Genomic DNA, 137,109 nt, shown 5'->3' with positions numbered 1-137,109 from the left:
CGGCGCTGCTCCTCTCCCCAGTCCCCACAGAACAGCCCGAGCAGGATTCAGGGCAGACATTTCAGCAGAGAGCTGGTATCACACTGAGGATCTGCCTGCTGCCTGCTCTGACAGCAACCACATCTCCCACAGGTTAACCCCACCAAATGACACGACTGGGGGGAACACACAACCTAAACCTGCACAGCAGACCCAGCCTGGACATGGGAAAAGGCTTCGGAGACGTGAGACAAAAACCACTCCCAACGTGCATTCACTTTTGTTCCATGCTTTCCTTTCTCCAGCCTGGTACCACTGGGGAGACACAGCACAACTGCTGGACATAGGGTCAGGAAGAGGGCAACTGAGCAGGGCATGGTTCTGAGCAGGGCATGGCTCTGAACTCCAGCACATCAGGGCAACACTGAGCATGTCCTGTCCAGGCACACACCTCACAGACAGCTCCTTTTAACAGTGCTCAGTTAGGAGCTCAGAGTCCCAACAGCCTTCCTTTGCTGGAATTAATTACTTCCATCTTAGGATTTGGTGAAATACATAAAAGAGAGAATTATACAGAGGAAGCAAGCACCTGGCAGAGGTAAAGAGCATTTATTACTAATCTGTGCTCCAGGAGGCACGAGGGAGCTATGAAAAGCAATAATGCCAGGAAGAAGGTTTCTGAGCAGAGAGAAACACAGGCTGAGCACAGAGCTGCAAAAGGCTGACTGCAGAGCTGCAGGCATCCACTCTGAGCTACAGTGGGATAACCTAGGTATGGCTTCCCTGTGAGAGGTGACCACAGGCCTGTGCTGACCATTCTCCCAAGCATTTAGCCTATCACAGCAGCCCCTGCAGTGCAGAGCTGGGTGTCTGTCCCTTTGCCATTCATGGCCACACATCCAAACATTCCAGAGAGTGACTTGTGCAGCCACTCCACAACCCAAGTTTCAGCACACACAAAGAAACTGACAGCCCAACAACTCTGCTGAGCAGGGAAGCATGCATGGGAAGACTCTGCTTCAGCCTGAGACTTTAAGGAAGAATCAAAGGCTCTGGGCTCAGGCATGCTCAAGTCTGGGCTGCTCAGAGCTCTTACAGAAGATCTGAACTTTCCTGTCTTGCCTCCAGTGATGCAAACTTTTGGAGGAGTCCCAGGTAAGTGAAGAGTGAAAACGAGTCCTAATCCAGTTAATCTTCCCAAGGTGTTCCAGCTGAGAGTCCCATCCCTCCTGGCCCCTACAGAGGAAAATGTTTAAGGCACCAAGCCCTGCCTCAGCCTCATCAGCTGGCTCACAGCTGCCCCTGTAAACACGCTCTGACACAGAGCACACACAACAGGCTGCACAAACATCAGCAAACAGACACTGAAAGAAGGAATATGCCAGGAAGGAGCCAGAGAGAGGAATTCCCCAAGTAATTCCCCAGACACAGAAAGATGGCTCTACAGGAACAGCAGGAACACTTTAATGCAGAAAAGCAAACAGTGAAAGGCAAAGTTTGTTGTGATTACAGCTGCTGCCTTTGCGGGGCTTGACAGGGCTCTGGGCAGCCTGATCTAGTTGAGGATGCCCCTGCTGACGGCAGAGGGGGTTGGACTGGATGACCTCTGGAGGTCTCTTCCAACCCAGACCATTCTATGATTCTAGGAACTCACTACCAACCAGGAAAATTTACCCTTAAAATGTGACACTTTTTAAACCAGCTTGGGGCAAAATCATGCCTGCTGCCAGCTGATTTGTGCCTTGGCACAGGACATCACATCTGGCCACTTGCTGCACTTTCTCTTTGGCTACAAATCTGCTGCAGAGAGGCATTTTCATTCTCATGAGAAAAGGGCATGTGGCAGAGGGAAGTCAGTCAGGTAAAAGTGGTGGCAAATGCATGAACAGAAAACCTGCAACTTTAGTTTCCAGGTAAAGTGCAAAGAAGCAAAGACCTGCCCTGAAACAGAGCCCAAAGGCTCAAAGGTCTGGAACTTGAAGCCCACAGCTGGCACCTGGTCCCTGGGTACCAAGAATGACACCAGCACGAAGATCTCCAAACTCAGAGGCACTGCTGCAGCCTGCAGGGCTCTTCCCATCTCCTTCAAGGATGAGGCTGCCCCTTTGCTCCCATAAGCAACTGTCCATGTCTAGGAAATGAACTGCCTGGGGTAACAGCCACACAGCAGGGAACTGGCTTTTGTCAGGCATGGCTTTGGTGTGGTTCTTCTAATGCCCTGCACTTTTGAGAACCTGGGCTGCATTAACCTCTCCACACACTGCAGAATGATCAATGTCAGGCTGTTCCCATCTCGGTAGTCACGGGAGCACCAGCAGGCTGGAACACCCCAGGAAATGAAGAGCAGCAGCATTAGGCATCAGGAACAGATTCTCAATGACACAAACACTGATCAACGTTTCCCAGCGATTTTCTTTCATTGTTTAAACAAAAGCTTTGCAAATAATCACATGCCACATGACTTCCAGAACCAAAAGGACAACTGGTGAGGAGTGGAGAGAGATCCAACGCAGTGACTGCACAAAATACCTGTGGAGCTGAACATCAGCAGTCTGCTGGTTTCAATAAACACTGCTTCCTGGTCCAAGGCTGTGTCTGTGCAGCACAGTTACATAAAGAGACATTTCCATGTAATGAAATTAACCAGAAAACCCTCTGGGTGTTTAATCCTTTTTCCATGGGGAAGGTGGCTTCTGCTTTAGCTTAACTCTGTTGGGAGCAGGCTTATCATTACATCAAAAGAAGTCTGCAAATGAATTTGCAGTGTTCAAACAGATTGAGTTAAACCCAATATGAGTTATTCAGTGCAAGCTTTCTAAAGGGTCAGCTCAAAAGGCAGTTTAATGCAAGAAAAACAGAAGGAGGAGCAGAAAATACAGAACCTGCTGAAACAGCTTTGTTCAGAGAGGTGATCTCTGCTTCCCCAGAACACCTTCCACTTGCCACTGAATTCAGCAGGCACTCAGGTGAATTCAGCTCTCCTCAGAGGCAGGCCACAGGGTGGAACTTACACTGCTGCATTTATTGCAAACACTGCTGCTCTCTTGCTGCAAGAGAGCTGTTGAGATGGCAAAAGGGAACGTGTTGTGATTAGGCTGCGGTGCATCATGCCCTGCTCTCGGCAGAACAATCCCCTTGGAGTCAGAGGCTCCAGCCAGAGGCCATCTGCTGTCAGAGGAGCAGACATTGCCCACATCCCTGCCCACAGCCCTTTTCTGGCTGCCTCACACTGTGACTGCCAAGTGAGCTGTGTGCAGTTGGGTCATCAACAAGCCTCTATGAAATAATAAAAGGCTTTCTGAGATAAAAGCTATGATAAATGTCTGACAGATATGATGAGTAAAGCCATCCTACCTCACTGCTATTCATTACCTAATAGTAGTAGTGTTCTCTTCAGTAGTGGGTTTTCAGCCACATCCAAAGTGGCCACACAGCTTTATGTGCAATCAAAATTAAGCAGCTTACTGATACTGCTGGCTAAGCAGGAATAAATAATGCTTCAAGCACACTTGCTTGCAGCTCCTAGGACAAACAAGGTGTCTCACCCATTACCAAGCAGGCTGCTGGGGAAAGAGCAGCTACAGGCTATGTGGCTTTAACACCACATCATTGTTTCTCTAGAGGAACAGACCACAAAGTGCTCCCTGTTGCAAAGGCTGCAACTCTCAGGATCTAAAAACAAAGTTAACCTCCAGTTCTCATATCAAAGCTTTTAGCAACATTGAAAGGGGGCTTGGGGTTTGGTTTTTTTCCCCTGCCAAGGATAAAATGACCAAAGTGTTTTTACAGACACTTCACCTAAGGAGAAAGTTAAGGCTTGGTTTTCAAGAGTTTCATTTTCAAAGGCAGGCAGGGATTTAGTCCGTCTGCTTCAGACACTCCACCTCAGGGGCACCCTGCTGCAGAAGGTGCAGACAGCTAAGCAGCATTGTGGCAAATTAGTGTCGTTAGGTTGAGCTGTTGCAGTCTCCCAGCAGTGCTGCACACTGCTGAGGCTTCCACAACACTCAGCAGCACCATCACTGTCAGAGCTCCCTGTAAGACAATGATCAGGAGCATTAAAAGCCAGGTTTGGATCACCTGTGATAGCTAAGACAGACATAAACCAAAAAGAAAGAGGGAGAATTAATCTGACACCAGAGCAAAGGCCTCTGTCAGCCTTGGATCCGCTCCTCCGTTCATTAGCAAGAGGAACAGATCCAAGCTCCGAGTTCTTTGCTGAGCAGGGCAGCCAGCAGCTGCTAACCAAGAGCAGGTCTCTTCCAGCAGCCATATTTTTTCTCCCAAGGAAGAAGCTCATTGCCACTTGTCAGCCAGTGGCGACTGCAGTCTGGGTTCCTCCAGCCCAGCACCTCGTACCGTACAGCGGGGACACAGTAACCATCCTACAATCAACTACTCCAGTGCTGAAAGCAAAATCCAGCCCCGCCACAAGTGGTTTTATCTGCTGTAGCTGTATTTCTTGGAACTTGGAGGAACATTTGGAAGAGGCAGTCCAGGAGAGAAGGGTTTCAAGTACCAAAACCTGTACGTCCCGTACCAAGCCGCCAGGCCTATCAGCGCGCCCAGGATCTTCTGACTGAAGTCATGGAAGTAAAGGGCAGTGCAGAGGAACATGAACACCCAGATCACGGTGAGGAGGCACAGGGAAACAAAGAGGCCGTCGATGACAGCCCGCAGCTTGGAGTTCTGCTGGGTGGCCAGGCCCTCCAGCACCGCCACCTCCTCCACGATCAGCAGGGCGCAGTAGGAGAGCAGGAAGCAGTGGCCCGAGATGTCGAAGCCGTCCCAGACGCCGCTGCTCTGGTGGCACTCCTGCTTGGTGGTGGGCGGCCGGCGGAGCTCGCCGCCCCCGGCGGGGCCGGAGCACGTGCCCGTGAGGTTCTCGACGTAGAGGAAGAGCCCGGTGCAGAGGTACCAGACGGCGGTGCCCACCAGCAGGGCGCTCAGGCGCCGCAGCACCAGCAAGACGCTCTTGGTGGGGCCGTACCGGAACTTGCTCTTGGCAAACTGGTAGGTGGTGACCGCCATGAAGGGAAGCAGAAGCCACAAGGTCCATGCCCAAGCCACCTTCACGAAATACCTAGAACCACACAATCAACCAGGTTGGAAAAGGCCCCAGAGATCATCAAGTCCAACCTATTACCCAATACCCAACACCTCATGACACCTAAACCATGGCTTTGAGTGCCATGTCCAATCCTTTTTGGAACACCTCCCGGGACGGTGACTCCACCACCCCCCTGGGAGATACAGTAACCTGTCAGAGGAAAGCCAAGAGAGAAATGTGAAACTTCTCAGGAGCTGTGGGATGTGGTGCTGCTTCAGGAGGGGCTTTTCAGTGTCAGTGTTCAGAGCCATCTGAATTAGACACTTGTGCCCTCCTCTCCAAGCAAACCACAGCTGAAATCAGCCCTCTCCCCACTGTTCTCTCAGGCCCTCCACCCTCATCCAGGTCCTTCAGCTGTGTCCCTCAGACCCAGAGCCCTTGTTCAGACTTGTCACAATCTGCAGTTCGGTTTTGCAATCCCTTTTACCCTACAAACCTGCTCCACTCTGCCCTACTTGAAATGCAGCTGCAAAGGATTTATTTTTAGCTTGCCACCCTGGCCACAGTAACCCTTTCTCTGACTCTTCTCCATCCCAAAGATCTTGGCTTTCAAAGCCCTTCACAACCTCAACCTCTCAGCACTGAATAAGGTAGCCAGAAGGGCTGACTTCGTTCCCTACTCAGCCCACGAAGCTTCTCCTCCATCACCACCTCACAAAACGAAGTAGCACCATGTCAGCTCCCTTGTTGTCCCTTGTCAGTGAGAGCTTTCCTTTGGCAGACACACACCCTTCCACCTCTCAATCCACTACTTCTCCTTTCCAATCTGGCAGTGGAGCACGTGCAAGTGAATTTACTAATGTGTTAAGGAGACCACAGTCCAGGATCTCCTGTCCTCCCACAGGCACCTTCCAACAAAGCCTGCTTCACATCAGCTGGTATGAGAGGGGAAGTGTGCAGCCCCCTTGTTACCCATGCCCCAGTTCAAAAAAGCAGAACTCTGGTCTGTGGCTGAGCTGAAATTCAGCTGTGTGATGGCACACAGTCATTATTTCATCATCACCTCAGCACTGCAAACAGACCCAAGTGGGCACAGAGCGCTGTATCTTCACTAACACTCTAACAAAACCTGTCAGGGCCTTGCCCAAGACTTGAGGAGTCCTTCCTTTATAGGAGGAACAGCATGTGCATGGCAACTACAGCTGCCACCATGGAACAGTAATTGAAAAGAAAATCCCCATTTTATTCAGACAGCTAAAAGAAGAAGAGACTGTTGGCAGAACTGCTGCCAGCAACAGTCATCTGTGGGGGGAAAATCATTTCAGGAGTTGTCAGTACAGTGAACCTTCCTCTCTTTGAAGGGAGAGAAATGGACTGCAGCGATTTTTTTACTGCAAGATCAGTTTCACTAAGTGCTCCTGCCAGTCCTTCTCAAGCACACTAAAATCAGCTGCTCTCCCACACATCACCAAAGGACAAACTGGGATCAACAAAGCACGAAAGCCCCCACGTCACAGGGCAAAAGAGCAGCTGTGCTCTAACTTCCTGACCCCTAGCAGGTGAAGCACACGTGCCCTGGCCCAGCTCATCGCCTTCCTCATGCCCTTCAAAACGTTCAAAGGTTATGACTAAGCCACTAAAATCACTCCTAAGTACTTGGAAAGGACAGCAGCGACTCTGTTTTCAGAAGAGGTGCTCAAAGACTAATTTTCCTCAGCTTGCTTTTAGACCAGTTCAGTAACCACCGGTTTACAGTCAAGCACGAGGAATTATCAGGGAATTAAAGAGAAAAAAGAAATAATCCTTCTCTTCCTCTTCCCAAAAAAACCCCACCCCAACAACAAAACAGAGTAAGAAACTCCACCTGCTCAGATACCTGACGGTCCTGTAGACCACAGCAGGCATCAGGATCAGGAAATCTAACAGCAAGCATCACCTCCACCACCCCATAGCCCGGCACACGGTGTCTTGACTCCTCACCAGCCTCACCCCCTACACCCCCCTGGCGCTGGGACCGGCCTGGGACACCCAGAGCCGCTACGAAGCCACCTCCAGCTGAGCCCCGGGGCCTGTCCGCCCCGGTTCGAGGCCCACGAGGGCCGCAGGGAGCTGCTTCCAGCCCTCTGTCCGCCCCCCATCCCCCTGCCACCTCCCTGCCCCCTCGGGGCAGCGCCTCCGCCCCAGGAGAGGACACGCGGCCAGAGCACAGCAGCCGCTGCCGTTAAGGCCGAGCGTCCCCAGCCCCACAGGCTCCCCCCAGCCCGACCCGCAGGGCTGGCGTCCCCTGCACCGCCCCGCTTCCCCCCGCCGCTCCTCACACGTTGAGCGGGTTGCGCTTGTTCTGCAGGGGCGTCTCGGGCACCAGGTCGTTGTCCTTGAGGGCGGACCCGACGAGGACGATGGCGAGCAGCAGCCAGGGCAGGCGGCGGCGCACCCGCCCGTTGGCCAGCGCGGCCCGCCACCACCGCCCGCAGCGCTCCAGCCGCTCCATCGCTCCCCGCCGCCGCCGCCCGGCCGCCGTACCGCGTCACGGCCCCCGCGCCGAACGCTCCTGCAGCCGCACCGCTCCGGCGCCCCCTGGCGGCGCCCGCCGGGCTGGAAACGGCTGCGCCTACGCGTAGCATCACCGCTCCGGTCCCCGCAGCGCCGCGTCGGGAGCGGCGCTCAAACGGGGCTCGGTCCGTCGGGGAGCGGGGGTCTGGCGTCCCGCCAGCCCACACGTGTCCGTGTCGCAGAAACTCACGTGTCGCTGAGGTTAGGGGACGCCTCCTCATCGCCCGCAGCGTGACTCCAGAGGAGGCTGGAGACTCCCTCCCTGCGGGGAACGCATGCTGAGGGATGGGGAATGGGTGCAGGTTGCCCTGCCGAGATGCCGACCGCACACACCGTGGAACTTTTGCACAACGAGAGCGAGTAGCCAGGGGAATCTCCCCCAGGGAAGTCGCGGAGTCCCCAGCGTTGGACACTAGCCGGACAGGGTGCCCCTCACAGGACTCTTCGGTTGGAAAAGCCCTTGCAGACCCAGTCCAACCATTCTCTTAACTCTACCAAGAATGGGGCTAAACTATGGCCCTCAGCACCACAACTCTGCAGCTGTGAAACACCTCCAGGGATGGAGATTCAGCCACTTACCTCCCTGTGGCGCTTGTTCGGTTTCTTGAGAACCCATTCAGTAAAGAAGTTTCTGTTATCTAGACTATGCTGTTGGACCAAATGACTCCTGAGCTCCCTTCCAACCCGGTGTTCCGTGATTCTAACACTAAACCACGTCCCTCAGCAAAGCATTTACATATCGTCTAAATCTCTCCGGGGATGATGACTGCAGAACTTCCCTGGACAGCCTGGGAAGAAATTTTTCCTAATGTCCAACCTAAACCTTCCCTGGCATAATCTGAGCCTGTTTATTTCTCGTGCTATAAACGAGCATCCACTTGTAGAGTACTGCGCCAGCCCCTCTGAGAGCATCTGACCATCACAGTCAAGAGAAAACTGGAGAATTTCCTCACTCAGTAGCGTTTATTTTATTAATATTATTATTTTAATTAGGCTGAAGAGAGAGGGAGAAAGTATTTCTGGGGCTCCTAAGGTTCCCACACCTTTTTCAGTGTGCACGTTTGCAGCTGAAAGCGGTGTTCAAGTGCTGGCCATCACCCTGGTATTTAAGGCCTATCTCATCTGTCGAAGTGCTGCTGCTGCCATTTCAGTTTAGTTAGTGAAAAATGAGAAAAGCTTCAGCAAGCAGAGGAACGGCTGCATGAACAAAGAGCCTTTATTCATCCCATGGCCTCGGTAAGAAAAATGTGAGAAGGGAGAAAAAGAGCAGATCCCATCTGAGACAGGATGGGAAAGTGTCTCCTGCCAGAGCGCATTTCAAAGCTGTGCTGCAGTCACCGTCAGCAAATCTATGACAACATCTGGGCTGAAAGAGCAGGGGGACACATCAAAGCAGCCCCAGCAGATACAGGGAGTTTCAGCTAAGGAGGTTATCCAGGGTAAATGGCATTTGGCAATTTATTAGATGTTGTTTTTAATCAGCCGGCCACGGCCACGTCTAGCACTTCCAGCCACAAGCATTGCAGCCCTGAATTAGAGAAGACAGACAGCTGCGTGCACTCAGACGAGCGAGGATGAGAGGGGCTGGGAGCAGGTTTGACAGAGGCTGGCATTGTCTGCCTAAATCCCCACTGCCTTTGAAACCTTGCCCCCTTTGCTTCCCAGGTTTGGGTCTCTGATCTCCAGACTGTTTGCAATGCCTGCGAGCTGGAGGTGGTGAGCTGCTCGGCTGGTGGCTAATGAAGCATGCTGTGGAGTCTACCACACAGCAGGAGGATTTCATAAGCTTGGCACCTGTTCCAGATGAATGGAGTTGATGGCATGGGCTGGAAATGTGTCTATCTTCAGCCCAGCTTGAAATGTCTGAGGATTATCTCTGTAAATCATGGATTCTCACAAGAGCAGTGAGCAAAGCTCAGCTGGGTCCAGGTGTCCTGCAGATTCAGAGTAAATCTCTGCTTTTGGGCCATGTATTTGCTGCCCTGTGCACCAGCCAAAGCCAACAGTCCTTCTGAGGAGCCCACTGCTCTTCTGTAAAGAATCAGAGAAGTGGAGTTTAGGTCTTTTAAGGCTGCAGGAAAGGCTTTTGTTCATGAACGGGGAATAAGGTTTGTTCTAGGGAGATTGCAGGAGGTTCTCAAAGAGCTCTCAGAGACCTGGTCCACCTGTGGCAGGTAAAAACCATACTAAACAGAATTAATGTGTTAGGTATAGCAGAGGTGTCTGTCCTTCCTTTCCTTCATATCTTTTCCCTTAGCCTCACCATATCACTGCCTGCTTCAAGCTGAAATTTGATTGAAGATGATTTGATTACAAAATTGGTGTTGCTGTGTTTGTTTCTGGTTGAATTTGAACCAATGCCCTCAACAATTCATTTCTCTTTCATCAAGAAATCACATTTTGCCTCTAAACTCTGTGGGGCCAGATTCATTAGGGGCTGTAGAAGGCAGTTTCAGAGTGGCTGGTGAGCCTTGTCCCTGCAGGCTCAGCCACTTGGAGCTTAGGGCACTTACATGGACTGTGGAGATCCCAGCAGCAGAGCAGAGGTTTGAAGTAAGAGTGAAGAGCATCCTCACTCCTGAGCTGCAGCAGGCTTGAGGGAGATCTTTCCTGGTCCTAGAGTTCCTCTTGTATTAAGCATTTCACTGTTCATTGGAACAAGAGCAAAGACACTCTGAGGTAAGGATTTTAAATAATTTAGTTGCTTAGAAAAACAATTTGTCTCCTTTTGGTGACTGTGTTAATCACACTGAGGGCAGAGGAGGCTTTCTTGCTGCTGTGACACTGGGGTGGATGCCTTCCACAGAACTGAGGATCAGAGTCTCAGTATGCAGTCTGTGGAGAGACAAGTTTAGAACCCTTCCCAGGAGACTGGGGCAGCGCTGGCTGCTTAAAATAAGCCATGGAGAAATTCAAACCTTTTTGGAAGACAGGCTGATGGTGCTGCATGATGCTGAGAAAATGATGCTGCAACTCAGCACGCTGCAGCCATGTTCACAGCCTCCAGCATAAAGGTCATGAGACCCCTCCTCACAAGTTCTTCCTGCTAAGCACACTCTGATATGTTGCATGCTAGGAGAAGGCCAGATCATTACTGCAGAGTTGATTGTGCCTTAAAACTACCTGCAGGATGAGTTTCTGGGGTTTAAATCTTCAGCCCTTCAACAAAGTCCTGCAGAACCTTCAGGCATCGTGGGTGCCCTAGCATGGGAATGTCCAGACACTGAAAAGCAAAGTGGCTTGGAGGCTTGGAGGGCTGCTGTGGAGCAGGATCAAGAAGTTTGGATTGAACTCTCAGCTCAAACAGTTAAACTGAGCCTCCTGACTCTGCTGAATGGGAACTAAACCCCCACTGTTTTGCAATTGTGAGATTTCAGGGTGCACTGCTCTGTGGTATTGGGTGATGGGTTGGACTTGATGATCTTGAAGGTGTTTTCCAACCTGGTTGATTCTGTGATTCTGTGTTGCAGCCAAAGAGTGATGCCTGAAGGAGAAGGAGAGGAAAGCTACCAAATTCCTTTTTACAAAACACCAGCAGTGGTTCTTTTCTGACCTGAGTTTGGCCTAGGATGGGTTCTCAGAGGCTGACTGGCACTGCTGGAAAGGTGTCATGAGGTCTTGGGTGACAGGTTGGACTTGATGATCTTTGAGGTCTCTTCCAACCTTATTGATTCTATGATTCTATGACTCCAGGGGCAGGAGGTGATGGTGACCCTCTGAGCACACTGCCTAGTGGGACCAGCAGAGCCACTGGTCAGTGTCTCCACACTCAATGCTAGGTTACCCCACCAGCAATGGCCGAGCTGGACCTGGGAGATCTCCTCTCTTCCTGGCCTGTCCTCCTGCCTCACAGTGATTCCCACACTCCCTGGCACCTGCTCACCCATCACTGCCTGCCCAGGCCCCTGGCAGCCCCAGCCCCTCCCTTTGGATGCAGGTGGTGGTGGTGGCCCTTCCCTCATTCCTCACCAGCCTCCCCTGCTCTGTTTTGCTTGCTGAAGGCTGCTCACAACTCCATGACTGATTGTGTTTGAGTTTGAGCGTCCTGGGGTGTTTGCCTGAGAGGTGCTGCATAAGCAGAATTGGTGCTGTATTTTCTCTGCCTAGTAGGAGTTTGAGCTTGGAGTTTAAGACAGTTCTAGCCCTTTGGTGAGACACTGTCCCTCAGCCTCAATGCTTTGAGCTCTGCAGCCTTCTCTTCTAGCTGTGGGCTTAAAAAGCAAAGATAAACCCAGGAGGTTCTGCTGTGTTCCTTTCTGCCAGTGATGCCTTTGAAATGGTGCCTGGGGCAGGGGCATAGCAGCTGTCTCCTCACATTGGCCTGGAACTCTGCTGTCTGTCTCTGAGGGGAAGGATGCTCCTGCTGTCGACCCCAGGCTTGTCACAGAACCAAGGGAAAAAAAATGAATTGAAAATTCAAACCCAGGCTCCTGTGAGCAGCTCCTGGGTTATTTACAGCAGAGATGCTGAGCTGAGAGCCAGAAAGGAGACCATGTTAACTCAGCAGCTGAGTGGCTGCCCAAACAAATGGGAAAGGGCTTTTCCAGTCCTGAAACCCCAAGAATTTTGGAAAAAGGCATGGAAATTGACCCCAGGGAATTTGTGCAGGCTGAAGCATCACTGAACTCAACATAAAAACGTCTGCAGGTCACACATTTCCCCTCCAGCTCTCCTCAAATGAATAGGGAGGGTCTGGTCTGAGCTGCAGGGAGTTTTCAGCCTATTTAGTGGTTATACCCAAAGAGCAAAATACTTGGGGCTAGGGGGGCAAAGCACAAGAAAGAATCAATTCAGTTTTCAGCAGCACAAACTTTATTAGTGCTACAAATTAATACCTGCTGCTGCCCAACGTTTACATTTCTAGTTCTGCACAGCCAGGCTGCAGCAGAGCAGACTAATGATAGGCTTTGGTTTGCAGCAGGGATGGTGCTGTGATGGGTGTGGGCTCTGAGGAGCTGGGTTCAGTCTGTGGCTGTCATCACCTCCCTCTCCAGCCATAGGCAAGTCCCTTTGCCTCTCTACCCTCCACACCTGAGGAGGACAGGGGAGAGGTTCTGTTCTCCTCCTTGCTACATTTATTTCAGAGGTGGTTGTGAGGTTGCAGAGGGGTGGGATAATGGTCTGAAGAGCTTAAAAATAACCAGAGTTCCCAGAGATGTCAGAGAGTTCCTCTTCCTACACCCCAAATCAAACAGCCCCTTAGCAGGGGAAGCAGGGTGAGACGACAGCGTCTGTTGTGATCGATTGTACATGCATGTTCTTTACTCTGAGGGTAGCTGCCCAGGGATGTGGTGAAGGCCCCATCCTTGGACACATTCCAGGTCAGGCTTGAAGGGGTTCAGAGCAACCTGCTCTAGCTGGGGATGTCCCTGCTTAGTGCAGAAGGGTGGACTAGATGACCTTTAAAGGCCCCTTCCAGCCCAGTGCATTCTCTGAGTCTTTGATTATCAACCATAGATTAAACATTGTGCAAAAGCCATGGTGATGACTTCCCTCAAACCCTCTGCTGGGTGGCCCTTCAGCTGCTGTACCAAAATACCTCCTTTTTATTTGAGCTGAAGGAAGTGCTGTTTATTGGAACTGATCAAAGAGGGGAAGGGAATGGTCTGTGTCTGTCCATTCAGAGTCAGAAATACGAACAGTTCCAACCTGCCTGGAGCATTTTTAGCTCATGTTTGCAGGAAAGAACCACTCATGGATTCAGGGGCAAGCTCTGGAAGTGACTTCATGTTGAGTGGCTGCAGGGACCACAGTGAACAGCCCTGTTTCTTTGGCTGGCTGAGGGGTACAGCCAGCCACACACCGTGGCTGTGGCTATTTCAGTCCCAATCTGGAGTCACAGACACTGAGTGTGAACCTAAAACATATAGGTAAAGAACACTGGAGCTGTGCTTTACTGGCTTGGGTCCTTACACAAGTATTGGCTGGAAATCAGGATTTGAGTTTGACCTGGCCACGGTGACTACTGAACTGCTCTGTAGGTAAAAACTAATAACCACAAAAGAGGATCAGGGGGTGTGCTGGCAGGGCAGTGCACTCCAGGTCATGGCAGCCTTCATTTGATCTTTAATACAAGAAATATGAGAGGTCTAGAGCACAAACCCTCTGAGGAGAGGCTGAGGGAGCTGGGGTTGCTTAGCCTGGAAAAGAGGAGGCTCAGGGGAGACCTTATGGCTCTCTCCAACTACTTGAAAGGAGGTTGTAGCCAGGTGGGGGTTGGTCTCTTCTCCCAGGCAACCAGCACCAGAACAAGAGGACACAGTCTCAAGCTGTGTCAGGGGAGGTTTAGGCTGGAGGTGAGGAGAAAGTTCTTCCCAGAAAGAGATATTGGCCATGGGAATGTGCTGCCCAGGGAGGTGGTGGATTCACCATCTGTGGAGGTATTCCAGAAAGGATTGGATGTGGCACTTGGTGCCATGGTTTAGTTGTCAGGAGGTGTTAGGTATTAGGTAATAGGTTGGGCTTGATGATCTCTGAGGTCTTTTCCAACCTTGTTGATTCTATGATACCATGAAATGATTGCTCTTTAGATCCTTGGTTCAGGTTTTCACCTGACTCACCTTGCTGCACTCTTCACTGAAGGCTGCCTCACACCTCAGACATCAGCAGAAGAAAGGAGGATGCCCCAGGCTATGGGGTTTGTGGTGTGGGTGACATCTAAAAGAGAGGATGGGCAGAAGGACAGCAAGGGGAGAAGGCAAGGCAGCATGCAGAGCAATGCTCAGGGCAGCCAACCCCAGGGTTAAGGCAGTGGAGAAGCTAATTTGCTTCAAGGAGCAACCCAGAGCCTTGTCCCATCCAGAGCTCTTCTCTTTGGCTTCTGCAGGAGTTTAAGGAGCACCTCCTTCACTTTGCTTTCCTGTGGGGTCCCACCAGCTGCAGAAGGAGAACTGTCATTAGGGGTTACATGCACACAAACAGCAGCTGAAGCCCACAGTGAATGTTAGGGAGCCTCTGCACTTTCTCTAAGGCTTCTGATGGTATTTTAGTGTCAGGCACAAGAGGCTGGCAGGGACACCACTGGTCCATTATGGTCTAGCCCAGTTTGCTGGCATGAAGTAGACCAGACTGGCACATCCCAGTCTGCCAGGAACAGAGCAGCTCCCAAAACGCTGTGATCCAGCCTGCATCTTACCACGGGCAAGGAAAGTATGGAGGGTGGTCAGCAGTGCTTCAGGGGTGTCAGCAGTGCTTCAGGGGTGTCAGCAGTGCTTCAGGGGTGTCAGCAGCAGCCTGAGGAAGAGGAGGAGGTGAGTGCTGAAGGTTGTGCCCCTGCCGCCTGGGTTCTGCCAGTTCTGAGAATAAACATTTCTTTTCCCCCTTTAGCTTGAAGCTTGCTGAAAAATAAAATGCAAGCCAAACCCTGGAGCTTTAGCTAAATCAGAGCATTTATCAGCTTCACCTGGAGAAGCAGGAGCCTCTTCACAAGTGTTTGTTTGCACAGCTCAGACAGGGCACTCTGCTAAACGGGAGCCCACCGCAGATGTGCGACTCAGCCCAGACTGCTGACACCCTGTAGAGGTTAGCAGAAAAGCCACAAGAAGCACTTTCTGCCACTTCACTGGAAAAAAAATAAGATGAAATTAAAAAGGCTTGTCTTTGGGCTGGGTATTTAATGTAGGTTCCAAACAAGTGGCAAAGCAGATCGTACCCTGCCGTGGGGAGATGAGCAGGACCCTGTGAGATGATGGAAGATGCCAGTACTGCCCTCCAAGGAGGACAAGAGACCTGGTGCCCTCCTTGTACAGCAGTATTTTTGCAGCTCTCCCTCCCCCTAAGACGTCAGCATTGCTGGGGCTTTGAACTCCACTTCAAAGCTGGGGCTGGAGTGAGGTTTCTGCAAAGCCAGGGAAGCAGGTAAATATTTGTCAGAGTCAATTAACTCCCCTCATCACCTCAGCAGTCATCTATGTGAGCGGGCTGGAGGGGGTTCAGCAGCACAGAGGGGAGCCTTGTTGATTTACTGACCTGCTTCAGGAGGTGGGGAGACACAAAATGCTGTGGTGAGGAGACCTAGAGGCTTTCCCTCAGCAGAGTCCATAAACTCACAGAGCCATCTCATCCTTTCCATCACTGGAGCAGGCAGAGGAAAGGCCTTTTCTTGTCTGGGGAGAAAACCAGTCCTGCTTCCAGTACTGCTGCTTTATAACCACTTCATTCATCCCAGTCAGTCCAGGTGGGCATCAGCTGTTCATGGCATCCCCCTCCTGCTGCCACAGGCTTAATGGTGGACATTGTGAGCCCCCCGTGCCAGAAGACACAGACTCATACCATCATGGAATGCTTCCACCAATAGATCTAGTTTCTGACATCCCTCCCCAACCCACTTACAGGGGTTCAGAGTGTTGATTTTGGAAAGAGGGCTCTGCTGGGCCACCCCATCTGTGGTGTCTGTACTGCAGCAGCCAGTGGAGGGGGAGCTGTGGCCTCCCAGCTGCTGACCCCAGCCACCAAACCACCCATCAGTGCTCCCAGACTTCCGCTCTCTTATCAGCCCAGCAGGAGAATCCCAGCTTAAATAGGAAAAAGGGAAGGGGAAAAACTAGGAAGAGCTGAGTGCCAGATGAGCAGAGGGCTCCTTCCCCTGCCCAAACCTGACCCAGCACCCCCTGCTCGGACATGACCCCTGGGGCAATGCCACCCTCCCTTTCCCTGAGCCAGGAGCCCACAGCTGGATGTTGGCAAACACAGAAGGCAGCTGGGGCTGCAAGGAGCCCAGCTGGGAACTGTGCAGCCCTCAGGGGTGTCCTTCCCCATGGTTCTGAAGCAGGACTGGTCAAGTCCTCTGGTAGATGTGACCAACGTGACAGCACAGGTGGAGAAATGTGTATGGAAAGTGGTCTGCAGTGAACCCTGCGCTGGTGGGGATGGTTGGAGGCTCTTTGCTAGTGCCACAGTGGAGACCCAGGCACATGAGCAGCAGGGCCACCCCTGAGAAGAGGAGCTAGAGGAACAAGAGGTCCCTTGTGCAGCCATGACAAACCCTCCTGTGCCCCGGGGCCAGGTGCTCAGTTTCTGTCTTAATTTTGGTCTTGGAAAACAAATGGCAGGGGCTGAGCACACAGGGGCTGCAGCCAGGCTGTGCCACACACCTGCCCAGCAAGAATATGGCACAGTAAGGCTGCCAGAGCATCCTGGCTTCACTTTGCCAGGTCTGGGCTTTTGGGGCTGTGACCCACTAGCCCCCAGCCAGCAGCTGATCCAGCCCTCTGCCAGGGCTGCAGCATTTTCTGGCCATTACACAGGCGGTGCTCACTGTGTGGGATGATCTCAGCTGGCCCCAGGTGATGCTTTTTGTGCAGGCTGATTTTGCCTCATGGGATGGGAGACTCCTGCTGGGACTGATGAGTTTCCCACCACCGAACCTGAAATTCACCCATGCGGGGAGCCGGTGATGGGCAACGTAAGAACCGCCCCCCCTCCCCTCCCCTCCCCCCATCACCTTTCCGGGGCTGCTGACTGATGCCTGTCTGTGCAGGGGCAGAGCTGGTGAGGGCTGCACCCCTGTGGGCAGGCTGTGGGTGTGCAGCGGGGATGGGCTGCTGGGCGGTGAGCGCGGAGCTGCTGTGGGGCGAGGAGTGCCAGGACCCAGCCCCAGGTTTGGGTCTGTTCTGGCCTCAGCTGACTGGAGGTGCAATGAGTTCCACTTCCCAGACTCTTCTCCCTGTTGCCCCGAGACCACCACGCACCCACAGCTCCGGGCTGAGGAGTAAGCTGTTAGCAAACACGAAACTAACTCTCTTTGAATGGTGCTGAGAGGAGTTTCCATGGGAGTTGTGAAGTGGCTTCCAAACTTAGCCCAGTTCCTGTAAAACCTCTCTGTGAGAGGCTGCTGTCCGCAGCACTCAGCTTCACAGAGATTTATTTCCAGAGCTGGTGGAAAGATGTCTCACCTTTCAAAGGCTCCAGTTATACCTTGGTGCTGCATGGAGCCAGTGGCCTTCCCAGCTCCCTTGTGGGCAGTCATGGGCTGCTGGTGGGGACCACAACTCCGACAGTGCCATGGGGGATGGTGGCAGGGGGTGGGTGGGGGCTGACTCTCACCTATTGACCAAGGAGATCAGGCAGGATCCCAGTAGCCTTGATGGACTCAAAACTAGTGGGTTTTACTTTGTGCCACCAAAGCATTGGTCCTGGCATATTTTCAGCCGCTACAGGCTCCCAGGAGCAGGCTGCTGTCAGGACCTGACCAGTTACACCAGGAACAGGACCAGGCTGTGACTCGCAGAGCTGGGGCAGTGCCCAGGTAGTCTTTGGAGAGTGGGTCTGTAGCCAGGCTGTGGGGTCTGGGCCACCTTGCTGAGCCCAGCCTGGGTGGTTGGACCCAGATGTACAGGCTCTGTCCACGTTGCTGCCACCTGCCTGGGTTTTCTCCTTTGGTTTTTTTCATGTGCAAGTGGAACCAGTGGGTTAGGAGTGGACATTGCACCTGAAGCAGAGGCAGGCACCAGGCATTGTGGGTTCAGGACTGCGGGCTTTACTGCAGAGAACACAAGGCCCTGGCCCTGGCACAGGAACAAGCCTGGGTGGATTTTACAGCAAGCTCCATGGGCTGCAGACAGCCAGAGAGGGCTCTGTGCTTCTGTGATTGGAAAGAGCAGGAGGCAGTAGTGAAGCAGCTCACATTTGGTAATGGAAATGATCCAAAGGCCAGAGTTTGGGCCAGGCTTTGCAAGGTACCCTATCAGCATGCTGCCGTAGGCAGGCTGTGATGCCTTGAGTGGCTGAGACAATTGCTAAAGAGGACGTCACCCTCTTTGGCCTGTCCCACTGATCTCTCTGCTGTGGTCCTTCCTCACCTGACTGCACATCTGGGGTCACACATGTGGTGTCCCCAGCATGAGCTGTGCCAGCACTGTCGCCTCCTCTCCCTCTGTAAGCACAGTCCAGTAGAGGGGAGATGTTCTTTTTGAGGGGCTGGTCTGTAGGATCTTAGCTGTGGTGCTGCTGCTGCTGGCTGGCCACAGCAGAAACCCTGCTCAGGAGGCATGGTCACTGCCCAAGTGGGTTAGGAGAGGAAGAATCTCCATGGGCCTAGTGTCAGGGAAAAATCTGGGATAAAGCCATGACGGCACCCTTCATAACCAGTCCTGCAAGCTCTGACCAGTGCACATGGGCAGTCTTACTTCAGGTTTGCTCCAAAGGTAAACCCCAGAGTGTTGCAATCTACCAGCATTTGGAGGAGATGTAATCCTTCACCTTGGTCCTGGGCTCCCAGCACCCAGACCCTCACTTTGCCTCATGCTGTGCCCATCACTGAGCCCATCCTGTGAGTGCATCAACAGGAGCAAGGGAACTCCTTGAAAGCCAGACTCATTTGGCCCTCTTGTTTGCTGGTGATCTGAGGAGCCTGTGCTTAACTTCTCCCCCTTTCTGGCGTGACTGTTCTGCACTGGCATGAAGAAATCAGGTTCTTGGGTGTGGAGATGGCCTGTTTGACACAGCAGGGGACACTGAGGTAAACACACATTGCACCTTGGCTTCCTCCTCTGCCCCAGGTTTTAGCAGCAGATGCCAGGAACAGTTCTGTTTCTCATTAAAATCCTGACATTTCCCCTAGGCAATTTTGCCCTGTTCCTTCAGTGGCTGAGATGCCAGGGGCAAGGGGTTCAAAACCTGTCAAACATCTTTAATTGCGATGAAGAAAGGCTGAATTCTTTGGAGGAGCCCATCCCAATCTGGTGTCCCCATGCTCTGTCCGAGGAGGGCACACAGCTCTATTGGCAGCCTGGAATTCATCCCCTCCTTCCCAGTCTGGGAAGTCACCTCTTCAGTGTCACCTTCAGCCACCTTTTCCTCCAAGGCTCAGCTTGGTTCAGAAAGGGACTCAACATCTACAAGGAGCTGGTCCTAGCTGGCAAGAAGGATGACTCTGAAATCTTCAGACTTCAGGACTGATCTCACTTGGGCTCCAGCTCAGCAGGGTGCTTCACACCAGGGAGATCCCAAATAAATTCACAGGATTTCAGCCTGGATATTCTCATCTCACAAGATGAGGAGATAAATCTTCTAACCTCTAAGTCAGAATCAAGATCTCCTTTCATGATGCATGAGCAGAAACAGAGCTCTGGATGTGTTGGACCTCTATAGGGCTCTAGAAATGCCATCAAAAGCCTGACTTTACTTCCCTGCCAGGATGGGCACCAGGGTGGCTGGGGGTGTTGGTGGTGTTTGAAGCAGGACTGTGGGAAATGAACAGCTTTCAGCAAAGCTGGAAAATGAGCTTTCTGCCTGCTCATAAGAGGGGAATATTTCACTAGAGCAACAGAGTTTGTGTATTACCTGGGGGAAGAGCTTTGGTCAAGCAAAGCTCTGGTTTTGTTCTATTTCACCCCAGTAAAGAGAAGGCTCCTGCCATGGAAAGCCACAACAACCTCCAAGCACAGGGATGCTCAGGCTCCACGGCAGATCCCATCCCTCAGCAAAGGGCAAAGCCCTGCTCAGTCCTGTGTGGGCTCACATCACCATTTGCCACCTGGATCGACAGAGTGATGGGGGATGCCCAAAGCCAACAGGTGGGAGAAGAAACCACAGCAGAGACATCCTGCAAGTGCCTGGACAGCTCGTTCCGGAGCAAGCTCTCTCTCTGCTGCTCTTAGAAGCATGGGTGGTCGTCTGTGCAAAAGAGAGCGCTGTGAAACCAGGGATTTCTCTCCCTCTCTTCCCCCCGCCCCCGAGGCTCGTTCAAACGGGACTCTGCCGGCGCTGCGGTGTCCAGCTGAGCGCTGTGAGCCTCTTGGCTGCCTGGCGGCAGATACCGTCTGCTCTGGCAGCGGGGCCAGTCTGGGCTGCAGGATATTGCGCCTGGCAGGGACACAAACCCCCTTCCAGTTCCTGGAATTTGGATTGTCTCGCGGAGTGCTGATCAAGCAGTGCTTTCAGGCTGCACCCAAGACAAAAACCCTCGCCTGGGCTCGGCGCAGGGGCTCGGGGCCGCAGGGCTGCTGCGTGGCAGCGGGAGCTGCAGCGGGTCTGCTCTGCCCCAGCTCCGGGGAAACAAAACCTCCAAACAAACCCTCCAGGGCAAAGCTTTGCAGTTCATGGGCCTGGGAGAGTTTTCACTGCCCAGGGCTCTGCCTTTTGTGAAATAATAAATCGTTAAAAATCCCTCCCCATCAGGCAGCCCCAGAGTCCTCCCTACCTTGGTGTGCACTTGGCAGCAGCAGTTCCTCCCAGCCTGCCCAGACTACGTCCCCAATCTACCCCAGTTGAGACTGCTGCTGCGTGTCCCCATCTGCCTTTCTAATCCGCTGGGAATGAAACCTCCTTTCCGAGCTTTGCCGTTGAGATTTGATAGCCGGGCTGGAGGCAGCTCTGGGTGTGCCTTCCCGGAGCATTACCAAGGGCTGTCCTGCCACCCGCCCCCGGGGCTGGCACCTCTGCATACAGGTGAACATAAAATAGGGGTGTTGGCAAACTGGGCACGGTGCTTTATCCAGCACCTGCAGAGAGGTGATTGGTGTTTTGAGGTGTCCTGGTGTTCAGAAGGTGAAGCTGAGCTGGTTAGACTCCCTAGGACGAGTAGCCTGGAAAGCTGGTGGGCTCTGGGAGCCACCCTGACATGTCCAGCACTGTCACTCACAGCATGGCACAGCCACCAGCAGTATGCCCAGCCCTGCCAGTGCTCAGGGTGCTGCTGCCATCTGCACCAAGGGATCCCCTCTCACAGTCCTGCAACAGGGCCAGAGATGCTTTGGGAGCAGTTTCCCTGTCTCCTTGCTGGCACAATCAAAATCCCACCCACTGAGTGGGGAGGGGGTGGAAACATCCCTCCATCTGCTCCGGGGGCCCACAGCATCTTGAGCTGCTTTAGGAGAGAGTGGATGCCAGGAAAAATATACACAGGGGACTGTGTCGTCAGAGGCTCACAGCAGGGTGAGGCTGAGCACATCAGCTCAGCACCTGGATGTTATTCCCACCCCATGCTCAGGTCTGCTTCTCAAGCTCCTGCTCAGCTTCTGTTTCATGACAAGTCTTGGGGGGAGCTGGGTGCAGCCAGGCTCTGAGATGTGCTGTCAGTCCTAGCATGGGGCAAGAGTTGTGTGTCCAGGATTCTCACCCCAGTCAAACCAGTGAGGATGAAAGGCAGTGATGGGCTACTGCCGTGGGACTGCCTTCTCCTCCCCACACATCCCAGCAGCTTCCTTGTCTCCCTGTCTGAGCACCAGCTTTACTGTGGTCATGCCGTGGTCTCAGCTTCATGCCTCTGTCTCCATGCCTCATGCCCACTGAGGAGAGGAAGCTTGGCCTCGGCACTCCCCTTCAGGCAGCCCAAATTCGAATCCCAGCTCCAAACCCATCTGTGTCCTGGTGAGGTGCAGGGTGAGCACCTTTCTTGCCTGGGGAGCTGTGGCACAGGGGGACGATGGCAGCGAGCCCCCCTGCAGCTCACATGTGGCTGCTCACACTGTCTCCGGGCATGGTGGCAAGAAGAGATGTGGTGGGCATTGCCCCCCAGCCTGCCAGGCTCTCGTTTTTATGCCTTGCAATAATTCTGCTGGCCCCAGGCATGGTGCCCGCTTGGGGTGTTGCAGGGAAGCACTCTCGATGCCACAGGATTGTCCATGGCTTTCAGACCTCTGCAGTCATTCCCTCTCCCTGGGGACAGACACCTGGAAGTCAGTAGGACTGTCCAGGGGAGCCCAGACTGCAGGGGAAGGGCTGTTTTCCCCTGCGATGCTCCTGGCTGAGCACTGACAGCCCGAGGCAGTGGTGAAGATATGAGTAGAACCCCATAGGCTGTGGCAAGCCCTGGTCCTTGGGGAACCCATGGGTAGCAGTGCCCAGCCCACAAGTGACTTTATTTCTAACAGGGAGAGCTGCTGACCCAGGGACATGTGTGGTCACCATGTCCCCTCCCAGTCACCCCCAGAAAGGGCTCTTTTTGCCCTCTGCTCAGCTCACACCAAAGTGAGGTGTCCCCAGCTGCCAGCCCTGCCACTGCCTTGCTGAGGAAGATCTTTTCCACATCCCTCCATGACCTGGATTCCCTTCCCTATCCCCACATCCCAGCAAGACCCCAGCTGGGGAGGAATGAACAGACAACTTTAGGAACCACTCCAGGTAGGCAGCGTGAGATCCCCCCACCCAGCAGCCCTTGGGCTCTGCTCACTTCCCGCAGGGGCACGGAGCAGGGCTCAGCGTGCCTGCGTGCGCCTGACTGCGCGGATGCCTCCACCAGCCTATAAATCTCCTAGCAGGGCTGCTTCCAAACTTCAGGACATTCCCAGGGGAAGAGTTAAGATGCAGCTTTTGCGTCAGATGCTGCAGCGGGCTGCCCGCCGGGGCTAGGCTAAACCTGCCGCCCGCATCTGACCCAGCAGGTTGTTCGCAAAGGTCAACCCCAGCCGCTGCCGCCGCTGCCGCCGGGCTCGGCTGCCCTTGGCTCAGTCCTCACGGTACGTAGTCGGGGGAACATCCTCCCCGCCGCTCCGGGAAGGGCTGGCAGAGATGCTGGGAAGCTGCACCGGCTGACGGACCAGGGGACAGCTCAGCATTTTCCTGGTCTCTTTTTAAATTATCCTGCTTTCGGGGTGGTTTATTTTCCTTTCCCTGAGCTAAGGCTTCTAAGGATTTCTCACAGCTGCTTTTCCCACTCCTTGTGCCCTTCTTCATCTGTGTGAGTCCCTTTTGTACCGGGGATTTGCTCAGCACACCACACGCCTGGGAAGTTACCAGGCAGGCAGCTGCAGTATGCTCAGTGTGCTCCCGAGTAGCCCCTGCCTGGCAGGTATGTGCAAGGAGTGAAAAATGGGGGAGATTTTGTACCGGTTTTGGGGGGGGATTTCATGTGTTTGGGGTTGGGTTGGTTTGGTTTTGGTGTTTGTTGGTTTTTTTAAGAAACAAGAAGAAACCATCTCCCCATCCCCAGCCATCTTCTGGCTTGTCCTGGGGAATTTGCTGTGATAAAACAGGTTATCAGGGAGGTTGATGCCAAAGAAGTACTTGGAAAGGAAAAAAAAAGGGGGGAGAGTGGAGGGGGGGTGGGGGGAAAGAAAAAAAGAAAAAGAAAAATAAATAAAAACAATTAAAGAAATTATTTCCATCTTATTTGGGAAGTGGTGCTTGCAAGCCTGAGCAGTGCCTGTGTTGTTTTCTCTCCCAGGTCCACGTGCTGGCAGCGGGGACCGGCGCTCGGCTCCGTCCTTGCTTACCTCCGTGGGGAGCAGAGAGCCGCCGCAGCCGCCGCGGTCGCCGCGGGCCGGGCCGGGCCAGCATGACCCTGCCGCACCTGCACCTGTACCTCACCGCCCTGGGCTTCTGGATGTCTCAGCAGTCCAGCTCCTTCCTGCTGCCCAATGCCACCGAGCTCCTGTCCCCCGCCGAGGGCAGAGCCGTGGGCCTGCCGTGGGGCGCGGGGGTGCCTCGGGGCCGTCGGAAGCGCTACCTCTCCCCTCACGACATGGGTCTGGTTTTGGATTATCACAACCAAGTGCGGGCACAGGTGTCCCCTCCAGCTGCCAACATGGAGTACATGGTGAGTGGGGCTCTGGCAGCGTGGCTTTGGGTCCACAGCTCACAGGTGCTGCAGTGGGGGCCAAGGGTTTGCCTACGATGTGGCTACCCAGCCTGGTAGGGACAGAGCACCCACACATGGGGATGTCAGGGGGCTGCCTTGGATTCACTGCTGAATGTCTGTCCCAGGGGTCATTTCTAGTCCCTGGTGCAGGGCAGACTCATGCAGATTCTGAGCAGCAGGCATAGAGTCCCAACAGAGTGATGTTTCCACCCAGGGCAGATTTAGGACCCCTGGTCCCTTACCTGGGACTGTCTGTGAGCTTGCAGGCTGTGGGATGCAGAAGCAGCAATGGGGGAAGGGAGGTGGCTGTGAACATGAAAAGCTCAGGTCCCAACCCAAACGTCAGGTGGATGCCTTTCCCCTAACTGCAGCTGGGAGGCCAGCCCTGTCCCAAGTTCCAATTCCTTGGAGCCATGCTCAGAGATGGCAGCCCCTGAGAGAAAAAAAGATGCAGGACCAGGTCAGAGAGGAGCTGCACAGCCTCGATGAGTTGGACATCTCCGGAGGCAGAAAGGCCACCCTGGGTTGAGATCACCCCAGGCTGTCTCCACCCTGCTTGCCATTCCTAACCCAGCCCTAAAGGGAGGAGAAATGGGAGAAACCAAAAGGAGGGATTTCCAGCCAGCATAGAGTGGGACCCTTGGGGCAGGAGGTACCAGATGCTGCTCTGCTCCCAGAGAGGGGATGGGAGCAGATGGGTGGTCCCTGGATGCCAGTCTGGGAGAAGCACTTGGCAGCCCATCTTGCTGGGTACCGGAGCAGGTCAGACATGCCCAGGAGCATCCTGCACTGCTTATTACTTGGCCTAAATTCCTGCCTTCCGAAGTAACTGTTCCAGGCATCTTCCCAAAGTGGTTCAGGATGGGTGAGGAACCTTTCAATGATGCATGAAGGAACCAGATGTCCTCACCAGTTAGTCTGCAGGTGGAGTCTGGGGACAGCTGCAAGCTGCAGCAACAGTGCAGGGCTCTGGGTTTCACACCTGGGCTCATCATCTTCTGAAGAAGAAGCCCATCCCTGGAGTGAGATACTCATGCAGGGCTTGCACTACTCTGGGGCATCCATGCCCAGGAGCTGTGGTGGGCAGCTGAAGTGGCTCATTTCTCCTGGTCATGCTGCCACACTTCCACTGGGCTTTTTCCACCCTGAGCTGTGAGTGCTGGTTTTTGGATGCCTGGGAGTGCACAGAGACCCTCCTGGAGCCCAAGGGAGCAGGCTTCCCCTTTACACTCCCCCAGGCACTCCACATCTCTGCTTGCCCTCTTCCTTTCCTCTTGGCCAGGTGTGGGACGAGCAGCTGGCCAGGGCGGCGGAGGCGTGGGCTGCACGCTGCCTGTGGGACCACGGCCCCCCCCAGCTGATTAAATACATGGGGCAGAACCTCTCCATCCAGTCAGGCAGGTGAGTGCTCCTGGAGACCCCCTTCCTCCTCTGGTGGTGCAGGAGGAGGAGGAGCAGCAGTAGCCCTTTGACTGAGGAGCAGAGAGGTTCTGAACTGGAGTTGCAGAGGGCTGAGATGCAAGCAAGGAGCACATCAAGCCCCCAGGGAGGAGGGTCCAAGTCTTGCACTAGGGTAGATGTGGGAAACCAGAGGTGCCCATTGCTCCTGTGGGGAGGATGAATCCCTTCTCTTCAAGGCACAGGAACCAGCAATCTGCTCTGTCCCTGCTTAACTCCCTGTGGGAGAAGAGATCTGCCATGGGTCCTGTAGCTCAGGTGCCTCTGGCAAGGGCCAGATCTTCTGGCCTTGGGCACAAGTGGACTTGGCACAAAGACATCATTGCCCCTGCCCCATCTCATTTCTCTCCCTCAGTCTCTTAATGTGGAGCCTTCCTCCCCCTCCTCTCCATTTCCCATGAGCTGAAGTAGAGGAAGCCCCCCTCACACCCAGCACCTCTTGCAGGCAGCGCTCTGTGGTGGATATGGTGAGGTCGTGGCACCAGGAGAAGCAGCACTACTCCTTCCCCCACCCCCGGGAGTGCAACCCCCGCTGCCCCTCCAAATGCAGCGGCTCTGTCTGCAGCCACTACACACAGGTGAGAAGTGCAGCCCCCCACAGCCCCCAGGACAGCAGCCAGGGCTGCTGTGGTAGCCCCTGGTGCAGGGAGCAGCCCTTCCTCCTGTGACAGCTGCCCCTGGGGTCAGATCCTGGCAGCTGCCACCTTCAAATGGACTTGGCAGTGCTGGGTTTAGGGCTGGGCTCAGTGATCTTAAAGGTTACTTCCAAAATGGTTCTGTGATATCAAGCCACAGCTGGGACCTTCTGGACAGTTGCCTGGGAGGTTTTCAATTTTTTTTTTAAGCTTTTTCCCTGTTTTGGCCTTTTTTTTTCTTATTACCCCACTGGCACCTTCAAGGTGAAGGTAAAACCAAAGCCCTTTTGTGTTATCACTGAGCATGAGTGCGCTGTGATGGAGCAGCTTTATAGTGCTCAGCTGTGTCCAACTCCCTGGGAATTCAGCACCTTCCTCCTCTGGCACATCCTGGAAGCCTGGCCAGCACGAGGTGGAAAAACATCCCTCTGCTCCCTTGCCTGGTGGAAAAGCTGTGCCAGCCCCTGATTCCTTCCTCAGCCTGGCTCCAACCTTTACCTGAGCACTTGCATCCCCGTGCAGCTCCTCTGTGGGGATGCTTTGGATTGCAAACAGGCAGGAGGGTACATTTTGTAAGGAAGAAATTCAGCCTGGAGAGGCTTTAGGAGGAGCTTCTGGTTCTGGTTCACCTCCCTGTGTGCAGGGTAAGCTGCCCAACATGCTTCAGGATGAGGCTTGAGAACTAATTTGGGTGAATCAGACAAGTGACTCAGACTCTGCTGCTCACTGAAGTGAGCTTGGCAAGGCAGCCCCTTCCAGGGCAGCATGGGCTGCAGGTGGGAGAGGGACAGTGACAAAGCAGCTCTGTGACAAAGCAGTGCCAGTGCCAGGCACAGCAGCCAGCCTGGGAAATCTGGGCCGGCAGAATGCGATGCCCTGGTGGGACGCAGCCCTGCGCGGGGTGCCAGGGTGCCAGGGTGCCTGGCTGTGGGCTGCCCAGGATGTCGGTCACCACCACCGTCTGCTCTTTGTCCCCATGCAGATGGTGTGGGCATCTTCCAGCCGCCTGGGCTGTGCCCTCAGCACCTGCACCAACATCCAAGTGTGGGGCAGCACATGGCGGCACGCCACCCTCCTCGTCTGCAACTACGCCATCAAGTAAGTGCGCGGAAGGAAGCCCCCACCCCGTGCCATCCTCCCTCCTCGCTCTAGTGCTGGCAGGGGGGTGCTGGTGCTCAGAGGTGATGCCCTCCTCTCTTTTCAGGGGCAACTGGCTGGGAGAAGCGCCGTACAAGGTGGGGAGGCCATGTTCAGCCTGCCCCCCCAGCTACGGCGGGGGCTGCTCCAACAACATGTGCTTCACCGGACTCAAATCCAACCAAGTCAGCTGGTTCTAGGGCTGCAGCCCCACGTTGAGCCCCCAGGCATGGGGGTAGGGTGAACCAGAATTATTTATGATACTGACCCCCCCACCCTCCAGCCCAGCTGCCCAACCTGCTTCACCCCTCCTGCAGCGTAGGAAACTGCTTTTGTAATGCACCCCGCCAGCAGCGCTCGCACTGCCCGGCTGCCTCCCGCTCTGGGGGAAATAAGGACGGTCCAGATCCCCATTTCCTGAAATAGGGATGGTTTGGGGGTGCACAGCAGGAGCGAGGCTGACTGGTGTGGTCCCTGCTCCGCAGGCTCAGGGGGCTTTCCCCGCTGCCCCCCACCCATGCTAAGGCAGAGGCTGGTGTCAGTCAGTGGTACAAGACGTTCCTGCCTCGGCAAGTGGATGGAGAATAGGGGAGCTCTGAGCGTGCCCCTGCTCCACAGCAGACCCTCCTGCCATGGGGCCCCTGGCTCTGAGCCCCCCAATAAAGTAGCCTGGAGACTCCCACGTCGTGTCGCTCCTCCCTCGCTCACAGCTGTTCGTATCACCGAGCCGCTGCCTTTGCTCTGGGTTTGGGGCCGAGTAGCCAAAGGTTGCAGACGCCCTGGGCAGGGCCGTGGACCATGGCTGCGGGAGATGCCCGGGCGCTTTGCTCCATCGTGTGGGAGAAGCCAGCACTGCTGGGACACCAGGTGACAACGACGCCGGAGGACCACGAGCTTCCCGTCCCACCCAGGCTGCCTCATGGCATCCCACTGCCCTGCCTCACCCCCGGCCCTGCTGAGCACCCCGTTAGCCACATCCCCTCGCTCTTTCCCAGCACTCAGCAAACTCAGGAGTCCCCAGATTCCCAAGCTTTGGATCTGAGCCCCCAGCTGTATATTCCTGAGCTGCACCCCACCACATCCTGGCAGCCCCCTCCCTGCTCACCCTTGCCCTGCTGTATGTTCCTTTGGGATGTGCTTTTCCATCCAGAGAAGTCCCTAAGTTTGTTCCCTGGAGGCTGCAGGGCTTTGATAACCAGGATGTTGGCACATCTCAGGACTGGCAGAGAGCCCTTGGTGCCACAGAGCCAGCAGCAGCATAGGGGTTGCCACAGCCCCAGGGGGAGGCTAGGGACCACACCTGCACCCCTCCTACCGTGAGGTCCCCAGGCTCCTCCTGAGTGGTCTCAGGGGGAGCAGAGATGTCCATGAGCAGCTTCAGCACCTTGCCAGTCTCCCCAGCCTAGGGAGCAGAAGGAAAGAGGGAGGAGCTGCCAGCACCCTGCACCCTGGGCCTGCACTCAGGGCACCAACCTGCATCCTGCTGCTGCATCCCTGCGCTCCATCCCCAGCTGACCCCTCCAGTCCTGCGGAGAGTCGACAAGCCCTGGCTCATCACCTGGACCTTTTGCCCCTTATGCCTTGGCTGGGCTCTGCTCTACCCAAGTCAGCCCCCACAGCCCCTAGCCTCCCAGGCACTGTTTGCTCCTGGCCTGCACTCAGGCTCAGCGATGGGTGATGGCATCAAACCTGGCAGCACCCGTGGTGCTGTAGAGCAGGATCTGGCCACCTTGTTTTCCCCCACGGAGCTGGGGGGGAACCCCAGGCCCATGCCTGCCCTAGCCTTGACACCGGGTGGAGATGGGAGCCCCAACAGAGTCCAGTAAAAGCCCTGTTTGAGTTCCTAGCTTGGCAGCAGTTACTATAGCTACAGCAACGGCACCTCGCAGATTGGTTTCCATAAGAGCTTGGTTACTGTTTAACATCCCCACCCACATTAGCCCTGATTAAGCGAATCAATAAGATAACAGGAGGGGCAGGTTTCCTCGCCCTGCCTCACCGCACTGCCTCCTGCCTTCGCCCAGTTCCTTAGGGAAAGACATTTTTATTTATTTATTTAGACTTCTCTTTTTCCCTCCTCTGGCTCCTCTGGTGTTGGCCCCAAGTGCCCCTAGCAGTGGCCGGCGCGCCATGGTCACTGTAAGCACGCAGCCGAGCGCTGGGATGGAGGCTCCGTGTGGTGAGTACAGCGACCCCACGCCCGCGCCGCCCCCTGGGGAGCAGGGCTGGGAGCGGGCAGCAGCCCCCTGCCGGCCCAGGGACCCGCAGAGGCTGAAGCTGGAGGCAGGACAGGGGTCCCCGATGTGCTCTAAAGACACGCCTGGGCATCGCTTCTTGCCCTCCTGCAGGCCTGCAGAAGGCAGCACGTGCCGGGCAGCAGGGCTGCCCCGCCGGCTGGCAGAGGGGCTGCTGCCAGGCTGGCAGCAGAAGTGAAAGCAGCTTAGAAAGGAGCTGACAGTGCTGCTGCTGTGGGACACGCAGCCAGCCCCAAGGCAAAGGCTGCGGGTGCCCCGTGGCACACCTGGGCTGCAGGTGAGGGCAGGGCAGGCACTCGCCAGCACTGCTGCTGTCGCCGTGGGCTGGGGCCAGGCTGGGCTATGGCTGGGCAGGGTGCTCAGCCTCCAGGTTCTGTGGTGCAGACCATCAGGCAGCACATCACTGTTGGGCTGCCCAGCCACAGGGAGATGCCCGCCAGGCCTGTGCCCAGACTCCCTCCGTGGTACATCGGATACCAGGCCAGGGCAGCCCCACACTGCTGCTCTTTGGTTATGCCCACTGCCAACAGATGTGTGTGGGCACCAGGGAATGGGGTCCTCCTGCCCAGGCTGGCATGAGCCTGCTGTTATCCTTGGGACAGGTCCAGCCATGCCTGTGCTGCAGCTTCTCTGCACAGTGAGGAGCTGGGGCTGCTTGGTCCTGTGTGATCTGCAACCCCAGTGCCCTGGACATGGCCAGGGTGTGGAGTGAGGCCTCAGCAGATGAGAGCCTGTCAGTCACAAAGTTCCTCATCACATCCTCATGGCTCTCCATCACTCTCTCTGTCTCTTCATCACTTCCTTGGGACTATTCATCCCTTCCACTGACCCTCCATCACTTTGTGTGGCTCTTATCACATCCTGTGGTTCTTCATGGTGCTGCCTTGTCTCTCCTTGCTGTGTTATCCACATCTTGCTCCTCTTCCCCTTTACCACACCTCACTCACAGACTCTTGCAGCCTCATCAACCCCTGCTCCAGCTGCCAACTGTACTCCAGCCAGGCACCAGGAGGGCTTGTGGGGCTTCCAGGCCACCTCTTTATGGTCCTGTTGTGGGTGGTGGCTTCTCTTGCTCCAGGTCTACAGCCTCCTACAGGTGCCTCCTACAGGTGCCTCCTACAGGTTCCACCTCCAGCTTTAACCTGCTCTTGTGCTGGGCATCCATGCTGCAGTGATGAAGCCCCGAGGTGGTTGCTGTGCAGGAAGGGACATTCCTCCCTCTCTGCTGCTGGAGAGGAGATCACCAAGCTCCCAGGGACTGCCTTGAGCCTCGCTGCAGGTGAAAGAGGGGCTCAAGTGACATTCCCATCACCTGGGAGGCACAGCAGTGTGGAGTGGCTGGGTCTGGGTGTCCCTAAATCCAAGGTGTCTGTGTCCTGCTGTGTCCCAGCATGCAAGGCCAGCCTCATTTATGCAGTGAGCTGCAGGCTTTGCCTGACAAATGTAACCCAAAGAACTGGACGAGCCCTCTAATCACTTACAATTAACTTCTGCCCACTTGCAGCTGGCTCTAATGCCAGCAGCTGCTTGGCAGCCCTGGCACATGTGCAGGCAAAGCCTTCTGTCATGAACTTCTCCCAGAATTCTTGTATTTAATTCTAATTTTCTCCTAGTTTTTCAGCCTGAGGGTCAGTGTGCAGAGCTGGGGCAGATGCAGGCAGAACTGGGACAGGTGCAGGCAGAACTGGGGCAGATGTAGGCAGAAGTGGGGCAGATGCAACTGAGCTGGGACAGATGCAGGCAGAACTTGGAGAGATGCAACTGAGCTGGGGCAGATGCAGGCAGAACTGTCTGTCTGGGGAAGACTCACTGCACATCCCACCTGTGGCTGCTTTCCCCATCTGCTCCTGTGGCAAAACAAAGCTTGCTGCAGCCAGCAGCCACTGCCTGCCAGCCTGTTGTGAGGCTGGGCTGCTGAACCTGGGGCCTTGCAAGGGGGAGAGAGAAAAATAATAAGAATAGAAAAGTGAGATGGGCCTCCCAGACCAAGAGGAAATGCAGAGTGTTGGCAGAGTGAGGGGAGTCCTCATAAATGAAACAGGTGAAAAAGTTATCCAAATAGAGGAGAGGAAGGGCTGGCAGGGATGGAGGACCAGGCAGCAACTGGTTTCCCTGGGAGCCTGCAGTGCCATGGGGCTGGAGCTGGGCAGCAGGTTGGGCACAGCAGCTGGGATGCACCATGGGGCAGATGGCAAAGTGGTGGCTGAACCCTTCCCAGGGTCACTGGAATTGATCCCCTTGCAAAGCAATGGGAGTGCTCCATGCAGGAGCATTGGTGCTGAGCCCCAACTGCACCCACCAGCACTGCCACTGCAGCTCTTGGCAGGACAGGCCACCCCAGTTGGCATTGCCCTGGCATTGCTGGGGCTCAGCCAGTGAATGCACATCAGGTTCCACCAGACAAGCCTGCAGCCTTGGAGGGGCTATGCAGATATTTTCCTCTTCCTTTGATAGGTGAAAGAGGTTCTGGTTTTTCCACCTCCCCTCCCATCTCAGGGGCTTCAGCATCTCAGGGGCTTCAGCATTTCAGCACCCCTCTGAAGCCAGGAATCCATCCTCAGGGGGCAGCTGGGCCTTGGGACAGTCAGCAGGTCTCACCTGCTCTTCACAGTGGTGCCATCAGTAAGGGTAGCGTAGAGCATTGCCTTGCTGTAGCACTGCAACCCTCCCCATCCACCCCTGCCCCACACTGGCCCCAGCATTCACCCCAATACTTTGGGGGCAAGAATTTCTCTATAGTTTGTGTAAAGGCCTTGTGACAAAGTTGTCCTGACCCCAGAGCCATGTGTGGGTTCCTGGGTGAGAAGGGAGTGATGCCACAGCTCCTGGAGAGCTGCAGGGCTAGGGACAACTTCAGCATCCTCACCAGCAGCTGCTGAGGATGGGCTGTTTGCTGGAAAGGGCTCCTCTGGGCATGTTGGAGCTAAATCTCTGGAGGAGGCTGCAGATGGGTGTGTGAGTAGGTCAGGGATGGAGATGGGGTGAGGGGATGCTCCTCTGGAGGGCAGAGAGGAGGTGACGGTGTGGGGGAGTCCCTGGCTTCAGCTTTATCCTCCCAACAAGACTTGGGCACAGTCTGGGTCCTTGCCCTCAGTCCCAGCCCGAGCAGCACCGGGTCTCCACGTTGCAGAAGCAGCTCTTGGAGCAGGGGGATCCCCGGGGCTGGTGGTTCCTGCAGGGACTGGTGCATGACCAGGGCCAGCTCAGCAAAGCAGCTTTGGGAAGCCGCTGGAAAATGCAGGACATCAGAGCTGCCGAGGTGCTGTGCTCAGATGTCAGCAGTTCCAGCTGAAGAACGTAAGAGGAGGCAGAACTCCTGAGCAATTTTACTTGTCACTGTGCAGCAATTACTTTCCTTTGCCAAACAGACCTCAGTTTTCACACCTCTCCCCTAGATATGACCCAAACTGAGCTTTGCCACCTTGATGTGTCCTGTCAGCTGCATTCCTCTGTTCCTTGTGCTGTGTCCATGGCCCAGAGATTGTTGGGGATTGGCAGGTGTGAGGACACCCAGGAGAGCTTCCTTCCCTGTCCCCACTCCCACTGTCCCTGCTGGGGGTGGCTGTAACACTGCTGGCAGGGTCAGCACTTAGCAGGGCAGCAGGCAGCTGAGCAGTCTTGCTGCACCCAGGAGTGAGCACTGGGATGCAAAAGGGGCAACCACTGCTTTAGCCACCCTGGCTTGATCCTGAGAGCTGTCTGCTGGTGCACAGTGGAGGTTTCCTTGTGGAAGAGCTGGGGATGCTCCCCCCATCATGGAGGGCTTCAGTGTCACAGGCCACCTGTGCTTGGCCACAGGGCTGTGACTTCCCCCCTGCCAGGGCAGCCACCTTGCTGACTGGGCTGGCAGCACACCCTTGGCTGTGGCTTCCCTTGGAAATGCAATGGCAGCAAGCACAGAAGGCTGCTGGCACTACCCAGAGAGGAAACACGATGGCAGTGAGCACAGGGGGCTGCTGGCAGTGCCCAGGGAGCAAACACGATGGCAGTGAGCACAGGGGGCTGCTGGCAGCACACTGTGAGCTCCAGCTGTTGAAAGTGAGCAGCAGGAGGCTAGGAAAGGTTTTAGGAGTCTCCCAGAGCTGCTGTGGTGCTGTGCAGGGCAGGTGTCGGGCTGCCAGGCTCTGCTACTCCTCTGCTGACATTTCTTATTGAAATATTTATTGGAAGTGAGTGGTGGTGGTGGTGGTCCTGCAGGCAGCATGGGCCAGGCAATTGGCTTTTTAATACACCAGCATGTGCAGTGGGACCAAGGTCAGCACATAGGACAGAGCCAGGGGGGCACACTGGGCAGGGGGGACACACCTGCAAGTGTCTTTGCTGGCAGGCTGGGGGTTAGAACAGGGCAAAGACTGAAAAACAAAACAAAACAAAACAAAAGGGCATGACTGTTTGTGTTCAGGCTCCTTCTCTGTTTGCTTGCCTCAAATATTCAAGCAAACAAGGCTCCTGGCAGAGGTGCTTGTGGCAATGGCAAATGTTGCAGAATTTTCTCAGAAGGCAAATTTCAAGGTAGTGGCTGCATGGTGAACCCAGGGTGCTGGCTCACCCGTGCTGGGCAGAGGCACCACACTCCCCCTGGGGCCTCTGAGCAAAGCCACTGCTCCAAGGAATGGCTCCTGTCCAAGCTTCGCCCTGAGCATCAACAGAAATTACTCAGCAAATCCCTTCAGGAAGTGCCTCCAAAAATAATGTTGGACTCGGGATGATGCACTGAAGGTGTGAGAGGAGCCCCTCCATGCAGAGCAAGCGGCTGTGGAAAGGCACCAGCAGTGAAGGAGCAAACAGATCCTGTCTCCAAAAAGCTGAAGGTTCTGCAGGGCTGGGCCAGAAGGTCTGTCCCAAAATGCTGCAGCCTCTGGAAGGACTCCAGCTGCATCCCAGTGGTACCAGCATCCCTGATTCTAAGGGGTGGATGGAGACCATCACCATGGGCTCAAGCCCTCTGAGCCCAACCCCAAGGTGTCCCTAGGGACTCAGCAAGTGCTGGCACCTTCTGTTGGGAAGAGGACTGGAGCTGAGGACTGGGCAGTGCTGTGTGCCTCCTGCCACGGGCATCTTCTCCCAGGCAACCAGCACCAGAACAAGAGGACACAGTCTCAAGCTGCACCAGGGGAGGTTTAGACTCAAGGTGAGGAGAAAGTTCTTCACAGAGAGAGCTGTTAGCCATTGGGATGTGCTGCCCAGGGAGGTGGTGGAGTCACCATCCCTGGAGGTGTTCAAGAGGGGATTGGATGTGGCACTTGGTGCCATGGTCTAGTAGTCATGAGGTCTTGGGTGCCAGGTTGGACTTGATGATCTTTGAGGTCTTTTCCAACATTATTGATTCTATGATTCTATGATCATGTGGGCCATCTCTTCTGCAGTGGTACTCTGGGAGCCCTGGCACCTTTTGCCTCTCTGGACAGCCAGACTGTTTTGACACCCCAATGTTCATGGCAGACCTACTGACCTCTGGCTTTACCCATTCCACCTCAGTCTGCCAGGGCAGCACCTTCCCCGTGGCTTTGCCAGAACTCACCTGCCAGGGGGGGTGGCTCAGATCCTGCCTCTGAGTGTGGGGCACCTGAACCCCAGCATGGGAGCAGTGGGCACCTTTCAGCTGCCTCTGCACCAGAAACCCAGGCTGGCCATAGGTGCACATGAGGCCTCATGGGCAACAGCCTGGGAAGTTGGGAAGCGCCGGGAGAGCAGCACAGGCAGCTTCCTGGCATGCCTCTGCCCAGGACAGCCAATGTCAACAGACAGAGCTGAGGGAAGGAGCAAAACCAAACACATGGCACTTCTCAGAACAAGAGCTGTAAAACCTGCACAAACCTGAGCAAGTGCCACAGCACTTTTACGGGCCAGGATCAACAGCTGAGCCCTCTCAGCCTGTTTGCCAACACACAACCCACAGCCACTGTGGCCCAGCCCTGCTCACAGAGGCTGTCCAGCCCAGCTGCCCCTGCCCTGCTTGGCCACTTCTCTCTCCTCCTGCTCCCAGGGAAGGCTCAGCACTTTGGGCACAGTCCACAAAGCTCTGCTGCCCCATGATAAAAAGCTGCTGTTGATCATCTCCCATGTGCCAGCCTGCCCTGGTTTCCAGCTGTCTGGGTAAGTCCTGCCCATCACTGTGTCTACCCTACTGTCCCAGTGGTAAACAGCAGCTCAGGCTGGGAAGAGGATTCCGTGGTACCAACATCACCCAAAGAAACTGGACCACGGGTGGTGAGGCTGGGCAGGGTGTCAGGTTAATGCATAGGGCAGTACTGGGGCACACAGAACTGTTCCGTGGGGAAAAGCCCTGCCCATGTGGCAGGTCCCCATCCAGCAGCTGTGTGGCCTCTCACTCGCAGCCACCACGGCTTGTGAACAGGAGCAGGTCCTGCCCCGGGGGCGAGCAGGCTCAGCCAGGTCGGGGTGTCCCGGCAGGGAGAAACAGAGAAGGCACCAACGGGCACCTGAGGAAACCACTCTGAATGGAGAGCCTGGTGTCAGCAGGGCAAAGGTGGCACCAGGAAATGAATAAGTTGAATAAGGAAGCAAGAGGAACAGAAGGACAATGAGATGTGCTTCAGATCCACAGTCCTGGCTGCTCCTCTGCCTGGAGTCTGCTGCCTTCAAGGATTAAACGGTGGTGGGATGGAGATGGTGGCTTTGCCACCAGGGGGGCACCCTGGTGGAAAGAGAGCTGGGTGCTGCCCTCACCTTCAGCCACAGCGCCTCTGCCAGGGGACTGCGACCAGCCGGGGGAAATCTGTCGCCCTGGGTGTGTCCCCCGTGCGAGGCGTTAGCGCTGCCGCGGAAGCAGAGCGGGGAGGGAACCGGCCCCGGGTTACGCAGAGTTCAGAGCCGGCCCTGCCCTCCCTGCCGCTCCCTGCCGCCCACGGCCATGCTGGCATCTGCGCCGTCACCGCCGCGCCCCTTCCCCGCAGCTCATCTCCCACTCCGAGCCCAGCAGGAGCCTCCTGGAAGCTGCTGGCAGCTGTCATCTCCAAGCTGATTGAATGCACCCCAGGCAGCAGCAGAGGCTCACAGGAACGCGACAGGAGCGGTTCAGGAATGGTTTCCCGCTGCTGTGCCTTCAGGATGGTGCTCGGAGTGCAGCATCTCTGAAGGGCAGAAAAGTCTCTTTCTTCCCTTCTTGGCACACAGACAGGAAAGGCAGGCTTGGTGAGAAGAAAGCCATCTGAGGAGGAAGGAGAGAGCAGGAAAATTGGAGCTTCAGACGGGCTTGGCCTGGAGTTCCTCCAGGTGCAGAGACTGGCGAGGCCATGACTAGGGTCATGGCCATGCAGCACTGCAAAGGGGCCCAGGTCTCCCTTTCAGCACTCAACTCCTTGCTGGGTGTCTGTGAAAAGCCAGTGAAGTGCCACTCTAATCTCTCACCTACTTTTCCTCCTCTGGGCTAAGCAGGGCCACACGTGCCAGCACACACTGCAGAAGGCTCAGTGCTCTGCAGCCTCCGTGCTCCCCTCTGGACTGGTGCCAGTGCAATCAACAGGAGAGTGCACAGCAGCTCCAGAAACAAACCCAGAGTGTGGCCCTGTGGTGGCAGAGAGGGGCTTCTTGTAGTCTGACACCTGGAAAATCCCTCTTCCTCCCTCTGGGCTTGCCTTGACCTGGCTGCAGTGCAAGGGGCCAGCCAAAATGCCTGTGTTTTGATTAGCTGGGAAGAGGATTCCGTGGTACCAACATCACCCAAAGAAACTGGACCACGGGTGGTGAGGCTGGGCAGGGTGTCAGGTTAATGCATAGGGCAGTACTGGGGCACATAGAACTGTTCCATGGGGAAAAGCCCTGCCCATGTGGCAGGTCCCCATCCAGCAGCTGTGTGGCCTCTCACTTGCAGCCACCACGGCTTGTGAACAGGAGCAGGTCCTGCCCCGGGGGCGAGCAGGCTCAGCCAGGTCAACCTTCCCTGATGGAGGTGGGGGAAGCGGGGTTTGGAGCACCCCATAACAGCCTAGGCCATGGAGGCTCCTGGATTCCCCACTGATGGCACCAATGTGTGCCAGCAGTGAAGAAATCTCAGCCCTGAGAGTTTCCCAGCTTCGTCAGGAAACGATGGGGAAAGGAGACCACTGGTACAGCTCGGGCAAGCACCCAGGGATCTGTGGCAGAGTGAGTGGCAGCAATAACTTCAGGGTGGTTTGAGCCACTGGAGCTGCTCTCTGAGGTCTGCAGGACACAAGGCTCAAGGTTGCAGTGCTACAGATTGGGGATGAGTGGCTGGAGAACAATCTGGGAGGGACCTGAGGGACCTGGGAGTGCTGGTTGATAACCAGCAGAACATGAGCCAGCAGTGTGCCCAGCTGGCACAGAAGGCCAATGGCATCCTGGCCTGGATCAGGAATAGTGTGGCCAGCAGGACCAGGGATGTAATTCTGTCCCTGTGCTCAGCACTGGTGTGGCCTCACCTCAAGCACTGTGTGCAGCTCTGGGACCTTCACGGCAAGAAAGTTCTTGAGGTGCTGGAGCAGGTCCAGAGGAGAGCCACGAGACTGGGGAAGGGGCTGGAGGGAAGGTCTGATGAGGAGAGGCTGAGGGAGCTGGGGGTGTTCAGCCTGGAGAAGAGGAGACTCAGAGAGGACCTTATCACACTCTGAAGGAAACTGTAGTCAGGTGAGGGTCAGGCTCTTCTCTCAGGCAACTTGTGACAACATGAGAGGGCACGGCCTGAAGCTGTGCCAGGGCAGGTTTAGGTTGGATGTTAGGAAGCACTTCCTGATGGAAAGGGAAATGAGACTGTGGAATGGGCTGCCCAGGGAGGTGGTGGAGTCACCATCCCTGGAGCTATTTAAGGAAAGATTGGATGTGGCACTTAGTGCCATGGTCTGGTCAATGTGGTGGTGTTAGGCTGGACTTGGTGATCTCAGGGGTTTATTCCAGCCTCAATAATTCTGTGTGATTCTGTGAGGTGGGGAAGCATCAGCATGACTGCAGCTCCCTGCCTGCTGCCCTCCTTTGTCCTGGATTGTCCCAGTTGTCCCACTCCTGCTGTTAAACTCCCAGGCACATCTTCTGGAGCAGGCTCTAGAGCTCTGTGCTCAGTCAGGCATCCCCTGCTCCACAGAAATGCAGAGCCAGGCCAGAGGCCAGGATGAGGGCACCCCAGAAAGGTGGCCCAGAAAGCAGCGGGCATTGCTGCGGGCACCGGCAGTGGGGTACAAATCCAGAGCCACCTTATAATCCCTCTCCAGGCAGTGGCCAGAAACCTTTAAAACCTGCAGCTCTGCAGCACAGCCTCCTGCTCCCCATCAAATCTCATTGTGACCAGCATTAAGGGATTAGCTGGGCCCTGCCACCGTGCCGCAGCCAGCTCCTGGGCATGGCTCGTGCCCCGCAGCCCGTGGGGGGTTTGCTGGCTGGACAGCCCCATCCAAGGGTGAGACTTCCCTAGCTCTGCCCCTGGAGCTGAGCACCCCTGGAAGATGAATGGCAGCAGATACGACCTGCTCCAGGACACAGCAGGTACTCCCCATGCTCCCCTGGCACTCGCAGCTGTGCAGGCAGCGCTGCAGAGGGTTTGTGAATGAGGGGCACCCCCGGGGTCTCCGGTGGGGGTTTGGAGAAGCCATATGCTCCTCCCCCACATCTGTCTGGTTGGCATTGAGGGGACCTCCATCTCTCTGCTTTGTGGTTTGCTCCATGCAGGGTGAATGTGGCATGTTTGTGGGTGGTGATGGCTGATGTCCCCAGGCTCTGTTCTAGGGCTTGAAGAGAGGTACCCCAGTGTGAGGGGCATGGTGGAGCAGGTGCTGTGACTCCTGGGCCTGCCTGCACCGTTTGGGAAGTGAATTCTCAGCCCAATTCCAGTGTTTGGCCTCACTGCCCAGCACTGCAGCTTTGGCAGGCCTGGGACAGATCCTGCCCACATGCAGCACAAGCCCTGGTTCTGGTCTCTCTTTGCTGCCTGCTTCTCAGCCAGAGTTCTGCAGATGGACTTACCCAGCCCTCATCCTGAAAGCTTAAAAACAACCAAGAGAAAAATACTTCCAATGCAGACCTCATCCACTGCATAGAGCTGCTTCCCCTTCTCAGCCCCCTCCAGTGCTGGTCTCCCACCTCTGTGCTCAGACCCTAGGCCCCAGCACCCACAGGGTGTAGAGGGGAGGCAGCAGGGAGACTCAGGGTGCTGCAGGGGGGTTGCAGGCACTCAGAGAAGTTTTGAGCATCCCAAGCCCTGCACCGCTGCAGCTCACAGAACCTCACCCACAAACCACCCTGCCAGCCTCTGCTGGACCTCAGGGCACAGCAAACCCCCTGGGGCTCCTCTTGCTTGAGCCGTTGCCTGCATGCAGAGCTTGCACTGGCGGTGGGGTTCACGGGCAGCCTGCACCCTGAGCCACCATCCCGTGGGATGGGCTCCTCAAGCCACAGGGAGCCACGTGCTGGGAGTTGCTCCCAGCAGATTCCTGTGCTCTTTATCAGCTGGCCACTGGTATAGGAAAGTTCATGGCTGCAGCAGCCCGGGATGGGTTACTAGAAGTGGCTCATTTCCTCGAGTCAGCTCCTTTATGGTCATCATATACTTTAATCTCTTTATGATAGCAGAGGCCAATGGCACTTGGCCTCGCAGGAGTGGAGAGGGGCAGATAATTACTTCTCCTGATTGCAGCCACAGGGCAGATACTCAAAGGCTCATTAGCAGCTTGCTGTGTTGTTTGTTACCGGGAGCCAGGCAGCTGGCACTGCAGCGTCCTGGCCGTGGGTCTGTGGGACTCTGGAGACATGTGGTGGCCTCCCCCTTGCTGTCCCCCGTGCAGCAAACCTCACCTGTAGAAAGCTTCAGGACAGGCCCAGCTGCATTGCAGCTTGCTGGAATTCCTGATTTCAGTGCAGCTGGAACCTTTTCTTTTTCCCCATACCTTTGCTTTCTGCTGTGCTTTTTTGTTTCTGGGGCAGGGGGCAGGGTGGTTCTGTTCCACAAGCAGTGTCCTGGTGCCCATGGATGGACTGCAGGGGTGCAAAGCTGCTGTGGATCTGGAGTTCCTGAGTGCTGTTTTGCTCCCACTTAACCTCTCTGGCACTTGCTGTGCTCTGGTGACTGAGGGCACTGGGGACAAGCGTGGCTCTTGGGGCACTCTGCACAAAATCATCCTGCATTAACTTGTTTCCCTCTGACTCCAGAAACCAGGATCGCTCAAACTTTAACTTGCCACCTCCTCTTCACTCCATGGCCAGCCTGCCCAGATCAGACCTGGTTCTCCCACCTACAGCAGCCTTCCCCTCTCCTCCTGCTGCCTCCTGTCACACACACTTATGGCCCTTTCCTGAGGTTCTCTCCCAGACTCCAGCTCCCCAGCCAGGGCTGATTTTGCCAGCCAGCCTGGGGCAGGAGAGCAGCCCATGGCTGCTGGATTTAGGGAGATGTTTTTTGCCCTTGACTTTTCCTCCTCTGGGGACACAGGCTTAGACTATCTCCTGCCACCCTTGCCCCAGTGCAACTCTGCCCCCACAACCCCAGCAGCTCGGCTGTCTTTTGCCTTGGTTTCTAGTGAGGGCTGAACCTGGGAGCCCCGGCAGGGATGGTAGGTTGCTCCCAGCTGCTCTCTGGTGTGTTCACCTTTGCAAAACAGAGAAAAGACAGTTTTAAAAAAGCAAAACTGTTGATTTTGGCTGTTCTCCTCCTCCACCTATTGCTCCACCAGCTGGAACGATCCAGGGGCTGCTCTCTCTGTGTGCAATGAATGCAAAAAGTCAATGAAACCCGAAAGCCCTGGAGACAGCTGGCGGGGGTGAAGGCAGAGACTTGCTTGCCAAACTGTGAGCTCGGTAGGGATCTTCCTCCTGGGAAGCTGCAGGATTACTTCAGTTCCAAAGGGATCACATCCACCTGCTAAACAAGTTCTCCCCAGCTCCAGATGTGAGCTGCTGAGATCTGTGCCATTCAAAATGTGTGAGCTGGTGAGGCATGGAAAGCAACAGGTGTTCGCTGCTGGCAGCAGACCCTCACTCCAGAGCTGCTGCTTCCCCTCTTAAACAGGACCTAAGCTGCTGGATTTGAGCTGAGCATCTGCCAGTGCAGACAGTGACTGTGGCATGTGGCCAAGCCAGAGCTTTTTTGGATTTCCTCCCAAACAGGCAGGAGAGTTCTGCACTGGGAAGTGCCTAGGTCTGCATTGGGTTGGGGTCTGCATGGAGGGCAAAGCTTGCAGCACAGGGAGTTCAGTGGGGCAAGTAGAATTGGCAGTGGGAGCTGCAGCTTGGTCCAAGTTGCAGCCTGTGCTGTGATGGACGAAGATGAATCTAACAGGGTCCTCTCCTTTGTTTGGTCTTGGGCTCATTGCATGATGTTGCATAAAACCACAGCAGCCAGACTTCCCGTCACAAGTGCTGACCCGAGGCTCCTAGATTCCCAGATGCTGTCTCTGAGGGCTGCAATGCAGGCAGTGCAAGCAAGCACACACCATGCTCTGGTGTCCTCAGGCACAGCTACTCTTCTGAGAACACCTCAGACTCACTGTCCTTGCAGAACAGCAGCTCCCAAGGGTACTAATAATGACTTCCTCAAGCACTTTTGCCGGGCAGGATAATAAACCCCTCTCTGGTCCCAGGCTGAGAGGCAGACACAGTGTTATCCTGGAGCAGTATCTGCCTGTCCTCATGCTTGCAGCCCTTTCCCTGCCATTTTTGCACAGCAGTTAGATTTATTTTAGCTGCAGCAATTGTATCCAACATCCACCCCAGTGCTGGCTGAACTGCACATGTTGCTTTTGGAAAGGAGTTCAAGCCTAGTCTGCTAGCTCCTTTGAAGTGTCTTTTTCCCATGTCCAAAACCTGCCTTGATCCTCCATGTGGTGATTTTATGGCCTGAGGGCCTGGATAGTTTGGGTTGGTATGGCTACTTTCTGATAACTTTGGCACTGGTGAGAAATCAATAGCCTGAGGTTGTGGTGAAGCTGTTTCTGCCACCCTCAGCTGTGCCAGGCAGCCCAGGATGCCACTACATGTTACAAGCTCACCAGTGACAGTGTCCAGCATCTGCCCAGGCACCACCTGTCCCAGGCATCATGTCCAGCTCCAAACAGCATCTGTCCCAACCTGTAAATCACCCAGAGCGGTTCGTTGTTGAACAGGATGGTGAAATGTTGCTCTTCCCCTGGGCATGGGTCTGGCACGTGGCTGTGGTCACCTCCTGCCTCTCAGGGCTGGACCTTTCTGACCCACCTCCCTGGTTGGAGGCGGTGGATTTTTCTGGTTCACCTCCACAAAGTGTTTTGCCAGGGCAGGGACATGCTGCCTGCAGCTGGCCAGGGGCAAACAGACCCTAAACAACTTCTGCTGAACCATCAGTTTTCCTGGACACTTCTCTCTGCTGCTGGGGACATCCTGGGGAGGGACACAGGGGGAGACTCCCATCTGCGTGTCCCTCATGTGATTGCCCACAGCGGAGGCAAAGCTCCACCGCTTCAGCAAGGGGCTTGCTTCAGCCCCTCTGACCTGCGGCGCTCCAGGCCCTGCCAAACTCCTTGAAGCCGGTCCCTGAGGCAGGGGCAGCTCTGCTGCCAAGCCCTGGCACACACAGAGGCAGGAGGCAGAGGGGTTTGACAGCCTGGCCTAAATATCCCTGTTTACAAAAAGTCTGACAAAACACGAGCCCTTGGCTTTATCTTCCCCGTTTGGAAATAGCCCCAGAGCAAATATACCTAAGGCACGAAGGGAGGGGGATTTCTGTTGACTCTAGAAAGAGCTGCTCTTTAAAAACAGGAAAAGAGCTCATCCTGGAGCTGTGCAGGCTGCCTGCTGGACCCCGAGCCTTGCACAGAGGCTTAGAGCCTGCCCGCTAATCTGTGGCCGTTGTGTGTGAGCAGGTCATGCAGTAAACTGCTCCCTGTTAATTTTTTAATGCAGAATAAACAGGTCAAGAAATGATTAGCATGAGAATAGGTTGAGCTTAATCAGGAGAATCAGAAAAGATGAGAGAGAAGAGGCAGATTGGAGTTATCAGTTAACCACGCGGAGAGGCTCTGCCTTCACCAGCTCCTTTCCTCTCATTTTCCAGCCCCTCCGAAGCTGCCTTTCCCCCCTTCCCCTAATTCAAACGAGGAGCTCAAATTGCTGGTACAAGCACAATGGAAGCCCTTGTCTCTCCTTCTCCTTTTCTGCCTGCAGTGTCTGCCCAAAGAAATTGCAGGCTCCTACCTGGTTATTCCCAACGGTCCTTCCCCTTCCGCGTGCAGAAAGGGAGCTGTCGACATGGAGGCTGCGAGGTGGAAAATCCACTTTGGGCTCCGCTGCACAAGCTGTGGCCTGCTCCTGGCAGCTCCAGGGACTGAAGTGGAGGCATCTGTGGGCAAGGGGAAAGAGCAGCCCTCGGGACTGCTTGGAGTGGAGTTTGGTCAGTGGTCGGAGATCTATATTCTCAGATAGGCAGGACTTTGGCCACAAACTGGAATTTGAAATTGCAAAGGGGAAACCAAAAAAAAAAAAAAAAAAGGAAAGGAAAGAAAGGGGGGAAAAAAAAAGGCAGAAGGGAGCTTTGCAAGTTGTGGAGATGACCGCACTGGGAACGTTCCCCTGGGGTTTTTGGTCTCTGTCGTGCGCTTTCGTCTCCCCTCCCAGCTCGCCTGGCCAAATGCTGGCAGGCTGAGCAAGGGCCCTAGCTCTGGAGCTTTCCTGCTCAGGAGGGGTTTCAGACCTGAGTTGATCCTCACCTCACCTCACTGGCACGCCAAGGAAAAGCCACTCCAAGCCACAGTGGCCTTGGAGGAGCTGATCTGGAGTGGAGGTTGCAACGGGCAGTGGTGGCATCACTGATGTAAGGTGAGGTTGGTCCTGCTGGCTCCGGGTAGCAGCATTTCTGCTGGGCATCTCTTGGGAGTTCAGAGCTGTGAGAGGGAAATGCAAATGGCAGAAGGGCCCCAGGCTCTCAGCTGCAGCCTGACTGCTTGTCCATGCTCTGAAAGTCTGCAGGTGATCCTAGACTGGGCAGTGCAGTTGATGCACTGGAGCATAGAGCTGCTGTCCTGTGGCAGGCTGGAGAAATGAGCCAGCAGAAACTGCAGGAGCATAACCCACACGGGGCTACTAAGAAGCTGGAGCCAGGCTCCTCACAGGGTGCATGACAGAAGGAGATCAATGGGCATAAAAATTGGAGAGAAGTTCAGACAATGCCTAAGGAGAAACTTAGACCCTATAAGGATAGTGAAGCCCTGCCTAGAGAGGCTGTGCAGGCTCCCTCTTTGGAGGTGTTCAAGGCCTGACAAGAAAATCCCTAAGCACCCCACACTGCTCTCCCAGCTGGCTCTGTTTCCAGAATGAGTTTGGAGCAGAGACCCCAAGGTCCTTTCCAGCCTCAATTATCCTTTGATCCTATAACACCCCATTTAAGAAGGGCAGGAGGAGCACTGTGAGAGGGCTCTGCTCACCTCCTGTCAGAACCAGCAGGCAGAGCAGCTGATGGTGTCCTGACCCAGACTGCTCGCTCCCCATCCCTGTGCACTGAGAAGCACAGATCTGATTTGGGGAGAATCCCCTCTTGCTTTGGTTGGATTTGCCAGTCAGGGGTGTACAGATAAGGCAGATTGAATGCCATTATGTGCCAGTGTGGGAAAGGATTCACTGCTCAACAGAGGAAAATGAAATAATCACTTGGCACAGAACATTTCATGCCCTGGAGCTGTCATGGTCTCCTTCACAGACATCCCCTGGTATAGGAAATGATGGCTGGAGGGCCTTGAAAATGGGGACAGGAGGAGAAAGGAGAGGGCCTGAAAGCTGAGCACCTGGTTTGGGAGCAGCCTTTGCCCTCCAGTGGGTGTTTGCCAGCTACAGGCTGTCTCAGTCTGGAATAAAAATGGCAGAATGTCTTCTGTAGGACAGCAGTGTTTGGATCAGCCCAGCCAGCTTGAGCATCTCTAACCTCAACCAGCCACAGTGTTGGCTAGCACAAGCCATGACTCCCTTGGCAAGCTGTCCCAAAAGCCACCAGGCAGGGATGTCAGGCAGAACATCTCCAGGCAGACATCAGCCTCAGCAGCAGACCATGGCTGGGGAGCAGGCGGCACCTTTCCATCATGAGTCCATCCTGGGGGCAAAGGAAATGCAGGGTGGCCCTCACTGGTACAGTCCTCAACCTCCATGCCAAGACAAGGGAACTGGGAGGGGGCACTGGTAATAGATGGAGGACGCTGGTAGTGAGGACACAAGTGCCATCATGAGCCCTGGCCTCGTGAGCCACCTAAGGCTCTCCAAACTTCCCTGCCCCTTATCTGCCCCTCTCCCGCGTGCATCTCCTCTCCCAGTTCTATTCCTGGCCCTTTTAATCCTTCCTGCCTGGGGAGCAAATGGCCTTTGCAGCCCTCCTTGCTCAGCAGGCCCTGAAGGTTTGTTGTGCTGAGCAGAGCAGAATGGGCCCTGCTGTTAGGATATTGCACCAGACGCTGTAGCAAGTCCTGCACATATTTGACCTGGTGTCTGCAGCATTTATCTAATCAAAGGGATCACTGTGGCCCAGCCAGGATGGGGATGGAGGTCCCTGGGACGGGGCCATGGAAGGGGCCATGTTCTACCTTAGCATCCTGATCCCAGTGCACACATCATAAAAACAATTTTCGGCTGAGGATGTCTCCAGAGGGAGAGCCACTGGCTCAGAAGTGAGGAGAGCTGTGGCTCTCTTGGGAGCCCAGCCCAGGGGACTTCTTGCTCTGCAGCACAGGATTGTTCCTCACCAGTCCCAGGGGCTTTCCCCTGTGCTCAGCTTCTCTCAGCAGATCTGCAGCCTCAGGACAGAAGAGCTTGTTGGAGGTGCTCTGTAAGTCAGAGCTCTGGGGATCCCTTGTACTGCTCAAACGTGAACAGCAAACTCTCACTAGTCTGTCCAAAGGCAGAGACCTTGGTGTGGCATTGTGACAGGGATGCCACCATGGCCAGGGTGAGCTGGGGTGCCAGTGGAGCCAGGGCTGCAATGGGGTGCCTGGGGAGCACAAATACAAGCCAGCTGGGAGCCCAGATCAGCAGCCTGTGGACTACTGGTTGGGACATCTCAGGGCTGTTTTCACGCAGAGCAAGCAGACACCAAACCACTGGCAGACATCAAACCACTGGCAGACACCAAACCATTAGCAGCTTGTTCTCCTGCCCAGGGCAGCCAACAGATAAACTCCCACTTGTTGATCTTGCAATTACACCGAGACATCTTCTGTCTGAAGCAGGGGAGAGATTTACCCAGGGCCAGCTGGGGAGGAGAGCACCTGGGTTAGCACAGGCAGCTCTGCCATGCTCTTTGGTCCCTCCTGCTCAGGACCAGTGGGTCAGATCACAGCACCCCCTGGACAAAGTGGCAGAAGCACCATTGGTAGCGATGGCAGAGAGCTGGCAACAGCTGCTCCTTCTGAAGCAGAAATCTCGCTGCAGAGCAAAGTTCTGCCACCTTGTAAAATGTCTGAGGACAATTTTAAGATGCATCAGTCAAAACAAAAGTTTGGAGGGGGTTTGCCTGGCACAGGGTGACTCCAGCAGCGGGACAGGATCAGCCTCAGGGATGCCCAGGGCACTCTCCAGCCCTATTCACCACGACTACAGGGTGGGAACTGTTTGCAGGGCATCCAGCCCCTGTAAAACTCGGTTTATAGGGAAGTAAGAGGAGATGTGCGTCGTTACTTTGCATAGCAAGGTGTGAACAGCCAGGCAGGTGCTGACCTTCTCTCGGGGTGAGAGAGAAAAGGGAAAAAGGTGTGGGAGGGATGGGGGGAGCCAGAAAAGGGAAAGACAGGGGAGAAAGCAGCCAACGGTGCAGAGGGGAAGGCAATGACAGCAGTGAACAGCAACCTTGTTCTGCCGGTGGGGTGTTTTCCGAGTTTCCCACCCCAGGTACAATTAAGACCGACCCTGGCAGCTCAGCATCAAGGTCACCGGCCCGGGGAAGGTGTTCCCGGGGAGTGCCTGCTGCTGCCTGCGCCTGGCAGCCGGGATGGGCAAAGCACCTCGAGGTTCAATAACAAACAGTCACAGGAATCACTGCAGCTCCACCAAAAACCCAGCAGCTCAGCACCGGGCGAGATGATTAACGATTAACCCCCTGCCTCCTGCCTCCACCCCTCCGGGGAGTCCAGGCCTGGAGGCTCAGCAAATCCCTTCAGAGAAATATTTGAAATAAAAGCGAAGGGAGAGGGGCCGGAGCCAAGGCAGAGGGAGGCAGCGGGGCCAGCAGCCTGGGCCGGGGGCAGCGGAGGTGGCAGAGGACCATGCGCCTCTCCAAAGCCCTCATGGACATGGAGATGGCCGACTACAGCGCGGCGCTGGACCCGGCCTACACCACCCTGGAGTTTGAGAACATGCAGGTGCTGGCCATGGGCAGCGGTGAGTCCCCTCCGCCTGCTCCCCCGCGCTGGGGTGGGCTGAGCTGGGGGCTGCTGGAGGAGAAGTGCCTGGGGCGGCCGCTGCACTGCTGCCCCGGGCGGGCTGGGGAATGCTGGGGGGGGGTGGGTGCCAGCTGAGGGGTCCTGGCTGCTCAGGGAGGGTTTTCTGCCTGCCCTGGGGAGAAATGGAGGGGCTGGTGTGACACTGGGCTCGGGGCAGGTGGGACAGTGTCCTGCAGCCTGGACACCTTGGGGATGGGCACAAGGCAGGGGCTGGGTGCAGTGAGGGGTCCCCACCAGACATTCAGCCCAGAAACCAGGCTGGGGCTGAACACAGGATGGGTCCCGCCACCCCCAGACCCCAGGCAAGAGAAATGACTAGCTAAAAGCTTCTGAGTGAAACACTGCTGACAGCTCACCCGACAGGCAGCCAAGTTCCAGAGCAAAGAGCCAGTCCCAGCCCGGCAGCAGCTGGAGATTGGCTTCCCTGGACATTTAGCATCTGACAAGGGTGAAAAAAAATCCAGGCATTGCCCCCACAGCTGCCCAGAGGCCTCAGCCCTTCCCCATGCAGAGCTGGGGTGCCGGGTGCCATCCCCTTCCCTGGCAGTTCTACAGGGCTGGGAGGCTCAGCTCCCGGGGTGAGGAGCAAGGGGACCAGGCAAGGATAGAGGAGCATTCTCATCCACCCACCAGGATTTGCACCACTGGCCCACCCGTTTGAGAACCAAGGACTAAGTGCTCAGAGATAGCAGAAGATTCCTCTCTAAGTCCCCCTTAAAGTCTCTCTAAATAGGAGGTTAATGACTAAACAAAGCAAGCCACAGAAAGCGACCCCCGAGCCCTTTTTCCCCTGCTGCTGTGCCACAGGCTGCCCAGACACCCGTCCCGGGAGGGCTGTGCCAGCAGTGTGGGCTCTCCCCTCACAGCCTGTGCCTGGCTTCCCTGGGCTATGGCTCTGCTCTGTAACAGCTGTGACACCACAGTGTCAGGGTGGCTCTGCTGTGCAATAACTCCCCACTGGCAGGCTCTCAGCCTCTTCTCTGCTCCTGGAGGCTGGTCTACCCACCCAGGGTTCTCAGAGCTGAGAGCAACCCCCTTTGGCTCTGCCAATGCCCATCCGGACCCTTTGAGATAAGCCCAGGTCTCGCTCCCCTTCCATGTCCCTCTCCCACCCAGCAGGCAGAAGCTGCAGCACAGAGGAGCTGTCTTGGTCTCCTCAGACTAAGGACTCCCCGAGGCAGAGGGACACAATAATTTCATGACAAGATCAAGCACAAAATGAAATCTGCCCAAGGGCTGGATGAGTCAGCTGGGTCAGGCAAGCACCAACACCTCTCCTCCTCTGCCCAGTTCCAGGCCAGGGGCAGGTTTTGCCTCCGGGGCTGCTTGGTGCCCTGGCAACTGCCCACACCTCTGCCTGTAGAAGCTTTACCTGCAGAACCTCAGAGTCCTGTTCTGGATGAGGACTGCAGGAGAGCTCAGCCCCTGCCCCACACAGCTCAGCAGCTCCAGCCCAGAGGTGGCTGCTCAGCAGTGACCCGAGTTTGCCACCATCACAAACCAAACTCATCCCATGCTCGGGGAACCTCTCCAGGAGCTCCTGTTGCTAACACAAGTCTCAGCTGAGAGGTCTCAAACTGAAACTCAAGGTTTTTTTTCCCCCCCCTTAACTCCACATCAGCCCCAGCACACCCACAGCACTGCAGCAGCTAGGAGCCCAAATTCCTGACACCAGAAAATAAACTTAGTTGGAAAAAAAATGATCCATTAGGCAATAATTTTATTGTGGGCTGGCTATTAGTCTGAGATGTTGCAATGCCGCTGACAACGGTGCCAGCCTTTCCTGTTCAATGTTCAGTAGATTACAGCAGGATACTCTGCTAAGCAGGGCTTTATCTGGGCTGCCACAGATGCACAGGCACCGTGATCACAAGGCAGGGCAGCTCTTCCTCTTGTAAAAGTCCAATGTTTAGCTGGGACCAGGATCCTAACCTTCATTCTGGAACGGTCCTCAGCCAGCCGAGCCCTCGGGATGCGTTGGGAGGAAGGATGCTTTTGGAGGCAAGCTGCTCATGGGACAAGAGACTGCCAGAGCGGGCTTGGAAGGAGCTCAGGGCTTTGGGAGAGGAGAGGGAAGCTTTGCTTGGGCAGTGCTGCACACAGGGGAATGCAGCTGTGTGCAGGGTGTGCCAGGCAGGGACCCAGAGGGGCAGCAAACAGACTCAGGAATAAATACAGCAGGGTCTGAAAGAATTAGAAAGAGAGAAAGCAGGCAGGGAAGTTGAAGGTGCTGCTAGAGCCAGGGAAGGAGCTAGTCTGGGATCCTCTGTGCCAGCTCACTGCTGAACCCTCACCAGTTCCTCCTGCTGAGGGATGGCAGGAGCAGGCTATGCAGCAAGCTCCTCTCTCCACAACAGGACAGCTAAAACAGAAGCTGTGCCCCAGGCAGCCTTGCCTCAGCTTCCCCCAGCACCCAGCTGCCAAAGGGAGATCTCTTGGGACCAGCCTTTTTATAGTACCCAGGCCCCTTTCTGCTGGGTGCCAAGTGGCAGCAGCTGTGGCTCTCCCAGGGTGACAGTTAACTGTGGCCCTGCCAAGCCCAGGGACAAAAAGATTCAAGCATGGAAATCTCAGCAGGTTTCTATGGCCATGCAGATCCTGGATGTCATTTGTGCATGGGAATTCCACTGAGGCAGGGGAATGTGCCTGTGCTGGTGCAGGAAAATGTAGGTGGGAGGGGACAGTGACATCAGCTCAATTAAGGGCTGAGCCCTTCAGCCTTGAGGTTTGTTTGGCTTGCTGGAGGGGTTTTAGTGTAGGGCTGGGACAGTTTCGAGCCTTTCAGGTGTCCTTTCTGACAGAGACTGCAGCAATTCCCCATCCTCCCAGAAGAGTCCTGCAAAAGCCAGCCCCACCAGTCCCCTGTGGTGGGACTGGATTCTAGAAGATAGCCAGAGTACAGCCTGCTCCATGCTGGACATCACTCTTTCTCTCTAGGTTAGCTCCATCAGTTCTTCCTTGCATGGGCAGTGTTTGCCCTCATGAAGTCGTTTGAGTTTGTTCTGCATTTAAAGCTGGAGCTGCATGCCCAGCAGGGAGGTTCTCCAGCAAAGGGAGCTGGTCACCTCCCTTCTCTTACAGCATTTGTTCAGGGCTGTCCCAGGCCCTGTCAGAGCTGTAACACAAACCCTTCTCTAACAAGCCAGCTGCTCACCCTGAGCTGTCAAACCTCTGCTTCAGTTCTGCACCAGCTTCTCCTCTCCATGCTACTGCAGTGACTACAAATCCCTGAGGCACTCTGGCTCTGCTCTGTGACTCCTGCAAATGAGTTTCCACTTTGTCTAAAGGCCTTTAGGAAGAGCTGCCTCACCCTGGCACACTCGAAGTGCAGCGAGAAGAAAGCTGCAGCACCCAGCCCTCCCTGCACGCCTCTCTGACGTGCAACCTGGCTGCAGCTACCTGGCTCCTCCAAAACCAAGTCTAGCGCTGGAAACTGAGTTAAGAAATCTCAGGGGCCTGTCTCACTCTGTTCTTCTCCCTGTGTCCCTCCCCAAGCAGACACATCTCCATCAGAAGCAGCCAGCATCAACACTTCCAGCAGCATCGGGGTGAGCGCGCTGTGTGCCATCTGCGGGGACCGTGCCACGGGGAAGCACTATGGCGCTTCCAGCTGTGATGGCTGCAAGGGCTTCTTCAGGAGGAGTGTCAGGAAGAACCACATGTACTCCTGCAGGTGAGGGCAGAGGGGGCAGAGCCCTGTGGCTGACACAAAACTGTCCCTAGGAGCAAAATGGCAAAGTCCTCAGAGCACAACAACATAATCCTTCATCTTCTTCATCCCCATCACTTTCTCTGACCTTATACTAGCTGGGAAGGGTCAGAGACCACTCTCACTCTGGGACTGGCCTCCAATGATCACCAGGGCAGGACTCTGGGAGGTCCTGTCCCATTCTTTAGGTACCTTCTGTCACTGGTGGTAGCCCACAACTCTATGGTGCTATCAGTGGCTGTGACCAGCCTGCTCCCTGCTCTGAGCAACCCACACATAGACAGTCACAGAGGAAACCAAGGAATCTCCAGCTCTGAGTGTCTAAATCACTTGGGCTTTTGGAATCAATTACTCCTGGTGGCCTGACAGCCACTTGGAGAGCATGAAGATCAATGTGACTCTAAAATCTGAGTGACAGAAAGACAGCCCAGGTTTGTGGGTGCATGTGAAGCACCCACATGTGTCACCTGCACCCCAGGGTTATTTAAACTGGCTGCCCAGGGAGCTGCCTGCCCACAGCTCCAGCAGGAAAGCCAAGCTCTTTGGAGACAAGGCTTTCACATCAGTGCTACAAAAACGCTTAAAAAGCTGCTCTCAGACATCCATTTGGGCAAATCTTAGCTTGGGGCTTTACAAAGCACAGTAGAAAGAAGTCTTTGTAAAGCTGCAGAGCTCTGTGGTGCTGGGAGCCCTTTCCCAGCTCCGTGGGCCTTCGTCTTTACTTTGCAAACTTTACCAACCAGCAGTAAAACAGCAAATTTGCAAGTGAAATTCCTGCTGCCACTGGCACCCAGGCTTGTGCTGCAGGCAGGAGACACACAAATGGGAGATCAGTATTTGCCCTGCCATGTGTGATGGCTTTGGTGGTGGTACAAGCACGGAGAGAAGGAGCTGCTTGCTTCGCAAGTCCTCTCCGATGCGCAGGTGGCTGCAGAGCTGTTTGCACACCAGCAATGCTGTCCAGATGTCAGAACCAACCTGCTTAGATCCTCACACACTGCTCTGGAGAGATGCAGGGACTTACACCCACTTCTTAGCCTTACTAACTCAAGAGCAACCTTCTACCCTTTTTGTGTTCAGAATGAATGCATTCTCCTCCCTCCTAAGCTGGCTCTGACCCTCCTGGCTCACACTTTTAGCTTCACTGGGACTTGCTAGTCCATCATGAGCATTCTGTGCCTAGTGATTAGTGAGCCTGAGCTCCTGCCTGGGACTGTCAGGCTCCAGCTCATCCTTACTGAACATCCAGAGGCAGATCCAAGTGCTGAGACATTCAGTGCAAAGAAAAAGCCTCAAGCTAAAGCAAACTTGGAAATGGCACAGGCCAGGGCTCCTTTATCAGAGTGAACCTCTGAGACCCTGCTCTGAGCACATGTTGCTGCTTGGGGTTGTGTCTTATCCTGCCTTCAAGCTCAGCCTTGCTGCAGCTCACACCTTTCTTTCTCCCCAGGTTTAACAGGCAGTGTGTGGTAGACAAAGACAAGAGGAACCAGTGCCGCTACTGCAGGCTGAAGAAGTGCTTCCGAGCAGGGATGAAGAAGGAAGGTGGGTGATGGGGTGGCCTCCCTGTGCTCCCCCTGCAGCAGCCATGCTGGCTCAGTGTGTTTGAGGAAGTCCTTGCAGCCCAAGGACAGTCTCTGCTGTGCACATGTGAGCCCAGCCACCTTAGCCCTGTCTTCCCTCCACTGTGCTCTCTTGTGCACACATCCAGGACCCCATCACAGCAGGGTTTAAGGAGTTTGAGCCTCCAGGAATGAACCCAACATACCTACTCCCACCTGACTGGAAGCAAGCAGCCATTGTTCCAGCAGCTGAGGGCAAGGAACAGTGGCTCTGCATGTTCCCAAATTCAATTTCAAGGCCTCTCCTCAGGGCACCTCTCAAAATGCCACCTCTCCAAAATGCCCAGGAGGGTGCTGCAGGGCTGTGCTTGTGTCTCAGGACTGCCTACACATGCACACATGGTTCACACTCAGGCCTCTGCAGCTCACTCTTGGTCACACTAATCCACATCACCCTGCTCCCACACAGCAAGGCACAGAGCAGCTTGCTGCTGCTGACCTTGCTGGTGGCCCTATCAGTGGAGGGACAACCTGCCAGGAGCAGCCCAGAGGAGCTGCCTGGCACTCCACAGAGCTCCTCCCATCAATGTCTGCAAGGGGACAACTGGAAAGTGTTTGGCCTTGCTGCCCCTTGTAGAGAGATGAAACCCTGTGCTCCTCCCAGTTCACACCCCCTCAAGAAGAAACTTAGGAGAAAAGGGGGCGTTGAAGACAAGAGGGAAAGACCAGTGGTAGCTGGGTGGCTTCCCCAAACCCCCCAGCCAGCAGGAACACCTCTGGGCAGGAAGATTTCGCCCCTATTAAATGAGGGGCCGAGGCACTCGGGGGTGCCTCCTTCTGAAGAACAGAGGAATCCTCCTGTCCCTGCTCATCCCGAGCTCAGAGCCTGGCTGCTGTCTGTTAATGTTCAATGGAAGTTCCATTAGGTGCATGACCAGCTAATACTGAGCAAACATTTGGAAAACATCATGGCGTGACTGAACTCGGGGGCCTGCCGCTGATAACGAGCAGCATAACCTTGAGAGCTCCTATTTACAGCCGCTGACTGCAGGGCTTTTCTCCCAGCACAGCCTCCTTATTGCTTTTTATCAGGAATTATACATGGAGAAGGCATCAATCCAGGGAGCCACCAGCTAAGGCAGGGCCTGTTCTGGTGCCCCTGCCGTTGATCAATACCTTGCTGGAGCAGATGGCTCCGAGCGGTGTGGCAGGGGTAAGTGACAGCCAGGCTGGCACAGGCAGAGCCTCCCCCTCAGCTCTCCTGCTGCTGCTCCTCTGGCTGCTGCCACCTGCCAGACTCAAAGCCCAGGTCCTTCCCAGGAGCAGAGCAAGAAGGGAGGCATGTAGGGGTCAAACCTGTCCTGAGACTCTCGTTATGATAAGGTATGAGAGGGCTCTGTTGCTCTGGATAGATAAACAGGAGCTGTTCTGCACTTCCTTCCTTATTGTAGTTAGAAGGAAGTTTTCCAACTGTACCTACCCAGGGCAGGAGCTTCCCAAAGAGAGCTCACAGAAGTCATGTGGACAGACAAACGAGCTGTGCAGATACTCAGCTCCTTCATTCCACCATGTCAGACCCCACACCCTGATTTCCAAATGTCAGAGCCACCTCCTCTGGAAGGAGCCTTCCCCTTGAATTCCACAGGCTCTGAACCAGGTGCCTGGCCTCTGAACTGACCCCATGCCATGAAAGCAGAACTGAGCCAATAGGAAAACAGAGCTCCAGATGTAGGCAACTCTTGCAAGCAGCCCATCACAAACCAGACAGAGCTGCAGCTCCATGCTGCCAGGCTGGGGAGCAGCCAGGGCAGGGGGGCACTGAAGGGCTGTGTGGGCTGCTGGTGGGCACTGCTGTGCCGTAGCTCAGCCAAAGGCTCTCTTGCAGCTGTGCAGAACGAACGCGACCGGATCAGCACCCGCAGGTCAAGTTATGAAGACAGCAGCTTGCCCTCCATCAATGTCCTACTGCAGGCAGAAGTCCTGGCACAGCAGGTAACTCCTCCTCCTTCTTTCACAAGTGCAGAGGCACCAGGCACTACCTGGCTAGCAGAGCTGGGTGGGTATTTAACAGCTGAGGCTTCAAATTGCCACCTCTTCTCTAAGTGACTTACCTGCCAGCTGGGCTCTGGCTTTCCAAAGGCAGTTGTTCCCTGAAACCTCCCCCTCAATGTTCCTTGCTCCAGGACTCAGTAGTACACAGTAGTCTGTTCTGCACACAGGCAGCACATCCAGTCTCATCCCACCCCCCCACCTTGGCTTACCCAGGCCCCAGAGTATTTATATACCCTATAAAATGTGTGTGGGTGCTGCTCCCAGAGGAGTGAGCTTATGGGGTCTCGGGTCTCATGATCTGCAAGGAAAGGACATTTCTGAGGCTCTGAATCCCTCAGTGGCAGCCTCTGTAAGGCTGGAGCAGAGTCTGCTGATAAAAACTACAACCATAGACAAATCCAGGGGTGATCCTGCTCTCCCGCAGGGCACACAGAGACTCATTAAACAATGAGGCTCCAGCATGGTAATTGGTAACTGTTCTGTGCCTAGCTAATTAGAACCAGATACTGCTGAGGAGCTGCTTTCTCCAGGATCTTGGGTCACTCACTCAGAGGTCTTTATTTATTTGCTAAGCCTTCCGGGCCCTCTGATTAGGGTAATACATGGTGAGGCTTTTACAATCGTATTTATTCAGTAACAGCTCCAGCGCTGGAAGGCTTCCAGCTAGTGCAACCTGAGAGAAAAACATGCAGGTGGCATCTGAATCCTGCTTCCTCAGGGAGGCTGGCAAGGTCCAAGGTGAGGGTGCTGGCAGGCCCAGGACAGGAAGAGCTGCCGTTGTCCAGGAGCGGGGAGGGCAGGGGCTGAGTTCATTGTGGAGGAACCTGGGGATGAGCTGGGTGAGCAGCCACGCATGAGAGCCGGGCAGCAGCCTGGGTGCCTGCCTGGGCAGCTGTTACCTGTGTGTGTGACAGCTCTTGCAGAGCTGTCAGGCTTGTCCTTTGCAAACGGGATGGCCCCAGTTTGCCTCTGCAGTGACAAATAATTCACCGTGTCCAGAGCACAGCCTGTGTCCAGAGCACAGCCTGTGTCCTGAGCGCGGCCTGTGTCCGGAGCGCGGCCTGTGTCCGGAGCATGGCCTGTGTCCGGAGCGCGGCCTGTGTCCGGAGCGCGGCCTGTGTCCGGAGCACGGCCTGTGTCCTGAGCACGGCCTGTGTCCGGAGCGCGGCCTGTGTCCTGAGCGCGGCCTGTGTCCGGAGCGCGGCCTGTGTCCGGAGCATGGCCTGTGTCCGGAGCGCGGCCTGTGTCCGGAGCATGGCCTGTGTCCGGAGCATGGCCTGTGTCCGGAGCGCGGCCTGTGTCCGGAGCATGGCCTGTGTCCGGAGCGCGGCCTGTGTCCGGAGCGCGGCCTGTGTCCGGAGCGCGGCCTGTGTCCGGAGCGAGGCCTGTGTCCGGAGCGAGGCCTGTGTCCAGAGCGCGGCCTGTGTCCGGAGCGAGGCCTGTGTCTGGAGCGCGGCCTGTGTCCGGAGCGCGGCCTGTGTCCGGAGCGAGGCCTGTGTCCGGAGCATGGCCTGTGTCCGGAGCGCGGCCTGTGTCCGGAGCATGGCCTGTGTCCGGAGCATGGCCTGTGTCCTGAGCGAGGCCTGTGTCCGGAGCGCGGCCTGTGTCCGGAGCGCGGCCTGTGTCCTGAGCGAGGCCTGTGTCCGGAGCACGGCCTGTGTCCGGAGCGCGGCCTGTGTCCGGAGCACGGCCTGTGTCCGGAGCGCGGCCTGTGTCCGGAGCGCGGCCTGTGTCCTGAGCGCGGCCTGTGTCCGGAGCGCGGCCTGTGTCCTGAGCGCGGCCTGTGTCCGGAGCGCGGCCTGTGTCCTGAGCGCGGCCTGTGTCCGGAGCGAGGCCTGTGTCCTGAGCGCGGCCTGTGTCCGGAGCATGGCCTGTGTCCGGAGCGCGGCCTGTGTCCGGAGCATGGCCTGTGTCCGGAGCATGGCCTGTGTCCGGAGCGCGGCCTGTGTCCGGAGCGCGGCCTGTGTCCGGAGCGCGGCCTGTGTCCTGAGTGCGGCCTGTGTCCGGAGCGCGGCCTGTGTCCGGAGCGCGGCCTGTGTCCGGAGCATGGCCTGTGTCCGGAGCGCGGCCTGTGTCCGGAGCATGGCCTGTGTCCGGAGCGCGGCCTGTGTCCTGAGCGCGGCCTGTGTCCGGCGTGTTTGCACACCTGCAGCCCTGCCACAGCTTTGCTGTCTCTGCAGCTCACATTGGGCAATGGCAGAGTTACTGACCTGCTGCTCGTGGAAAGCAGCGTCACACCCGGAAAGCTGCCTGCAGCAGGCTTCTTGTGCTCATGCTGACTCAGACAGGAGAAGTGGAGCCTGACTGTCTCCTGCCCAAAGCAGACAGGACAGGTCTGGGCAAGCACCAGCTCTGGATCAAGGTGGAAGAGAGAACAGTTCTCTGCCCTTTGCTGGGACCCAGTAGCTTAAGCAGCCACACTGAGTGGGTGTGCCCTTGTTACTGACCACTACATGAGCCTCACTGTTCCCTCTTGGATCATGCCTGGGTGCAGTCATTCAGTGGAAGGAAGATCTTGGCTTAAGCAACATTTCTTCTGTGGACAGGACAGTTTACCAAGCCTCAGCTCTGAAGCTTTTCATGTTCACAGCCCCCCCAGGCTGATCTTACATGAGTTATGCTGGGCTACATGTTCTGAGAGTGGCAACAGAAAAAAGCAACTGCAGGTGCTGGACCCAGCATCACCCCACAGGCCAGAGAGCTTCCTGTCTGCATTTCCCCTGCAGCACTGAAAGCTGAAGGGTCCTTTCTCTCCCTCCAGATATCATCCCCAGTTCCTGTGATCAACGGAGACATTCGAGGGAAGAAGATTGCCAACATCTCTGACGTTTGTGAGTCCATGAAGCAGCAGCTGCTGGTGCTGGTGGAGTGGGCCAAGTACATCCCTGCCTTCTGTGAGCTGCCCCTGGATGACCAGGCAAGTCCCCCCTCCCCCTGGCTCTGGTGAAGGTGGTGGGGAGCTGAGACCTTCAAAGCAGATGTGCGTTTTGTGCTCTGTTATCCTGGCTGCTGTGGCTGATTGGGAGCAGCATCCATACAATGCCAGCACAGCCCATTTGCATGTGCAGCCAATCAGCTGATGAGCACAGGCCTGATAAGGCTGAGCTGGGTGCATTATCAGGTGAGCATTTTGCATGGGGCTGGCAGTCAATTGTCTATTAATTACAGATTGTGCAGCACTTGGAACTCCTCAAGTGCTATACAAATGCTCAGGGTAATCAGGAAAGATTTGTAGCCTAAGGTCTGCTCCAGACTTAAACCCAAACCTGCCTGTTCGAGCTTCCTTTCTGCTTCTGGTCTGGAGATGGGTCTGTGCCCACTCTCCTAGTACACAGCTATTGAAGCTAAACACTAGTTTGCTCCCAGGGCAACGAGAAAATCTCTCTTCAGGGTTTAAAAGCAGGAATATATCTGCATTGAACATGAATTACTCAAATGACATTTGCCAGTTTTCTACCCAAGAGAGGCACAGGGGGTTGATCTCCCCTATAAGACTGCAGGGGCTCAGGCAGCCTCAAAGGTACACCAAGCAGTGGTCTCCTGTGTAAGTCCTTCAGAGGACTGCAACAGATGTTGCAGGAGATGATGTGTGCCCAGCCTTGAACAGCACTCAAGGATGGGAGGGAGGCTCCAGGGGGAAGGGGTAACATTTCTGGCAGGGGACAGCACAGCTCCTGCCACAGGTGGGAAGGTTTTCCCAGTTTGCCCCAATGTACAGCCACAAAAGCAGCATGTGCTCTCTTCAGCTGGGATCAGGCTCCAGCCCTGCTGACCTAGAGGTAACCTTTATGTCATGAAGATAAAGGGTATCTAGACAAGAAGAGTACCCAGCTGATCAAAGCCCCCTGAATCCTCAATCCCAGCTCTCCAGGAACCAGCCAGCAGCACAGAGCCCCAGGGAACTCAGTGCTGTTAATGCAGGAGCAGATTTCCCCCTTTTCCATTGTGAGCAGGTGTTAGATTCTGGAGAAAAGAACTCTGTTAAACTGCTAAGGCAAATCCAGCTCCAAAATGTGAATAACAAACTGGACTCCAATGGCAAAGTGCCAGACACACAGCAAACAGCTGCAGCCTGTGGGGGGAAGCTTGCCCAGCTCTGCACAACCCACTGCATCCTCAGGCTGTTTGCAATGGAGGCAGAAGACCTGCTTAACACCTCTGCACAACCCAGCAACTTCACATGAGCTCACTTAACAGCTGTGGGGCTGCAAAACTTCAAGAACAAAACAAAGCCTAGAGATGAGACTGGCTGTACCCTGCCTTCCTGCCAGGGAGAGGCTGCTCTCAGCATGCCCCTGACTGAAACAGGATTTCTGGTGTGACCAGCCATCCCTCCTCCTCCTTAAGCTGTTCCCCAGTCTGTCCCAAAAGGCTTGAGAGAAAAGTCTGTGCTGCCTTAAAGCTGACCAGTCAATGCCATCTGTGCTTTCCAAGGATGGTGTGAGAGCAGAGGCAGCAGATTCTCAGGGGAGGGCAGGAGAAAGGAGAGAAATGCCAGGGAGCAGGGTTGAAACAGCTGCATGCAAGGCCATACCCAAGAGCCCTGAGAGCCAGTCAAGACATGTCCAGTGGGAGCATTTCACAGAATGGTAGAATGTTAGAGGTTGGAAGGGGCCTCCAGAGATCATCGAGTCCAACCCCCCTGCCAAAGGCAGGATCACCCAGGGTAGTCCACACAGGAAAGCATCCAGGCTGGCTTTGAAAGTCTGCAGAGAAGGAGACTCCACAGCCCCCCTGGGCAGCCTGCTCCAGGGCTTTTCACCCTCACTGTAAAGAAGTTTCTCCTCATGTTGAGGTGAAACCGTCTACGTTCAAGTTTGTGTCCATTTCCTGTTGGGAAACTCACATTTCATTGAAGTGTTCCCTGAGGATGACTCAACTGTGTTCAGGTTTTCACAGGAAGTGGCACACCCAGCCCTTGTTCCTCCTCTGCACCAAAGTGTCCACCACTGGGTTTGGGGCAGCAAAGCCAACACATCTTAAAGAGAAAAAGTTCTGCTTTCTTCTTCTGGAGCTTTTATGTTCATCCTTAGTTCACACTGCAATGCTCCCTGCAAGAACAAGCACCAAGCAAGAGGGGTTTGCCTTGCTGGAGGGATTTAACCCTGCTCAAATAAGCTGATGGTGGCTCCAAGCTGGGCTTTGTTGAGCATGGTATTTATGTGTGAGGGCTTTGCTCCCACTTTGGACCTTCCACCCCTCTCAAAGTGTCACCAGAGAGGAAAGCTCGGTTTTCTGCAGCTCTGCTAATTAGAAGCAGGCACCCACCCCCGTTTGGATGGTGAGAGACTAGGTCCTGGCACACAGATGGAGCTCCTCCAGCACCAGGTGTGGGATGTGCAGTCTTTTTGCTCTGCAGGGACCTCCACTCTGTTTATTTTGCATCACTTTTTTCCACTCCCTGCGAAAAGAAGAAGTTCCCCTCTCAGACATCAGCAGCTGCTGCAACCAGAGCCCTCCTCCATGAGTGCCATTCTCCTGGCAGTTAGAATCATAGAATCAGTCAGGGTTGGAAGGGACCACAAGGATTATCTAGTTCCAACCCCCCTGCCATGGGCAGGGGCACCCCACACTAGATCAGGCTGGCCAGAGCCTCGTCCAGCCTGGGCTTAAACACCTCCAGGGACAGGGCCTCAACCACCTCCCTGGACAACCCATTCCAGGGCTTCACCACTCTCATGGGGAATCCTCCTCACATCTTCTCACCTCCAGCTTCCTTCCCTTCCCCCTAGTCCTATCACTACCTGATATCCTAAGAAGTCCTTCCCCAGCCTTCTTGTAGCCCCCTTCAGAAACTGGAAGGCCACAATTAGGTCACCTTAGAGCCTTCTCTTCTCCAGACTGAACAGCCCCAACTCTTTCAGTCTGTCTTCATAGGAGAGGTGCTCCAGGCCTCAGTTCTGGTAGGATAAGACTTCTCCTGGCTTTGTCAGTTGCTGAGGGATAACACACTGGACAAGGGGACTGTTCCCATCAGGACACCCTCTTCAGAATCTCTTCATTAATGTTTAATTGTTGTTTTCTGCAGCAGAGGCTCCTGGCTGGACATTAAGAAGCCTCTGTGTCAGGCTGTCCAATTGTTAACTTCTGCTTCTGCCTAAATCTTTGAAATTTTTAACTGAAGGAGGGCAAAAGACTCAGAACATTCTCAGGAGCCACTGGAGGGTGTAAAATGAAACACTTCAATCATTAACATCAAGGCAGAAAAACATCCCCGTGGCTTCCCTGGCCCAAATGCCTGCTGCTGGGGAGGGAGCCGTGGCCAGAGGGTGACCCCTGTGTCACCAGCTGTGATTGCACAGCCACTGTCCAACAGGGGATTGCTCCCCACCACATCCCAGGCTGGAGCATGGTCCCTGGTTCTGCACCTAGAGCTGCCTTGTCTGCAACCAGCCCACCGTGAGCATGTCCCACTGCTGCCATCAGCTCCTGGGACAGTCTTGCTCATGACATGTGCTGTAACTATGGGATGTCTCAGGTTCTGTCTAGTACCTGCTGGTTCTGACTGGATTTTCAGCTGTCTATGCACAGGAATGCATAAAAGAGGACATTTCCTGCCCACTTTCTCTGACTGTGGCTGGAGAGGGGCTCTGGCTCCCCAGCCCTGAGTGCAGCACAGGGGCACTGGGCTTTTTCTCTTGCTTGCATGAAATCACAGCTGTGGCTCTGCCTCACCCAAATAACCCTCCCCTGCCCTTGCAGGTAGCACTGCTGCGAGCACACGCAGGGGAGCATCTGCTACTGGGAGCTGCCAAGAGGTCCATGGTGTTCAAGGATGTCTTGCTGCTAGGTAAAGAAGTGTGCTTCTGCTCCTGGCTTCTGTGAAGCTTCCCTGCTGGGGCGGAGGAGAGGGTGGTTCAGCGTTTGTTTCTTGCAGGGTGATGGTTTGAGTTCTTTTGTGTATCAGTAAGCCAAGTCCACGACGTGTGGCAGAGCTGGGGGCCTGTGAACATGCACATTGCCCCCACCTCCAGCTTTGTGTAAGCAGGCTGTGGTGTGAATGAGAGAAAGCCTCACTTCTCAGTCAGCTTGTCCTCGCTTGAGTGACTCCGGTGTGAGGAGAGGCAACACAGGTCAGCATTTCTGGTGTGCTGAGCCAGGGCAGGGGCAGAGGAGGAGCTCCTTAAGTCCTCCACCCTCAAAATGATCTCAGCATTGGTTACCTGGGGTTTGAACTCCTTAACCCTCTTGACAAGGCAATGGTCTCTGTGCTGCTTGCCCAAAGGGAACGACCACATCATCCCCCGGAACTGCCCCGAGCTGGTGGAGGTGAACCGCGTGGCCGTGCGCATCCTGGACGAGCTAGTGCTGCCCTTCCAGGAGCTGCAGATAGACGACAATGAGTATGCCTGCCTGAAGGCCATCATCTTCTTCGACCCAGGTGTGCTCCAGCTCCCTCAGGGGCACCATCATAGAATCACAGAATCATAGAATTGTCAGGGTTGGAAGGGACCTCAAGGCTCAGCCAGTTCCAACCCCCTGCCATGGCCAGGCACACCTCACACTACAGCAGGTTCCTCACAGCCACATCCAGCCTGGCCTTCAAAACTTCCAGGCATGAGGCTTCCACCACCTCCCTGGGCAACCTGTGCCAGTCTCTCACCACCCTCCTGGGGAAGAACTTCTTCCTAACATCCAATCTGAATCTACCCATTTCTATTTTAGTTCCATTCCCCCCAGTCCTATCACTCCCTGATACCCTAAAAAGTCCCTCCCCAGCTTTCTTGTAGCTCCCTTCAGATACTGGAAGGCCACAATAAGGTCTCCTCAGAGCCTTCTCCAGACTGAACAACCCCAACTCTCTCAGTCTGTCCTCACAGCAGAGGTGCTCCAGCCCTCTGCGTCTCCTCGTGGCCCTTCTCTAGACACCTTCCAGCACATCCAGATCCTTCCTGGAACAGAGGCTCCAGAACTGGACACAGTACTCCAGGTGTGGTCTCACCAGAGCAGAGGGGGAGAATCACCTCCCTGGCCCTGTTGGCCACACGTCTCTTGATGCCGCCCAGGCTGTAATTGGCTTTCTGGGCTGCAAGTGCACACTGGGCTGCTGACTAACACTGCTGCTGAGCAGTGGAAATGCTGCCTGGTTGCCTCTCTGGGCCAGACTCTTCTTGGGAGGGAGGGGAGAAGGCAGCCTGAGCAGAACCAACTGCTGCAGCAGACGAGGAGCAGACAGCTCGCCTCAGCCTGCACCCTGAGGCAGTCTGCCCCTGAAGGACACGCTGCCAGAGGAGCAGCCTGGGCAGCTGCTCTGTGGGTTGTTTCAGATGCCAAGGGCCTGAGCGACCCCTCCAAGATCAAGCGGCTGCGGTACCAGGTGCAGGTGAGCCTGGAGGACTACATCAACGACCGGCAGTACGACTGCCGCGGCCGCTTCGGGGAGCTGCTGCTGCTGCTGCCCGTGCTGCAGAGCATCACCTGGCAGATGATTGAGCAGATCCAGTTCGTCAAGCTCTTCGGCATGGCCAAGATTGACAACCTGCTGCAGGAGATGCTGCTGGGGGGTGAGTACCTGCGCGTCCCACAAGAGGCCTCTCACTGTTTCCCGATCGCTCCCAGGCTGAGAATCAACGCAGCCATTGGTTCTTACCTGGAAAGAGACAGCCCACAGGCGGGTCAGCCCTTGCCTCACACAAAATCCTCTCCCTCTAGCACTGGGAACAAAGGCTCCCCCATTTCTGCTCATCTAAAGGGCTGCATTAGCTGTGCATCTCTTTATGGGAGGTGTCCCCAGCTCTCTGCAGGTGGACAAGCTTTGCTCTGCCACCCTCAGACTCCTACCAGCCATAGTACTTAATCTTCCTCCCTGTCAGAAGGGAACAAAAGGGTCTGAAAGCTCAGTGTTCCAGATTTTCTGGTGGGAGCATCCAATGGGACAGAACAAAACAAGGAGTTGCCACTGTGCTCTTCTTTACATGGAAGTGTGACTCAGCAGGGCAGGAACATAACCCTGTGTGAGAGGAAATGCAGGCAGCAGGCAGGGGTTAGGGAGCCCAAGGCACCCATGGAGGTAAAAAGGAAGGGTGTGCTCCAGTCACACCAGCTGGTCCTGCACAAAGCCTTGGACATTTGGGGGCAGCAGGGCTGCCCCTCTGAACTGTCCCCTTCTGCCCCAGAGGCATCTAACATCCTGTGTACGTTTTTAGGCTCATCAAGCGAAACGCCGCACGCTCACCACCCCCTGCACCCCCACCTGATCCAGGAGAACCTGGGAACAAATGTCATTGTGGCCAACACAATGCCTCCTCAGATGCACAACGGGCAGATGTGTGAGTATCACCTGAGAGGGCAGGGCTCCACCACGGAGAGCTCTCCTGATTGCCTGCAGAGGTGGTTTCTACCTCGCAGTGACATTTCCATGCAGGAGAGCCTGTGAGAAATTCCTGGAGGAGAAGACAATGAAAGTGGTGGGTGAGATTAGATTAGGACAGACTGACTGATCCCACACCATGTTCCCTGGCAGACTGTAGCTTTTGCATAGCCCTTAGGGGATGAATAATCCCATCCAGTGCCTGCTGAAATCAGTGGGAGGGCTCCGCTCCCCTTGCCTGTTTCAGACACAGCTCACTGCCCTCTGCAATTCCACTTGGGAATTTGCACTGAGATCATCTCAAGTGACCAAATAGAAGTGGCCAGTCCAGCTCAGAATGCTACAGGTCCTCTCATTTGATGTTTATTACTGTGGTTCTTCCAGGGCACCTGGTGATGCCTCTGCATCCAGGCTGCCTTGCACACAAGTCACCAGGAGCAGTGGTTTTGCTGCAGAGCCTCTGCCTTGCTCACACACGAACCTTGCATGACTGAGGACAGACCCCAGTGCTGTCAGGCCCATGAGGCCCTCTGCTAATTATGTTTCTCTCTTTGTAGCTACTCCAGAAACTCCACAGCCATCTCCACCTGCAGGCTCAGGACCAGAGCAGTACAAGCTGCTGCCTGGAGCCATCGCCACCGTGGCCAAGCAGCCCACCTCCATCCCACAGCCTGCCATTACCAAGCAGGAGGTCATCTAGTGACCTGCACAGCACCTAGCCTTGGTTAGAAGACCATGTGGGAGAAGAGCCCAAACTGACTCTGTCACTGTGAAAGGAGAAGCCATCCAGAGGTGCTTGGGTGCAAACACATGGGCTTGGTTATTGGACTGGTCCACCACCATCAGAAGCTGTCCTCCTGCAGAGACAGACAGGATGTGCCATGGGCAGCCTCAAGTCCCAGAACCAAGGCTGAAGCCTTCCTGAAACCCTCAGTTCTCAGGGCCAGATTTCTGTCTCCCTCTGTGGGGAGGTGGCAGGGACTGGCTGAGGACAATGCAGCTGCCTGTTCCCCCATTGCCACCTCTCAGCATTGGTGGGTACACACCTGACCCTGTGACCTCTCTGTGCTGTGTGAGCACACGGCTTCCCTCCTGCAACCATGCCAGCTCTCCAGACAGCCCCCAGTCCAGCCAAACTTGATGGAGATGGAAGCTCCTTTGGGAGCATAACAGCAGGTGAAGAATGTGGGTTTTGCCCAGGCACCACTGGCAGAACCACTCCTCACCCTTGGCTAGTCCCAGGTCCTTGCATGGTGTCCCCTCAGCACACAGACCCTCCTAGACAGATCTAACAAACCTTTACAGCTGATCCTGGGGCAAATTCTCCATTGTTTGGATCCTTCTGCCCTTGGAGAGGTTTTGTTATTTCTCTGCCATGACCACCCCTCCCACCACAGGGCTCAGAGAGACAACCACTGCCAAATCCCCCCTTTACACCACTTACTGCCTCCTTGCTACCTGGACTGGGAGACTGGGGAACCATGAGATTCAGAAGATTTCAGCTGATGGGATGGGGTCACCCCTTACAGGCTGGTGGTGGGCAGCACTACCCAAGTATCACTGGCCCAAATAGTGCTTCTCAGCAGTCAGAAGAAGATCACTGGATACCTGTTTGGAAGGAAGCAGAGGAAAGGACATATGAAGGGGAGAGAGCTGTGAGGGTGGGAAGAGTCCAGGCCTCACAGACTAGACCAAGGTCTTGAGCTGACCAAGTCCTGGGAGCATTGTAACCCAGGATCTCAGCTGAGCTATGCTCTATAATCTGCTTGTCCAGCCCAGTGCCACTGCTCCAGCATGGAGAGAGTGGCTGACAACAGATGGAAAAACCTTCACAATAGGATAAGAACTCCTCATGGCTCCTTCAGCCCTCAAAGGCTTTGAGGGCAGCAGCCTCAGAACCACTGCTTCAATTCCTGCAGAGAATGGCAGAGGCCAGGGCAAGGGCCCTGCCTCACCCAAGTCCCTTGGGTCTGCACCCACCTGCCCTGTGCCCTCCCTGCCACAGCCCTTGTTTCTCTGTGCCTGCCTGTGCCCAAGCTTCACAGCTCTGTCCCTTGGTTTACAGCAGAGCCCAACAGAGCTGGGCCCTCCTGCACCCAGCACTGGTTCCTCTGGGTGCCAGCAGGGCTGGGCCCTCCTGCACCCAGCACTGGTTCCTCTGGGTGCCAGCAGAGCTGAGCCCTCCTGCACCCAGCACTGATTCCTCTGGGTGCCAGCAGGGCTGAGCCCTCCTGCACCCAGCACTGGTTCCTCTGGGTGCCAGCAGGGCTGGGCCCTCCTGCACCCAGCACTGGTTCCTCTGGGTGCCAGCAGAGCTGAGCCCTCCTGCACCCAGCACTGATTCCTCTGGGTGCCAGCAGGGCTGGGCCCTCCACCCAGCAGTCGTTCCTCTGGGTGCCATCAGGGCCGGAGCTCACAGAGCCCTGCACCAGTCAGTTTGGGCAGTACAAGGCCATGGCAGCTCTAACTAACCACAGACTATGTGGGGTGCTGACCTCTGGGGAAGATGGAGCTGGTGGAACTTTGGCTGCTGAGAGATCCTTGGTGGGGATGAGTCTGGGCCAGCCCAGCCAGGGCAGCCTCAGGTCTGTCCTTCGATTTCCAGTGCAAAACGAAGCCCCTCACCTCGTGCCTCAGAAGCGTAGTGCCGCCCCTCAGCTCTGGTGGCATCCTACCAAGTAATTTATTGCAATGATGAATCCAATCATTTCCTGTAAAATAACTTGTAAATCACATTGATTATTTATAATTGGGAGATTCAGTGCAACCCCCCTCCCTCCCTTCCCCTCCCCACTCCCAATAACCAGGCTGTCTCCTCCAGCTGCAGCAACCTTTCCCCCCACCCTGCCCTCTGCCTAGAGATGCTCTGTGGGGAAGCCTCTTCTGGTCTGTTTGCACCAAGCATTCCTCCTCCATATTGTACATTAATTTTTGCTGGTTACTGCCTTCCAATGGAAACAGAGGAATATTTCTTCACTAGAGTTTGTATTCATTAAAAAAAAAAAAAAGGAAAAAAAAAGAGAAAAAAAAAAAAAGAGGAAAAAAGAAAAAGTAAAAGAAATAAATGCCAAAGTATTTTCTAACCCTTCCCAGACAGGTGGATTTCTTTCTTCTGGGAGGATTTCTTTTCAATCCAGCTGGGAGGATTTCTTTTCCATCCAGGGGCTCACCTCGCTGCTGGGCTGAGCATGAGGCATGTGTGTGCTGAGGGCAAAGCCCAAACAAGGGCTTGATGCTGTTGCCAGCTGCCAGCATTTCCTGGGGAGCCTGAGGCTGGCTGGTGTCTGTCCCAGAGCCAAGCATGCTGGAACCACAGGACCCAATGACAATCCTGACCTTCCTCAAGAGAAAAACAGCTATGAAGAAGAAATATTTGCTTTCAGGGTTCCAGGGAGCTTAAAGACTCCATGTAAGCACACTCTGAAAGCCAAGCAAAGGAAGCCAAAACATCTTCTTAGCATGTTGGACACACTCATTTTAAAGGCCTTTTTGTAATCCAGAGCTGCTTTCTGAGCACCCTGAGGTGCTGACTCTGCTTTGGCTCACACGCTGCCAGCCTACAGCTGCGGCCAAAGGCAGCCTGAGCCTACAGGGCACAATAAGATGATAAAGTGAAAGTCAATTTGTCACTGGTTGTAAAGGTGAAGAAACAGGCTGACAATTAGGGCAGGTTGTGAACCAGCTGCTCCTCTGCTCAGAGGAGCCTGCACTCAGCTGTAGCATGCCCAGGAAGACAAGGGGAAGAAGGGGCAGAGGCTGCAAAGATCAGGTGTCTGGGCAGGAAGAGCATCCAGCATCTGCAGCTCTGAGCTGTAGGAGATGCCCTTCATGTTCTCCCACCTCCTGCCCCTGACATGGGATGGGAAGAGGCATGAGAAGCAGGCTGATCTTCCATCCCGCTTGCACATCCAGTAGCCTTCCACTGGGCTGTCATGCTGGTGAAAACTATCAGCAGGTCAGAGATGCAGGGATGAGATTCAGACTGTGTTTGAGGGTGACATGGAGATAGCACTCAGGGCCTGCCTCCACTCTGGGGCCAAGGACCAAGGGAACAGGAAGGACCTCAAGTAACATGTCCTCAGTACCTGTATACCCATGATGGTCCAGAGCCCTGAGTGCCTGAACAAGGCCAGCAAAGGCAGTGGCAGGACATGTGTCACCTCAGCACACACTGAGTGAGTGGTTGCCCACTCAAGGGAAGGAAAAGGAGTTGGCTCCATCTCCTTAATGTGGAATGAAACCCAGGAGACCTCTGCCTGCCACAGGAGCCCTGTGACTCAGGGTTGGTTCTGCCTGGGTATATGCCCTAAGAGCTCCACAGGTGTAATATCAAATCTTCGAAGCAATAAACTCTCCTGGGTTGCTTCCCATGAACTGCTCTATCAAGGTTGCCCTTTACCTGGTTAATCTTAAATCAGTGCAGTCCCTACAGGAGGTTTCTTATGACTGGATTCAAGTCTCTTGGGGAAAAAAACCCAAATCCTTAAAGTGTCCCAGAAACAGCCTTGTCCTCAAACCCAACCTTCAGTTCTGCTGTCACTCCAGCCTGGAATCACCCTGCCACACTGCTCTAGCCACTCATGGGCTGTGTTCATCCTGCTGGGCTCCCTGGAGCCCACAGGCACAGGAGATGGCTGCTGGAAGGCCAGCAAGTATCAGCCTTTAAGACAATTTCCTTGCATTGTTTTTGGATACCAGAGCTTTTTACTGTCCTGTTCTGTGCCTGAAGCCTAGACTAAGGATGATTTCCTGGAAAGCAGCATCTCCAGCTGTGAAACCTTTACAAATGTCCAAGCACAGATCTGTGAAAGTGATATTTTTAGGTCCTCTGGCCCCTGTGAAATGCATTCTTTTCATATTCCTTATATAACCTTCATCTGAAATAGCCAGCAGGCTTTGGAGCTTTTTCCAGAGCTTTCATATCTCAGTGAGGAGGGAAAAAAAAGAGAGAGAGAATGGCAGAGGAGTTTTATGGCCTGCATATCACCCCTGGCTATTGCTGCCATTAAACCTGCAAGGGCACACACAGGCACAGACAGTCAAGAATAGCAAGAGGCAGCAGGGACAACTCAGCAACGTGGCACTGTTGGGCAGTTCTGTGCCAGGCAGCTCTGTGCCAGGCTGCCCAGCTCCCTCAAGGCTGAGTGCAAACAGCACCAAGCAGCCACACACTGCACAGCCCTCTCCCACTTAGGCAGGCTGGAGGAGGAAGGGTGAGGTGTGGGCATGGTTAAAACCCCTCTGCCCATTCCTAAAGGAGGTGTGACCCTGATAATCCTGAACACACCTAGCCCCTGCAGCACTGCCAGCCAGGCCAGCAGCACCCTGTCAGCTTCCTCAGGTGTGGAGTGGGCAGGAGAGCTTGGTACAAACAAGGCTGCAGTCACGTCCTCCAGTTCAGTGTCCTGTGTAAGACAGGAGGCTGCTGGGGTCAGCAGAGTGCTTCCTGTTCAAGCCAGGGGCAGAACAATTCTGGATCTAACCCAGGTCTTGGGAGGAAGGTGGCTTGAGAACTGCATTCCAAGGCTTGCTCTGGCTTTGGGCCTGGAGTGATGCCAGGCTTGTGTCACCATGGCTGCTTCATCAGCTTTCAGAGGCCTGAGGGCACCTCTAGCTGAGGAGATCAGTCCCAGAACAAGGTCTGGGTTACACAAACCTCTGGGCTCTGCAGGCTGTGCTCCAGTGCAGCACCTCACACCATGCAGCCCTGCCTGGCTGGGACCTGCAGTCACTTGTGACCCCATGGGCACGGGAAGACCAGAAAGCCCTTCTGAGCCTGAGGCACCCATGCCTGATGACTCTGGTCTGGGGCAGCTGTTGTGATTCTTTACCTCCTGCTAGAAAATGCCAGGGGTGTGATCAGGAGTGCAGAAGATGCTTGAGGGACATGCTGGGATAAATCCCCACAGCAGAAAGCATCAGGAGCTGGGCAGCAGCTCCTTACTGCAGCTGCCAGCCTAGGTGTCAGCAGTGGCTGGAACCTGACACATCCCCCCTCACTGTCTGGGAAAATCATTACAGTAGAGTAACTGAAGAATGCACTTTTCTGTGCCTCTCTGTGACTCTCCAAAACCTGCCTGTGCCTTCAAAACACCCATCAGTTAAGCCTGCCAACAGGGTGGTGCTACCTTGAACCACTGCCAGGGAGCACACTGCTTCAGGCATATCCTGGGATCTGCTCAGAGTTGATTTGCAGAGGACACAAAGCCTTAGAGGTCTGCCTAGAGAGATCTGGAGGTCCCTAACTCATGCAGCAGCTAAAATGGCAAGCAACTGGAAACAAACGTTTGAGGCAGAAGCAGCAAAGGCAAACTTTAGAGACTCAGAATCCCTGACTCAGGCCCTCAGCACTTCTGGCACAGCTAAAGGACAACCTCTGGGATCCTTGCTTCTGGGTGAGGATCTTAAAATTGCCTTAAATTATGGGATTAGAGTAACATCTTCTGATCTGGGAGAGCATGTTGGAGATGTGGTGCACTGCATGTCCATGGAGGAGGCAGTGAAGACAGCCCTACCACTGCATTGAAACCCTCCTGTGTGCAGCTCTTCTCCTCACAGTCCACTACACAGCTGCATTCCTTCACCCCATGGCTGTGCAAGTGCCTGAGCTATTGGTTAGGGGTTACTCCAACACCCAACCCTGCTTCACTCCTTCCCATGGATATAAGGGCCTGTGATGGGCATCAGGTTGAAAGCCCTGAGAGCAAAAGCACCCAGCCCAAGCCAGGCAGCAGCAGCCTCTTCCTCATTTTGCTGCTGGAAAGCATCCTGCACCTTTTACCAACCAGCTTCCTGCAGGAGCAAACCCAAGAGCTCTGACTGCTCCAGCAGACCCAGCAGCACTGCAGCCATTGCCATGAAGGAGCTGGCAAGAACAGGTCCCTGAGCAGCACCTGGGCAGCCCCCTGCAAGGGCTGATCCTGCCTGGGCCCTCTCTGCCCATGGAGACAGCTGCTGCCAGTGCTTCCAGTGGGTGAGGGCCCTGCACAGATGATGAAAGCCTGAGAAACCAGTGCCTCAGTTCAGAGGAAACTGGAAGTTGGATTAGATGACCTCTAAAGGTCCCTCCCAAAACATTCTATGAAATTAAACTGCAGACATCCCAGCATATTTAAAGCATTCAGAGGTCCTGCCAAGCATGTTCCCTGCCAAGCTTCTGCAGACATTGCTTGGCTTGAGGCTACTCAGGCTCAGGGGAGCAAAGTCTGTCCCCAAAGCCTGGGCTGGGCACAGCTGTCTGTCCCTGTCACACCACACAGCTGGCTCCCTGGGGGTCTAACTGCATGATTTGCCATGCCTGGGTGAGGGGTGCCTGCCTTGCCTGCAGATGCTCCAGGTTTGCATGCAGTTGCATCCCGGCTCCTGGCCTGCTCTGTGTGTGTGGGGAGAGCAGGAGGGCAGGGGCAGCCCCCCAGTACCACATCTGCTTCTCACAGCTCAGGCTGCCACCTCTGAGACCCCCTCCTCACACCACAACAGGCATGGAAGCATGTCTTGGAGGATGTATGCTTCCAGGCTTTGGGATCAGGGATATTTATGGTATTTTAGGGAACATTTTCTCAGTCACTTCACCCTTGGAGTGAAGGGTGGGACTGTATCACAGCCAAGCACCACATGGGCCAGGCACCATGTCCAGAGCAGATTTAAACAAGACTGGGGTGGCCCTGCCTAGGGGGATTAGTAGGGTTTGCTTGTCCCCTAGACCCCTTTCCATGCTGCTGGGCTGGTGTGGGCAGACCTCACCCAGCACTACAAGTGGCTCCCTGATGCTGAGCTGCCCAAAAGGGCTGTGGAATTTGTGGGGCCGAGAGGTCCCACCTGCACCCCAAGGACCAGAGCCCCTCTTGGCCTGAACTGCACAGAGATTATCTTTATTACAGGACTGTTATGTTTGCACAGTTTAGTGATTTAATATCAGTTTAAAGCCTTCTCTGTGAGCAGTGTTGTTTGAAGTCCTGCTCTCTTTTCAGCCTCAGCTTGCCAAGACTGTAAAACGTTTATTGCTAATGGTGGAAAAACCTTCAAGAAGCCAAGATAACTTTCCCAGGCTGGGCACTGAGTGTGTTCAGATAAGTAAATGAGTGAAGAGTATCATAGAGGCTTCATTAAATATCAACCACCACCAACAGCCACTGGTTTATAACACAACGGCAGGGCACGGGGAGCAGCCCAGAGCAGGAACCACATGGGACAGGAGAGACGAACGTGAGAGGGGCTGCGTTCCCCACGGGGCTCCAGGAGTGGCTCCCAAGGTGTGGCTCCCAACTCCTGCCTGAAGCTCCTGTAAATACTGCAATTAGGAGCTGATGAAGGGTCAGGCTTGGTGGGGTTCATCTCCTCTGGGCTGGGGAGGGCTGCATTGCATGCGATGCGGCGTGTCCCGCAGCCGTGGGCAAAGACAAACCTCTGCAGCTAGGGGAGGACTGTTAGTGTCTGGATGTTGCTTTGCAGTTTGCTGCTTTTACTTCCTTATAGACAGGTTCTGCCTCTACTGGTTTCCAGTCACAAGATGCCAACTGCAGGTAGCGTCAGTGACACCAACACTTGCTACCATTCCTGTGATTTCATGAGGCAGTGCTTTAGAACTCCGCCTGCACCATGGCCTGGGGCCTGAACCCCTCACCTCCATTCACCACCCACCACTCCTCTTGCATTCAACATTCCCCACGTAAAGAAAACTGAGCTATGGTATTTACTGCACTTGGAAACCATCCCCAAACCGTATTCCACCTCCAGTCCTTCTTCACTGTGCAGTATTCTCACTTCTGCTTTCCTTCCTTCCTTTCTCTCAACCTGCCCCTGGCTCTTATTTGAAAATCCTTTCACATCCCTCTCACTGAGACTGCCTCTGACTCTCACTTGTTTCCTGCCCTTCTGGTCCCTCCAAGCAGAGCTTCCTTCACACATCCTTTCAAACACCCCTGCTTACTCCCCAAACCCTGCTGCAGCAGCTATTCAACATTCAGGTCTGGAACTGCCACCTCCCTGCTAAATGTTCCTGCCTTGTTTGCAGGGTGTAAACTCCAGCCAGGCTGTGCAACCTGTAGATGGTACCCTGCAGCTCCAGTAACTGCCAGCTGTTTGGTGTTTTGAAGCCTTTTCTCAGATCAGCCTCCCTGACAATTTCAGCAATGAGCTGGATCAGGTGCACCCAGGAACCTCCTTCACCCTTTCAGCTATGAGGCCACAGACCCATCTCCCCACACAGGCCTTCTCCCTCCCTCCAAACTGTCTGCAGTTGCCAGCTTCGGGCTCCTACATCTGCGCTGGGACTGCAGGTCCTGCCTGGCTGCTTCCCTCGTGCTGAAGCGCTGTATGAAGGCAAAGGTCTCTTACCCTCCATGTCCCCTCCAACCTCATTTATCCCATCATCTGTTGGAAACAGCAGGGAGTAACACCATGAACAGGTCTAATTCACACAGATCCAAGCTGTTCCCAGCTTAGGACACCAGCTTGCCGGGTGGCACCCAGCTGTGAGTCGGTGAGGCCCAAAGCAGGGCTGAACTGGAACATCGGCATGGGGTGCCCATGCTGGCATGGCTTTTGCCAGGCACTGAAGCATTTTCCACTCTGGAAGGATGAAGCTTTGGAAAAGAAATAAATCAAAGCTGAATCTCGCTGCAGAAGGGCCTCGACTCCCACTGCGGGCACCTGTGATTCCCGGTCTTTGTCCAACTATCCTTGACTCCCTCTCCTGGCTGAGAACACGGGCTACAGTCAAGAGCTCACAGGGACCTCCAGCCTGAGCACGGCCCCCAGCAGGATGCTGACCCCGTTTTGCCGTCTGACTCTGTGCCCATTGATTAGTGTCGTCCAATGTGTGACTTGTGCCCCCTCCCTTTTTAATGTGAACCCTTTTTAATGCATCGAGTCTACAACTTCCATGCAGAGAGATGGAGCACAACCACCTGCACGCCTGAGATGTGCTTTTCTCACCTCTCAAAAATCAAAACACACGTTAAAAAATTATATCTCCCTTTATTAGCATTTAGTTCTTAGCCTTTCTCTTGGCTTTTAAATCCAGGCTATAGCTAGCACACGTCTTGGGTCCTGTTCCCATCCCTTGCTTGGACCTGGTCGGAGGCTCCCCTAGCTCTGATTAGGCAATTTCCCAAGTGGCTGGCAGGAGCGGTTCCGGGGCCCGCAGGTGGTGCTATGGCCCTGCTCCCGGCCGCCTTTCTCCCGATCGCTGCTGTTTCAAAGCCCCCAGCCTGTGCCACACAGGGCAGGAAGGCACAGCTCGGGCGGGCAGAGACCCTGAAGGGCTGAGCCTGAGCACTCACAGTATCACAGTAACTAAGGTTGGAAGAGACCCCAAGGATCATCAAGTCCAACCTGTTCCAACAGACCTCACAACTAGATCATGTCAGCAAGTGCCACGTCCAATCTCCCCTTGAACACCTCCAGGGACGGCGACTCCACCACCTCCCTGGGCAGCCCATTCCAATGACGAATGACTCGCTCAGTGAAGAACTTTTTCCTCACCTCGAGTCTAAACCTCCCCTGGCACAACTTGAGACTGTGTCCCCTTGTTCTGGTGCTGGTTGCCTGGGAGAAGCTCCTGCTCTCAAGGGTCAGCTCCACAGAGGAATTATATATCCAATAGAGATCTAATTGTGCCTTTGTGGCTCCCGGCTGGAGGCGGTGAAATGTGGTTATGAAAGCGGACGAGGTTGAACTGAAGGGCAGAGGCGTCCCCACGCCGCGCTCCCGCGGCTCGCTCCCGCCGCACTGCGCTGGGAGCAGAGGCGGGGCGGGGGTAACCCTGCGTATTCTGCCCAAGGCCAAGCGGGGAAACCGCACGGGCGGCCCAAGGCCCAGCCGCTCGCACCGGCCACTTACAGGGGCAGGGGGCTAGCGGGAACCGCTGCCCCCGGGGAGCACCGTGACCGAAACCCGCAGCCACGCTGACAGCCCCGGCGCCATCGCGCCTACGCCGCGGGGGCGTCACTTCCGGGCCGCCGCGTCACTTCCGGCAGGACGCTGCGCTTCCGGGGCGCCGCTGCCTGGAGACGGCGCTGCGCAGCCGGAGCGTTCCGGTAAGGTGGGGCCGGGGTGCGGCGGGATGCTGGAGCCGGGGAGCTGTGAGGGGGTGTCTGGGGGGTGATGGTGGAGCCGGGGAGCTGTGGGGGGTGTGTGGGGTGGTGGTGGAGCCGAGGGGCTGTGGGGTGTGTGTGGGGTGATGGTGGACCCGAGGGGCTGTGGGGTGTGTGTGGGGTGATGGTGGAGCCGGGGGGCTGTGAGGGGTGTGTGGGGTGATGGTGGAGCCGAGGGGCTGTGGGGTGTGTGTGGGGTGATGGTGGAGCCGAGGGGCTGTGGGGTGTGTGTGGGGTGATGGTGGAGCCGAGGGGCTGTGAGGGGTGTGTGGGGTGATGGTGGAGCCGGGGGGCTGTGAGGGGTGTGTGTGGGGTGATGGTGGAGCCGAGGGCTGTGGGGTGTGTGTGGGGTGATGGTGGAGCCGAGGGCTGTGGGGTGTGTGTGGGGTGATGGTGGAGCCGAGGGGCTGTGAGGGGTGTGTGTGGGGTGATGGTGGAGCCGGGGGGCTGTGAGGGGTGTGTGTGGGGTGATGGTGGAGCCGAGGGGCTGAGGGGTGTGTGTGGGGTGATGGTGGAGCCGAGGGGCTGTGGGGTGTGTGTGGGGTGATGGTGGAGCCGAGGGGCTGTGGGGTGTGTGGGGGGTGATGGTGGAGCCGAGGGGCTGTGGGGTGTGTGGGGGGTGATGGTGGAGCCGGGGGGCTGTGAGGGGTGTGTGTGGGGTGATGGTGGAGCCGAGGGGCTGTGAGGGGTGTGTGTGGGGTGATGGTGGAGCCGAGGGCTGTGGGGTATGTGTGGGGTGATGGTGGAGCCGGGGGGCTGTGGGGTGTGTGGGGTGATGGTGGAGCCGGGGGGCTGTGGGGTTTGTGTGGGGTGATGGTGGAGCCGGGGGGCTGTGAGAGGTGTGTGTGGGGTGATGGTGGAGCCGAGGGCTGTGGGGTGTGTGTGGGGTGATGGTGGAGCCGAGGGCTGTGGGGTTTGTGTGGGGTGATGGTGGAGCCGAGGGGCTGTGGGGTGTGGAACTGAGGATGCCTTCTTGCCCTCTGCCCACCTTGGTGCCCAGAGCACTGGCAGGATTCTGCCCTGCCCTGTGAGAGCAGGGACCAAGGATCTGGGTCCTGCACAGCCCAGGCTGTAGCACGGTGCAGCACATCCCTGTGAGCAATTTCTGTACCCCAAGACATGCCCTGAGGAGCCTGGGGAAGGTGTGGCAGATAGGAGCAATCCAGCTGTCACTACAGGAAGAAACTGGTTATGTGGGACAGGTCTTATTCTGCCAGGCAGGTGTTGCACCCAGGTGTGGTGTAGTGTGCTGTGAGTGACTCTGAATGGAAGTAGCTAAAAATACCAAAACAAGGCAGATTTTTACCCTTTCAGTCCCAAGTCAAGCTACAGGAAGAACACCAAGCTCTTAACTGAATGATTTTTTTCACTCATCTCTGTTCACTTTCTACTGGATTTGAAGATCCAGCTCCCAGCTCAGAAATATTGTCAGCAAATTAAAAAGTAGATTCACCCAACCCTCATACCCTGCAGTGCTGGCACAGGACTCTTGGCTTTTCTGACCTGCTCATCCAGTCTGTCAGTTGCAGCCTTTTCTTACATACCTGAATCGCTCCAAGCCTTCTTGTGGGCAGCCATGCTGAGTGATGCACGTTGGCCAGAGAAGGGGAAGGAAACTGCTGGCTGGCTGGCCTCAGCTGGGAGACTTTCTCAGGGCCAGTGTGAGAATCCTGCCGAACTGGGTTGTGTTTGCTTTGCTTTCAGCTGGACATAGGAAATGTTAAGGAACTGAAGCTGTGTGGTTTGCAATGAAGCTGTGTCATTCTGCATTTTAATTGTTTGCACTTGTCAGAGTTTCACCCAAAGTATTTTGCAGGATAAATTGATTGAGGGAGCTGGGGTTGTTTAGCCTGGAGAAGAGGAGGCTCAGGGGAGACCTTCTTGCTCTCTACAGCTTCCTGAAAGGAGGTTGTAGGTGGGTGGGGGTTGGTCTCTTCTCCCAGGCAACCAGTGGCAGAACAAGAGGACACAGTCTCAAGCTGTGCCAGGGGAAGTTTAGGCTGGAGGTGAGGAGAAGGGCTTGAGGTGAGGAAAAAGTTCCTCCCGGAAAGAGTGATTGGCCATTGGAATGTGCTGCCCAGGGAGGTGGTGGAGTCCCCATCTGTGGAGGTGTTCCAGAAAGGATTGGATGTGGCACTTGGAGCCATGGTTTAGTTGTCAGGGGGTGTTAGGTATTAGGTAATAGGTTGGACTTGATGCTCTCTGAGGTCTTTTCCAACCTGGGTGATTCTGTGATTCTAGGATTAGAGAGCCTTGCTCTTCAGACCACCGGGCAGAGAATTCCAGGGTTTGAATGCTGAGGCTGCAGGGCTGCTGCTTGGAAGAGCAGCCTCTTTAGATGGGAAATGGGGTTGCAGGAAGTGATGAACCTACTTGTGAGTCCCTGGGGCTGTTAGTCACCTGCAGCACTTGGGTTTTGGCAGGTCCCTGCCGCGCCATGTCCGGAGACAGCGACTGCACCAGGACCAGTCCGTCAGCGGGCTCTCCGTCGGACACCGAGCTCGCGCCAGCTCGGCCCAAGTACGTTTGCTCCCTGTCGCCTGACCTGGTCACCAAAGCCCGGGAGGAGCTCCAGGAGAAGCCTGAGTGGAGGCTCCGTGATGTGCAGGCCCTGCGAGACATGGTGTGCAAGGACTACCCCTCCCTGGGCACCTGCCTGGACGATGCCTTCCTGCTGAGGTTCCTCAGAGCCAGGAAGTTTGATTACGACCGAGCGCTGCAGCTGCTGGTGAATTACCACAGCTGCAGGAGGAGCTGGCCTGAGGTCTTCAGCAACCTGAGGCCATCTGCAATAAAGCCTGTCCTGGAGTCAGGCTTTGTCACCGTGCTGCCTCACCGCGACCCCGAGGGACGCCACGTCGTCTGCATCCGCCCAGGTACTGAAGCGCAGAGGGGTCCTGGCTCCCCAGCTGCAGGCTAGGCTGGGCCAGAGCTCTTTCTCCTGCTCTTGTCTGAGCAGTGGTGACTTACAGAGGGGACCTGGGATCTCTGTGACATTGGAAGGGTGAAGGGACGTGTTTGGTGTTAGCCAGCATTAAAGCACTTGCTCTGGGGTGCATTGAGAGGAGTGTGGCCAGCAGGTAGTGGGAGGTTCTCCTCCCACTCTGCCCTGGGGAGACCTCACCTGGAGTATTGCATCCACTTGTGGGCTTTCCAGTTCAAGAGGGACAGGAATCTACTTAGAGTCCAGCAGAAGGCTATGAGGATGATGAAGGGACTGGAGCACTGCCTGCTGAGGAGAGGCTGAGAGACCTGGGGCTGGTTGGTCTGGAGAGGAGAAGACTTGAGAGGGGATTTAATAAATGTCTATCAATATCTGAGGGCTGGGGGTCAAGAGGGAGGGGACAGGCACAGGCTCTGCTCAGTTGCACCCTGTGATAGGACAAGGGGTCATGGATAGAAACTCCAGCACAGGAGGTTCCACTTCAACATGAGGAGGGACTTCTTCACTGTGAGGGTCACAGAGCACTGGAACAGGCTGCCCAGAGAGATTCTGGAGTCTCCTTCTCTGGAGCCTTTCCAGCCCCATCTGGATGTGTTCCTGTGTGACCTGCAGTGGATTCTGTGGTCCTGCCCTGGCAGGGGGTTGGACTCAATGATCTCAGGAGGTCCCTTCCAACTGTTAACATCCTGTGAGCCTGTGATCTTGCTGCCAGCAGCAACTGCAGCTGTGTCACAATGACAGGCAGTGAGGTGGTGTGGCAGTTTAGGCTCCTGCAGTCTTTGTTGATGCAAGACAAAATAATGTGTGGTAACCCCAACTGCAACAGGGCTGCTGGCCCACAGCTAGGAACTTGTCACTTGTTTTGACAGTGAGTGGAAAGGAGCCTGTGGCTTTGACTCCTGGGTGAGCAGTCAGAGCCTTGGGGGTGCTTTTGGTGCTGCCAGGCTTGCTGTGCATTTCTTTTCCTTCGTTCTCTTTTCCATTTACCTGCTTGCTTTCTCAGCTGAAACTGCTTCTGTGCTGGGTGGAGAAAGGGATTCTTGAAACCATTGCCTGTGCTCCCTGAAGTAAACATGAGTTGCCATTTAACCCTTAAGAAAGGCTGCTCTGAGCTAGTACTGTGGCTGGTAGAAACTAACTTTTAAGAGTCCAGGCAAACAGAGAAGCAGGGCTTGGAATGTGTGTTGCTAGCTTCTGTTTCCTCTCCAACTTACCATCCATGTTTGTATCCTCAGACAGATGGAGCCCCAGCCAGTACCCAATCACTGAGAACATTCGTGCCATATACTTGACCTTAGAAAAGCTCATTCAGTCTGAAGAGACCCAGGTGAATGGAATTGTAATCCTGGCAGACTACAAAGGAGTCAGCTTGTCTAAGGCCTCTCATTTTGGTCCTTTTGTAGCCAAAAAAGTCATTGGAATTCTTCAGGTAAGACCTGAACTGGTGGGAAACTAACCTTGTGCATTGTACCTTCTGCATTGCCAGTATCTGAAGGGGCCTACAGGAGAGCTGGGGAGGGACTTTTTAGGGTGTCAGGGAGTGACAGAACTGGGGGGGATGGAGCAAAACTAGAAATGGGGAGATTCAGCTTGGATATTAGGAAGAAGTTCTTCCCCTTGAGGGTGGTGAGAGCCTGGCACAGGTTGCCCAGGGAAGTGGTGGAAGCCTCATCCCTGGAGGTTTTTAAGGCCAGGCTGGATGTGGCTCTGGGCAACCTGCTCTAGTGTGAGGTGTCCCTGGCCATGGCAGGGAGGGGTTGGAACTGGCTGAGCCTTGAGGTCCCTTCCAACCCTGATAATTCTGTGATTGTAAATGACTGTTGCTGTGTCTCGAGTTCTTGACTGTGTCACCAGAAACTTAACCACCCTGGCTTCTCCTGGCAGAGTTAAAACAGGTCTCTGCCCAACGAGTTTCTCACACCTTTGCTAACTTACCTCACTTGCCCTGTTTTCGATCCCTAAAACTAAGCTTGCATTTGAAATGCAAACTTTGAGTTGGAACAGTTAAAGTAGCTCTGCTAGGTGTGGTGGGGGAGAGCAGGGAACTGCAGGCAGAGCAGACCCTGTGTTGCTGAGGAGTGGCTCCTGCCAGCCCAGGTGGAGCTGCCCACTGGGTAAATGCAGGTACTGCTGCAAACGTTTTGCAGAGAGGACTTCAGAGGGGTGTGTGGTGTGAGGAGAATTCCCTTCCAGTCCCTGAAGGAAGGGAGGCTGCTTCAGCACAGGGGGCTGCAAAAGAGGCAGCAATGAAAAGGATCTCCAGCTAGGTGTTTGGGAGGAAAGTGGTAAGCACAAGTGGAGTGGTACAAAAGGGGAAGGTGAAAGGAGTGAGGAGAAAGCTGGCCAAAGTGGCAGAAAGGTCTGAGGGCTTTACTTGGTGTCCCACTACCTGAAGCAGTGGCATTGGGAAGACTGCTCTTGAGGGGATTCATTCTGGCCTGAGCTGGTTATGTTTGTTCCTGTATCTGTGAGGGGAGAGATAGGGGGAGTCAGGAGAGCTAATGGTGATGAAGTCAGAGTTTATGGGGGCCTGTGTAAGGGCTTGCTCCTTAAGCTGTGCTCCAAAGGTGTCTCTTAACTGAGCCCATATTTGCACAAATAAAGTGCTGGGTGTCCTGCTGGACTTAGTGACAGCTGAACAAAAGCTGAACTAGGTGAAGGTCACGAAGCTGTGGGGTGGGTCTGAACATGTTGCATCAGCCTGGCTGAGCTGCAGCTCTGGTGGAAATGAGCAAACATCCATGAGGAGTCTCCTGCAGTGCACCTCATCTGCTTGCCACTCCAAGAGCTGCTTGCTTCGTATCTGTGGAGCTGGCTAGAAGGGAAAGAAACTTCACTGTGCCACATGAGGCCTTCCCTGGTGCTGAGGAGCTTCTGCCTTGGGAAAATGTTTCTGCAGATACATTTCCAGCAGGATTCCCTTCAATAACTTGGTTTGAACTGTCAGGATATGGAGATGCTGTGTGTTGTGTTGGCAGCAGAGCCTGCTTCTCTTTCCAGTTAAGCAAACAGCTGGAATGGCAGGAAAAGAATGGGATCAGAGTTTTCTCCTTGTACAAAAACACATCTTGGGACCAAATCTTGTCCTTTGGCACAGTCAGAACTGCTCTGTCTCAGCACGGTGTACTCTTCAGAAGGAGGGCTCCTCACTTTGTGCCCTCATGAGTGGTGGGAATTGAAGGCAGCCATCCCTTAGGTGTCTCTGTCAGGGAAGGTGAAGCAGCACAGCAGAGATGCAGCTTCACTGACAGCAGTGTATTCTTCCATGCCTCCTGGGGTGTCCAAGGGTGTTCCCTGTGACAAGCTGCATTTCTGTTAGTGCTGTGGTTGGTGTTGGTTGCTCAGGTGGAGGTTTGGGAGCTGGTGGGATGGTGCTGGCAGGCAGTCTGGGGGGATTTTAAGAGGAAGCTGGCAAATGGGTTTTTCCACTGCATTAATTGCTGTCGACAGCTCCCTGAAGGGAGGTTGTAGCCAGGAGGGAGTTGGTCTCTTCTCCCAGGCAACCAGCACAAGAACAAGAGGACACAGTCTCAAGCTGTGCCAGGGGAAGTTTAGGCTGGAGGTGAGGAGAAAGTTCTTCACAGAGAGAGCTGTTAGCCACTGGAATGTGCTGACCAGGGAGGTGGTGGAGTCCTGATCCCTGGAGGTGTTCAAGAGGGGATTGGATGTGGCACTTGGTGCCACGGTTAAGCAGTCATGAGGTGTTGGGTGACAGGTTGGAGTTGATGATCTTTGAGGTCTCTTCCAACCTTATTGATCCTATGATTCTAAACCCCTTCTTTACCCTGCAGGATGGGTTCCCCATTCGGATCAAAGCTGTGAACATCATCAATGAGCCTCGGATATTCAAAGGCATTTTTGCCATCATCAAACCCTTCCTGAAGGAGAAGATCGCAAACCGGGTAAGGGGCTGTGGCATTTCCACAGCACTTGGAATCATTGAATTGTTTAGCCTGGAGAAGAGGAGGCTCAGGGCAGACCTTCTTGCTCTCTACAACTCCCTGAAGGGAGGTTGTAGGCAGGTGGGGGTTGGTCTCTTCTCCCAGGCAAGCAGCACCAGAACAAGAGGACACAGTCTCAAGCTGCACCAGGGGAGGTTTAGGCTGGAGTTGAGAAAGTTCTTCCTATAAAGAGTGATTGGCCATTGGGATGTGCTGCCCAGGGAGGTGGTGGAGTCCCCATCCCTGGAGGCGTTCCAGAAAGGACTGGATGTGGCACTTGGAGCCATAGTTTAGTTGTCAGGAGATGTTAGGTATTAGGTAATAGGTTGGACTTGATGATGTCTGAGGTCTTTTCCAACCTGGGTGATTCTGTGAATTGTTAGGGTTGGAAGGGACCTCAAGGATCATCTAGTTCCAACCCCCCTGCCATGGGAAGGAATATCTCACACTAGATCAGGTTGCTCAGAGCCACACCCAGCCTGGCCTTAAAGCCTCCAGGGATGAGGCTCCATTAGCTCTTCAGTGTTTCTAAGCTCCTGGCATGGCCACTGCAAGTAAAAACCACTGAAAATTTCCTTGCTAGAAAAACATTGGGGCCATTTACTTGCTCTGAGTGGTCCTTCCTGCTTTCACTTTGCCAAATGAGCCTGCAGGGAAAATGCCTCATGAGAGAGAAGCTTTGAGGACTTTAGCATAGGCCCAGCATTAATATGGGACTTTAATCCTAGGCTGTGTGGCTGGACATTGATTCCATCCCTGGGATTAGATCACCTGGGAAGTAACACTTTGTTTATGAGGTACTGGCACAGGAAATCTGTGGTGCCCTTTCCTTGCTCTTCTCCCTGGCAGAGGGATCCCTCCCTAGGCCCAGCTGTAGCTGCAGAGGATGATGCTTTTCTCCATAAGTACTTGCAGTCCTTTTAGCTGAGTGTGGAACCTTGGCACAGACTAGCAAACATCCAGGTTCTTGCTGGGGTTTAAGCTGTTCTAGCCTTAGATCACCTCAAGGCTTCTGTCCCTGCTGTGCCTAACTGCACCTGCCCGGTGTTGTCTGCTGCTGATAAAGATCCCATCTGAGCTGTGCTCTTCAGCTCAAGATCAGTTTGTTAGCTGCAGAGTCTTTGGTAAGTGCTGCTAAAGCTAACTTTTTGTTCTCTTCTTTAGTTTTTTCTTCATGGCTGTGATTTAAATTCCCTTCACCAAAACATTCCTCCCATGATCCTTCCTGAGGAGTATGGTGGCACTGCAGGGAAGCTGGACATCTCTGCCTGGAATGAGCTGCTGCTGGCCTCTGAAGAGGACTTCCTGCATGACTTCTCCCAGCTGGTCCTCCCATGTGAGAGCACTCCCCAGGAGATGCTTGTGAGTGGGGATGCTGAGGAGAAGCAGTGTGATGACTCCCTGCGAGGCATGAAGGCCCAGCTCTACTACTGCTACTAGCCAGGCAGCTCCCGAGCTTCCAGCACAGCCCAGAGCTGCTCCCAGAGGTGGCCGTGGGAACTCTGCCTTACTCCTGAGCCTGCAGCTTGGGGACAGGCCGCTGAGGCACTTTACACTGAACCAAAGGAAGCTGAGCAGGGCACAAGGGGGCAGGGCAGAGCGCAAGGAGGAGAAAGGCAGAGAGCACAGCAGAGCACTTGAGGCTCATCAGTGACTGATGCAAACTGGCCCTGTGGCAAGCATGAAGAAAAAGCCCCACTGCAGGATGTAGGATTGACAGCCTCTTAGCTTCTCTCCACACAAGTGAGAAGGGACACTGCTGATGTACTTTGTGACCGTGTGTTCCCTACCCCTTCTGCAAACAGCAGTAATCCAAGGCAAAAGGTAGTTCTGAACCCTGCCAAAGGTAGTTCTGAAGCCTGCCAAAGGTAGTTGTGTCAGTGAAGGCTGCCTGAAAATGTGCAGGTGTGACTTGGCCTGTCCTCTGTCACTTGGCACTTCTGAAATAGCTCCAGGAATATTCCTCTCAGATTGATACAGAGCAAAACTTCCTTCTTCAGAGTATCAGAGTGGAGATAACCTCTGCAATGTCTGCACAGCAGGAGCAACTCTTAACTGGTGGATCCACTGCTGCAGTAGCTGTGCCAGGGCTGGTTATAAACAGATGGAACTTAATTTTCAGCAAACAGGAGTTGTTCAGATCAAGCACTAAGGCTTTTGATCAGTTAAGAGCTTCAAATACTGAGGGTCAGGACCAAGGAAGAAGGAGCTGTGTCAGCCACCTCCCCACTCTGAGTTCTTTTCCTCAGCTGGTTGTGAAGAGGAGCTGGGTGAGTCCCTCACAGCAGTAGCAGTTGGCACACAAGGGACAGAGGGCAGTAGCTGAGGTAAGGCAGCGAGGTGCTGCTCCAGCTGGGGTCTCTGGGTAGTTTGGCTGTGGAACCAAAGGCAGGCAGGCTCTTTGCAAGCACATTCTGCAGTCTCCTGCTCCTGTAGCATTTTGTTCACTGTGCTCCTTGTGAGTTGTTACAGCTTTGTTCTCTTGTTCTCTGACCTCCTTTGTCTTTAGCTGTCCTGTTCCTGTATGAACTTAGACTTGAATGGTCTCTGTAATACTGACCTGTAGCTCCTGTGCCTGTGCTTCTAGGTCTTTGTCTAGAGACAGAACCAAGGCTCTGGTGTCCAGTCAGGGTAAGATACCTGTGTCTAAGCTGTTCCCACCTCCCAGGCTCAGTCTGTTTGGTCTTAAGCAGAACCTAACTCTCAGCACTCTTTGCACGTTTTCCTGCACTGTGATGGTGTGGAGATGGGAACCCCCCTAGGAGCAGCACAGCACACCCCAGTACTCCAAGGGGGAATGTCTCACTCTTGGTGAAAAAGAACATTCCTTCCAACTGGGGACTTCTCTCTAGAGCACCTTCTGAGGCTGAAATCTCTACTCAGTGCCAAGTGTGGTTCTGGTACCAGTTATGTTTCTGTGAAGCATCTGGAGGATCTCAGACATTCACTTTCCCAGGTGCCAAACTCTTGCTCAGAATGTCTCTTCCTCTCAGTCCCCATGCAGCCTGCCTGCCCTGCCAGAAGGACACTCCTTTACACTCTGACTCCCTGACCTGGCAGCAGACCTCATCCTGGAACTAGGGAGAAGCAAATGCCCTACCTGTCACCTCGGGGTAAAACAGGGTAAACCCAAAGCTGAAGTGTTCTTCTGGGAGGCAGTGCAGAATCTGTGGGAGCAAGGAACTCATTGCTTGAACTGGTTTGGATTAAAGGGGGGAAAAGACAAATTTTCCTCAGTGAAAGCATCTGATTTTTCCAACCTCTAGAAGTAAATTCTTACTCCTTTTTGACAGCTGTTAACCTTTAGTGTGGGGTGAAGAAAACCTAACCACTGCCATTTTCATCTGCTTAAAACAAGGTCAGAGTGTTGCCAGCCACTTCCTCCTTTCTGACCAGAATGTGCTGCATGTTCTGCTGAGAGGTAGTTCAGTTCTTTGTGCCACCCAGCAAGACAGTAGCACACAGCACCAGGACTTAGAAAGGCAAGTGGCTGTCCCCAGTTTGGACACAGAGTGGTGTTCATGGTGGTTCAGTGCCTCTTCATTCCAGCCACAAAGTACAGATAAAAAGGTAAAACCAGGCTGGGCCATGTTTCCTTGAGGTGAAGGCCTCTTTCCTTGCTGTGCTGCAGGGTCTGAAGGGGTATTTGGAGAGTTTAAGCTCTTAAGAGCAGCTACCTGGATGTTGTGTAACTGCTGGAGAAGGAGGTTTGAATACTTGAGATTCAGTTCAGTGCCCTTCAAAAAGAAGTAAATCCAGTGGTGCTGAGCAGAAGGCTGAGGACCCTCCACAGAAACAAAATCCTCCTTCAGGCTTTTCTATTCTCTTGCATGCCTTAAGCAGCAGGCAAACCAGACTCAGCTCTCCCTCCCCTGCTCTCCTCTGCTCCCAGAGAAGCTAAGAATAATGCCTATGAGTTAACCAAAATAGGTAAGGCTCTGTTACCAGTGCCGAGAGCTTCTGCTATGCCTCCAGGAGTTCTCTTTCTTCAAGCTGGCTGCTGGGCAGTTGATATCAAGATACTTGAAGTAAGCCAGGCCTATCTTTAGCAAGCATCTAACTGTTCCTCCTCATTTGCTCCTTCTTGGCCTTGGAACTCAGAGCTGCAGGTTTCCTGAGCTGTAGCTCTAACCCTCTTTAGGTTTGTAACTAGTGCTTGCCTTGCCTAACAAAGCACAGCTCTGTCTGCTGAGCTGAGAAAGGCTCTCAGAGCTTTAGCACTGAAAAAGCAAGGCAATCCCTTTGCTCCCAGCATTGCTGATGGCAAATAAGGGAAGCAAGCACTGGTCTGCAGTAGAGAATCTCCTTGTCTGCAAGGTGAGCGAACAGGTAGGAAAAGCACCCAGGCTGGGCTTTTGGGGTTGATTTGTTTTGCCTTCTTGTTGTTGTTGTTAATTCTTTCCCCCCCCACCAGCACTAAAACTCTTTTCTTGTTTGCCACTTGAAATCTCTGCTCCAGGGGGCAGCTGCCTTGCCCAGTGCAGCAGCCAGCCCTGCCCAATCCAACAGGGAGTAAGGAAAGACAGCAGAGCTGCACTGGGCAGCCCTGGCTTTTGGCATCAAGTGGGGAGCTGCGTCCTGTAGCAGCACAGTACTTGAATTTCTGCTCCTGCAGGGGGGTCCTGCAAACCCTGAGGTGTTGGCAGGAGCTGGCTGAAGTGTTTGTTGGGGGTTTTTTGGGTTCAATCTCATTTTGGCATGAGCTAACCCCGGTGTCGCTCAACCCTTCTGTCGTGTGTGGGCCTAGAGGTGCTGGGTGGTTCCCTGGAGGTCTGATTTTGACAGAATTTATTTTTGTATTGCATTTTATAAAAGGGGAGTGGCCAAAGTGTGCAACTTTCTGATGCATGACTGGGTGATTAAATACAGTGTAACAGCTCCACCTTTGAAAGGGTTGTCCGGTGTCCTCTTGGGGGTATGGTACTGTAGGACCCAACGGTGACAGCTGCTGCGTCCCACATCAGACACAGGTTAGGGAAGGGAGCCACACTGCACTGCATAACTGCACCTGAGCACCTTCCAAGGAGTAAGATTGGACAGAGAACCACCTGCAAGTTCATAGAATCAACAAGGTTGGAAAAGACCTCAAAGATCATCAAGTCCAACCTGTCACCCAACATCTCCTGACTACTGAACCATGGCACCAAGTGCCACATCCAATCCCCTCTTGAACACCTCCAGGGATGGGGACTCCACCACCTCCCTGGGCAGCACATTCCAGTGGCTAACAACTCTCTCTGTGAAGAACTTTCTCCTCACCTCCAGCCTAAACTTCTCCTGGCACAGCTTGAGACTGTGTCCTCTTGTTCTTGTGCTGGTTGCCTGGGAGAAGAGACCAACCCCCTCCTGGCCACAACCACCCTTCAGGTAGTTGTAGAGAGCCATAAAGTCTCCCCTGAGCTTCCTCTTCTCCAGGCTGAACAATCCCAGCTCCCTCAGCCTCTCCTTGTGGGGCTGTGCTCAAGGCCTCTCCCCAGCCTCCTTGCCCTTCTCTTTGTTTCTGAAGAACTACATTGTGACTTGGTTGCTGCATGGAGAAAAGCTGCAGTCACATCCTCTCCGCCCCCCTAGGCAGGATTTGAACCACTCTAGGCAGTGTTTTGTGTTGGAGAACAACAACTGCTGCTGCTTACCCCCTGCCAACAGGCTGGGCCAGTTTCAGTAGTTAGAGCTCTTTATTCAAAAAAGGAGGTTACAGTGCAAAATGCCTCTGTGCCACTACTCACTGTGTACATTTCTGTAAGCATATCAGACAAGAGAAATCCACCAGCAGCTCTGGCTTGCCACCAGTGAGCTGTTTGTCATACACTTCCCACTGAGCTTTGGCAAACAACACTAAAAGAAGTTAGCATAGAAGTTGCCTCGGAGGGCAAGTTTGTTCTCACAGGGAACTGGAGCTTAACCAGTTTGTCAGGCTCAAAAGTTGTGTTCTTGCAGTAAGGAATAAGGTTTTGGGGTGGTTGGGGTTTTTTGCCAACACAGAGGGAAGTCAGTGAAATTTAAACACGCTTTGGGACTGGAATGTAGACATCAAGCAGCATGGTTTGACTTGCAGGAACTGAAGTGTTAGCAACCAGCGCTGCTGGCTAGGAGAGATCTTTAAAGCAGGTGAACTGGTTAGGTCAAGGTTACTTTGAGTCACTGGAAGGGCTGTGGCTACTGGACAGAAGAGAGATTCTTCTCCTGTGCTGTGACAGCACAGCTGTAGTGAACTTGGTAACTGCAGCAATAACATAACCATAACTGAAGGTTAAACTAGAGAGGTAACTGGAGGCAGCTTGGGTCCCTCTCAAGCATTAGGCAGCACACAGCTCTACCCTTGCAGGTTAGTGTGGACGTAAGGAACAGGACCACGGTGAAACTAAAGCAATGCATCAGCGTTTTGGCTTTCAGCAATGAGTTCCCCACCTCTGTAAACTCAGAGAGGTGCAGTTTAACTGAAGTCCCTGTTAGTAAGGACAAGAGGAGCCACTAAGGTCCAAACATAGAGAAGCAGACAAAGCCAGCTGGAGGTTATCTTCACCCACACTGCTGGCCACTTACTCGTCATCGTCTTAAAATCTGCATCAGGGCTAGAAGGAAAAGAAGGCAGGCAGTAGATATTAATTAAACCATCCACAATTTCCTGCTACCTCTCATGCTAATCCAAAGGTAGGACAATCATTTGGGACAATCCAGTGTAACAGCCTTTGTGGGAGCACAGTGAGACAACTAAACCAGTCAATTCCTGTGGCTCCTTCACAGGCTTCTTGCTCTTGATACCCAGGCCTGAACTCAGCCTGGTGCTGCTGAGCAAGCTCTGCACAGAGCCCTGCTGCTCTGCAAGTGCATTTGCTCATCTCTACCCTGTGGCAGTCCTAGGGAAAGGAGGTACAAGCTGCAGAGATCTGTCCAAGTGCTCTCAGCAGATCCAGGGAACACTCTAAGTGACACATGTGGCACATCTTTCCCAGGGTAGAGAGGCAGTAACATCAAGCTGGCCACTGACAAGCTTACCAGGCCACTTTAACCCAATTTCCTACCTCTCCTTCCTGCTCCTGGCCTCTCTGAAGGATCTAGCTGTGAAACAGTTCACCAAGACCACAGCTGCTGCCTTTTCACCTCTCAATTCAGCCACACAAACTCAGGAAGGCACAAGGGGAGTGCAGCTGGCCCGGGGACAGCACTTGAGCCAGCTGGGCAGCAGCCTCCTGTCCCCCAGGAACAGTAGCTGACACACAGGTCCCAAGGCTGCTGTCCTGCTTTTACCTGTACCAGTTGGTGAGTGTCATCATGATGTAAAGGGAGGCCAGAAAGAGCATGAAGTGGAAGAAGGTGTAGCTGTACTGGACTCCCTCCCTCTCGTTATCCGTGACGCGCCGAACGTCTCCGTCCTCAGCGGGCCCCGGGCCCAGCGCTGCAGTGTCCTCCAGCATGGCACTGTCACTGCCAGACAGGGTCAGCTTGCTCACCTGGCTGTGGCTCGAGGAGCGAATGCTGCGGTGCAACACAAAGGTGGGCACAGTTCAAAGCTCCTGCCTCAGTCACCAAAGGACCACAGTCAAAGTCTGGGTAAAAAAAGTCCCTCCCCAGCTCTTCTTGTAGCCCCCTTCAAATCCTGGAAGGCTGCTCTTAAGGTCTCCCTGGAGCCTGCTCCAGACTGAACAACCCCAACCCTCTCAGCAGAGGTGTTCCAGCCCTCTGATCATCTTCACGGCCTCCTCTGGACCTGCTCTAACAGCTCCATGGTTATGCCCGAGTGTTTTTCACTAGACCCAGCTTCAGACACCAAAAGGCAGCCAAAGCCCAACTGTTTGGCAGGTGCTAGCAGCTCAGGTCCTACCTGGAGTACAAGAGGCAAAGGACAAAGATAACCAATCCAACAACACTCTGGGCATCCCACCACTGCAGGGACTTGGGTGGAGCTGGGGTGGCAGGCACCACAGTGGTGTTCTCTGGCACGGCTGTGGGTGTAGCTATCTGGGTGATGATGTTCAGCAAACTTGGGTTACAGCTTCGTTCTGAAAGGGATTGAGGTAGGTTAGAGAGGGAGCTTTGCCAGCACTTGGCTAAGGGAAGGTGACAGGGAAGCTTCCAGTTTTTCATTCCCTTGCAATGCTGATCTCTGATTGCCTAGAGGCAGCAAGGGCATGGATATTTTTCCTTCCTGTGAGCTGTGCAAGGGTACAATAAACAGAAACACAGATAAAATCAGAACACCCTGGCACTGGGATTCTTTCCCTCCCCAATACCCAGACCAGTTTAGGTCTGGAAAGAGGCAATTTCATAGTTGCACTGAAGTCAGCTTTACTTCTCACTGGATTTGATCTGTCAGATCAGTGGTGCACACAGATCTGAGACAGGTCCAGCCCCCACCAGCAGCTGCTGCTCTCACACCAAAGGATGCTGCCCAGCTGCTTACCAGGCTCGTTGGACATGGCTGCCCAGGTGAGGTACATGGTGTAGAGGGTGATGACTGAGGACTGGAGGAGGCCAGAGCGGGGCTGATGCTCCTGTTCAAAGACACAGGAGCAAGGCAAGGTCAAAAGGGCAAGGTCCACCTCTCCTTGGACAGTTTTATGCTATTCAGCAATCATGAAAACCATCAGTCTGCATGAGGCTTTTTTCTGTGCTTCAAAGACCAGAAAACAATCCTTAGTACAATCCCATTCATGCAGTGAGCAGCTCAGACATGGAAGGAACAAGCAGGCCAAGTTGAGTTCTTCTGTGGCCAGGACCTTGGTTATGGGTTCTGAGTTAATCCCAGCTTACAGTTTCATAAGCATGAGGCTTATTGGAGCAACACCAGTTCAGAACCAAGCAACATGCAAGCTTCCTCTCCTATGAAACAGGCTTCCCCATCACTTCCAGGCCACAGCATTAAGCTAGCAAATTCTCAGCTTATTTTGCTTTTTCCTGATGGGTTTCTCCATTCTGCCAGAGCCTTCCCCACTGAAACCACTCCAGCAATTCTCCACTTGGAAAAGGTCCAAAATGAGACTGGCACAAAACACCAAGCCTGCTTCCAGGAAGCAAGGCAGGACCCAGTGCACTCCTTCCAGAGCAAAATGCTTTCTGAAGATGTTCCCACCTTGCACAGCCCTGACAAGTCTGAATGTTGCAGTTCTTACATCTGACTGAATCTGTGCTGCATCCCTTCTTGCCTCCCTGCTTTGTGTGTCAGAAGAGAACAGCAGAGCAAAACCATACCTGAACTTTTGGAAGGACAGAGACAATGGAGACAGCAATGCAGAGGATCACATTAATGCTTATGAAGATCTTGTTCTCGGTGCAACCATCAGGCTTCGTGTAGAAGATGCAGAAGAGCACAAGAAAAACCAGAGACAAGGCATAGAACAAGCCTGTGCAGGAGAGCAGAGCTGCAGGGAGAAGAACAGAGTTACACAGGCAGTGTGAGCTGAGTTACTGAGCAGTTCCCACTCAAGGACAGCCTTCCTCTTCCTCCCTTGGAAGTCTGCTGCAGGACACCAGCCCAGCAGAGTGTACATCTGTTAGGTATAGCTGAAGTCCTGCTCTGGCTCACTAAGCAGGGTAGCTCACAGCAAAGGCAGGGTAGCTCACACCAGGGCAGTCAGACCTGCCTTTCAGCAGCAGTTTACTTCGTTTAACTGGTGTCAAGCCACAGTGCCACAAAGAGTGCTTTCTGCACACTCCTCACAGGCTGTCTCTGAGCTCTGAATTCCCCCTTGCATGCTAGAGGCCAACCATTTGCATTCCAATCTGCTCCCTTCTTTGTAAGGAGCCCCAGAATGCTGCTAAAGGATTTGTAGCTATGAGCAAAGCAGCACAGCAAGTAGCACTTTGTCAGTGGTCAGCTTTGTGCTGTCCTGCAGCCACTGTCAACCAACACAACTGACTTCCTGAGGGCCTCAGTAGAGGAGGTGGCAAAGATGATTTGAAGAGATCCAGGCTCCTCCTGCTGCACTTGCACTGCAAACCAGCCAGGTGGTGTCTGCTGTGACTGTCAGACCTGCTCATCATGAGCCCAGAGTAGTCTGCATTTTATTTCATGACAGAAAAGCAACACTGCAGATGCTAACTGCAAGTGTTTACAGCAGTGCCTCAAGCAGACTCTGGAGTGTAACTCCAGGTATGTTTGCAAACTAGTGAGTGATCTGCAGAGTACTGGCCAGCAGAACAAAAAAACACCTTTCCAGGTGAAAGCTCCTACCTGCATACCAGCATTTAGCATTTCCTTCCTCCATTCTCTCAACCCAGCTCTCATTCCAGGAGTGAGCAAAGTCCACAAGCAGCACCAACTGGATAAGAATGAAGAAGAAGGCTCCAAAAACACCAATGACAAACCAAGCTAGGAAAGGGTGCAAGAACAACAGGGTTAGAGTTCAGCATCTGCATGCTAGCCCACTTTAAAATAAAACAAAAAGCTCCTATTTATTCTGCAGCCAAATAAGGAGAAAGCCTGAAACTGCTTTCTGAAAAGCAGCTGCTGTTCATCCCTCTGCCCTCCACCCTGCAGAAGCCTGTGGAGAGCCCTAGTTACTCAGTTGAGCAGCCTGTGCTGCTCAGGCTCAGCATGAGATCATTTAGCCCAAGGTGTTTTCAGCACAAATGCAAAAGGGGACAGCTGTGGGACAGAAGTGCCATTGTGCCGCACTGCTTTGAGGATCAACAACCCTCTCAGCTTGCTGTGATGTGGCCAGACAGCAAAAGTTCCTTGCCCACGTTTTTCAGAGATTTAGGGAATTACTTAGTACTTGTCAGTGTTCTGAGCTGCCTCCCAAGAGTGCCAGAAGATTTCAGCCCAGCAGTGATTGTGCCACAAGCACCACATTACTAACACCCAGCACTTGAGAAGAGATTGCTCCCTGCCATAACTTCAGGTGCTCACCCAAAACACTGGCTGAACCAAGACAGTCTTGAGAAGCAGGGCAGAATCTGTGTCTCCCAGCAGGTTAATTTTCACTAGCACAGCTCCAGCCTGGTAGGCCAATGAAATAAGCTTATTAAAGAGACTTCCATGACGATTTCTGAACTGTACCTCTCGTGAAAGGCCCTTCAGGAATGTAAAAGGCCCCAACCATGAGAGCCACGATGGCAGCAATTTTGAAGAACCAGAACCTGTAAAAGAAGAGGGAAGCTGAAAGCCCTGGGCTGGCTCTGCATGCAGCAGGCATGCAGGCAGCTCACCCTGCACCCACAGTGTAACCAATACAAAGTGGCATTCCAGATGAAGATGTTCACCAAGCCAGGGGGAGGAGCAGAACCTCTGAAGTTCAACAAAGGCATTGCACCTGGGACAGAAAAGCCCCAAGCAGCTGAGACAGACTGGCTGAAAGCTCTGCTAGAAGAGGAGCTCCTGCTCCAGCAAACGGAGCATGAGCCAGCAGCTCACCCCTGGGAAGAAGGCTGGCTCTGCACTGCTCAGCTTGGGCAAGGGAGGAGGGAGACCTGGTTGCTGTTTTCAACTGCCTAAAAGAAAGGTGTAAAGACAACAAACCCAGATTCTTCTTGCAGGTGCAAGGTGGAAGTGTAAAAGGCAACATACACAAGCAGCAAAAACTACACCTAGATGTGGCAGAACACTCACAAGTTGCCTAGAGAGGCCAAAGCATCCCCATCCTTTGGGATATTCACAACTCAACTAACAAGACCCTGAGCAACCTGCTCCACTTTGGTCCTGCTCTAACCAGGTGACTGGATCTTATGACCTCCAAAGATGCCCTTGAAATTAAAGGACTCTTATGATAACAAAGCCATCTAGCCTAGAACTAACCCAGTTACATCACTGGCTCAGAAACCAGTTCCTGCTGGCTTACTGAGTCCAACTGGCCTAGTGAGTGACCAGTGAGCCCCAGAGTCACCACCAGGCTGGCAATACAGCTGCAATCCAGTCTGTGGGAGTACTGCAGGTACCCAGAGCACTGTCCTTTGGTTACCTAACCTGGGGGGCACTATCAGGGCACCCAGAGAGGTTATGGAGTCTCCTCCTCTGGAGACTTTCAAAACCTGCCTGGATGCATTCCTTTGTGGAGTACGTTTTGGCAGGGGGGCTGGCCTTGATCTCTGGAGGTCCCTTTTAATCCCTAACATTCTGTGATTCTGTGAAAGTTGGAAACATTGTGGCAGACTGGAGCATTACTCTGCCTTCAGTTCGGAACAATCTCAAGGCTGTCCCTGCATGCACAAACCATCCGCCCCCGAGTTCAGCAAGGAAACGGGAGAGAGGAATGAAGCTGGAAGGCCAGGGCTGGCTCCCACCTACCCATTGTGCACAGCAGCTCGGGGATCATTGCTTGTTTTCACTGCTATCATGAGCAGAGAGAAGAGGAAGAAGAACACAGCCATGGCAAAGCTGATTCGATAGACAGCCCTGTAGCCCACGAACACATCGCAGCTGACGAAGCCATCCATGTAGGGTATCCGAGTGTGAAGGCCCTCCTCACAAAATCCAGGTATCTGGGGAAAGGCACATTTAGTTGTCAACTTACACCTGCATTTGCAAGTTACATTCTTTAGGCTCCAGCAGCTAAAGCTCTCAGTCAGTGCTCTTCTGGCAGACCTGATAACAAAAGACCTTCTGCTCAGCCTTTCCCCATGTTATCACTAAAAGCATTCAGGAAGATTAAGATATCACAGCAGCAGGGCTCTGGCAGCAACTGGCAGCCTCCAGGTCTGGTCAAGTGTCAGAAAGCAGGAGCTGCATTTAAAAAAATGTACATTCACTAAATTGTCTGTTTCAGCCAAGAGCCATTCTGTGCAGGCTGCTCCTTAAAGCAGGGGATGAGGCCCATTGGGGTGTCCATATCTCTCATGCAATCCATTCCAAGTAAAGAATCAATGCTCCCTGGCACAAGTAATGGTGTTGCAAGCAGTTAGAGGTTTTTTCCCCCCTTCATACCTTTTTCAGCTGCTCTTCCATCCCTGGTGCCAGCATAATGCAGGCAAGAGCAGTACTGAGGAGGAGGAGGAAGGCATAGATAAGACGAGTCACTGTGGAATTCTTGCTGTTGGGACAACATCGGCACAGCAAACACGAGGCACCGCTGCACAAACAGGGGATCTGAAGGGCACACAGACACAGTTAGGGCATGCCCCTCGCAGCTGACACTGGGTGTTCAACGACAACGAGAGAGGAAAACCGGAGCTCCATGTAGGGACGCTCCATTCCCTGCTGGACGACACCGATAAACCGCTTAATCGCCATTTCTGACTGACAGCGTGTTGCGAGCCACCCGTAGATAATCTGCCTTATCAGGCCGGGCTCTGTTCCCGGAGGTCTATGCCTGGCAGCGGCCAGGCCGCGGTCCCGAAGACACCGACATGGCCTCGCAAGGGCAAGCCCCGCCTGCTGGCCACACGCCTGGCGGTCATACGAGCCCTGTGCCCCCGGGAAGCAGCGGGATAGCTACAGCCCGGCGCCTGTTCTGCCTCGAGAAGCTGAAGCGGCTCCCGGAGCCGGCGGCACCAGGACCACGATCCGCGGGAGGGGAACCAACAGAGTACCGCTCCCGTGGCCCCCCGCAAAAGCACCCCACCCCGGGCAGGAAGAGGGAGCTTTGGGCTGGCTGGCGGCCACTCGCCCGGCACCCAACTAACAAACCTCCGGTGCCGCCCCGCCACTCACCCCGCTGCTCAACGAACAAACCCCCAGTGCTGGCCACGCCACGCCACGCCACTCACCCAGCTGGCCAACGAACAGACCCCCAAAGCCGCTCCCATGGTTCCGCCACCGAGGCCCCTCCGGCCGCTTCCTGCTTCCGCCCCCACCCCGCGGCGTCCTCAGGCCACCGTCTAGGGCAGCCGCCGCTCATTGGCTCGTCTCGCCATGCTGGCGTGCTCGACGGCCAATGAGAAGGCAGGATGGAGCGACGCGCTGGCAAGAGAGCCGGCGAAGAGCGCGGGAGGGAGACGGTTGTTTACGGAACTATTTCCGCCTTCCCCGAGGAGAGGAGCGGGGACGCTGATTGGTTCCTGCGGCGGGACAGCCAATGAGCGAGGCTGCTCGACTCCTCCCTGCCGCTCGGCCGTTGCCCTGGCAGCAGCGCGGGCAGCATGGCGGTGGGTGCGGCTGCCGCCGGTGTTGGCACCGGCCCTGGCACCGGGCCGCCCCCTCACGCACGGGGTTTGGGGCAGAACACGTCGCTTTTCCCTGCCCCTGAGCGCCAGCAGCCCGTCAGGCGCCCTGGCACGTCCTGTGAGCCATCCGCAAGGGTACAGCTGACCCCTTCGGGTTCCAAAGGGGACAAGGCGTTACCGGGCGCGGTGGCAGGCGTCATGTCCGTGCAGAGGGTGCCTTGAAGCTGTCTGAGCGACACACGCGTCACTGCTGAGGCACCGACCTCACCGGAGAGGCCGCGACAATCGGGATGCCTGAGAAAGCATCTGACACGGCCCTGTGGATCACAGGGGTGTGAGGAAGGGCCCTGCTGCTCACGGGCTGGGGACAGCGCTGTCGCCTGCCCTGCCTCAGGCCCAGGGGCCTGCCTGGCCCCTTGCGGTTGTTGACTGGTCGGGAATCTCAGCTCATCCCCGCTCGTGTCCCACCGTGACCCGGACACGAGCGCTCACTGACAGAACTCGGCTCAGGCTGCTGAACACCGAGCCGTGCCTGCCTGGTGTGTGCGACATGGAGTGCTGGGTGGAAGCAGCTCACAAACCTCTCGGGGGTGGATCTCTCAAGGGGACGCTTCTGCATCAGCCCACGCTGAGTTCAGCTCCTGTTGTGCTCCTTCCAAACGGCAGCAGGGGCAAAGGAACCATGTGAAGAGAGAGATCGTGCCTCTGCTGCTGCTGGGGCTAGGGGCCTCTGGGTTTGGGTTACCAGCACAGGGCACCGCTCTCAGTTTGGAGGAGCTAAGACAGCTGAGTGACTCCTCGTCACTAAAGTCTGGGAGCAAATGGAAGAGAGGTGTCTGTGAGGGTATGACAACAGTGAGAAGGTGACAAATGTTCACACAGAAGTGTGGCAAAGCAGCTGGAGCTGTTTAGTTTTGGTTTGTGATGCAAAGCACATCAGCAGGCAGGGCCAGCGCTGCCCGGCTTGAGTCAGAGGCTGTGTTCTGGCTCCTGCACATCACCTCCCACTGTCTCAGACCTTGCTTTCCTCCCACAGCCCCTTCCCCCAAAACCTGCTTCCATCACAGAGAGGGACAAACAATCCCAATGGTAACTTCATTGCCATCTAAAAGTGTCGAGAAATGACAAAAAGCATCCAGTAAAGCAGCCACTCATTTTCCACAGCAGCTTTAACACTCAGAACATAGGACTATGGTGTTAACAGCACCAGCCTCCTGTCACCAGCCTCGTTTGTGAGGACATGCTCTCAGCAAAAGATCACAGAATCACAAAGGTTGGAAGAGACCTCAAAGATCATCAAGTCCAGCCTGTCACTCAGGACCTCATGACTACTAAACCATGGCACCAAGTGCCACATCCAATCCCCTCTTGAACACCTCCAGGGACAGTGACTCCACCACCTCCCTGGGCAGCACATTCCAATAGCTAACAACTCTCTCTGTGAAGAACTTTCTCCTCACTTCCAGCCTAAACTTCCCCTGGCACAGCTTGAGACAGTGTCCTCTTGCTCTTGCGCTGGTTGCCTGGGAGAAGAGACCAACCCCCACCTGGCTACAACCTCCCTTCAGGGAGTTGTAGACAACAATAAGGTCTCCCCTGAGCCTCCTCTTCTCCAGGCTAAGCAACCCCAGCTCCCTCAGCCTCTCCTCACAGGGCTGTGCTCAAGGCCTCTCCCCAGCCTCGATGTCCTTCTTAAACTGAGGGGCCCAGAACTGGACACAGGACTCAAGGTGTGGCCTAACCAGTGCTGAGCACAGGGGCACAATGACTTCCCTGCTCCTGCTGGCCACACTATTCTTGATGCATGCCAGGATGCCATTGGCCTTCTTGGCCACTTGGGCACACTGCTGGCTCATGTTCAGCCAGCTGTCAGTCAGCACCCCCAGGTCCCTTTCTGTTCACACCATGTTCCGATCACACCATGGATCACTGGAACTGTGCTTCCTTCAGCTAATGTGCTTTTTATTATCCTTTTGGGTGCACCAGCTGGATCTGTAAGAAGCCTTTTGCCACATCTCTGCCACTTCGCTGTTTCTTCACGTGAATGTATGCTGGAATAAAAGGCAGAATCTGTAATTCTGTGCTCCCTTGTCAGGAATCCTGGACCAATAACTTAATAGGTGTGTTACTAATAATCTCACAGGTACATTACTAATACAGTGATGCAACAGCTAAAGCCTGAGTCTGAGACTGTTTTCCTCACAGGAAGTTCCTGAGATGAATAGTTTTGTGAAGTACTGTGGGATGCTCCTCTGGATTATGCCAGGGGAAGACAAAGAATGCAGATAAAAAGCTTTCCCCTTCCACTGTCCATGTCACAGAGATTTCCAAGCCCTCCTTTCACTTCCCAACACAACCCCCCCTCTGCTTCTGCATAGCATCACCTCCAGCCACACGTGTTGAACAGCAGATAAGGGTGAAGTCAGCCTAGTGACTGTGAGCCTTGGGAAGGAGCCAGGCCGTGGCAGGAGGTTATCCTGGCCCGCACAAAAATAGCCTGTCCATCAGCTCAGAGCACAGAACCCAGCCACGCACCCCCGTGTGCCTGCCTGATGCATCCCATAAATATCCCTGTGCTAGCTGAGGTGTCGAGGTCGAAACCCTGGAAATTAGGTAACATCTGAAGGAAATGTGTCAGATGCAGCCATCTGAAAGCAGCTCTCTGCAGTCCTCTGTGCCCCTGAGCTGATGGAACTGTCGCTCAGGCTGGAGCTGTTCTGGATACCCTCGAGGCTCTCCCCTCTGTGATAACAGAAACGCAGACGTTGTGCTGATGTTCCCCAGAGTATCTGGGGGCCCTGCCCTGCAGGGGCTCTACTCTTGAAGGTAACAGATCCCCTGGGCAGGTTATAACCAAATCATTCTTTGACTGTCCAGAACTTTTTAGGCAGGTGATGGGAACTGCAAGCTGGAATGAGTGGCTGGGTAAAACCAACTGTGAAATAAACCCAGGTGGTGTTTCTGGAGTGACACTGCCTGGGCCCATACACAAATCCAAATGCCTCACTGTGCTCCAGCCTGCATAAACATCCAGGCTTGGAGGTGTCTGCACAGCTTTCCAGTGCCATCCTAACTGCTGGACTTCTGGGAAGGGTTTGGCATTGAGCAGTGTCTGCAACCCTGTGCTGATTGGATCCCCACAGCACAAAGAACTGCAGGTTCCTTTAAGGACAGCTGCTGTTGCAGCTGCTTGGTTCAGGCTTTGTGCTGAGCTCTGTTCTACCACCCAGATTTTTGGACGTGCTTTAAGAGCCATCAAAGTCCTCCACGTGGGAGGACATTGGCCGTTAGAGGAAGGGCAGGACACTGCTATGGCTGAACCCCTGCTGGGCCTGAGCAATCTTTGCATGGTCGGAGAAAAAGGCTTCTACAAAATCCTGGCATCCCAGCAGGGTGCAAAGGCCTCCCACATAGAAATGTTCAGTTTGTGGAGCTCCCAGGTGCGTCTCTGGGGTGCGAGTGTGTGCTGTGGGCAGAGGGGCTCGCTCACTGCTGGCTTGTACTGTGGTGCCCCAGGGCAGCGCAGGCGCCCGGTGCCAGCAGCGTGGCTGTGCCTGGTGCCAGGCTGGCCCCTGAGGTGTGAGACCAGGAAAACTGAACCTGGTCAATATAGAGGTTCCATAGGCCTCCATAGAGGCTACCACGGGCTCTTCAGAGGCTCCATAGGCCTCCACAGAGGCTACCACGGGCTCTTCAGAGGCTCCCATTGGCTAAAAATGGGCTCCATAGGCCACTGTAGAGGCTCCCAAGGTCTATACAGAGGCTCCCATGGTTTATAGAGAGGCTCTGTAGGCCTCTAGAGAGGCTCCCACAGGTCTGTAGAGACTCCATAAGGTTCTACAGAGGCTCCATAGGCCTCTATAGAGGCTACCATGGTTTACATAGAGGCTCCAACAGTCAATATAGAGGCTCCACAGACCTCTATAGAGGCTCCAACAGTCAAAATAGATGCTCCATAGGCCTCTATAAAGGCTCCCACGGGCTCTATAGACACTCCCATTGGCTCAATATGGGCTCCTTAGGCCACTATAGAGGCTCCCAAGGTCTATATAGAGGCTTCCACGGGTCTATAGAGTCTCCATAAGGCTCTATAGAGGCTCCAGAGGCCTCTATAGAGGCTCCCATGGGCTCTACATAGGTGCCATAGGCTCTCTACAGGCTCCTGAGGGCACTATAGAGGCTGAATTGGGGTCTATAGCGGCTCTATAGAGGCTCTATAATGGCTCTGGAGAGGTTCTCATCTTCCCTTGGCTGTGCCAGGTGACTGCATTGGCACCTGCCTCTGCACTTGTGAGACTCCCTGTTTTGCTATCATGTCATGGATATGTGAGTCACCCTGTTTGTGATCCGCTGAGCTGAGTGAGAGTCATGGCAGAGCCGTGTGCTGCAAGGCCATTAGTAACGTTGCTAAACCTTGCATAAGATATTCCCCAGTGTCTGAATCCCTGAGAGATTGAGTAACTGTTTTCTTCTGCACCCCAAGTGACTGCAACTGGATGAGTCACTGCTGTTATGACAGAGGGCTTGTAATCGCTGTGCCTTTCCAGTTTAGTTTGGCCAGAAATTTATCCTATAGGACACCTTTGTTCAATCTGCTCCAAGTCCTCATATGTCACCAGAGACCTTGTCACTGACTCCAGCTCACTTTAGATCTCCTGCTCTGCTCTGCAGACAGCACTGGTTTGGGTTATAGGTAAAACAGGTGGTGAGAAGTCTTCACTTTTATCCCATCCTGGGGAAGGACATTACTGAGCCGGTTCAGCTCACCTGTGGAAGCAGGAGATAAACTGAAATCTGTTGGAAAGCATCAAAATAGCATTAAATAAAAGCTTGGATTTGCAAAACAACAAAACTTAGAGACCTATTGAGTGGATATTTTGTACAGAAGATCTGCAGTGACAGCTGTGAATGAACCATGGAAGGGACTAGCAGCAGATGGCTGGCCAAAAGGGAGTAAAAGATGGCCTTTGGTGAATGTGGTGTCGGCATGGGGTTCTCAGACAGGGCCCTCTGGGGAGCAGGATCTGCCCCAGATGGTGCTGGTGCTGCTGGAGCAGCCATAGGCTACAGTGCTGAGAGCTGCTGGTAACTGTCCCAGGAGAAGCCTTGCAGCCAGAGGCACTGATGAATTTTGGCACCTTCCCCACCCTCTTGGGCAAGGGTTAGTGCAGAGCCAGGCTTTAACCCCTGTCCTGCCTGGCACTGCTGATGCAGGCTTGGGTTTGATGCTGGAGCACCTCAGGCTGTACAGGGCAGCAAGGTTTCTGCATTTAAGGAGCCACTTGAACACTGTCCAAGCACACTTACAAATGCTGCTGGTTTCTTCTTTCAAACCTTTTCATGACTCTTCTTTGCCTGATATGTGTTTTTTTATTAAGCCAGGATTTATTTTCCCTGTCTCTGTGACCCCATCTGTCCCATGAGAGCCTGCACTGAAATCCAGCTGGACATCTTTCTGATCAACAACCACTTCAGCAGAATAGCTTCAAGTGGAACAGCAGTGGGTGGAAAAGTCAGGAATTTCTGCTGGAGCTGTGAGCTGTGTGGCTGTAGGTGAGCCACAGGAGTGTGTGAGTCAAAATGCGATGGGAGCAAACGAGCACCCAGAGCCACAGCAGGCTCCCTCTGCTCAACTTTCCACACAGTTTAAAATCAGGTGAGTCCCTGATGCCATTTCTTTCTCATACTCACAAGAGCACTGCAGGGTCACACTGGCCAGGGTCACTTCTATTTAATTGGGGATTTCTTTCCCCCTCCTTTTGCATTGTCCCCCTCCCTGGTGCTGCTGCTTCCCAAGGTGCTCAGAAGCCAGTGGGATGATTTTTTTTTCCCCTCATAAATCATGTCAGTCCTCCCCAGGCAGCAGCTGACACTTCAGAGGCTTCATTTCTGCACCTGTGCCAGGGAGCATTTAGCATGGCACAGTTGCTTCTGTTAAAGAAGGGGAAAGAGCTCCTTCCTCTTGCGTCTCCAGAGGAGGCTGCTTCTCCTTGAGGAAGGAGTCCACATGATCCAGAGATGCGTCAGATCAATCTCTTCCCACGTTTGATGCTTGCTGCATTGAAGGATTGTTATTCCAGAGCCAATAGCTGGGTGGATGTGTGTGATTTAACATCTCACAGCAATTTCTTTCCCCCCCTCTCTCCGGTTCACAGGCTCTATAAAAAAATGAAGTCTAAAAATGAAACCCTGCAGCTTAGGAAGCTCACGAACCAAACCCTCCCCGCTGCGTTATCTTCACAAATACTTCTCCCTGTTTGTTTGTTTAAAGCTGGCCAACGAGTTCCAGAAATGCTTTTGAGATAACAAAAATGGGCATCCAGATCTGACAGGAGCTCCGTGCTGAGAGGCTCCGGGCCGCTCCTGGGGGACGCTGCGCCGTTAACTCTGCTCGCTCCGAGCCGCCGCGCTGCTGAGTGACTCACGGCACTCTTCCCTAGAAAAATGTTCTTCCCATCTTACATCAGTCAGAGAAAAAAGGACCCTGGGGGGGTCTAATAACACAACAGCATCTGCAGCCCCATGGCTGAGCCCAGCCTGGCTGCTGCTCAAGAGCGGGTTGCCGAAGGCAGCAGTGGGGTTGGCGAGGCTCAGAACTCCCTGTGGCCACACGCGCCGGGGCAGAACCAGCCACAGGCCTAGCTGGGGAAGGGAAGGAAGAGGCAGAACTGGGGGCTGAGTGCTGGGTTATCAGGGCATCTCTCAAAGCAGCTTCCTGCTGCAGAACACCTTGAGAGCACTGAGCCTAGAGTACCAGCTCTGCACGTTGAGGCTGTCACTGCAGACCTGAGCGCCCATAGGAATCAGAAGCAGGGCACCATGCCGGGGCTGCCCTCCACAGGCAGTGCAGTGGCAGAAGCAGAGTGGTTCCCCCTGGCATAAGGAACAGTTCAGTTCTGAATTTGCTCTCTGTGGGAGATCAGACTCTACAGAGTGGCTTATGATTTTTAATTAAAATCATCATAGAATGCATGGGGTTGGAAGGGACCTTTGAAGGTCATCTTGTCCAACCCCTCTGCAGTCAGCCGGCACACCTCCAACTAGAGCAGGTTGCTCAGGGCTCCACCAAGTTTCAATCATAGAATCATAGAATAGAATCATAGAATCAATAAGGTTGGAAGAGACCTCAAAGATCATCAAGTCCAACCTGTCACCCAACACCTCCTGACAACTAAACCATGGCTTCAAGTGCTACGTCCAGTCCCCTCTTGAACACCTCCAGGGATGGTGACTCCACCACCTCCCTGGGCAGCACATTCCAATGGCTAACAACTCTCTCTGTGAAGAACTTTCTCCTCACCTCCAGCCTAAACTTCCCCTGGCACAGCTTGAGACTGTGTCCCCTTGTTCTGATGCTGGTTGCCTGGAAGAAGAGACCAAGCCCTTCCTGGCTACAACCTCTCTTCAGGTAGTTGTTGCGAGCAATGAGGTCTCCCCTGAGCCTCCTCTTCTCCAGGCTAAACAACCCCAGCTCCCTCAGCCTCTCCTCTTAGGGCTTATGCTCAAGGCCTCTCCCCAGCCTCATTTCCCTTCTCTGGACACCTTCAAGAGTCTCAATATCCTCCTTAAATTGAGGGGCCCAGAACCTTAAATGTCCCCAGGGAATGGGGGCCTCCACCACCTCTCTGAACAACCTGTTCCAGTGTTTCACCACCTTCTCTGTGCAGAACTCCTTCCTGACATCCTGCCTACGTCTGCCCTGCTGCAGTTTCAAACCACTGCCCCTCACACCATCACCACATGCCCACACAATAGCAGAGCCGTGCTCGTTACCTACCCTGTGCTCAGGGGCTTGTACAGGACCAGCTGCAGTACAGCTCTGGTGGATGTTTTCTTTTCAAAGCTGTTTTTTTCCCCAAATATTCCCTTGGTGTCCTTAGAGCCCTCAAACAATTTCACGCAAGAGCCAGCAAAGCAAAGCAGGAGTGGACACACTGCTGTCTAGTGTGCAGGGCTGAACATTTCACCACAGAGCAGAGGTTTCTGGGCTGGAAAATAGTCCCTGCAAGAGCAGAGCCTTTGGTGAGATACAGCACTAGAAGTGAGGTGTCTCTGTCCCTTTCCTGCTCAGATGGGTTTGATCTTGCTACCCTGAGGCTGCCTACAAGGTCAGGATCTAATCCATGGTAGCTACTGAGCTCCTCTGCCAACCAGCAAAGATGGACAGATAGGATGGATTGCTCCCTGCCATCTGATCTACCAGCTCTCCCTGGGTCCTGGCCTCTACGTGCTGTCACAGGAACTTTGATGTCTTATTTTTAGAAGAGGTTTTTGAGGGTTCAGGAGGAAAGTCTGATTGTAGCCAGATACCAATTTCAGTGAAAAAAATAACTCGCAAAACCTGATGCGTGCTGGTCAGTGAGGAATGCGCTGGGCAGTGGTAATCTCCACTCAATTCCCTGTCTGCAGGGGTTGAAATTTAGTGCTTTATAGTCAGGCAGCAGCTGGTGTGAAGCTGTTGCTGAACTGAAGGGCCATTATTTACCATTAATGAAGCTGACACCATGACACATTCCGTATGGCGTGGCTGTGCTGTCATAGCTTGGCAACAGGAGCAGGAGGAATTATCCTGCCTGGCTTGCAGTCTTGTCTTCATTGTAAAAGGGAAAATAATGAGGCTGTAATTACCCAGTCTGGAACTAAATGAACCCAACTGAAAATGCTGAATGATGAAAGATGACTCCTAACAGCTTCCCAAAGTTAACTTGTTTGGATACCATCACCGGTGGCCACTGTCAGCTCCTGGCTCTTGCTGAGCTGGATCAGCAGCCAGGAGGCACAGCTCAGTTGTGCAGACCATGGGGGTGCTCCTTTTTAAAGTACTGCAGAACAAATGGTGGTAAATACACCACAAGCCTTGCCAAATGTCCTCTTCACACAAGGAAACCAGCATGTGGCAAATTGGGCTGCAACTCATGGCCCACAGGCCTCTCCATATTAACTTGTGGGGTAAAACCCCTGTCATGTAGTGGTTTACTCCGAATTAGTAACTACTTTGCAGGTGGCATCACACACTCCTCCCTCCACATGCAACATTTCAATGTCAAATTGAGGAGGTTTCATTCATATTGTCTAATAAACTAGTGGCTCCAATGAGTCCTTCTTGCTTTCTTCATGCAAATAATGATGGGATTATTCCATTAATCCCAGTTCTGTTTCACACAATTTCTTGTCAGCCAGCAAGGCAACAGCTAGCAGAGTTAACTCCCAGATTGGTTTAGATACTGAACACCTGGTGACAGAAGTGCTGTGTCTGATAGAGCTGTTGGAGAGAAGATGATAACTTCCCATGGCAATGACAAGGCCTGGAGGAAGGCTTCTAGGAGCCCACCTGGCTACAGCCATTGATTCACGTGAATCTATGAAGTCATCTATATAAACTCATACAAATTCATACACAGGAATATATGCATTCATACATCTTGCTTCAGTTCACCCTGGGAGACTGCTGAGATTTCATTCTGTTACTAATGATAGGTTACAGCGACTAGGGACTTGGGTAAATAATAACTAGAAAGGCCTCTTAGTCAAAATACAGAGGCTTTTCCCTCCTGGTGTTCAGTCTGAGCCCTCCTTTCTGCAGGCCAGCAGGCAGTGTTGCTGTGGGGCACACAACACCTCTTGCTCCAGCAGTGAGGTCTCCTGCCAGTTGCCATAGCCATGGCCATTGGGGGTGGCAGCTCTGCAGTACCAGTGCCCCTTTGGTGCAGCTGCCCCTTGCTTGGCAGCTCGCTCACTCAGCCAGGTCCCAGCAGCTCTGGGCGGCTCGAAAAGGGCAGCTTGCAAAGTGCCCATCTGCAGGGGGGCATTTCACAGAGGCTGAGCTTGTTGCAGAGCTTTCTCCCCTGACCATGCCTCTGCAGGAGGCCACCATCAGGACACAGCTTGGAATACAGAGATCTATCTGATCTCCATCCCTGCTGTGCTGGTGGCTTGCAGCATTTGCATGCAGGGACAAGCAGGCAGCACAGCAACTTGGGCAAAGGCTGTGTTGTGTAGTGAGTGAGATGTACACCCCACAGAATTAGAGGGGAGGGAACTCAGATCCAAACCCAGACCTGTAGGTCAAACATGGCTGGAACATTTTGCTCCAGGACAGCCTGGTGGGCTTTCATTAAAGGGTCTTCTGCAAGACCTTCTTGTGAGACAACTAACTCAGGACTGTATGGAGCTAGGGTTTGAAGGTATGGCTGGAGGAAGCTGATGTGTATTCAAATGCCATTTCTGGATTGTGATTTCAAATGCCATTGCTGGATTGTTCTTGCAATGGACAGTCTGAATAAAGACTCCTGATGCCTCATCAGGCCAGGCTTCACAAGGCTGAGAGATGTTATAAAAGGAAATTATCCAGTGCACAAATGGGATCTGTATGAACAATGAACTCTCTGTCCAAAAAGCTGTAATCCTGCATGAATGTGAAAAGTTTACAGCTGCCTAAAAAAACCCCAAACAACAAAACAGCCCAGTTTTGAGAGAGAGCAAGAATCTGACACAGATGCAGTGAGTCAAGGGAGCAAACGGAAATGCCAGAAAAGCTTTGCTGAAAAGGAGGTGAGATCTACAGGGCAAGCAAGATGGTACTGAGATCTTTGACTGTTGTGAGAGGAAACTCTCTGGAGAGTCCCAGGTCCTGCTCCTTGCTCCAGCTTACTTAGTTTTTGCAGTTTATTTGTGGCACTGAGACTCAAAACATTTCTAAGCTGAGCTGAGTGCCCAGGTGCTTTCAGTTAATCTTTATCCTCACAATTCAGTCAGCTTGGCCTGGCAGAAGGCAGAGCTGTTTGGGATAGGTCAGACAACCAATGGGCAGGGGATATGAACAGAGAAATATATGGGAATTGGGTGCTAAGGACTGGTATAGCCATGGCACAAAAAACAGTCAGTGAAACACAGCTCCAGAGCAGCAGGCAGGGAGGTGGGCCAGTGAGGAAGGCCTGTGGGCAGGCACCCACCAGAGCACTGGGCAGGCACCCACCAGAGCACCGGGCAGTCCATCTGTGAGGACACAGAGGAGCTGCCAGCAGCAGTGTGGACAAGGTTAATGTTCTGGGCTGTAGATGGCGTTTAGCCTTCTGTCCTTCACCAGCCAACTGCCAGGAGAGGATAAAACCTCTTCGGTTTTGCTTGCCTTGGCTATGTAAAGGATGAAGCATTCTGAAGCTGGGACTATTGCCTTAGTATCTGCTACTCCAGCAGGGATCTGAGACCCTGGTGAACTGGTGCCTCTGCCTCCTGGCAAACCCCACGGCTCACAGCACCCTGCATTCCTCCCAGTACCCAGCACCATTCTCTGCCCACACAGTCAGTAAGGAGCAACAGGGCTTTGTCAGCCCCTGCATCCACCCCAGCATGGCAGAGCCCTTCTCTGTAGCACCCAGTGTGCAAGGTAGCCCTGTCACCTTTGCTTACACCTCCCTGTATGAGCCACTGCACACCTGGGGAACACCTGAATCCCAGGGCAGGTTCCCAGGATGGTGCTGGGAGCTGGCTGGATGCAATGCTTGAGCAAAATGCTCCCAGGTCACTAAGCAAAGCCTGTTTGCATTTCATGCATCCTGTCAGCACAGACTGAATATTTTGTTCCCCAGGCAGAACATAGAGCACTTCCCATGGAGCACCCTGAACTCCTGCTGCTCTCACACCACGTGGCAGAGACGCTGCATCTCCCCAGGCCTCAACAACAGCTTGAACAGATAAACAGCACCGTGTCTGAGGGCATGGGGTGGCACAGGACCAGCTTCATTGAGCTTGATCCTGGCTGTCACAGTGGCCTGAGAAGGCCTCCATGAGAAGGCCTCCAGTTACACGTAGCCCTGTAAGGAACCAGTGTGGAGAGCAGGGAGTCATGCCAGGGTACGCTGAAATTTTCCTGGCCTTTAGCAGGGAGTGAGTGTTTATGCTGAAGCCTGAGGATTGCAGCCCTTTGGCTCCCAACAGGTTTAATAACCTGAGTTTGAGCCCACACCATTGCAAAGCAGGAGTGCTCTGTTCAGAGTCCATGAGCTGGGAGCACAAGTCAGCATCAAAATGTTTAAACATGGCTCCTGCACGTTGGCAGCAGAAATCTTCTGGTTGCCAAACACCAGGGGAAAGTCATCCCCATGGGCTAGGTGGCTCTGGCATGTGTGGCAGAGATGGCAGGGATGACTTTTCTTCACATTCATTAGTGCACCCCTTTGCTCTCCAAAAAGGGAGAAGCAGCACAAGTGCCAGCCCAGCCTGCTACTTGCCTTCTTCCAGCCACCCCCTCTGTCAGAAGCAGAGAGACAAAGGGAAGGAGGATCCCTTCTTGGACCCCAGAGACCTCCTGCTGCCCTGCCAGCAAGCCCTGAGCAGTCATGATCGACTTCAGCAACACATCTCCTGCTGCATTTGTCATCCTGACAACTGCTTTTAGCTCTTTCTGTGTATCTGACCCTTAATGAGCAGAATTAGCCTTTTTAATTCATACTTGCACATTCCCCCCGAGCAGGTCCCTGAGCAGACAGAGATGCTGCTGTTCCCTCCCTGTCCTGAACAAGAAAGCTTTCACTAGTGGGCTGGTTTCTGGTGAGCCATGTGCTGGATGTGTGACCCCTGTGGCTTCCACTGAAGAAGCTTCTGGATGCCCTCAGACAAACAAAGCCCTCAGCAGGCAGGGCTCACGCTCTGCTTGTGGCCTTTGTGCTGCTGCAGCTCTGTGCTTTCTCCTGTCAGCAGCAGGTAAAGTCACAGAATCACCAAGGTTGGAAGAGACCTCAAAGATCATCAAGTCCAACCTGTCACCACAGACCTCATGACTACTAAACCTGGCACCAAGTGCCATGTCCAATCCCCTCTTGAACACCTCCAGGGATGATGACTCCACCACCTCCCTGGGCAGCACATTCCAATAGGCAATCACTCTCTCTATGAAGAATTTCTGCCTAACATCCAGCCTAAACCTCCCCTGGTGCAGCTTGAGACTGTGTCCTCTTGTTCTGGTGCTGATTGCCTGGGAGAAGAGACCAACCCCCTCCTGGCCACAACCACCCTTCAGGTAGTTGTAGAGAGCCATAATGTCTCCCCTGAGCCTCCTCTTCTGCAGGCTAAGCAACCCCAGCTCCCTCAGCCTCTGCTCACAGGGCTTATGCTCGAGGCCTCTCCCCAGCCTTGTTGCCCTTCTCTGTCCTTCTGATACAGGATGTGGAAGGGAGTTTGCAGTGGGCTTCAGGACCCTTTGGGTAGAACGTGGCACAGGGCCATGCTGTCACTGACTGACCACCCTGGCTTGCCATGAGAGCTGAACCTTGCTTGTGTTTGTGGCAGCTGCAAAGAGGCAACAGCCCAGTGAAGCCTTTGGGCTGCAGGACTTCTGCCCAAAGGAAGGTTCGGAGGGTGCACGTCCACAATGGGCTTTCAGCAAAGGCTTTAGACCACACTTTGGAGACTATTAGAAAAACCCCAAAACCAAACCAGACCACTTCCTTTCTTTCCCAAACTGAAAATTTTCCCTAGGGAAAATGAAAAAAAAAAAAAAGTAAGTGTGGGCTGAGATCCCAAACTATCTTTGCAGGACAAACCTTCTGGAGGTGTTTGGCTCCACAGAGAAGATAAGGTCCCTGTGGAGTTGTGGCTGGGAAGGGGGAAGGGACGAGCTTGTGGGAGTGAAATTGCCCAGAAGCAAAGCACAGCCACTCACTTTGCAGTGAAAAAGCTTTATCATCGCTGCCCAGATTACTGCAGCTAAAAATAGCCACAGCTCAAAGCAAACAGTTAGCTGAGCACGTCCTGGCTGTCCCAGTGCCCAGGGGCTCCCCACCACAGGCTCCGCTCTTGGACCCTGCCCGCTGCTAGGGGTGACCCTGGAGGGGGTGCACTAATGAGTTCAGCCTCATTACAGCTTTGCTTTGTGTTTCACTTGTTGCTGAACCGTTCTGGATGAACAACTCCTGGAAACCAAAGTGGGGCTGAGCGCGAGTGACGCAGTCAGACGTTCCAACACCCACTCTGTTCCCTAAGCCACGGCAAACCCTGGCCTGCCTTTGACAGCAAAATGTGGCTTCTCACCAAAGCTGCTCTTACCTGTCACTTTCTCCTCTTCTCCTGAGCCTCCAGAGTGTGCAGGCTGCTGTGTGGTGGCTTCAGACATCTGTGCTTTCCTTAGGGAGCTGAGCAGGCCACTGAAATATGTTCTGTGGGGGTTTGAGCCAGAGTTTATTTCAAGTGTTTATTTTGGGGGAGGAAGTCTGGGGAGGGGGGGGGAACAAAAAAAAAGTCAGGTTGTCACATTTTTTCCATGCATATCTTATTCCACATTTCCTTGCAATCTTGATGACATCAAGTGCCAGGGATTGCTCAGTGCCTGGGAAATGCAGTGGGAAGCTGCTCTTACGTGAGGAGGCTCCGCGCTGCATCAGGGCTACAGCAGCACCACTCCAACCCTGGCAGCAGCTCCTGGGGGAAGCGAGGCTCAGGCTGTGAAAACATTCAGGTCAGAGGCAGGTCAGGTCCTTCTGAAGTGACAGTTTTTCTCCTTGGGCTTCAGAGCCTCCTGGAGGGCCCTTTGTGCTGGTGGCTTTTCTCGCTGGAGCAAGCAGTGCAATCTGGCATCGCAGCACAGCTCTGGGGGTGGGTTTCATTAGGGTGTAGCCTTGGGAATACTCTCACCTCATTTTGACACCTGTCCCACAAGATTGCTCTGGCTTTGTGCTTCCTCCAGCTACAGGCTGACGGTCAACCCGCGGGACAGCTTCTTGCTCTTCCCTGGCCAAGCTGTTTCATGCTGTACTGCACCAGAGCAGGAAGGCTGCAGGGCATTGTGGGCCTGTCCTTCCCTGAGCTGCTGCTCTCTGCACTCCACTCTGTGATGCAGAGCTGAAAAAAACCCAGTCACTGCAACTCTCTGCAGACCCAACTGCACAGTCAACAGCAGCAGCCAAGAGAGCAGAGCCAAGCCTCCTGATGTCCAGACCTCAATGCCACCAACGCCGATCCAAGAGCATGCAGGAGAGCGCAGCACAAAGCGAAGGGCTGCAACAGGCAGAAACCCTCAGCACAAAGGCAGGCATGAAGCAGAAGCTATTGGAGCTGAAGGTGGCTGAGGCAGGCAGCTCAAGCCAAGAAGGCCAATGCCATCCTGGCCTGCATTAGGAATAGTGTGGCCAGCAGGAGCAGGGAGGTCATTGTGCCCCTGTACTCTGCATTGGTTAGGCCACACCTTGAGTCCTGTGTCCAGTTCTGGGCCCCTCAGTTTAGGAAGGACATTGAGACACTTGAAGGTGTCCAGAGAAGGGCAACAAGGCTGGGGAGAGGCCTTGAGCATAGCCCTGTGAGGAGAGGCTGAGGGAGCTGGGATTGTTTAGCCTGGAGAAGAGGAGGCTCAGGGGTGACCTCATTGCTCTCTACAACTACCTGAAGGGTGGTTGTAGACAGGAAGGGGTTGGTCTCTTCTCTCTAGCAACCATCACCAGAACAAGGGGACACAGTCTCAAGCTGCACCAGGAGAACTTTAGGCTGGAGGTGAGGAGAAAGTTCTTCACCGAGAGAGTCATTCACCACTGGAATGTGCTGCCCAGGGAGGTGGTGGAGTCACTGTCCCTGGAGGTGTTCAAGAGGGGATTGGACATGGCACTTGGTGCCATGGTCTAGTCATGAGGTCTGTGGTGACAGGTTGCATTTGCTCACAGCCCACACATCTGGGTGAGCAGCGTACGAAGCAACAGGACAAGAGGTGGTGGACCTGAGGATCAGCTCCAAGTTTGGGTGGATTTCCAGAGAAAAGTGTCAAATTTTGATTAAGAATAGGAAGGCTGAACACATGAAAAGCTCTTCATTTCTGTCCTAGCATGGCAGGAGCTAAGGAAACTTTCTGGCATCTCAAGATTTTCATTTATTTATTTATTTTCCCTTCCCTTGTGAAAAAGAAAAGTTCTGTAGAAAACAGCAAATTGCATTTTTTCTACTCAAGAGTTTTGATGGAAAATGTTTGACCAGTCCTTGTAGGGGCTAATGCTGGCTGAGGAGGTCACTGTGAGGACACAGTACTCTAAGTGCAGGAAAGGACAGACTCCTTGATGGATGTTGTGAGGGGCTCATTCCCAGGACCAGGCAGACAGGACAGGGAGGTTTGAGTAAGCCAAGGCACATCTTAGGCTCACAGTGCATGTGCTGTGCTCCTGGCTTCCCCAAGTGCTTTCTTATTGCTTTGCAGTATATTGCCTGCATGGCACTGGCCACAGGCTGCCAAGAAACTTTGCCTGGGTTGCTGCTGTGGCACTTGCATCCTTACCAGATTTGGCCTTCAAACCCTGCAGCCCATAGTGGTAGCATAAAGCTGTAGCTTCTGGATCACTTTCAGAGAGGGCCTGGAGTAAAGAGAGAACTGCAGCCTTGGTCAGGACAACAGAGCAGTGTCCCTCAGCAGAGCCTGGCAGAGCCCTCCCCGCTCTGCTGCACCTCATGAGGACAGGCAGGGCTCTCTGGTCAGGCCTTCACTGCTAGCTACTTCTGTGTAAATGGCAAAGTGTGACTCAAAAGCACGGGAAAGAGAGGAGCTTCAGTCCAGGGATACAGCTCAGGAAAGCAAACTGGCTCCTCCAGGCTGCTTTTGAAATAAACTTGAATTGAATCCAGAGGCAGAGCTCCATGAGGTGAGTTTGAGGATGCACCGAGTGTGGGGATGTTCTGCTCTACTGAGGTTCATTCCCCATGCTCTGTGCCTCAATATTATCATCAGGGTGTTTCCTGCACTGCCTGCTGCTTTTGTTGGTGTTTTTATCTCTTCCTGCAAGCAGTGGCAGGGGTGTGGGTATCTGTCACAGCAAACAGCGTGTTTTCAGGCAGGCACAAACAGATTCTGGCTGGAGGTGGTGAGACCAGCAGAGGTGGAAGAGGCTTGGCTGGGTAGCTCATGCCAGGGCAAGAGGAGAGGCTGGTGATCCTCACTGGCACCAAACTGCTCTGGGGCCCATCTGTCATGGAAGAACTGCAGGATGGCAGAGACGATGCTTATGTGGCTGTCTGCAAGATGGCAGCTTGGGAGAGCCAAGTCCTCCTGGCTCACCCTGCTCACAGCTTGTCTGACTCAAGTGGGGACTGGATCTGGTCCTTGGCAAACACCTTTTGTGCACTTCAGTTGAGTTGTGTCACTTCCCCTCCTTACAAGGCTGAGGACCTGAGTGTACTTACAGCAGGGATGGAGAGAGTCTTTCTCTTAGCAAAGCAACCAGCTCTGAGGAGCTCTGTTCCAGCCTGGGTGCTCAGGCAGGAGCATGTGTGATCACATGTGTGCTCACATGTGTGCTCACACACCTTCCCACCCTACTGGTAGAGCTGGGCAGGAGCATGGGCCAGGAGGACAGCTGGAGACCTGGCACTACAACCACCTTGTTCATTTGGCTTCAGCCACCCAGTGCTGTCTCCAATGCTGATGTGGCATCCCCCAGAGGGATGCTCTTGGAACCAAGAGTAGCCAGAACTTTCTCTTCTCCTGAAGAGGTCTCAAGCTTGCTGAGAGCTCCCAGGCTATGCTTCACAGCAGGATGGATACAAAGACATGTGCTTGATGTTAGGTCTTGCTTCGCCCTAAGCACCTTTAAATCTGGGTGCTGTCACCAGTTCTTCATTTCACCCACAAATAAGGCTGGCAGCCAGGGACAGATGAGCCAAAAGATTTTCCCCTGTGGGTGTCAGTGGATCAACAGGTGCTCTAAAAAGACACAAAACTACTTTTTCCTCTTGGGAGGCACTTCTCCAGGACTACATCTGGTAAAACAGCTCAGGCTGCATGTGGTGTGATGGTGCCTTTGGCCAGGCACGCTGGCAAGGATGGATGGCGGCATGCAGCTGGGACGTGCACGCCAGAGGAGCCTGAGGGAGTGATGGGCAGGAGGAAGCATCCTGCAGCAAAACCACAGCACCCAGCATCGCAGGGGAGATGTTCGGGCACAAGCAGCTGCTGGGAGATGGGGTTACATAGCGAATCTAGACAAAGATCGCGGCGAGAAGGACACGGATCCCTCCTGCCGGCGGTGAAGCAGGAGCCGAGCAGTAGCTGCTTGACATCATCGGGATGAGCATTGGATTACAGCAGGCAGGGACTAACTCGGGAGGGAGGAGAACACGCCCCTCGGCCCCAGAAGTGCAACTTCATTTAGCAGCTCCCAGCACAAGGAAACTGCAAGTCTGAAACTGGCAGCGGCTCCGCGCCCGGCTTGGCTGCCGGCCACAGGGGGCAGAGACGCCGGGAGCGCAGAACCCAGCGCCGGCTGCCTCCGCCGCGGCGGCACCGCGCAGCTGGGGAGCCGAGAAGCAGCGGGAGCCGAGGTGGCTGTAAGTGGGGCTATACTGCGGGTGCGTGGGGCAAGCGATGGGCTGGGATGGTTCGTGGCCAGGAGACCTGCTGGGCGGCACGGCCGAGGGGCTGCTCTCCTGCCGCCCCCCGCACGGGAGCCAGAGCTGCAAAGGGCTGATCTGGTTCGACGCAGCTAACTTTACCTAGCCGACGGAACAGCCGGATTTTTGCTGCCGGCAAACCGTGGGCTGAAAACTGAGCTGCATCCCTGTTTTTCTGCTGTTGGGAGAAGCTGTTTGGAGGCTGATGGCAGGAAGGTGGCTGCCGTTTCACTTGGAAAATAACGCAGCTCAGTACTTGCTGTGCAGGGCCGGCAGGGAGAGCAGCCTCGGCGGTCAGAAATCACAAAGGACCGTGGAACAGTGACCCCCGTGGGGATTTCTGGCCTCGTTTCTGACACGCATCCATTTATTTTGAGCGACTCGCTGGAGGGAATCCCGTGCGGCACCAGGGTGGCTCTGTGCTGGCGTGGGAACAGATGCCAGCCTGCGGGACAGGCACCCTGCGTGCCATCTGTGCAAGGCTGTGGGATGAATCCATCCTTAGGGCAGTTGGGAGCTGCAGGGCTGCCCGAGGCTCCCCTTTGAACAGAGGGCTTCGGAGAGCGTGGTGGCAGAAGGGGGCTGAGAGGTTCACTGGCATCCAGCTATCCAAACAAATGTTTTAAAAGGCAGAGCCTTGGGATAAAAAAAGAACTGCTGTGTGGTGGTATTGTCAGGAGGCTCCACAAATCCCTGCGCCTCGGAGCTGTGTCTCTCTCTTCTCTCTCTGGATTCCCCTAAGCAGCTGGTAGTGAGCCGTGGTGTGAGCCGTCACGTGTGTGCAATGCCTTGGCCCCAAAGGGGAGTTTGGGAAACATTTCCCTTTGCTTGGAAGGGCTGGGTGGTTTTGCAGAAGAGCCAAGTGTAGCTGTGAACCCAGAAGCAATGCCCTGGGTGGCTGGGCTGCTGACTTGAACTAGGAGGAAGATATGCCAGGGTCAAATGAGCAAGAGGCAGCTGCAGTGGGGATGCTGTGGCAGTGCAAGGCTAAGAGGAGATGGTTTGACCAGGCGGCAGAGACCATCAGATGGTGTGAGCCCCTCAGGCTCTGGGCTGTTTGCTTGCGGTGAGGTGTGGGTAGCTGTGGGGAACACCTTGGCTTCTGAGGCTCTTAGGTAGAAAGGGTCCCCAGGCTACTGTGCGAGCACCCAGCTGAGAAGCTGTCACGTTTCTGCTCTTGTGAGAGATGGTGTTCAGGAAAGAAGGATGCACAAAGGGCTCCTCAGTGGCTGCAGACGTTCAGTTCAGTGGCTATTTACAGGCAGGGAGGCACCAGCAGTGCTTCATACACCTCCAACAGAGCAGAGCGTTGAGTCCTTCAGCCTGAGCTCCACAGGGACACACGAGCCTCCCATGCCATCATTTTCAGGGATGCTTCCCAGAAAGTGGAGACTCAGATGCCCCAAAGAGTTGGAAACCATTAAACACAGTGCACAGGGCCCCAAGTGCGGGCAGTTTGGCCGTGGAGAGATGAAACCTCAGTGTTCACAGCCATGCATTCCCAGCCACCTGGTATTTCTGCTCCTGGTGGCTGATTCTGAGGAGGTGCACAGGCACACAGGGAGGCAGGAGGCAGAGTTTTGCCTTTCTCCTTTGTCCTCTTCTTCCAAAGAAAAGTAAATCCACTGTTGATCCCCCAGAGGCACACAACCCTGCCCCCCAGTGCAACGATGGGAGACGTTTTCCAAGTTGCTAACATTTCCTGATCTCCCACATTTCAGAGCCAGTTCCCACAGCACACTGCTCTGCATTAACCCCTCCAGCCTGCCTGGCAAACAAACACCAGCTTTATTTCTGTGCTACGTGGGCTACACAAAGCAAGTGACTTTCCTGGGCTCAGCAGGGTCTGTGGCACAATCAGAGATGAATCTACAAGTCCATAAGGAACAACAGAAGCCTCAGTTCAGCTTTTTCTTTGTCTTTCTATGCCACCCTGTCCTGATCTCTCCCATTTTCACATTCAAAGCCCTGGTTTGACTGTTTCTCCACTCTCCTAAGGGTTTGCTTAGCATCACCCGAGCTGTGTGCATGGACTGATCCAGAAACATTTTCCAGCACAGTATCCAGGACACTTCCAGTGGTCTCTAGCCCATGACTAGAAAAAGCCAAGTCATAACAGGAGCTGCTCCCAAGGCTTGCCAGCACCAGGCAGTGAGAAGGGGAAGCTGAGCTGCTGTGTGGACTTTGTTCCCAGCTCCTCACAACAGCAGTCAGAGAGGCCGAGACAGCGCTCCAGGTCCCAGCAGGCACCTGCAGCACAAGCAGGAAAGGCAGCTGGACTATGAACCCCCTTTTTCAGGCCTGGCTCCCTTCAAGCCTGCAGGGATGTGTATTTTACACCACCCACTTCTGGTCTGCACAGCAGGTTCCCCAACACTCCTGTCCCAGCTCAGCCCTTGGTGCTCTTTTCATGGCTCCCACGCAGCAGGCACAGTGCTGGTCACAAGCTGCTGCCTCAGGAACCGCCTGGCGAGGACTGAAATGCCAACTTTTGTTGGTTCTTGCAGTGATGTAATAAGCCAAACATAACCCCACCAGAGCATCATCAGCTTGACTGGAATTACTGTTTCCACAAGGTGTAATTAATCTGTGGTGCTGCCTGCCACGGGACACCGCTGGAACAAAGCTCGGTAGCCGCTGGGGCTGGTGTTGGGTTGTTATCTCGGGGACAAAACAATCCTGGCCATGATTAAGAGGATATTGCATTTTAAGGGTTATAAACCCTCCTGGTTCAGGGTAATTAGGAGCTGATGGAAACATTCCACTACAATGACAAGTTTTCTTGCACCTCAGAGGCTGAGGATGCCAGCTGCTGCTGGGGCCAGGCCTCTGGATGAGTCGCAGGCTCCTGCTCCCACCCGCGATGCCTCCAGCTTGTTGTTTACCCATGAGTCAAGAGACACAAGAACAACCTTCTCTCTGCTGCCATCACCTTGCCTGAAACCAGAAAGGATTTCCTCTCTGGATCAAGAGCAGCACCATAACAGCTGTTGTGCAGAGCAATGCTGGATTCTGCCAAAGCCCATTCTGGGTTTGTTTGGCACAATCTCTTCCTTTGGAAGCAGTGCTGAGAGCACAAAGTTAGTTTCGTGTCTTCATTCCTTCAGGTAACAGCTGACAAGCACGGAGGGAATCTGAACCTCAGACATACATCACACTGATGCCTTTGCAATCCATTCCTCATGGGCTATGAATGGGCAGCATCTCCATGGGGCCCCAAAAGTCATCTGTGGTACCTTGATGGCTTATAGGACTAGGTTAGGAAATATAAAGTGTTCTTTAACAAGATTCTGTAGCCCATCCTTAGTCACAGTGCATGGACTAATCCACCTCACCATCCTGCAAATCCCAAACTCCCCAGGTGGGATACTGCCTTGCCTTTGCACAAGGGGCTCTGCTCATTGCCCTGGGAGTAGCAGCACTGGATGAGCCAGAAGAGGATGGAGCCAAGCTTCAGACCTGCAGACTCCAGATCCCCAAGCATGGGCAGAAGCATCCAGCCCGAGCCAGGGCTGCAGGCTTGGCAAGCCAATATCAGTTATTAAAGAGTTTGTCTCCAATATCAGTTTTCTCAAGAGAGAGAAAACAGACTTCCTTCTCTCATCAGGAACAGGGCTGCTCAGTGATAACTTCTACTTTGGGGCATCAATGCTCCAATTAGCTCTAAGCCTCTCTTGGCAGAGGGCCGTGGATTTTGAGACGTTTTGCAACACATGTGAGGTGCTGGAGGTTTAACCATTGGTGCTGCAGCACACACAAGCTGAAGAGAGGCAGGAAGGCCAAGGAAGAAAATAAAGCCTCGTGGATTTCCAAAGCTGGCTTTCTTCCTTCCTGCTTTTGTTTGCCTCCTTGGTGCCCCTAAAGGGTGATGCATATTCCCAGGGCTGTGGGAATGCCGTTTCTTTTCCGGTCCAGTGCTTCCAGTAAGCACTCCACTGTAAACAGGGTAAACACCAACGACTGGGTATTGTTAAATGCCCCTCTCTTTGTGTGGCTTCTGTCATGATCAGAATCGGTATTTTCCACTTCTGCAAGCCTGTCACCTGCAGATCTGGACGTGCTTCACAAATATCTGAAGCATTCAGCGAGGGGTGCTTGTATTAATAGCTCCACTTAACAGATGGGGAACTGCCCACAGGAGCGGCAAGTGCCCTGTCCTTGAAGCGGGGCCAGAGCTCCAACAACTCGGGAGCTTTAAAAGTGGGTCAAACAAATAAAAGAGAAAGGCTGTAGAGCCTGTCCCAGCTTGAAAAATTACGGGGAGTAGTTCCAGGCAGGGTACTGCTCAGCCCAGATGGGTCAGAGAGGGATGAATGGATGAGCTGCTGCTGCTGACACGGTTAAATGGTTCGTGCCTTGCTTTCTGTCCTGCTAATATTTGTGCCTGGGACAAAGTGAAAAAACAGTCCATGGTGTTCCAAAAAGTCTGAAAGCTGAAACAGCTGCTAAAATAAGCAAGTGTCTTGTTGGCTGGGCTCTGCAGGTCAGAAGATTGCAATGCACCCACAGATGCTAAGGCCACAAAGGAAATGTCTTTGAGTGGGCTCAGGGACAGGAGGAGGCACAGCTGTGTGCACACAGCAGAGAAACCCGAGGAGCAGGAGACTGAAAGTACAGTTTCTAACATCCCCTTTTGCCTCAGGGAGGCTGACATGGGGCTTTCACTTCTTTAAAGGGCAGTGAAGCTGCAAACCAATATTCATTTATAATCCTGAGGTAGCCACTGGTCTCCCTGTGGTGCAGGTCAGGAGACACAAGTTGCTTTAGTTCTCCCCAGCACACCCACCTGATGTTAACAAAAGGAGAAGCAAAACCAACACAAACTTCTCTGTGAAGGCAGGGCCATGCCTGGACATCCCCTGCTCTCAGGCACAGCAGGCCCAGTCTCTGTAACCCCCCTGAGAAGGTGCCAGATGAACACCACCATCCCACAGCCCTTCACTTGATATTTCCATGATCACCAAACTAGGTGCTGGCAAAACCTGCTGGGCAAAGCCCTGCCAGACCCCACATCCCTTTGCTGCCCTGAGCATAGCCAGTGGGAGAAGCTGAGCTCTATACTTCCCACCAGGAGCACAGATAATGTTTTCTTATGTTTTCTTTTCCTTCCCCAGAAGCCACTGTCCTGCTGCATGTGAACCTTGTTTGAAGTCATGCCCAGAAGGAAAGTCAACTAAAGCAGGTAGGGATTCACAGCATGGACTGATACAACTTTTGTTGACAGGGAGAGATCACCCAAACAGGAATCACAGAGTAGTAGGGGATGGAAGGGACCTCTGGAGATGGAGTCCGACCCCGCTGCGAACGCAGGTTTGCCTGTATGAGGTTGCACAGGAACACATCCAGGCAGGTTTTGAAAGCCTGCAGAGAAGGAGACTGGGTCTTTCCATTCCACTTTTGTAAAGTCATTGGACTTGTGCCTGGATTCTGAATTGCTAGATGCTAGAAAACTGCTGAGAGGGACAACACATCAACAGGCCTGCTGTATTTTCCCTACCTCAGCCATGTTCCAGCACTGGCCCTGAGGGCAGCTCCCAGCCCAAGCCATACTGCACAGGGACAGGGATGTTGTGTGCAGACCCTGCACACAGCCTGCCCAATGAGACCATTGTTTGCTGTGCATGACCACCCAGGGGAGTTGGACTCTGCAGGTGGAGTGAGCCCAGCCAGAGCCAGGGAATGCCCAGAACCTAACCTTTTGTGGGGCTCATGGAAGCAGCAGATCCACCAGCTCAGCCAGTCCTTTCCCTGGTTTCACTTCTATGGCTCCTGTGCTTGGAGTCTCTCCTCACTCTTCAGATCAGTTTGCTGATTTCTTGTGTTCCTGCACTGAGCTTTCCCTTGCACAGAGCTGCTATGGTGGCCTCATTTGCAGATCTGGCAACAGCAGCTCTTGGGACTCTGCAGCCGTTCCTCCTGAAGGTCTCTCAGAACAGTTCATCTCTTGCACCCAGCACCTTTCCCATCTACACCACAAACACCCCATGTCCTTCCACACCTAGGCTGCATTCCAGTGGACCACAAAAAGAGTTGGCAATTAATTTCATTAACAGCTTTCCATTTCCTGAGGCTCTGACCTGCAGTGATCTCTGAGCATCCCCAGTGTAACGTCACAGGCATGCCTCGAGCACCGCTTCGCCCTCATGTCTGGGTGTCACATCCCTGGTGACACAGGCAGACAAAGCCACCCTGCCTGCAGAAAGGCTCAGAAGCTGCTGTCACCTGACATAGATGTACAAAACTTCATCCATCCATCACAAAACACTCCAGAGAAAAGGGTATGTAGGCCAGGAGGGCTGTCCTGCCCAGGTAAGGCACCAGTAAGGTAGCACAGCCACAGGGGCTGCTGATTCTGGTGGGTAACAGAAGCTGTGAAGCCACCTGGAAGGGCTTAGCTTGGCCACCTCTCACTGCCAGCCTGTTTTGAACTCCTACAGTTTCCTTTTCTATTGTATGGGAAGCACCAATAGCACCACCCCAGCCACCTAATCCTTCTCATGGCTCCCAAAACCATATCTTTCCCCTGTCCCCATCTTCCCAGGCAAGGTTTGCCCCTGCCCTGGGCTGGGAGTGGTTTTGTTGGCTTTCTCCTGTGCAGTGGGGTGGAAGGACAGGGCAGCCAGCTCCAGGGAGCAGAGCTAAGCCTGGTTTTGCTAATCAGCCTCATTCCATGCTGACACCCTGAAGAGCTGCCCTGGTTATTTTTAGGCAGCACTGGGAGCTGCCAGAGCTCTTGCACCTCAGGAGGTTTCATAGCTTCTCGTTCAGCCCCTTACAGCACACCGAGTCAGGAGGACTCTGGATGCTGGGTGTGAGCTCCTGTGCAAGCCCTAATGAGGCAGAGCCAAAGCAGGCAGCTCTCAGCTTCATGCACCTTGTGCTCGTCAGAACCTCCTCAACTAGCCACAGTTCAAACTGCAGGGACAGCCTGCACAACACCTCTTCGAAGCTAAGCTCTCCTTCCCAGCCATGCCAGCCCCACTCTCACACAGCAGCAGAGCTCAGCTCCTCAGAGCACAAAGCAAAGCCAGTCAAAAACAGGGTTTTTTTAATGAAAACCCATCCTTGCTTACCTCTGTCCTTGTAGAAAGACCTTCCTCCACCCCTAAACAGAGAGATCCCATCAGAACCTACTGTGACTTCCCTTTCCTTTTATAAGTGACAAGAGCAGCTGTGCCAGAAAATAGCCTCAGCTGCATCTCCTCTGCACTTATTTGGCTCCTCCTTGCCTAGTGAAGCCTACAAGGTGTTGGAGAGGCTGTGCTTGGGGTGGGCATCCCTGGGCCAGGAATTCAAGTGGGGTTTGAGTAGGTGAAGTTCACTGAGAGGCTGGTGCCTTGGTGTGGTCAGAAGAGCTGTAGGACCACTGGGGAGTTTCCAGCCTTTGAGGTGAAATTCAGCAGGGGCTTGTCTGCCTGAGTGATTTGAGGGAAGTGCAGGACTCCAGATGTGAAGGGGATTCCCATGGCAGAGGAATCCAGCCCATGGCAAAGGTGTGATGAAGAAGACACTCTGACAGGCAGGGTCAATGCATGAGTCTCCCTGTAACGTGCCTGCAACAGCAGCTGTGGGGCTTCTGCAGCTGAAGGTTTAAAGTGCCTGGTCTGTGGTTCACCTGCTTTGCATGTTCAGGTAGCAGCAGATCTTCCCCACCAGCCAGTCACTGCTGTTGTTCCTGTGCAAATAAGCTGCCAAATACAAGCAGCTAAAGAGGAAGTTGGGAGAAAATAAAATTAATGGGGAAGAGAGGCTTGGCCTCACGTTCCTTAGAGCTCTGGAAGGGTCTCTGCAAGGAACAGGGAGAGCTGTGGGTGCTGTCTCACAAGGTGATGGGTGCTCATGGTTGTGCTGGGTGAACGTGAGGGCTTCGGCTCACTGCGCTCTGCTGTGCAGCAGTCAGAGAGCTGTGGCCACCCACTGCCAGCTTGGCTTGAAGGAGTGAAAAATGGGGAGGAGATAGGTGCCGACCTCCCATGTCTCAAGGGCTGGCAGGGCCAGGCATGCCTCCTCCAGGTCTGCCACCCCGTCCCTCAGAGGGCTGTGTGTCTGTCAGAGGTGCAAGGGGGGAACCAGAGCGTCCTGATTTATTAGCACCTCAAAGCTGTGGGATGTGAAAAACAAGCTCGACCCGGGAACAAAACAAACATACAGCTGCTGTCACGGCAACTGTCTCCGGATGCACAAGAGACCAATTATCGCCATTAATCAACTTAGTGAGAAGCTGCAGAAGAGGCTCAGGCTGCAGCCGGGGCTCAGTGCTGGGAGAGGGAGGAGCAGAGAGCTCCATCAATCCCAGCTGCCGAGGCTAGCCGCGGTGCCTCCCGCGGCAGAGGGCTTTCTGAGCAGCCCTTCAGCACCCGTGCCCCATGGGGACTGGCAGAGGGGTGCTGCCTGCTCCGGGCATGGGGATGCAGATTGGCAATGCTGTGTGGTCAGAGCTGGGCACCTGGCTGCTCTCCTGACAGGCGGAGGCATGGACAGACAGATGACTCCCTCCTGCCACCACCCATGTGTCATGATGCTAAGAAGATGCTGATGGGGCCCCACAATCCCACCTGCCTGCCTCCTCCTCTCTGAGCCTTCCCCTCTCCCCTGAGAGCCATAGCAGTGCACATAAGAACTCTCCCTACCCTGATGCCAGGGTTGGCTGGGATTTTGGAATCTGGCTGGAGCATCTCTTCCCTCACCTGGGAGCCAGGCAGTGGCTGGGAGGATGTAGGGCAGCAGGAACATACCTGAGACAGCAGAGATACTGCAGTGGGAGTTTCTGGGGATGTGCTGAAAGTCAGCAGAGAAAGGAGGGAGTTTGGAGAGCTCAGTAGAACTAAATGCAAGGTTTAAGATGTTGTAGAGGAATCAGCCTAAGCCTAATCTTAAACCTGGGGCTAAGCAATTAGTTACCAGTTCTACAGGCATTAACTGATCTTTAGATTGTAAAGCCAGGCTAGAGCAAAGGAAGGGATCTGTTTATGGACACCAAGTCTCGGTCCTCCTCTTGTGTCTGCTCTCCTCCTGTATAAATTACAACTTTCCACTCAATCCTAAAGAGGCCTAGGAGCTCTGTTCCTGCCAAAGTGCCTGGAAAAGCTGTATCTGTGCTGTGTTTAGTGTCAAAGCCAGAGGGTGCAGAGTTGTTACAAGGAACCACACAGCAAAAGCCTTCCAAAAATACCTATGGGCCATGCCCAGCCTTGACATGTCTTCACCACTGAAGGATGGTGAGGATTTTCTGCACTCTGTTTGCTTATAAAGAAGCTGCTCAGCACATGAGATGGCCATGTGTGCCCCAGCAGGAGCTCAGGCTGCTCCCTGTTTGGCAGAACACAGAGCCAGCAGGGGAGCTCTGTGCCTGGCACAGACCCTGTCACCATCCTTACCAACGCCTGTTGCATATCTAGCTGCTACCAGACTGGGCTCCCAGCGGGATGGGATGGCATCATGTTGCACCAGGGGACGTTTAGATTAGATCTTGGTTGCAAGAGGCACTGGGCACTGGCACAGGCAGCCCAGAGGAGTGGTGAAGTCGCCATCCCTGGAGGGGATTAAATGCCATTTGGATGAGGTGCTCAGGGACAAGGTCTGACAGCTGTGTGCAGGGAGAGGTAGGGTTATGGCTGCATCTGAAGGGCTTTTCCCACCAGATGCATATCTCACTCTAAGACTGCATTTTCAGCTCAGCTTCTGGCTGTGGACCTGAGCTCTAGGGCACAGGGGAGCCATAGCAAGGCCTTTGAGGCGTGAGCACAGGCCTAAAAATACTCTGACCCCCAGAGCACCGGCACCCAGCCCTCCTGCTTTGATGTGCAACCCCTTGTGCGTGTTCCCAGAACAGAGCCAGTGGAAACTTTGCTGAAATTCCAGCTGGAAGTTGTCAGACAGTTGGTGGAAACCCCCTGACCTCAGATGCTGGCTTCAGCCCTATGGGACTATTTTTCCTCCTGTCTGGATGCAACTCAGGCAGCAGGAAGCCTCACAGCAGACCCTCAGGGAGAAGAGAAATCCTGGGGCTCCCTGCCCTGTGCTCTGCCAGGCCCCCTCGGCTCTGAACCACCTCACACTGTCCATATTCCAGAGGCCCAGCAGAGCCCTGGGCTGTGCACTGCTGTTGTTATGGATCCCAGCAGGAAGGGCTAACAATACTCCCCGGAGCCTGGAATGGAAGGGCAAGGACCACTGCAGAAGAGAGAGCTCAGGGTGATCCTGCTGGTTCATGCCATGGTCGCTGTGAGTTGGTGATGGGGTGGAGAGAGGTGGGATGCAATGGATGAGCAGCAAAAGGGATCATATCCTTGCTCCCTGGTTGGAAGAACTTTGGAATTTCACCCCCAAAATACATCAAGGTTCAGCTTGGCTCCATGGCTTTATGACTCTGGAGGTCATAGAATCATAGAATCAACCAGGTTGGAAAAGACCTCAGAGATCATCAAGCCCAACCTATTATCTAATACCTAACACCTCCTGACAACTAAACCATGGCCAATCCTTTTTTGGACACGGCCAGTGCCATGCCCAGTCCTTTCTTGAACACCTTCAGGGATGGTCTGGGGGCCAAGAGAGACTGCTAGATCCTGTGAGGTGGCACCAGGCAGGCAGGAGAGCCAGCTCCTGGCCGGGCTGTGGCAGGAGGGAGCCATCTTCAACGGGCACCTGCAGCTGTTGGTCCCAACTGCCACTGGCAGCTGAGCGCCAAGGCCACGCAGCAGCACCCTGGGACGCGAGTTTGCTGCAGCTCCCACCCCCAGAGACCTTAGGGTCCCAGTCCCTGCCCTTGGGGCTGCCTTCCAGGGCTGCAGAGAAGGCCAAGGTGCAGGACTCCCCTCCTTGGGTGTCCCAGGGGACAGCAGGGTGGGCAGGGCAGCTGTCCCAGCTCAATTCTCAGGAGCAAGGAGGCCTCCACAGGAAAGCAGGACGAGAGCAGGCATGATGCAGGCTCTGACCAGCAGGGAAATCCTCTCCTGTGGTTAACCTCTCAACCTCCTCAGCCTTGGGTGCTGTGCTGGCTGTCCTGAGGGACAGAGATGGCTGAGCAGGGGGCTCGGCCTCGCTGTGCCCAGCAGTGTCGCAGACGCGCAGAGCTCAACAGGACCTCCTGTGACCTAGAAGCACTTGGTGCTTGCTCCAAAAGCAGGTTAGATGGAAAGGAAAATACTGAGGAAGGCAAGAGGTAAGAAAAGCAGAGCAGAAAGGAGAAGCAAAGGAGGGGAGGGAAGCTGCTGATAGCCAGCAGCACTGCTGGGACCAAATCTGGCCCTTCCTAGGCATGGTGTGGGACAGATGCAGTATGGTGTGAAGGGGCTGCTTGAAACTGGAGTCTGGGGCTGGGTGTGACTGCAGCATCCATCCCATCCCATCCCATCCCATCCCATCCCATCCCATCCCATCCCATCCCATCCCATTCCATCCCATCCCATCCCATCCCATCCCATCCCATCCCTTGCCTTGGAGTCAGAGCCCAGCCACTGGCTCTGATCACAGGGGCTGTGTTTGCTCTGCAGGTGCCCAGCCCTGCTGTTTGGTTTAATCTGCCCACAGCATTTCCAGGCCACTTGCCTCTACTCTCACATTGTTTGCAGTAACTGTTTGCTCCTAGTCCCTGGGATCTGTGCTGTGGAGAAGCAGGCAAGGGGAAAATAGGAATTAAATGCTGGCTTGTCAGCTGGACTGACCTGGGAGAAAAGAAACCATAGAACCATTAAGGTTGGTAAAGCTCTCTAAGATCATGGAGTCCAACCACCAAACCAACACCACCATGCCCATTAAACCATGTCCCCAGGTGCCATGTGTACACATCTTTGGACCACTGCCAGGGATGGTGACTGCTGCCACTTCCCTGGGCAGCCTGTTGCCACAGATTCTTCTACCAAAAGGCAGGAGAAACATTTAAGCCTTTAATTTCTTAGCAATCAGCTTCTGAATGGGTACAATTCAGCCCCAGTGTAAATGGCTTAACTGCAATCCCCCAGAGCAGAGCCAGCTGCTCCCTCAGCTGCTGGGGGACTTCCCAGGAACATGCTGGCAAGCCCAGCTGCAGGCTCAGCTCCGGAAGCCAAGTCCAAGCCAGCAAAGTTTTGAGTCCTCGTGAGGCACCACAGAAAAAAATCAGCCTAGGCCACATGGCAGGTTTGGCAGAGCCAGGTTATTCTGGGGGGCAAGGCACAGAGGTGGCTCTGGGGAAGTATCTGGTGTCTGTGGCAGCTTGTGAGGGGCTTCTTCACTCGGGGCCAGCTGCTCTGGGACAGGCAGCACCACATCCCCACGGGAGAGGGGGGCACAGCCTCTCTCCAGGCAGCACAGGAAAGGTTTTGAGGCACGGGCAGCAAGTCTTGGCCCCCTGCTTATGGTCTTTTTCACTGTGCCATGGTTTAGTTGATTAGATGGTGTTGGGTGAGAGGTTGGGCTGGGTGATCTCCAAGGTCTTTTCCAACCTGGTTAATTCTGTATTCTGTATATCCCAGTGGGCTGTGCTGAGGACGCAGGGATCATTTCTGTAACCATCAGCAGAGGGAAGGGCAGCAGGAAGGGAAGCGCCCCTCTGGGGACAGCTGAATCATGACAACCCCCCGCAGTGCATCTGTGTGCTGTGGGCTCATCCCTGCAGCGCTGGCAGCAGCTGGCACCTCCTCCCCTTCTGCCAGCCCACGGCAGCGTGAGCACCGCCCGGCTGCCACCCCTAAGGGACTGGCCGTGGTGACAGTTTCACGTTGAACTACGTGGGCAAGAGGGAGGGAGATTCCTTTCTTGTCCCTGACAGATGTTAAACGATGTTTCCACTGACTAGAAACCCGCTGAGCTGTTTTGCCTCTGCCTGGAAATGTGGAAACCCTCTTGAAAAATCATCAGATTTTTCCTGTCAAAACCGGAGGGTACTGCTCCAAGCACCTCCTTGGTCCTTCCCGGAGGCAGAAGTCTCTGCCAGCAGGGAGGGATCTGCTCACAAGGCTTGAGGGAGCCTTTTGAGAGCCGCCCGGCTTGAAAGTCCCGGAGGAACGGCGCAAAATAGAGCCGCCCCGCTCCGGCTCTTTGCCTGGGGAGCGGGAGGCAGGGATGCTGCAGCCCTGGCACAGAGATAAATCACAGACGCCACCTCCCGGCCTCCCAGCCGGCAGCCAGCACTGATCCTGCACGCCGGCATCCCCCTTTTCCTCTGCCCTCCTTCCAATCCACATCTCAGCCTTTTCCCACGGGATGGGGCGTTCAGTCCCTTAGCACGGCACTGCCGCAGCTGAGCACATCTGCCCTGGGCAGCTACACCAAGGGACCCCAGGAAAACTGGGGATGTTCAGCTGGGAGAAGAGAAGGCTCTGGGAGACTTTACAGTGGCCTTTCAGTACTCCAAGAGACTGATCAGAAAGCTGGGGACAGACTTTTTAGCAGGGCCTATTTGTGACAGGACAAGGGGTGATGGTTTGAAACGAAATGAGGGAGACTGAAGAGAATAGAGACATTTTTCATGCTGAGGGTGGTGAAACTCTGGCCCAGGTTGCCCAGAGAGTTCCAGGTTGGGAGTGCCAGGTCAGGTTATCTGGGGCTCTGAGCAACCTGCTCTAGTTGCAGGTGTCCCTACTGACTGCAGGAGCAGTTAGACTAGATGACTTTTAAAGGCCCCTTCCCACCTACACTGTGTTCATTTTAACATGATTGTGTGAAAATGCTGCATCCCAGGGGCTGTCCTGTTCCTGCTCCTCACTTTAAGGAGCCCACCCTGCAAACCAAGTGGGCTAGCCCGTGGTGCAGGGCAAGATCCCTGAGCACATCAGCTCTGGACTGGCCTCACTGATGTGGGGATGAACCCAGGCTTGTGTGAACTGCTTTTGGGGAAGTGTCCCAAGTGCTTGTGACGTCCCTCTGGCAGCTATAGGAGGTCAGCAGCCTCTGGGCTCTGCTGAGCTGCCAGCAGGACTCATCTGGGAATGCTGAATGCTTGTCCTGTCCTGGGGAAAAGGCACTTCCCTCACTGAGCTCAGCCAGGCTGCTGCACCCAGAGTGGGCACCTCCTCTGGGAAGGGCACACCTGCACAGGAAGGAGGGAAGAGAGGAACAACAACAGCTGGGATCTCTTCCTGGGGCAAGGGATGCAGCTCTTCCCAAGGCTCATTTAACAGGGCCCAGATGGATGCCAAGCCCTGGAGCAGGCAGCTGTTTGCACAGATTTGCCTGGAGAAGAGGAGGCTCAGGGGAGACCTTCTTGCTCTCTCCAGCTCCCTGAAGGGAGGTTGTAGCCAGGTGGGGGTTGGTCTCTTCTCCCAGGCAACCAGCAGCAGAACAAGAGGACACAGTCTCAAGCTGTACCAGGGGAGGTTTAGGCTGGATGTTGGGAAGAAATTCTTCATAGAGAGAGTGATTGCCCATTGGAATGTGCTGCCCAGGGAGGTGGTGGAGTCACCATCCCTGGAGGTGTTTAGGAGGAGACTGGATGGGGTGCTTGGTGCCATGGTTTAGTTGATTAGATGGTGTTGGGTGATAGGTTGGACTTGATGATCTTGAAGGCCTCTTCCAACCTGGTCTGGTCTATTCTATTCTCTTCTATTCTATCCTATCCTATCCTACCCTACCCTATCCTATCCTATCCTATCCTATCCTATCCTACCCTATCCTAATTTTCTGGATTTGGAGGCAGGTTCTCCTGGGAGGTCCCACCAGTGACCTGGTGCCAGTGTTCCAGCACCAGCACCAAAAAAGGAGTCCCTGGGGGTCCGAAGTGCTGTGGGTTTGTGCAGGTTTGAGGTTACTGCACCCCACTCAGTCTTGGGAAGGAGACCCTGACCTCTTTTACCCTGGTTATTGCACCTTCACCAGCATCTTCTTTCTACTGCCCTAACAGCAAGGCTTACAGAGTGAGGAGAGCAATTCCTGCCCAGGCTGGTGGTCTGCCAGCAGAGTTCCCTGGAAGGAAGCTCAGTGTTAAGCAGGATTTGTGCAGGAGGCTAAGCAGATTTCTCAGTGGGTCATTAGCCCCAAGACACAACAGGACAAGAAGTGGAATTTTTTGTTCCCTGCTTGTGAGTGTTTCTCTCAGGACCTTTTCCAAGCACCACCACCATCAACAAGGCTAAAGGCATTTGTACAGGGAGCAGGATCAGTGATAAGGCAGTGATTGATGGCAGACTTCCTCCCAGAAAAACAAACCAAGTGCCAAAGCCAGAGAGCAGCAGGGGGAGGAACCCAGAGCAGGAAGGTTGGCAGAGCAGAGGTGGCGACTAGCTCTGTGCTGAGATGCCCACGATGTTCCCTGAGCTGCTGAGGCCCCTGGGCTCTGCCTGCTGCACAAATACTGGCCAGGGAAACCCTTAGCCAGGAGGAAACCAAACCACTCAAGGATTCATGAGAGCTGCCTGGCAGCGGAGCTCATGGGTGACGAGTGGCCGCTCTGAGCCTTTCTTCGTGCTCTGGCTTGGCACAGACACAAGCCTGGAGTGCAGGGAGCCAAAGGTCTCACAGAAGGGCTGGTTTGCAGATGCTGAAGTGCTTATCTCAGAGCAGTCCAGCCCTGCACTTCTTCAGTTACATCCAACAGCCAGTGGGGGCCAGTACTGGCCAAGCCTCTATAAAACACTGCCTTGCTCCCCAGGCTTCCCGGCTGTAACCACTGGGACCCTGATCAGTTCCCACTGCACATCCAGGCTGGATCAGCACTCCACACCCCCCCACCCCCCTCCCAGTGCAGACAGCCAAATCTGTCCTCTATTCAAAGCTTCACTTGAGGAGAAAGGAGGCTGTAGAAAAAGCTTCTAAAGAAGGAGGGCAGGAACCCAAGAGGAGATGATGGCCAATGCCTCGTTTGCCTTTGTGTGCATTCAGAAGGCAGAACAAGGACCAGGGAGGCAGCTGGGATGGATCCTTCCTGCCCACCTGCCCTCATTCACCACGGCAGGTCACCTGGAATGGTGGGGTGGGCCAGCATGGTGGGTGACCTGGCCCGGTGGGTGAGGCAGCATGGTGGCCCCGGGCTGGTGGCCCCACGTGACAGGCTTGATACCTGAGATTTCGGTGGCTGCTGCCGGAGGAGCTGGAGCAGGGTTGCAGGGACTGTTTTCTGGTGCTGTAACTTAACCCCACAGAGTAACCCAACCTGGGTGGGTGTGTGTGTGTGTGTCACAAGTGGAGGCTCGCCGAGCACCCCTGGCCTCACAGCCCTTTCCCCCCGCAGCGCCTCGCAGGGGTGTGGAGATGAAATGGAGGTCGAGTCCAGCACCTACACAGACTTCATCTCCTGCGACCGGGCGGGCCGGAGGAACGCCGTGCACGACATCCAGCAGGAGGCCAGCGCCATCAGCATGCGCCAGCTGACCCAGGACCTGGGGGACCTCGCTGTGGGAGCAGCAGGTGAGCTGCTGCGGGCAGCAGGGACCCTGGCTCCCGGCACCTGGGACCCTGGCTCCTGGCACCCGGGACCCTGGCTCCCGGCTCACCGCACAGGCGCTTAGGAGGCACATCCTGCTCCTGGCTGCTGCCGGTGCCTTCGGCTCGCTGGGCACTCAGCTAGCAGGAGGCTGCCCAGGCCAAGAGGCTCTTGCAGTGAGTGGGAAAGTCCCAAGGTTGCTGGCACATGAGCTCTCCAGCCAAGGCCCTTTGCTTGGCTGCTCTGTAGAGCCACTGCTGCTTAAATGAGGCATGGACTGACCAAGAGCCTTGCCAGGGCAACTTACACAGCAGAGGTGCCTCAGGCTTTGTAAAAAACCCAGCTGCGGGGCAGGTGGTGGTTTGGGTGGTTTGGTTTTGGGTCTTAATCAGCCTCCAGATAGTTCCCCAGGTATTTGAAATAACAACTGAAATGATTTTGCACACCATCAGCCAGCTGCAGATCTTCTCCTGCAGCCCAACCACAGCAGCAGTATCACCCTGCTCCACATATGCTGGCTGACTAGAATGGTTAGAGCAGGTCCAGAGGAGACCACAAAGAGGCTGGAGCAACTCTGCTGTGAGGACAGGCTGAGACAGTTGGGGCTGTTCAGCCTGGAGAACAGAAGGCTCCAGAGCATCCTTCCAGTATTTGAAGGGGGCCACAGGAGAGCTGGAGAGGGACTTTCTACAAAGGCAGTGACAGGACAAGGGGTGATGTCTTCCATCTGGAAGAAGTTTGATTCAGATTACACATTAGGAAGAAATTCCTCCCTGTGAGACACTGGAACAGGTTGCCCAGAGAAGCTGTGGAGGCTCCAATCCTTGAAGTGCTCAAGGGCAGGTTGCATGGGGCCTTGAGCAGCCAAATCTAGTGGGAGGTATCCCCACCCATGGCAGGGGTGTTGGAACTGGTTGATCTTCAAGGTCCCTTCCAACCCAACCCATGCTGGGATTCTGTGACTATGTGAAGCATGAATCCTCTGCTCAGAGCACGAGCAAACCAGCCTCCCCCATCTGCCAGGCCACCAACCACACAGCACCACTGCAGGGAACACACTCAGCTTTTCCCTTGCTCTTTTGCTTCTCCAGCCTAACTATAAAACCACTTGAAAACATTTTACCCCAAGTGTACCTCTTTCAACGTGCTCGTACTAGCACAAGTCCATCCACCAGGCCACAATGAGCACAAATTAGAGCTCCTGTGACAAAGAGCAGCTTGAGGGAGCTGCCAGGCTGGAGCAAATGGCCACTGCAGGTTAGATAAGGGCAGTACAGCCTTGCCCCCAGGCTTCCCCCAGCAGCATCAGATATGCTGAGAAGTGTTTGTGCTCCAGGAGCAGAAGGAGCACCCTGATACTCTCAAGCCAAGGATCTGGCCACAGGGAGGGTCATGATAAGTCTTCAGGTGGCAATCAGAATAAAATCAGCTGCAGCCACTGCTGCTGTCTGTGCCCTCAGCAGGGTGTAACCAACCTTTCTTCCCAATCCTCTCTTCTGCAGAAAGCCAAAGAGATGCCACTTCTTCAGAGAAGGACCCTGGAGCAAGACCAAAGGGGCAGGAGAAGAGCCCTTCCCCATGAGGGTGCCCAGGGAGTGGGGTGGGCAGGAGGATTGCCTTGCTGTGAGCATCCAACAGGAATGTGCTCTTGAACCCGTGGACAAAAGCCAAGCTGGAACAGCAATCTGTCAAATGCCTCTGCTGCACCCTTTCCTGTTGAGAGAGCCACAGGATGCTGTGCAAGGACTGGCACCACCAAAAGACATCTGCTGCCATCCCTAAGGGTTCAGAGCAGCACTGCCATGGCTCTGGCATGAGCCATTCTCAAGATGCCTTAGCTGCAGCTTTCCCCTGGGGGAAGAAAGTTTCAGTAATAAAAGACACATCAGACTCTCCTGTCCAAGGTACCTTTCTCCTCTGCAACTTTAGACTATTATTTATTCTGTTCCCATAGGTTAGAAATTTAGATTCTTGGGTTCTTTTTCTAAGCCTCACCCTCATCTACATCTTAGACCTGACCTGGCCTCTGGACTGCCTGTACAGCCCCTTGTCAGGGTGGGCAGTGAGGAAGGGACCTGGCCAGTCCTGCTGCCTTCAAATCAAGCACCACTCACCTGTGCTGCTGCCACTTAGCATGAGGAAAGGACCAAAGCACAGCTCTGTGTGGAGGAGCTCCACCTGCAGCCCCAGCAGCACCAGCCCCAGGTGTCCTTGTCTTTGAGGTTTTTAGCATTTTAAAACCTTGATATGGGGAGGAGAGAAACATTTTGCTGGTTTGACTGTTGCAATTCAGGTTTAGCTCTACAAGCTGTTAGCTGAGATGATCTCACACCATTCTGTCTTTCAGGACACATGTTTTGTGTTAAAAGATGGTTTGATAGAACTATATAAGATGTTGGAATAAATAACCCAGCCTTCAAGTACTGAAGGGTTCTTTTTCCTGCCTGGATGCTTCTTCTTCCTCTCTTTTGCCTTGTAGCTGGGTTGAGCTGCAGGGGGCTTACAACAGCTTCCCCTAACAGGTAGACATGGAGCTGTGTTACAAGACTGCTGTCTGCTTTGGTCTCTCAAACCCTGCTCAGGAGGGAGCTGGTACAGTTGGCACAGAGAAAGCTGAAAGCTTGTCCCCACTTCCCTGGCTTTGCTGCCCAGCACAGCTTATCCCAGGGATGTTTCATCCACCCTGGGAGCCCTGCTTTTTCTGCCCCAAAAGTCAAGCACAAGTCTGGCTTGGGACTCAGTGGTGTGTCTCAGACACCAGCAGAAGAGGTGCCAGGGGGAAGCATTTTCCCTCTGCAGCACAGATCTGCGAGGCCATCACTGGAGTTTCACCCAGCCCAGGAGAGCTGGAGCTGTGGGAGGCAGCTACAGCCCGGCTTGGATCCACAGCTGGCATGGGGACAAGACAGAGGTGGCCTGAGAAATGATCTCCACTGGTAACCCAAGGGCAAGCATCACCCTGATAGCCTAGGGAAGAGCTGAGCATCCCAAGCTTGAGATTGAGCAGAGAAACAAGGCCATCAATAAGCAGAGAAGTGGCTGCCACACAGAGGCAGAATTGTCTGTGGGCCTCTGAGAAGCAATGGCTGTGGGGACAGCATGGAGGTGTCCATGGCTCCAGTCCCCACAGGAAAAGAGGATTTGGCAGGCAGGCAGTGGCTGCAGTTGCTCTTTGGCAGCTGCAGAGCAGCTCAGCTCCCAGAGCTGCCCCAGTTCCATTGCAGCTCTGTGCCCGGACAGCAGCCAAGAGCCTGCTCCCATTTCCTTGTGCTTGTGGGCAAAGCAGCAGGCAGCCCCTGGCCTTGGCTGACCACACAGTTGGGTCTCTAAGCCCCACTTCAGCTCTCCTCACTGCCACTGGCTCATCCTGACACATGCAAAGTGGCAAGGCAGTGCAGAGGCACTGTGCACCACACCAGACCTCCAGCAGTCAAATGGGGGCTAATCTTAGGTCCCCCTGGTCAGAAAGTATCTGTTCCAGAATTATATTTAGGCAGATCATTAGGGACCTGTTGGCTGGCTCTCCCCAGAGGACAGGCAAGAGGCATCAGGTTCCCTCTGCAAGTGAAAGAAGCAGCTCAGCTGCTGGTGCCAGTGGTGCTGAAAGACCAAGGGCATAGGCTTCACCCAGCCACATCCTGACCTGCAATGCTGCTGAGCACAGAGCTGCTCTCAACCCTTCATTCCAGTTGAGCACAGGGGCATGCCAGACCTCCTGAAACTCTACCTGAGCCCAAAGCAACCACAAAGTCTGTCAGCAGACCATCCCCTGCTCAAGCTGGCACTGCAGCCAACAGCCAGGCAGCCACTCCTGGTACACACCAGAAAAAGTCAGCACACAGTGCTGGAGCTGCTGCTCCCAGCAGTGCTGAGCATCCCTCACCTAGCCAAGGGGAAAGGACACCTGAGGTTGGAACCACCTGAATCCATAAACCCAAGCTGCCTAGCCAGGGAGCAGGGCTGCTGTCCCTCAGGCTGCCAAAGTGCTCTGACCTGGCAAGAGAGGAGGAAAGGGGCTGCATCAGAAAGTGTGGCCAGCAGGAACAGGGAGGTCTTTCTGCCCCTGTACTCAGTACTGCTTAGGGCACACCTTGAGTCCTGTGTCCAGTTCTGGGCTTTTCAATTTAAGAAGGACATTGAGACACTTGAAGGTGTCCAGAGAAGGGCAACAAGGCTGGGGAGGGGTCTGGAGCACAGCCCTGTGAGGAGAGGCTGAGGGAGCTGGGGTTGCTTAGCCTGAAGAAGAGGAGGCTCAGAGGAGACCTTATTGCTGTCTACAACTTCCTGAAGGGAGGTTGTGGCCAGGTGGGGGTTGGTCTCTTCTCCCAGGCAGCCAGCACCAGAACAAGAGGACACAATCCCAAGCTGTGCCAGGGGAAGTTTAGGCTCAAGGTGAGGAGAAAGTTCTTCCCAGAAAGAGTAATTGCCCATTGGAATGTGCTGCCCTGGGAGGTGGTAGAGTCACTGTCCCTGGAGGTGTTCAAAAAGGGATTGGATGTGGCACTTGGAGCCATGGTTTAGTTAGTCATGAGGTGTTGGGTGACAGGTTGGACTGGATGATCTCTGAGGTCTTTCCCAACCTTATGGATTCTATGAATGGAGTAGAATAGAATGCAGTAGAATAGAATTAACCAGGTTGGAAAAGACCTTTGAGATCATCAAGTCCAACCTATCACCCAACACCACCTAATCAACTAAACCATGGCACCAAGCACCCCATCCAGTCTCTTCTTGAACACTCCCTCACACCTACTGATCCACTCCTGTGCTCCAGCAGGGGTACAGTGGCTCAGGCTGCGGACCCTGGGTCCCAGCAGTCACCCTTGAACAGAAGGGCAAAGGGATTTACCTTTTAATAGAAACTTGTCACTTTATTAAACAGGATTAACAATCAACTGTCCAGAATCCAAACAAAGCAACTCTTCTTCAACAAACAGATTTGGGGGGGAGGGGAGGGGAGAGAAATCACCCCCCTCCCCCCCAAAAAAGGGCCTAGTTCTTAACTGCAATCATCTTCTTAAAAGTGCTGCTTTAGCATTTGCTTTATAAAAGTAAGAAAAAATCAACCTCTCACATCCACCTGCTAGCTGTGTGTGTGTGTGTGTGTGCACCTGGTACTCCAGAGATGAGCATCAGAGACAAATATGGAAGCCCAGAGAGAATGGCAAAGCTGCCAGGACGCAGTCCCTGGCTGAGGCTGGCCCAGCTGTGGAGATGGTGACCACAGCCCCTTGGGCAAAGGCAACTTTTTTGGTACAGCATCTTTGGAGGAAGCAATTTGGCAGACACCTGGGATGCTAAAGCACACCACACACTCACGTTAAGGAAAGGAAGGTCTCTGCTCTGGCTGCACAGCTCTGGGGCAGGGCAAGGAAAACCAGGACAAAGCACCGAATCACTCAGGAAATTTGGTGAATGCTTTCTCAGCTCTCCAGACCGAAGATCTGACTTCCAGCCAGTGCTGTGGTTGAGTGGGAGAAGCCATTCAGATAGGACCTGAGTCAGTGTGTGACACTGGGCTCTAGCTGATCAGTCTCTCTCCTCAGTTCTCATGGGGCCTAAAGATTGCCTCAAGGCAGGCAGAGGGCAGAGTGGTTCAAACAGCAACTGATCCTGGGCTCCCCGAGCCCTGAACAGAGACAGAGGAAGAGCAAACTGCAGTTCACAGCAATTCTCCAGGAGGAGGACCAAACCAGGGAAAGCCCCAGAAGGCAGATTTTGGCCCCAAATGGTAAAAATCTCTTGCAGCTTCCTATGCAATTTGTCGGCAGCTGGGCAGCTGTGAGCACAGCTGGAGCCCAAGCCCAGGGTGCGCGCTGCTGCGGCGGT

At 54.2% G+C, this 137,109-nt stretch overlaps 7 protein-coding genes across 9 annotated transcripts in view; 4 read left to right on the top strand and 3 right to left on the bottom strand.

Annotated features, from left to right (window-relative positions):
* Nucleotides 1-2,910: 2,910 nt before the first annotated feature.
* Nucleotides 2,911-7,526, bottom strand: FITM2 (fat storage inducing transmembrane protein 2). Its single transcript, XM_054173682.1, has 2 exons — nt 7,348-7,526; nt 2,911-5,062 (listed from the first exon to the last, which is right to left on the bottom strand). The coding sequence occupies exons 1-2, from the start codon at nt 7,518-7,520 to the stop codon at nt 4,420-4,422; spliced, it is 816 nt and encodes a 271-aa protein (XP_054029657.1). The 5' UTR covers nt 7,521-7,526; the 3' UTR covers nt 2,911-4,419.
* Nucleotides 7,527-23,798: 16,272 nt separating this feature from the next.
* Nucleotides 23,799-27,890, top strand: R3HDML (R3H domain containing like). The gene is made up of 5 exons (XM_009908614.2): nt 23,799-24,059; nt 25,384-25,502; nt 26,005-26,137; nt 27,177-27,292; nt 27,399-27,890. Exons 1-5 carry the CDS (start codon nt 23,799-23,801, stop codon nt 27,529-27,531), a joined length of 762 nt encoding a protein of 253 aa, XP_009906916.2. The 3' UTR covers nt 27,532-27,890.
* Nucleotides 27,891-47,606: 19,716 nt separating this feature from the next.
* HNF4A (hepatocyte nuclear factor 4 alpha) lies at nt 47,607-66,930 on the top strand. Of its 2 annotated transcripts, none has more exons than XM_009908613.2 (10): nt 47,607-47,874; nt 51,435-51,609; nt 53,096-53,190; nt 55,093-55,199; nt 58,021-58,176; nt 61,962-62,049; nt 62,485-62,640; nt 63,527-63,763; nt 64,406-64,528; nt 65,127-66,930. In XM_009908613.2, exons 1-10 carry the CDS (start codon nt 47,760-47,762, stop codon nt 65,267-65,269), a joined length of 1,395 nt encoding a protein of 464 aa, XP_009906915.1. In that variant the 5' UTR covers nt 47,607-47,759; the 3' UTR covers nt 65,270-66,930. The 2 variants fall into 2 exon arrangements, with proteins under 2 accessions (XP_009906915.1, XP_054029665.1); XM_054173690.1 differs by having other exon boundaries at nt 51,432-51,609.
* Nucleotides 66,931-78,094: 11,164 nt separating this feature from the next.
* On the top strand, nt 78,095-86,945 carry TTPAL (alpha tocopherol transfer protein like). Its single transcript, XM_009908609.2, has 4 exons — nt 78,095-78,541; nt 79,845-80,038; nt 82,401-82,511; nt 83,715-86,945. Exons 1-4 carry the CDS (start codon nt 78,103-78,105, stop codon nt 83,988-83,990), a joined length of 1,020 nt encoding a protein of 339 aa, XP_009906911.1. The 5' UTR covers nt 78,095-78,102; the 3' UTR covers nt 83,991-86,945.
* Nucleotides 86,946-88,516: 1,571 nt separating this feature from the next.
* Nucleotides 88,517-96,267, bottom strand: SERINC3 (serine incorporator 3). Its single transcript, XM_054173688.1, has 10 exons — nt 96,192-96,267; nt 95,410-95,571; nt 94,774-94,967; nt 93,550-93,629; nt 92,722-92,859; nt 91,740-91,909; nt 90,952-91,042; nt 90,373-90,550; nt 89,799-90,026; nt 88,517-89,122 (listed from the first exon to the last, which is right to left on the bottom strand). Exons 1-10 carry the CDS (start codon nt 96,228-96,230, stop codon nt 88,984-88,986), a joined length of 1,419 nt encoding a protein of 472 aa, XP_054029663.1. The 5' UTR covers nt 96,231-96,267; the 3' UTR covers nt 88,517-88,983.
* Nucleotides 96,268-114,593: 18,326 nt separating this feature from the next.
* PKIG (cAMP-dependent protein kinase inhibitor gamma) lies at nt 114,594-133,704 on the top strand. Its single transcript, XM_054173689.1, has 4 exons — nt 114,594-114,878; nt 120,056-120,123; nt 131,089-131,264; nt 132,783-133,704. Exons 3-4 carry the CDS (start codon nt 131,114-131,116, stop codon nt 132,860-132,862), a joined length of 231 nt encoding a protein of 76 aa, XP_054029664.1. The 5' UTR covers nt 114,594-114,878; nt 120,056-120,123; nt 131,089-131,113; the 3' UTR covers nt 132,863-133,704.
* A 3,354-nt stretch (nt 133,705-137,058) lies between these two features.
* ADA (adenosine deaminase) overlaps nt 137,059-137,109 on the bottom strand; it is a 21,756-nt gene continuing 21,705 nt past the window's right edge. For both annotated transcript variants that reach the window (XM_054173462.1, XM_054173463.1), the window contains one exon: nt 137,059-137,109. This exon is cut by the window's right edge and continues 797 nt beyond it. The gene's annotated coding sequence lies outside the window, so the exon portion shown is untranslated.

Source organism: Dryobates pubescens, chromosome 26 (assembly GCF_014839835.1).
Source record: "Dryobates pubescens isolate bDryPub1 chromosome 26, bDryPub1.pri, whole genome shotgun sequence".
NCBI classification, from domain to species: domain Eukaryota; kingdom Metazoa; phylum Chordata; class Aves; order Piciformes; family Picidae; genus Dryobates; species Dryobates pubescens.
This window is presented reverse-complemented; position numbering and strand designations above follow the sequence as displayed.

What these genes read in the sequence shown, in the direction of transcription:
- FITM2 (XM_054173682.1), bottom strand. Translation starts at nt 7,520, where the DNA reads ATGGAGCGGCTGGAGCGCTGCGGGCGGTGGTGGCGGGCCGCGCTGGCC. An exon ending in AAGCGCAACCCGCTCAACGT is followed by an intron (nt 5,063 to 7,347) that starts GTGAGGAGCGGC and finishes GTGTGGTTCTAG; the next exon opens with GTATTTCGTGAAGGTGGCTT.
- R3HDML (XM_009908614.2), top strand. Translation starts at nt 23,799, where the DNA reads ATGACCCTGCCGCACCTGCACCTGTACCTCACCGCCCTGGGCTTCTGG. An exon ending in CTCTCCATCCAGTCAGGCAG is followed by an intron (nt 25,503 to 26,004) that starts GTGAGTGCTCCT and finishes CACCTCTTGCAG; the next exon opens with GCAGCGCTCTGTGGTGGATA. An exon ending in GTCTGCAACTACGCCATCAA is followed by an intron (nt 27,293 to 27,398) that starts GTAAGTGCGCGG and finishes CTCTCTTTTCAG; the next exon opens with GGGCAACTGGCTGGGAGAAG.
- HNF4A (XM_054173690.1), top strand. Translation starts at nt 47,760, where the DNA reads ATGCGCCTCTCCAAAGCCCTCATGGACATGGAGATGGCCGACTACAGC. An exon ending in AGCTGCCCCTGGATGACCAG is followed by an intron (nt 58,177 to 61,961) that starts GCAAGTCCCCCC and finishes CTGCCCTTGCAG; the next exon opens with GTAGCACTGCTGCGAGCACA. An exon ending in CAAGGATGTCTTGCTGCTAG is followed by an intron (nt 62,050 to 62,484) that starts GTAAAGAAGTGT and finishes GCTTGCCCAAAG; the next exon opens with GGAACGACCACATCATCCCC.
- TTPAL (XM_009908609.2), top strand. Translation starts at nt 78,103, where the DNA reads ATGTCCGGAGACAGCGACTGCACCAGGACCAGTCCGTCAGCGGGCTCT. An exon ending in CGTCGTCTGCATCCGCCCAG is followed by an intron (nt 78,542 to 79,844) that starts GTACTGAAGCGC and finishes TTGTATCCTCAG; the next exon opens with ACAGATGGAGCCCCAGCCAG. An exon ending in AAGTCATTGGAATTCTTCAG is followed by an intron (nt 80,039 to 82,400) that starts GTAAGACCTGAA and finishes TTTACCCTGCAG; the next exon opens with GATGGGTTCCCCATTCGGAT.
- SERINC3 (XM_054173688.1), bottom strand. Translation starts at nt 96,230, where the DNA reads ATGGGAGCGGCTTTGGGGGTCTGTTCGTTGGCCAGCTGG. An exon ending in TGCTAAATGCTGGTATGCAG is followed by an intron (nt 91,910 to 92,721) that starts GTAGGAGCTTTC and finishes TTCTCCCTGCAG; the next exon opens with CTCTGCTCTCCTGCACAGGC. An exon ending in ACACTCACCAACTGGTACAG is followed by an intron (nt 89,123 to 89,798) that starts GTAAAAGCAGGA and finishes TTTTCCTTCTAG; the next exon opens with CCCTGATGCAGATTTTAAGA.
- PKIG (XM_054173689.1), top strand. Translation starts at nt 131,114, where the DNA reads ATGGAGGTCGAGTCCAGCACCTACACAGACTTCATCTCCTGCGACCGG. An exon ending in CCTCGCTGTGGGAGCAGCAG is followed by an intron (nt 131,265 to 132,782) that starts GTGAGCTGCTGC and finishes TCTCTTCTGCAG; the next exon opens with AAAGCCAAAGAGATGCCACT.